The 131,114-nt window shown below is 41.2% G+C and overlaps 11 protein-coding genes, 1 long non-coding RNA gene and 2 pseudogenes across 15 annotated transcripts; 11 read left to right on the forward strand and 3 right to left on the reverse strand.

Moving 5' to 3' along the window:
* Positions 1 to 10,250: 10,250 nt before the first annotated feature.
* LOC123723647 (interferon alpha-1-like) lies at positions 10,251 to 11,336 on the forward strand. The gene is made up of 5 exons (XM_045714975.1): positions 10,251 to 10,386; positions 10,477 to 10,563; positions 10,695 to 10,844; positions 10,941 to 11,033; positions 11,138 to 11,336. The coding sequence occupies exons 1-5, from the start codon at positions 10,261 to 10,263 to the stop codon at positions 11,243 to 11,245; spliced, it is 564 nt and encodes a 187-aa protein (XP_045570931.1). The 5' UTR covers positions 10,251 to 10,260; the 3' UTR covers positions 11,246 to 11,336.
* A 2,061-nt stretch (positions 11,337 to 13,397) lies between these two features.
* On the forward strand, positions 13,398 to 15,001 carry LOC123741676 (interferon a3-like; annotated as a pseudogene).
* A 7,661-nt stretch (positions 15,002 to 22,662) lies between these two features.
* Positions 22,663 to 24,510, forward strand: LOC106600866 (interferon a3-like). Its single transcript, XM_014192597.2, has 5 exons — positions 22,663 to 22,797; positions 23,002 to 23,079; positions 23,207 to 23,356; positions 24,047 to 24,139; positions 24,354 to 24,510. Exons 1-5 carry the CDS (start codon positions 22,663 to 22,665, stop codon positions 24,447 to 24,449), a joined length of 552 nt encoding a protein of 183 aa, XP_014048072.2. The 3' UTR covers positions 24,450 to 24,510.
* A 10,949-nt stretch (positions 24,511 to 35,459) lies between these two features.
* Positions 35,460 to 36,563, forward strand: LOC123741677 (interferon beta). The gene is made up of 5 exons (XM_045714981.1): positions 35,460 to 35,607; positions 35,704 to 35,790; positions 35,922 to 36,071; positions 36,168 to 36,260; positions 36,365 to 36,563. Exons 1-5 carry the CDS (start codon positions 35,482 to 35,484, stop codon positions 36,470 to 36,472), a joined length of 564 nt encoding a protein of 187 aa, XP_045570937.1. The 5' UTR covers positions 35,460 to 35,481; the 3' UTR covers positions 36,473 to 36,563.
* Positions 36,564 to 37,857: 1,294 nt separating this feature from the next.
* LOC106600966 (interferon a3-like) lies at positions 37,858 to 40,007 on the forward strand. Of its 3 annotated transcripts, XM_045714973.1 has the most exons (6): positions 37,858 to 38,277; positions 38,448 to 38,535; positions 38,804 to 38,878; positions 39,005 to 39,154; positions 39,466 to 39,543; positions 39,874 to 40,007. In XM_045714973.1, the coding sequence occupies exons 2-6, from the start codon at positions 38,449 to 38,451 to the stop codon at positions 39,955 to 39,957; spliced, it is 474 nt and encodes a 157-aa protein (XP_045570929.1). In that variant the 5' UTR covers positions 37,858 to 38,277; position 38,448; the 3' UTR covers positions 39,958 to 40,007. The 3 variants fall into 3 exon arrangements, with proteins under 3 accessions (XP_045570929.1, XP_045570930.1, XP_045570928.1); XM_045714972.1 differs by having other exon boundaries at positions 37,868 to 38,535; XM_045714974.1 differs by lacking the exon at positions 38,804 to 38,878 and having other exon boundaries at positions 37,859 to 38,535.
* Positions 40,008 to 47,582: 7,575 nt separating this feature from the next.
* Positions 47,583 to 49,458, forward strand: LOC123741673 (interferon a3-like). Its single transcript, XM_045714976.1, has 5 exons — positions 47,583 to 47,762; positions 47,964 to 48,041; positions 48,168 to 48,317; positions 48,966 to 49,058; positions 49,273 to 49,458. The coding sequence occupies exons 1-5, from the start codon at positions 47,628 to 47,630 to the stop codon at positions 49,366 to 49,368; spliced, it is 552 nt and encodes a 183-aa protein (XP_045570932.1). The 5' UTR covers positions 47,583 to 47,627; the 3' UTR covers positions 49,369 to 49,458.
* A 22,748-nt stretch (positions 49,459 to 72,206) lies between these two features.
* LOC106600965 (interferon alpha-1) lies at positions 72,207 to 73,280 on the forward strand. The gene is made up of 5 exons (XM_014192774.2): positions 72,207 to 72,332; positions 72,424 to 72,510; positions 72,642 to 72,791; positions 72,888 to 72,980; positions 73,085 to 73,280. Exons 1-5 carry the CDS (start codon positions 72,207 to 72,209, stop codon positions 73,190 to 73,192), a joined length of 564 nt encoding a protein of 187 aa, XP_014048249.2. The 3' UTR covers positions 73,193 to 73,280.
* Positions 73,281 to 75,234: 1,954 nt separating this feature from the next.
* LOC106600964 (interferon a3-like) lies at positions 75,235 to 76,958 on the forward strand. The gene is made up of 5 exons (XM_014192772.2): positions 75,235 to 75,469; positions 75,741 to 75,815; positions 75,942 to 76,091; positions 76,403 to 76,480; positions 76,810 to 76,958. Exons 1-5 carry the CDS (start codon positions 75,335 to 75,337, stop codon positions 76,897 to 76,899), a joined length of 528 nt encoding a protein of 175 aa, XP_014048247.2. The 5' UTR covers positions 75,235 to 75,334; the 3' UTR covers positions 76,900 to 76,958.
* A 7,580-nt stretch (positions 76,959 to 84,538) lies between these two features.
* LOC123741674 (interferon a3-like) lies at positions 84,539 to 86,362 on the forward strand. The gene is made up of 5 exons (XM_045714977.1): positions 84,539 to 84,673; positions 84,878 to 84,955; positions 85,083 to 85,232; positions 85,880 to 85,972; positions 86,187 to 86,362. The coding sequence occupies exons 1-5, from the start codon at positions 84,539 to 84,541 to the stop codon at positions 86,280 to 86,282; spliced, it is 552 nt and encodes a 183-aa protein (XP_045570933.1). The 3' UTR covers positions 86,283 to 86,362.
* Positions 86,363 to 98,301: 11,939 nt separating this feature from the next.
* LOC106593231 (interferon a3-like) lies at positions 98,302 to 99,080 on the forward strand (annotated as a pseudogene).
* Positions 99,081 to 102,743: 3,663 nt separating this feature from the next.
* LOC106592586 (interferon a3-like) lies at positions 102,744 to 106,219 on the reverse strand. The gene is made up of 5 exons (XM_014183929.1): positions 106,205 to 106,219; positions 105,974 to 106,045; positions 103,187 to 103,339; positions 102,947 to 103,045; positions 102,744 to 102,830 (listed from the first exon to the last, which is right to left on the reverse strand). Exons 1-5 carry the CDS (start codon positions 106,217 to 106,219, stop codon positions 102,744 to 102,746), a joined length of 426 nt encoding a protein of 141 aa, XP_014039404.1.
* Positions 106,220 to 116,362: 10,143 nt separating this feature from the next.
* LOC106592587 (uncharacterized) lies at positions 116,363 to 117,611 on the reverse strand. Its single transcript, XR_006769170.1, has 3 exons — positions 117,226 to 117,611; positions 116,965 to 117,052; positions 116,363 to 116,465 (listed from the first exon to the last, which is right to left on the reverse strand). It is a non-coding gene; the product is annotated as an uncharacterized lncRNA (long non-coding RNA).
* A 3,173-nt stretch (positions 117,612 to 120,784) lies between these two features.
* On the reverse strand, positions 120,785 to 122,243 carry LOC106589965 (interferon a3-like). Its single transcript, XM_014180435.1, has 5 exons — positions 122,094 to 122,243; positions 121,866 to 121,937; positions 121,230 to 121,382; positions 120,990 to 121,088; positions 120,785 to 120,871 (listed from the first exon to the last, which is right to left on the reverse strand). Exons 1-5 carry the CDS (start codon positions 122,241 to 122,243, stop codon positions 120,785 to 120,787), a joined length of 561 nt encoding a protein of 186 aa, XP_014035910.1.
* Positions 122,244 to 125,709: 3,466 nt separating this feature from the next.
* ifna1 (interferon alpha 1) lies at positions 125,710 to 129,951 on the forward strand. 2 transcript variants are annotated; one of them, XM_045714237.1, is made up of 6 exons: positions 125,710 to 126,145; positions 126,319 to 126,406; positions 126,701 to 126,775; positions 126,906 to 127,055; positions 129,197 to 129,274; positions 129,612 to 129,951. In XM_045714237.1, the coding sequence occupies exons 2-6, from the start codon at positions 126,320 to 126,322 to the stop codon at positions 129,699 to 129,701; spliced, it is 480 nt and encodes a 159-aa protein (XP_045570193.1). In that variant the 5' UTR covers positions 125,710 to 126,145; position 126,319; the 3' UTR covers positions 129,702 to 129,951.
* The last annotated feature ends 1,163 nt before the right edge of the window (positions 129,952 to 131,114 follow it).

Raw genomic sequence — 131,114 nt, forward strand, 5'->3', positions numbered from 1 at the left:
ACATGCTCGGCGCGTGTGGAGGAGTAAATAACGATATCATCTATATACACAATCACTCCCTGCCTGTGCAGGTCCCTAAGAATCTCATCCACAAAAGATTGAAAGACGGCTGGAGCATTCTTCAACCCATACGGCATGATGAGGTACTCATAGGGCCTCGATGTGGTACTAAATGCGGTTTTCCACTCGTCTCCCTTCCGAATACGCACCAGATTATAAACGCTCCTGAGATCCAGTTTCATGAAAAAACGCGCTCCGTTAAATGATTCCACTGCGGTAGCAATGAGAGGTAGCGGGTAACTGAACCCCACTGTGATAGAATTGAGACCTCTATAATCAATGCACGGACGCAAACCTCCCCCCTTTTTTTTCACGAAAAAGAAACTCGAGAAGACAGGTGAAATGGAGGGCTGAATGTACCCTTGCCCCAGAGCTTCCGTGACATATGTCTCCATAGCCAATGTCTCCTCCTGGGAAAATGGGTACACGTGACTCTTAGGAAGCGCAGTGTCGTGTCTTTGGCTATGCCGGATTAAGTGATATGACATGCTAACCTATAAAATTCTTTCTCTGTAATTAATATTACCTGATTAAGCTAATCATGTAAATGTAATTAACTAGAAAGTCGGGGCACCACGGAAGAACGTTTATAGAGCCGTTATCTTCCGAATAAACTCTTAAAATAGTTAGTAATATTTTACATCGATAGCAGTCAATATTAACCCTTATCTTATTTTCAGTCTCATAATGAAAGTTGTAAATTCTTGGCTATCTTCACGAACCCTGGCTAACAAGTTGAATCAGCAATACAAAATTGGGTTTAATTATTTATTTACTAAATACCTAAACTAGTCACACAGAATTACAAATACACAGAATACAAATGATGTCATACAGAAAACATCCCTGGTGGACGGAACCTGTATGATGGCTGGTTACACAAAGGAAAGGGGGTTGGGCTTGAATGAAAGAGCGGGAAGACTTAGGAAAAAGAAACAGCAGCTATGCTATTGTAAATACATTATCTTATGCATTCTAAATTACCGCCCATTTGGAAAAGGAAAATGCAATAAATATTTACTCTGAGCTGCGCTTCGGTAGATTGGTCGTAGATGCTGGCCGGGTTGGCCAACAGATCTTCCTGTCCTCGGAAGAATGTCTCTGGTGGTAAATTGGATACGTGGTGGTATCTTCGTCTGTTTGTTAGACTGGATCCGTCGTCCGTCCTTTCCTAGCCCACGTCTACAGCGGCCACTGCTAACTCAACGGCTAGGAAGTATCACTTCTGTAGTGAATAAGCTCCAAGTTCATACCATTCCCCACCAAAGCTCATGCCGAGGTTGGCTTAGTTCTGTACTTGACGTGTGTCCTTCTAACGTCAAGTAGACCTCACGTACTGGAACATGTGGTTATCTTTTCGTCAAAGGCTTATATAGTGGAGAGGGGGAAGGATGTGTTTCATCGTTTATAACCCCTGTCTCTTCACAGGGGTGGGCCACTGATCAAGCAGGGCACTTTCCTTATGAAAACCCAATTCTCTCATTTGGAAGCTAAAATTACATTTAATCTCCTAACAAACAATTTCAATATCAAACATTTCAATTGCATAACAATTCCATGTGACTCTGATAACTAGAGGGTGTATACTTTCCCAGGTACAGTTTATATCATCCTGTCATCAGTCATAATGTCTCAGATGACAACCGAACTGACATCCATACTCATTACGTTCCAAAGCATATTTCCAACTGGTTTTATTACCAAAATATGGTTCCTTTCCCCATTTGTTTGATGTTCCCAGACTCTCTATATTTAACCCAGGCTATTCAGCAGTCCTTCAGTAGGATCAGAAAGAGAGGGGAAGGGAGAAAGGTATTTATGGGGGGGGTCATAAACCTTACCCACAGGCCAATGTCATGACAGTCCCCCCATGTTGGGTTCAATCTTGCGATTAACCTGCATGTTGTAAACCAACATAAAAATGAACGTGGGTTGTCCTGGTTGTGGATCATCGTTGTGGTCCCCATCTGGCGGTCGACCCGGGTAGGGTGTCTGCAAATGAGGAAGTCCGCTCCAAGGCTGGGCAGCAGATGTCCAGTTGGTGGTTTCTATTGCAGTCCCCCCTCTGGTGGTCGACCCGGGTAGGGTCTCTGCAAATGAAGAAGTCCGTTCCATGGCTCGGCAGCGGATGTCCGGATTGGGATCGCCATTCCGGACCCGTCGTCTGGTCGTCCAGACTGGAATACCTGGGCAGTAACTTAGGCAGATTTTAACAACGCACACACACTCATGAAATATATCATTACATTTCCTCCCAAATGAGCGGCGTTGTGGCACTAACTGATGGTTGTATGGGGGAATTGTTTATGGCTCTATCACTTTCTATGTGCCGAAGAAAATGAAACAAAATGAATGAAAGCATAAACAAAACAAAATATAGTTATGCCACCTTAATCATCTAATTGGACTGTATTCTATCTACGTCCATGGTCTTGGCAAAATGACCCTACCATGGCATTGTCTGATGTCATATTTAGGGCTTTCCTAATTTGCGGGGTGGCGCTTAGGGTACTATCCTAAGTTGACAACTATATGATAAGTCTACAGCTGTAAGGCACTAGTTTTGGGCAGTCTACAGGGATGACCTATGGACTAATGGTTAGAAAACTGGTGAGTGCTGTAGAGTCAAAGGCCTAGAAGTAAATGTTCAACTTTACTAAGGCTGGTATTTTGCTTGGACCCTTAAGTGATCCTAGCATAAATCCTAATTGGATGTTCCGTTGTGCATGTGCGTTTATGCTTACACAATCGCGCATGTCAAGGGAAGAAAACCAAGTATCCTGGCCGATTACAACTTGTTTAGAATGAGTCTAACGTAGTCAGGTAATTTTCAGGTCAATGCCTGGAGGTCAGTCAGAATTGGTGTCAAGGGAGTCTGTAGTAGTTTTTCTACAAGTCACTGTGTCTTCCACTATTGTAGTGGCGGTAGGTATGAAGTCTAGCTATGTTATCCACGGAGGAGCTAACCTCACGACGGAAGTACTCTAAGTATTAGACCAGTCGTACATGGTGTGATCATGGTTCATGACTTCTAATAACTTTTCTCCTGAACAGAGGATTCTATTTATTAGTGGCATGTGTATTAATGGGGGGGTCATAAACCTTACCCACAGGCCAACGTCATGACAGCAGCGTTATCCTGGAGGTCTATCGCCCAATCCCCGGTCGATGAGGTGGTAATTTAGTCACCTTCTTTTTACAGAAGGCGAGAGCCAAATCGGCATACTCAGGGGGAATGCGCACAGTGGAAACCTGGTCTGAACTCTCCACCGACGTGGCACCGATGGAAACACCTAGACATCTACCTGAACACTCCTCTGACCATCCCTGGAGAATCCCCTGTTTCCACAAAATCTTAGGATTGTGACTAGCTAACCAGGGAACCCCCAGCACCACTGGAAACGCAGGTGAGTCGATAAGAAAGAAACTAATTTGTTCCTTATGATTCCCCTGCGTTACCATGTCCAGTGGCACCATGGTTTCCCTGATCAGCCCTGACCCTAATGGTCGGCTATCTAAGGAGCGCACGGGGAAAGGGGAATCTAACGGTACCAGCGGAATTCCCAACTTAAGGGCTAGTCTGCTATCCATAAAGTTCCCAGCTGCGCTTGAATCGACTAGCGCCTTATGCTGGGAAAAGGGAGCAAAATCAAGGAAAGAAATTAAGACAAACACGTGACCAACAGAGGATTCTGGGTGAGTGCCCTCTCGACTCCCAGAGGGACCCCCCCAGCACCGGTCGGCCGTGTGTCCTCGTCGACCACAATTGGTGCAGGAGGGGCGCCCTCCTCCGGTTCCCCTTGACGCAGTTCCCCCGAGCTCCATAGGAATGGGTGCAGGCAGGCTAGGAGCTGGAACTGACAGGACCCTCTCTGAACGCCTGCGGGCAGCCAGCAGATTGTCCAGTCGTATAGACATGTCGATCAGTTGAGTGTAGAGTGTAGTGTCCCGACACGCTAGCTCCCTGCGGACGTCCTCCCTGAGGCTACACCGGTAGTGATCTATTAGGGCCCTGTCGTTCCACCCAGCTCCAGCCGCCAAAGTCCGGAATTCTAGGGCAAAATCTTGCGCGCTCCTCATCTCCTGCCTAAGGTGAAACAGTCGTTCACCCGCCGCTCTTCCTTCCGGGGGATGATCGAAGACGGCCCTGAAAAGGCAGGTGGACTCGGTAGTTGTTTCGTGCGGAATCAGGTCCATTCCACACAGCGTTGGCCCACTCCAATGCTCGGCCCGTCAAGCAGGAGATGAGGAGGCTCACGCTCTCCTCCCCCGAGGGAGTCGGCCTTACGGTCGCCAGGTATAATTCAAGTTGTAATAGGAATCCCTGGCACCTTGCCGCTGCTCCATCATACTCCCTCGGAGGCGTAAGACGTAGTGCCCCAGATCCAGACATGGAAGGGAGTGGAGGAGGTGAGCTCGTCGGGTGAACCAGAGGTGAAGGGAGGAGACCACTCCTCTCCCATCGATCCATTCTCTCCATCATCTGGTCCATGGCTGACCCAATCCGATGGAGAACGGTGGTGTGATGGAGGACCCGTTCCTCCATCGATGGTAGAGGGGTGGTGGCTGCTTCTGCTGACTCCATTTCTATGGTGCGGGCTTCTGTAACACTTTGGGCTTCGTGGTTGTGGAGTCAGGCGCAGGAAGCAGGAAAATGTTTGGTACAATATGTAATTTAATAAGTACTGAAAACCGAGGAAATATGTCCAAACACAACAGGGTGAAACAATAACCATGAAGTCCAAATTACATGTACCAGAAAACATAAAGTGACGACACGTAACAAGCCCGCACACAGAACAGGTGGAGAGGCGGGCTTAAATAATAAAACTAATTACTAATGGGAAACAGGTGTAACTCAAGACATAACTAACAGAAAAACAAATCGATGGCAGCTAGTAGGCCGGTGACGACGACCGCCGGCAGTAGTCGTGACAGTCTGCTCTATAAACAGTTCATTAATATGCCTCTCCACCGTGATAAATAGGCCCAAAGACCGAGACAATAAAAAGACAGTGTGCAAAGACAAATTGCAGAGATAACAGGAGCTGCCTCCACTATTCCAGCACCATTTCAACATCATCAAATCACCTCTGCTTAGTTTAATACAGTGACAATTAAAAGATACCAAACACAATGTAGTCCAATCCACGTAAGCTAAATATGATGTGGCTGTCGAGGTTATGATTTCTCTGTGTGTGTGTGTGTGTGTGTGTGTGTGTGCGTGCGTGATTGTGCAAGTAGAAAGATATGTTGACTCACCCTACTTGTAGAGAAATGCCAATTACATCCTCCTCTCTTTCATGTTGACGAAACGGTCTATAACTTTGTCTTAGAATACAAGCTTTTATATTTTTTTGTCCTAGGCTACCTGGATAAAATGCTTGCTCCCTAGCCTATCTTCCATTCATAGGCAACGTTAGCTAGTTAACATTAACCTTCTACTTCCAGCTACATATTGAACTTCCATCCTCTCAGGCCAGGGTCACAACATTGTATGAATTAATGGTTGGATTAGAATCACTTTTATAATCACTAGCCTGTACAGAGAATTAATGTCACGATCGTAAAAAGGAGTAGACCAAGGTGCAGCGTGGAATATGTTCATCTCATGATTTATTTACTCAGAACACGATAAAAAGTAATGAACAAAGAAAATACGACCGTCACGTTCTGTAGGCATACAAAGCAATACAAAAATAAGATCCCACAAACACAGGTGGAAAAAAGGCTGCCTATTTATGGTTCCTAATCAGAGACGACGATAGACAGCTGCATCTGGTTCGGCCCACCATACTCGGCCCAACACAAAGAAATACAAAACATAGAACAACCACCCCAGATCCTGACCTAACCACATAGAGAAACAAACCCTCTCTTTCAGGTCAGTGCGTGACAGTACCCCCCCCCCCAAAGGTGCGGACTCCCGGCTGCAAACCTGAACCTATAGGGGAGGGTCCGGGTGGGCATCTATACTTGGTGGCGGCTTTGGTTCGGGGCGTAGCCCCCACACTGCCCGCTGATCCCCCCGGCTTCTGTGTCGCGGGAGGAACCAGACCGTGGATCAGCGCCGGAGGCTCTGAACTGCTGACCGCCGCTGAAGACTCCAGGCTGCAGACCGTCGTGGAGGCTCCGGACTGGGGAGCGTCGCTGGAGGCTCCGGACTGGGGAGCGTCGCTGGAGGCTCCGGACTGGGGAGCGTCGCTGGAGGCTCCGGACTGGGGAGCGTCGCTGGAGGCTCCGGACTGGAGAGCGTCTATGTAGGTTCCGGACTGGGGACCGTCGCTGCAGGCTCCGTGCCATGGATCATCACTACTGGTTCCGCGCCATGGATCATCACTGGAGGCTTCGTGCCATAGATCATCACTGGAGGTACCGGGCCATGGATTATCATTGGAGGCTTCGTGCCATGGATCATCCCTACAGGCTCCGGGCCATGGATCATCCCTACAGGCTCCGGGCCATGGATTATCACTGGAGGCTTCGTGCCATGGATCATCACTGGAGGCTTCGTGCCATGGATCATCACTGGAGGCTTCGGACCATTGATCATCACTGGAGGCTTCCTACGTGGAGCTGGAACCGGTCTCACCGGACTGGGGAGACGCACCGGAGACTGGGTGCGCAGAGCAGGCACAGGACGTACTGGGCTATGGTGGCGTACTGGAGGGAGAGTGTGCGGAGCAGGCACAGGGTATACTGGGTCTTGGAGGCGTACTGGACGTCTGGCGCTTACATTATATTGTATAATACTCATATATACTGTTTCTGAATGTTTTGAGGTATGTTTGGTTTATTTGTAAAAAAAAAAAATTATACCCGTTAATGAATGCAATATGAAAACTCAACTAATTTAATTTTCCCCCTAAAGAAACCTGTCTAGAGTGGATCACCATATGTTATTTGAGTTGAATAAAGTATATTTTTTCAATTGAAGATAATCAAATGAGGTTATCACCACTGACGTTTATAGTTGGAAGGTTTTGGTAAACCGGGATAACTTCTATAATCAACATTCTTTACTGTCTCATCATACGGCTTATTTATGGTGAATCAAACAGCTAGGCTACTCAGTTGTCCCATCTCGGTTGGCTGTCAGGAAGAAAAGAAAGTCACAACAGACTTAGCGTGTGAGGAATATATGATCGCTGTGCCACGCCTATTGAAACAACTTTCTGGTTAACCCTACACAGAATCTGAAACATGTGGTGTGCAATGTCCACAATATTGACCATGGCCCTCAATTACTAAGATAGAGCCCTGTAACATTGTAGAAATAGGCTACTGTTTTATTCGTTTTTCATGTTCAATATTACCTGCTGAAAAACTGCTTTCTGACCTCATGAAATGCATTAATCCAATGCAATTCTCCGCAAAGACATGTATGAAAACTGTTAACTTGCTGGACAAAATACATTCTTATTAATTTCACAACAGCATAATTAAGAATCACCCGCTGAAAAGTTGGAAAAGTTACAATTAAATTATATCAAAAGATACATGGTTCTATTGAACTAGTTGAGTATCTGCCTGACTGTTCTGCCGAGTCACAGCAGAATTTGATTGGTGCAGGTGGACGCAGTTTATGCACCAGTCCGCAAAATTTTGCACCAGTCCGCTATTTGGTGTGCTCAATTTGATGCTCAATACATCTCATTACTAGGACTACATTTATTTTATTTCATTATAACACATTTAACGTAACCAATTATTTCGATATCTGTACCACAACGTTTAATGTAAGGTTACTATTCCAATACAGTTCTTTTTGATATTGATATGACTTTATTTCAGGGTGGACAGTTTCCAGTTCTTTGTCTAAAAGAAAAGTCGAGCGCATGTTTCCAGAGCATGTTTACAGGAACACACAGGCAGGATACACTTCAGTATCATATAGCAAGATTTTAATAGCCTAAACTATAGTATATGATATTTTACAGTTACAAAATGATAAATTGGAAGTTTATCCATGGAATTTATGAGACACCCTAATGCCTAAACCCCTGTTTTCTTTTACACAGGTGAGGACGTTTCTGTAGTTGCATTAGAGGCTTTGGGATATATGGCCCAATTATTTAATGGCCTGACTCCTGTCACGTGGAACAAGGAAACACTGAACCTGTTCAAAAACAGATGACCTAGTTAAGTTAAGAAATTAGAGGGATGTGTAAGTGTGATCCCTCATGGTGTAGTCTAAGCTATATTTGAGGGGCAGACAATAATTGGCACAGGTCTTTAATATGTGATTTAATCTAAATTATTTTTGTATAATATTTTCAGAACATTAATTAATACGGAACTAATTCACTGACCACCATTTTATTGTCACCAGGTCGGGTGTGGTGTTGGGGAATCCTCTGGAGATGGAGGGTCAGTCACAACAGGCAACGCGTAATGAAAACACATTTCGACAAGCTGAACACCGTCTTGAAACAGAAGGTGGGTCCAATATCAAATGTCCTTGAAAAGAGACTAAATTAATCAGAGGAAAAGTTCTAGAACCACAAATCGGATGAATTTTGCTGCCACAACTCACATGTGAAACATGGAACTTCCAAACGCCGTTTTTGTCGTCGGATGCGTTTGCGCAGCACCTGCTGTGGTTGAGTTGACTGAAAAATATGCATGTATTGTATGCGCTCAATGAACACATCGCATGCGCATGTGAGAACGTGGGAATTTTGCTACAAACTGGTGCAGATTTAAAAATTCCTCGACTGCAGAGTCAAGCTGTGAGGAAGAAGAGGTCTGTTTGACAAACCACATAATCATCTTTGGAGACATGTGACCTGTACATGAGGCTGGCTAATAGATTGATGGATGATATATTTACTGACTGACTGATTTATGTGAAGGCTATGTATTTATTTATTTATTCCTTTATTTATATTAAAATTAAATGAAAAAAACATGCATCTATTATCATATTGTTTGTATTACTTTTCATATTCAGTAATCCATGCATTCATCCATTCAGTCTTTCATGTATTCATTTGTTTATATACAATATGCAGTTCAAAACAACAGCATAGTGTCACTCGACCACATTTTTGGTAAATTGCTGAGTAATAGGGTTCGAGAACGGTAACCACTGTCAGAGAGCAATTGATTCAAGTAATGACCATCCAAGATATCAAAACTATAATTTTACCCTTAAGCTAAGCATATCTAAGACGATGAAAAGTATTATTATTAGGAATTAGAATGTAGGTATTTTTCTACTAAGCCTAGGATAACGTTATCACAACACATTGGCACATTAGTTTATTTATAGGAATATCCCTGCTAGTCTCTCGAAAGGAATAAATAGTGAAATGTTAATGTTAGCCTCATTATTCAGATACGGACGTTATAAAATGCTGCTTAATTTCTATTTAATCATCAGTTATTATCAAGAGTTTAATTCAAATGTATAGACATGAATGTTATTAAAGACAGAAGATCCAAACAGAACGAGATCATATTAAATCATCATCTCTCCCACCTCTCAGACACGCGCGCGCACGCACGCACGCAGACACACACAGAGAGAGAGAGAGAGAGAGACACACAAACAAAGAAACAAGCAAATAGCATTTTTGTGATTAAAAAAACAAACATTGTAGTAGGCCTACCCTTAGTCCATAAAAGTGCCATTCGTTTAATATTAGTGTTGATAAAGACATAAAGAGGTCTACTGCATTCATTGTAAAGTTAAGGGGGGCGAAATTCTCTGTCTCTCTTTCTCCCTCTCTCCTTCTCCCTCTCTCCTTCTCCCTGTCGTTCTTTTAAAAGTTTGCGTTTTCAAAAGGCCATCTATGAGTTATATTTTTTCAACCTACTTAGGACAACGTGCCTCCCATGAAGGAACACTCGAAACATGCTGAGATGGAAGTGGAGCACACGAAAAGAGAAATCCGGACTTGCGGTTCACTGGGCAAAACTTTCCCAAATTCATTCATTTTAACTCCTAATTTAGCGTGACACCCTTTCACTTTTTGTACATCCTTTCAATCCTCACTATTTAAATTAATCCGCAGATATGGGATCAGAACACAAACCACATTCTCACTGGAGGAAATTTGCAATATACTGGCAACAGGTGAGTCAACAATATGCTATCATTTGATAATTGCTTCAGGATACAAATAATGAATTATTTTCAGGATTATATTCGACTAACAATGATCATCTGCTGTAGATCATCTAACTACATTAAGAATGGCACTTCAGACTATCACTTGGATGAGCGCCTTCCTCTGCGTCGCGCACGTTTGCTCCATGCCCATGCCTTGTCAGCTACAAGGACAGCTGGTGCGAATAACCCACAACCTACTGAGAGACATGGTACATTTTTTTATTTTGTCTTGAGAAGTATTATCCACCTATGTATAACTGAATAGCTCAACGTGAATGTTGTGTTTCCTCTTTCTTTCAGGGGGTAATTTTCCTCTGGAGTGTCTGCAGGAGAACGTCTTCATGGCATTCCCAGCCACCGCATTTGCATCCTCCGGCGCGCCACAGGTAAGGGCAAGCGAGCATATCCAAGTGTTCTTTACAGCATGAATGAGTATTTGCAACCGTTAGGATTAGAAAGTAGATAACTTTAAACTGCCATTCATGTTATTTGAAATTATTGTTGTTGTCCGTTTCAGTTGAGCAGCAGTGGTGCTACCGCTATTTATGAGACATTGAAGAACATCGACACATTGTTTGGAGCTGACGACCTGCCTACTCAGTGGGACCAACAGAAGTTGGAGAATTTTCAGAATATTGTATACCGCCAGATTGACGAAAGCAAATGTGTGAGTAACTATGCCAACACACATCGCTTAACTGTTTAATTGTGGTATTGTGACATTTTTATTATTATTCATAGCCTGCCTTTTTCTTTCTGGCAGATGATGGGCAGTGTGGATACAAGTGATTATCTCATCAGGACAGAAGGACTGAATACGTACTTTGGGAACATTGCAGCAGTCCTAAAAGAAAAGGTAGACTATAGGTTAAACACATACAGACACATTGTTTTGATAATATCTCTACATTGGACAATATTACCATACATTTCCCTAACAGTTTATTTGTATTTTCACAGAATTTCAGTTACTGCGCCTGGGAAGTGGTTCGAAAAGAGCTCCTGTACACCCTACAGTTCATTCTGGAACACAACTCTGATAGCCTTCTGTGGGCCAACAGAACATGAACTTGAACTTGCAGAACATTTTTGGAATTGTGTTTTACAATTGTACATGATTTTAAAAGCCTACTATTCTACAATCACGTAATGTGCAACGTCAAACAGAAATATTATACATGTATTTATTTATTTATTTATTTATTTATTAAGGTTATTTATTTATGTATATGCCTATTTATGAATGTATTGATTTATCTATTGGAAAATATGTTGCTCTTCATCAAATGTTAAGTTAATAAACATTTGTATACTTTGAAATCTTATTAATCTGAGTGCTCATTCTGTAGCCCAGTCTGTCGGTGTGTGAACATTCATATTTCTATTAAACATGCTCAGGACATATGGATGTCAGTACTATTAGTCCTATAGCCTACGGGTCCTGCACATGTGCAGAAGCTTCAGGACCTTTAGCTGTTGGGAGGAAAGATCCGTTTTTTACATTGCCTGTTTTTATTTCACATCATTCTTTCAATAATCTCACCAGTCAAAACATAACTAACCAACACTAACACTTTGATGAAATCAATTCACTTTAAGCTGTCACTGTAGGATCAATATTGGTTTGTTCTTTACCTCTAGAACACAACTTGAAACTTCAGGAGGAGGAACCCAAGTGGTGGACCTGGTTTCATGAGGAAATAATGAAAATAATGAAAATCTTTGTACCATTGTTCTAGTTTTAGATGCACATTAGGATAACATTATGTCAACTGTAATATTAATTAACTGTATTATTTTGGTTTTATTTCGGAGGGTCAAGCAATGGCGACAAGGTTGTCAAGCCAAAACGTGAAACTGTGGGGAGACTTTCTCTCTAACCTCAAAGAGAAACATGCTTTTCTTATGCTATGAGAAAGCTTTTTAGAATGTAGACCTTTCCACATTACTCTGTAATCTTTATTTAAATGTTCAGACTGATCTCTCTTGTCTCCTTCAGTCTTTGTACTGGATATTTGGGGGGATTTCAAGGTCTTGATACTGTAATTGCGAATAACATGTATCAAATGCATGTGTCAACAATTAATGTGTATGGTTGGCTATATTTTTCACTTTGAATGTTCTAGAGTAAAAAGTTATATCAATGTAATGGACAGACAGACAGACAGACAGACAGACAGACAGACAGACAGACACGGAGAAAGGCTAGGCTAAGTGAAAGTGATGAAGGGATCTGAGACCAGCAGTGAAGCCTAGCTGTATTGGCGGCTCCATAACATCAACAATTTATATTGTCTATCAATATCCGAAATAGACAGAAGGCCTATGCTTTCCCAGCAGTTAACTGACTTGCCTAGTTAAATTAAGGTAAAAAAAAAACAAGAATGGTCCACCACCCAAAAGACATAGAGCCAACTTGACACATTTGTGGGACGCATTGGAGTCAACATGGGCCAGCATCCCTGTGGAACGCTTCGACACCATGTAGAGTCCATGCCCCGACGAATTGATGGTGTTCTGAGGGCAAAATGGGGTGCAACTCAATAGTAGGAAGGTGTTCCTAATGATTTGTCCACTCAGTGTATGGTCAAATATAATTTTTCCTTTTTCTTTTGTAAAGAAAAGGACAACGTTCCAACAAATCATGTTGTCACTGCTCGTCAAAATTACATCACCAGCTGGTGGAAGTTGGTTACGTCATTGTTGAAAAAAAATCGACGCCTCACTTTCTGAAGCCAACATTGAGGACTTGCAAGAACGCCACGAAACAATATTTCGGACTAACTCAAACCCACTAAATTGGCCTATTATATGGGTAAATGTCATAGTTTAGGGTTTTATTTCGACTTCGACGATTTTGTTATCAGACTTTTTTTGAATTTGTTTTTTGCGGTTCACGCGAAGTTAACGTCAGTTAAAAGCCTAGCTCGCGTATAGCTTATTCTCGCGAATAGCCTATATCTAAATAAAATAACCTATATTGTTGTGGTTAAACTATCATTCAACGCTGGCATTTGTTCCTCCAGAAGTCGGACAAAACATGGAATTCCTTTGCCTGCATGTTCTGGAGTCTGAAAAGTTAAAGCCCCCGCCTCCGGTAGGTTAATCGGGGATATTCTCCATACAGTTTTCGCTTTCCCATCTCCAAATAAAACTCCTTAAGAGCCAAAATGTTCAAACTCAACTGGAAAACTAAGAGCAAAGCAAACTACTATTTACAATGTATACAATGTAGAGTTGGACGTGTATTTGTCTTATTATTTGCAGTATGCAGAGCGTGTGTCATTGCTGTGACTGGATCCGACACCACTACGGTCACTTGAGCAGAGAATACCTTTCCCTGCTGGACCAGATGGTGAGTTATCAGCACACTGTAAGAGGAGACTGAATGCATGTATTATGGACAGCAAAACAACCAACCTATCAAAATAGTATTGTGTTTCATGTTCAGCCTTTGTGTTAGAAGACTGTAATCTATATTTGAGTAGCCATAGTAAAAGGGTGCTAGGCTATAATGACAGAGCGACCACGAGAGACTATATACATTAGGCCTATACTGTCCTTGCAGTATAAGCTATACTTTTAGACGCGTGACTTAATAAAATACTATATTGGTTGTATTCCAGGGAGGAGACATCACAGAGCAGGATGCCCCTGTATTTTTCCCAACATCACTTTACAGACACATAAGTGTTTTAGCCAAAAAGGAAAAAGAAAAATGTAAATTGATGACGCCGAGGTAAAAACTAGAATTTTGACTTTTCATGTTCTGATATTAGTATAGCGGTCTTGACCCAATGTTAAATTGATGCCATAATTGAAGCCTATACTGTTTCTAATCTTCTTTTTACATGTTCATGTGTAGTTTGAGGACCAAGTCAGATTCCGGAACGAGACCATCTATCAAATCACAAAACTGTTTGATGGGAATATGAAATCTGTCACCTGGGACAAGAAAAAGCGGGACGATTTCCTCAACATTCTAGAACGCCAATTTGAGAACCTTAAATCCTGTGTAAGTAACGGGTCTATTTAAAGTGTAATCCCTGTTTAGGTCAGGGCTCTACAACCCCGTTCATGGAGAGCTTCCATCGTGTAGGTTAACGCTCCAACCCCAGTTGTAACTAACCTGATTCAGTTTATCTACCAGCTAATTAATCGGCTGTGATAGATTAGGATTGTAGTGAAAACCTAAAGGACCGTATCTCTCCAGGAACAGGGTTGGAAAGCCCTGCTTTAGGTGTAGACTACTAACTGTACAAGTGAGAAAATCTATGTGGGCTGTTATGTTCAGTGGGAGGCTAATGTTTTAATTTTGTCAAACAGGTATCACCTGCCAAGAAACCTGAGAGGAGACTGAAACGCTACTTCAAGGAGTTGAATTGGAAGGTTCTGAGAAAAATGGTGAGTTTGGTTTCGGATGGCAACGTGTTCAATACATCTAATCAAATGAATATTAACTAGGCTAAGCAGGAGCAGGTTTGAAACACTGTTTTGGGTTCTAGGGCCATATGTATTAAGCATCTCAGAGAAGTGCAGATCTAGTATCAGGTCTCCTCTGTCCTTATTTATAGTGATCTGAAATGCAAAACTGATCCTAAATCAGCACTCCTTCTCTGAGAAGCTTCATACATTATTACATACGGCCCAGCCCTTTGTTGTTCAAGACAATATGATCATTATATGACCAGAAAGTCAACACCACTAATATGTACATTTTCCTTTGTTTTTCAGAACTACAGTGCACAGGCGTGGGAGCTCATCAGGAAAGAGACCAAACGTCATCTGCAAAGATTGGATATTTTTAAGGCAAAGATTCACTGATCATCCAGACTCATCTCAGAAGCTACGCCCTTAACAGTTTATAAAGAATGCACACAATCACGTGGAACCCTGTTAGTCTATTTATTATATTTAAATGCATAATTAATCGTTTTTTATTATTATAAATTTATATTTATATTTTGTGTCCCTTTCTGCTTTTTCAGTGTCTTACACTTATTCTCAGTGGTGGAAAAAGTACCCGACTATCATACTTGAGTAAAAGTAAAGATACCTTTATAGAAAATGACTCAAGTAAAAGTAAAATTCACCCAGTAAATTCTACTTGATTAAAAGTATTTGGTTTAAAATATACTTAAGTATCAAAAGTAAATGTTATTGCTAAAATATACTTCATTGTCAAAAGTAAAAGTATAAAGCATTTCCAATTCGTTATATTTAGCAATCCAGACGTCACCATTTTGTCGTTTTCTTAATTTACGGATAGCCAGTGGCACACTCCAACATTCAGATGTAATTAACAAACGAAACATGTGTGTTTAGTGAGTCCCCTAGATCAGAGGTACTAGGGATGACCAGGGATGTTCTGTTGATAAGTGCATGAATTTGACAATTTTCCTGTCCTGCTAAGCATTTAAAATGTAACGAGTACTTTTGGGTGTCAAGGAAAATGTATGGAGTAAAAATAATAATATTTTCTTAAGGAATGTAATGAAGTCAAAGTAAAAGTAGTCAAAAATGTAAATAGTAAATTAAAGTACAGATACCCCCAAAAACTTCTCAATTAAGTACTTTACACCACTGCTTATTCTACATGTTTTACCTGTTTAATACTTAGAAATGCACCTGTTTAGACAGACAGGGTGTCTGAGTATTGCTCTCACAAGGTCGGCTCAGCAGAACACCCAGACTGTGGTTGCCAGGATTTGTCCTCCTCTGCAGCTGGTCTCTGAGAGCAAACCCTTTGCTGAGAAAGGAGACAGTTGGCTATCTTTGTGTAACCCGTAGAGACAGTATAAATATGCTGAGGGGGAAATACCTCGTCAGAGCTTCTGACTAACTTCCACATGAAGCGCTGTTTGTCTGTAATCTCTCCGCTGGCGTGAATAGACATAAATTCATTTAAGCTTGACTTTGGGGTCCTTAGTGGTAATTTCCCCGATTTGTGAAGACAATGTATTTTGTATAATTTGTCCAAATTTCGTTGTAGTCTAAAACCAATGAGAATGGTTTTATCTAACCATCTGAGGGGATGCAGATTAAACTTGCTGCTGATCGTCAGTCACATGATGTTCTACTTTAAGTTTATACACCACATGACCAGAAGTATGTGGACACCTGCTCATCGAACATCTCATCCCCCTTTGCTGCTATAGTAGCCTCCACTCTTCTGGGAATGCTTTCCACTAGATGTTACTTGAAACATTGCTGCGTGGAGTTGCTTCCATTCAGCCAGAAGACCATTAGTGAGGTAGGGCACTAATGTTGGGCGATTAGGCCTGGCTCGCAGTCGGTGTTCCATTTCATCCCAAACGTGTTCAATGGGGTTGGTATCAGGGCTCTGTGCAAGCCAGACAAGTTCTTTCAAACTAATCTCGACAAACCATTTCTGTATGGACCTTGCTTGGTGCACTAGGGCATTGTCAGGCTGAAACAGGATAGGGCCTTACCCAAACTGTTTCCACAAAGTTGGAAGCACAGAATTGTCTAGAATGTCATTGTATGCTGTAGCGTTAAGATTTCCCTTCACTGGAGCTAAGGGGCCTAGCCCGAACCATGAAAAACAGCCCCAGACCACTATTCCTCCTCCACCAAACTTTACAGTTGGCACTATGCATTCGGGCAGGTAGAGTTCTTCTGGTATCCGCCAAACTCAGATTTGTCCGTCGGACTGCCAGATGGTGAAGCAAGATTCATCAGTATAGAAAACGTGTTTCCACTGCTCCAGAGTCCAATTGCAGCGAGCTTGACACCACTCCACTCCAATCGACGCTTGGCATTACCGAATCAATGTAACAAGAATGAACACCATGAGAGAAAAGGAAAAGATAAGCCAATACCACTGCACTATACTCTCGAAATAGGTTACTGTTTTCTTGTTTTTTTATATTCAATATTGAATATGGGGCGGCAGGTAGCCTAGTGATTAGAATGTTGGGCCAGTAACGGAAAGGTTGCTAGATCGAATCCCCGAGCTGACAAGGTACAAATCTGTTGTTCTGCCCCTGAACAAGGCAGTTAACCCATTTTTTCTTATGTTTAGTCCAATGTTGGTTTTGACATACTTTGGAACAGCACAGTGTCTCTTTACATGATGAACATTGTTTCAGGTTCTCAAATGAATCTTCTCTGGCACAATTTTCACATTTCTGAGACTTTTTGGTAGCTACGGTTAACACTCGTCCCTCAGCGGTAACCCTTCCCCGTTTAAAGGGGCCTCTCTTGATGGTCTGACTCCCCGGATTTTACATCCAGCTTGAAAATGTTCTCCACTCCCACATCGGAAGCAGTGTGTGCAGCGTGCATCTGTTCTGGCCCGCTGGCAGACAAAACACCTCCTTGGAGCTTGAGCAGAGCGGTTGGTATACAGGTTAGGTGCATATTGATGCTGCGCAGGGTCAGGTGCTTGGGGCTGACTGTAGTTGCTGTAAATCTGGCCTCCTAACTGGAGGTGGGGCATAGGCACAAGGCAGTGACTGAAACATAGGCTGCTGTAATGTCTCCTTAATTTGAGCAATCTCTGCACTGAGACCTTTTAGAGAAGCTACACCTGTCTTATGTTCAGCTAACTCTGTTAACAGTTCTGCGGGTATCTTAGCTTTGGCTTCCTTCACAGGGCACTTTGCAGATGGCGTATCTTCTAACTGGACTACACTTACCGTTGTAGCAGGCTGTGGTGCATTAAACTGCCTTTTGTTTCGTCTTTCTATCTCATTAGCACAAGCAATGTTAAGCTTCTCTAGCAAAACCTCATCTGATGTTTCGCTATCTAGCAGGAGAGGCTGCATGTCTATCCTGATACTGTCACTCTGGAGACCTGTAAGGACTGTGTGTAAACACATGCGCTGGACTGAAGCAGGGTTATACTTAAGCCCTGATTCTGACTCCTGGGATGCAAACAGTACTTTTTGCCTCAAATCTAAGACGCGCATCAGGAAGCTTTGAGGGGTCTCCTTGCTATGCTGTGCTTCTGAAGCTAGCTGTTTGTAAAGCTCTGTTGGACTCTTCTCTTGGAAGTGGGAACGCAGGATACATCTAAGTGTGGGAAGAGTTAGCTGGGGTTTACCTTCCAAGTAGCTGCGTAGCTGTGAGCCTGGAGAAATAGCCCTGACTACTGCGTCTACTATTTCTACCTCAGGATAGCCTCTGTTAAGTCCATTCTCGATCTGATGGGCAAGGCTGAAAAAAATCAGTTTATCTTTCTGGCCCGGTTCACCTATCTGACCAGAAATGTTAAACTCTTTGCGCAAGTATGAGCTGGGCTGTGCACTGGGTGAGAGCGGCACGCTCACCTGAAGATTGGCATGGGGTTGGGGCTGACGCAGAGAATCACTGGCTTTAGCTGCAGTAATCTGCTCAGTTCCCACCCCTTGTTGTGGGGTTGCAGTTCTCAGTTCCTCTATTATGTGATGTGTTCCGGCTCTTTCAATATCATGGTCAGTTTGCCCTGTTTCGTTATCTATGCCACTGATCATCTCTGTCATTTTGTCTTTAAGTAGCAACAATTCCGACATGCCGCCATCTTCTAACTCTGCAACTTCCTCTCTTTCAAGGAACATCATAATGTGAGTCATCAATGATATGTGGGATTTGTCTTGAACATCTCTTCTCTGTTCGCCTGAGATGTCAAGGAAATCACATATCTCTAGTAACTTGTCTTTAGTCAGGGTGTGCAATTCTCCTACTACCTCTTCCTGTAGTTCTTCCAAGGCGGTCGTCATGTTAACAGAACAGGAGGAACTTTTACTGTGCAGGAGTTGACTCTGAATTAGATGGTCCTTACTGTCTCTGATGGTCGATCAATGGCCTCAGCTGACACGTACTTAACCACCAACTTCCAGCTCTCCTCGAACAGCAACACTTTCCTCACTGCAGCCTGCCTGAGTTGTTATGTGGGGATTTAGCTGGCTCCTAATTCAGCGACCAGGATGTGGAAACTGGACATCTGAGCAGCAATCTCAGCGGAGCCTCCAAAAATGTTACGCCCCTGAAAAAGGTGAGAAATAATCACGAGTGATACGGTATTGTTTCCTCACTGAGAACTTTTACTGCAATAAGGAAAAGACCGCGATTTCCCCGCGAACTTGGGTGGAGACCAGAGCAATCGATCTCAGGCTCATAGATTAAGAGCATTTAGTAGATCACAGATGAACACTTTTCCCCTTCAATTAGGCACCACAAAATAAAGTAATCAATATAACGTCTACACATTCCTTTTACAATTCTTACCCTTTGTAGCTTGATGGGTTTTAACTTTTTAACACAATTATATGAATGTTATCAATCTCTATCAAGAAATACAGAATGCATGATCTTTTTAACCTTAGATGTTTTAAGATCCTCACATACTATGAACTTACTATTACTTTTTAATGTATAACAGGCTATGAGTATTACGTGTCACATCTGCATAGACATGTATGAAAACTGTTAACTTGCTGGACAAAAAAACATTCTTATTAATTTCACTATAGCAAAAAAAGTGGGGCTTGTGAAGCGAAGCTAAAGCCTGAAGCCTGCAGACTTCTTCACCACAAAATAATGTTTTATAGCTTCACGTACAGCGATACTTCGCTTTATTCTATGATGGACATCTTCAGCAATGTAGGTATCATATCGAATCAAGATTAAGATAATCGGTTGTTGATCATTTAGAAAGTCTGTTTCACTTAAATATTATGAAAAGAAACATGGTTGTGTTGAAATAGTAGAGTTTCTATCTGACTCAGTTCTGCCGAGGCACAGCTGACTCCGATCGGTGCAGGTGGACGCAGTTTATGCACCAGTCCCCTAAATATTGCACCAGTCCGCTATTTGGTGTGCACATTTTGATTCTCAATATATCTCATTATTAGGCCTACATTTATTTTATTTTATTAGAGCACATTATATGTCACCAATGCTTTCATTCTCTGTACCACAATGTTTCATTTAAGGTTACTATTCCAATACAGCTCACTTTATTTCAGGGTGGACAAGTTACAGTTCTGTGTCTAAAAGAAAAGTCGAGCGCATGTTTCCAGAGCAGGTTTACAGGAACACACAGGCAGGATACACTTCAGTATCATATAGCAAGATTTTAATAGCCTAAACTATAGTATATGATTTTTACAATTTCAAGATGATAAATTGGAAGTTTATCCATGGAATTTATGAGACACCCTAATGCCTAAACCCCTGTTTTCTTTTACACAGGTGAGGACGTTTCTGTAGTTGCATTAGAGGTTTTGAGATATATGGCCCAATTATTTAATGGCCTGACTCCTGTCACGTGGAACAAGGAAACACTGAACCTGTTCAAAAACAGATGACCTAGTTAAGTTAAGAAATTAGAGGGATGTGTAAGTATGATCCCTCATGGTGTAGCCTAAGCTATATTTGGGGAGCAGACAATAATTGGCACAGGTCTTTAATTTGTGATTTCATCTAAATTATTTTTGTGTAATATTTTCAGAACTTTAATTAATGCGGAATTAATTCACAGACCACCATTTTATTGTCACCAGGTCGGGTGTGGTGTTGGGGCATCCTCTGGAGATGGAGGGTCGGTCACAACAGGCAACGCGTCATGAAAACACATTTCGACAAGCTGAACACCGTCTTGAAACAGAAGGTGGGTCCAATATCAACTGTCCTTGAAAAGAGGCTAAATTAATCAGAGGAAATGTTCTAGATCACCACAAATCGGATGAATTTTGCTGCCACAACTCACATGTGAAACATGGAACTTCCAAACGCCGTTTCAGTCGACGGATGCGTTAGTGTTTCACCTGCTGTGATTGAGTTGACTCTAAAACAATTATGTATTGTATGCGCTCCAGGAACACAGCGCATGCGTATGTGAGATCGTGGGAGGTTTGCTGGTACAAACTGGTGCAGATTCCTCGACAGCAGAGTCAAGCAGTGAGGAAGAAGAGGTGTGTTGGACAACCACATAATCATCATTGGAGACATGTGACATGTACATGAGGCTGGCTAATAGACTGATGGATGATATATTTACTGTCTGATTGATTCATGTACATGTGAAAGCTATTAACGCTGTTATTAATTTATTTCTATAAAAATTAAATGAAAAAAACATGCATCTATTATCATATTTTTTGTATTAATTTACATATTTAGTCATCCATGCATTCATCCATTCAGTCTTTCATGCATTCATTTGTTCAAAACAACGGCGAAGAGAGTCTATGCACTACAGATTAGCAGATGTAATATATTTATTTCATACCACGACTGTCGGCTGCCGAAATAAACCTGTTGGCCCATTTAACAACATTTGTAATTAACTGACTGCACAAAAACAGTGGAATTCATCTCAAGTTTGAAAATAATCATTAATTTGTTGATTGGCCAACAGTCATGAACAATCAATGCTATGATCAGTTAGTTCATTGTTACAAGGTAACATCATATAAAGACTTAACATAAAAACTGCATAATCAGAAACCTACACCTACAATTAACGTCTTAGTCATCATCTTCATATGATTCTATATCTGAATGGGATTTTCATGGTTAAATAAAAGTTTAGAAAAATATAGCTATAACCATCATTAGCTTCATCGTCATTCACATTCGGTCAAATTCAGACGACATCGTCAAGGCAAAATTACGGCATATAATTCTTTTTTTAAACAAAAATGAACTAACTTTAAAAAAAACTTGGAATTTACCGAATCAATTTAATAAGAATGAAGCGCATAAGAGAAAAGGAAAAGTAATTCCCCTGCAGGCTGGCAACACCACCGCAACACCACCGCACTCTACTCTCCATTTTAGAGGCGGCGGCTTTAGTCTTCATTCAACACTACCAGTTACTCTATTAATAAAACGTGTTTTTATTTCAAAGATTTCCAATATTAACACTGTTCAGTAATGCTTCAGACTGCACTACCGGATTAAAAGAGAGTCGACAACAGACTAAACGTGTGTGAGTAAAAATTGATCTCCGTGCTACGCCTATCAAAAAAACGTTTCACACAGAATCTGAAAAAGGTGGTGTGCAATGTCCAAAACTACAGCATATTTATACTGAACATGGCCCTCATTTCATAGGAGAGATCCATATACCATTGTATTATAGAAATAACAAATCAGCCATGGTTTTCTTAGTATTTAATATTCAATATGGCCTACATTTTAACACCTGCTGAATATGTTAGCATGAAATGCATTGCTCAATGCAATTCTCTACATATGAAAACTGTAACTTGATAGGCAAACATTTTCTGATTAGTTTTACAACAGAATAATTAAGACTAAACCCCCTGAAAATTGGTGCTTATAAAGGGAAGCGAAAGTCTGAACCATGAAACCCTTCTTCACCACAAAGGGATTTTGATACCTTTACGTAGCGATACTTGTGTCATATAAAATGGGCAACTTCAACAATCTAGGTATCATATCAATCAAGTTTAAGATAATCGGTCGTAAATCATTTATAATAGCTGTTCCATTCAAGTTCTTAGAAAAGAAACATGGCTGTATTGAAATGGTTGAGCATTTGCCTGACTCTGTTCTGCCAAGGCACAGCAGCATCAAAACATTGCAGGTGGACGCAGTTTAGGTTGCGGAAGCTGAACGATGTGAGCATAGGCCTGCTCTCAGATATGGTGAGGAATTTAAACTGCACCAGTCCGCTATTTGGTGTGCACAAATTGATGCGCAAAATTCGCAATGATATTCAGATTTCTATTTTGCATTATAGCACATTATATTTTTAAGAAATGCTTTCACTTTCTGTACCGCAATGTTTCATTTAAGGTTACTATCACAAAATAGTTTACTTCTTGATATTGATATGAATTCTATTTCAGGGTGGACTCTTTCCACTTATGTGTGCAGAAGAAAACGTCGAACAAATGTTTCCAGAGGATCTTTACAAGAACACAGAGGTAGGATACACTTCAGCATTTTGATAGCCTAAAGTACAGTATAATTTAAATACAGTACGGGTAATTGGAAGTTTAAAACCACTTATTTAGACACCCAATGCCTAAAACCCTGTTTTATTTTATCCAGGGTGAGGACGTCTCTGTGGTTGCATTGGAGGCTATGCGATATGTGGAACAATTATACAACAACAGTCTGACGTCTGTCACGTGGAACAAAACAAATCTTAATATGTTCCAAAACGTCATATATCGTCAAGTTCAAAACTTAGAGTTATGTGTAAGTATGAGCCCTCTTGTGTAGTCTATAGGTTATACACTGGGTGAACAAAACATTAGCAAGACCTGCTCTTTCCATGACATAGACTGGCCAGCTGAATCCAGGTGAAAGCAATGATCCCTCACTTGTTAGACCCGCTTCTTTTGGTGTGGAGGAAGGGGCGGAGACAGGTTAAACATGGATTTTTAAGCCTTGAGACAATTGAGACATGGATTGTGTATGTGTGCCATTCAGAGGGTGAATGGGCAAGACAAAATATGTCTTTCACGGGAGTATGGTAGTAGGTGCCAGGCGCACCAGTTTGAATGTGTCAAGAACTGCAACGCCGCTGGATTTCTCATGCTCAACATTTTCCCTTCTGTGTGAAGAATGGTCCACCACCCAAATGACATCCAGCCAACATGACACATCTGTGGCAAGTATTGGAGTCAACATGGGCCAGTATCGCTGTGGAACACATGCCCTGACGAATTTAGGCTGTTCTGAGGGTAAAACGGTGTGCTCAACTCAATGTTAGGAAGGTGTTCCTAATGTGGTGTACACTCAGTGTATTTTGGGGGCAGACAATCGTGGGCATTGGTATTTAAATAATTTAAACACTTCAAACACACCAAATATGTTTCTAATATTTTCATAACCGTCTCATAAGACATAATTAATGCAATCACCAGCATTGTATATTGTCTCCAGGTCGTAGGTGGTGTTTGGGAATCCTCTGGAGATGGATGGTCGGTTACTCTGAAAACATACTTCAACAAGCTGAACACCGTCTTGAAAGAGAAGGTGGGTCCAATTTCAAATGTCCTCAAATAGAGGCTAAATTAATCTGAGTAAAAGTTCTAAATCACCAGAAATAGGACTCATTTCAATGCCACAACTCACATATGAAACTTGGAATTGCCAAGTGCCGTTTTTATGTCGATGGATGCGTTGGAGCAACAACACCTGCAGTGGTTGAGTTGACTGAAATAAAATGTATATCTTGTACGCTCTCCAGGAACACAGCGCATGCGCATGGGAGATTGTGCGAAAGGAGATTCGCGAAAACTTGGTGCAGTTCAAGAAATTCATTGACAGCAGAGTCAAGCTGTGAGGAGAACCAAAGAATCATCATTGGAGACGTGACATATTCCTCAGGCTGGCTAACAGATTGATGGCTCATATATATACTGACTGACTGACTGGCCGGCTGCTTGATTGACAGAATGACAGATTTATTTATTTATTTATTTATTTATTTATTTATTTATTTATTTATATTGGTAGACTGATTGATGTGTACACTATGCGTTTATTTATTCCTGTCTTATTTATAATACAATACAATTAAATAAAAAATACATACAACTAATCTCATATTGTTTTCATTCACTTATATAATTAATTCATGCATTCTTTTTTTTATAGACCGACTTTCTAAAGGGGAACTCTGACATTGAAACAAAACCAAAGCACACTCAACCACTATTTTGTAAATAGCTGAGAGATGGTGTTGAAACAAATAACCACTGTCACAGAACTATAGATGCAAGGAAGGATGATCCATGAAATCACAATTCTAGTTTTATCTACATTTTGAAGATATACAGTGGTTGTTAATATTTGCATTGTTTCAACCAATGGTGTAAAACACATTGGCACATTGGTTTGTTGTGTTGCAACACAATCTCACACTCAATTCGTGCAAATATGTACGAAAAGTATTTTGCATATTTCAAGCATTTTTGTGCGTTTTTGTGTGGCTTAATTTGTGTGAAAAGATACACATTTTGTGCTACTTAATACGTAGGAAAATACATACATTTTTGTACGACTTCATTCATTAGGAACAAACTTTTTCGGGGTCAAACTTTGGAACAATCTATTGAAAGTTATTTGAGCAATGCTTGATGAGCAACTGCCTTTTTTATGTCCCATATATATTTCTATAAAAAAAAAAACGTGATAACCAAACATTGTTAATCAACCAGGTTATCACCAAAATAATTATATTATAATAGAAGCTTTAGATTGTTTTTTTATTTGTATTAATGCCTATACTGTTTTCTATGCTTGCTTTCTCTTAATTCTTCGGAGTACTGGTATATTTGGAGTCAGAAAGACCCCTTTTTTTCGTGTAGGCAACCGTAGGACTATACAATTTTCTTCATAATGCATTTCATAGTTCGTGGAGAGCCACTAGAGGGAGACAAAGAACGCTGGTATCTGCCCATACTTGGAGTTTACCATCTACAATAACCTGAACATGTAAGAGTGGTGGTTGACTCCAGTGCTAAGTGTCAAGGAGTTAGTGGCACTAACAGCAGATATGCAACAACTGTTTAACTGTTTTGGAGTACGTGAGGATCACAGAGGTTACTTAAGGTTTCTCTGGTAGACAACAACTCAGATAGGAACATAACTGAGTACAGGATGAAAGTGCATGTATTTGGGAACAGCCCCTCATCAGCCGTAGCCATCTACTGCATGAGATGAGTTGCTCTACAGGGTGAGAAGGAACACGGGTCAAAACCCAAGCAATATGTAGTGAGGATCTTTTACATCGATGATGGGCTGACATCAGTAGCTACTATAGAAGAAGCTATCAACATTCTAAGAAAAACACAAGCAATGTAAGCGGAGTCCAACATGAAACTACACAAGATTGCATCCAATAGCAAAATAATTATGGAAGACTTCCCCATGAAGTACCATACTAAAGACTTAAAAGACCTGGACCTCGGAGTGGATTCTCTCCCCTTTCAACAGAGCCTGGGACTTTCCTGGAACCTGAAAACAGACAGCTTCACATTCCAGGTGTCCTACAATGAGAAGCCTTTTACGCGGAGAGGCATCCTGTCCACAGTGAGTGGTCTTTATGACCCCTTGGGTTCGTGGCTCCAATAACAATGCAAGGTAAAGCTTTAACTTCTCTAGGGTTGGGGGCACTATTTTCACCTCCGGATGAAAAGCATGCCCAAAGAAAACTGCCTGCTACTCAGGCCCAGAAGCTAGGATCTACATATAATTGGTAGATTTGTATAGAAAACACTATAAAGTTTCCAAAACTGTTGAACTAATGTCTGTGAGAATAACAGAACTGATTTGGCAGCCGAAAACCAGAGAAAAATCCATCCAGGTAGTAGGATATCTTTATTTTTGTAGTTTTCTATTGAATGCCTTTACAGTATCCATTGACTTAGGACTCTAATTGCACTTCCTATGCCTTCCACTAGATGTCAACAGTCTTTAGAAATTGTTTCAGGCTTTTATTCTGAAAAATGAGGGAGTAAGAGCACTCTGAATAAGTGGACACTACAGTGGCCTAGAGATTTTTCATGTGCGAGACCGAGAGCGCGCCTTTCTTGTTTACCTTTTATATCGATTGTTTAGGCTAAAAACAACCTTAGGATTGATTATAAACATTGTTTGACATGTTTCTACGAACTTTATGGATACAATTAGAATTTTTCATCTGCCTGTTGTGACTACGTTTGAGCCTATGGATTATGATTTGTCCGCTGGGCCCTGTTCTCAGATAATCGCATGGTATGCTTTTGCCGTAAAGCCTTTTTGAAATCTGATCCCGTGGTTGGATTAACAAGAAGTTAATCTTTAAACCTATGTATAACACTTGTATGTTTTATGAATTTTTATAATGAGTATTTCTGTTTTTGAATATGGCGCTCTGCAATTTCACTGGATGTTGGCCAGGTGGGACGCTAGCATCCCACATACCCTAGTGAGGTTAATCAGAGAACTCTCATCTGACCACAGTGAGTGTCATGGGGAAATCAAAATTGGCCCCTCGACCGGCCCACACTATCCCACGCCAAGAACTGTGTGTGGCTGTGCTAGCTGTTGAGATGTATGAAATGATCAGAGACTAAATGGACATTGACGTAACACAGACAGTAAGATAGTTCTCAGTTACATCCACAATCTCACCAAAAGATTCTATGTGTATGTTGCCAATAGGGTAACACACATCAGGAAGTCTACCCATCCAGATCAGTGTTGTTATGAAAACACTGACAGCAATCCAGCAGACCATGCAACCAGGCCCATACTAGCTGCGCTCTTAAAGCACACCAGTTGGTTCTCAGTTCCACCTTTCCTGACCCAAGCAAACTCAAGAGAGCCTGAGACCATCAATTTTGACCTTGTAGAGCCTCCCGCAGATGCAGAGATTCGACCAGATGTCACAGCCTTCGCCACTAAGGTTACTGGAGCTCAACGTGGCTCTCATCGCTTTAAGAGGTTCTCAAGCTGGAAAGCTCTCAATCGAACCACAGCACACCTCATTCATGTTGCCAGATCCTTCCATGAAGGCGCGGACAACACCAACTGCAGAGGCTGACATGACTGTAATAAACCATGCAGTACAAGTGAGTTGTCACAAGCCACAACAGCAATCTTTCACTATGTGCAACATGAAGCCTTCAAAGAGGAATTCAAATGCCTTGAAAAGGGAAAAGAGTTCCCAAAACAAAGTACACTCAAAAAGCTGAACCTAGTGATTGATGAGGATGGGTTGCTGATGGTGGGAGGCCGCTTGTCCTCTGCCGACATGTCACAAGACGAAAACATCCTCTCATCATCCCACGGACACATCATGTCACCACTTTGCTGGTAAGACATTATCATGAGCAAGTGGCTCACCAGGGCCATCATTTTTCAGATGGATCTATTCGAGCAGCAGGCTTCTGGATTATTGGGAGGAAACGTCTTGTCTTTGGTATCATCCACAAGTGTTTCACCTGCCACAACGTTAGAAGGAGGTTCCTTGACCAAAAGATGGCTGACTTGCCAGCAGACAGACTCACATCTGAACCACCATTCACCAGCGTTGGACTTGATGTGTTTGGACAATGGAATGTCATAACTCGTTGCACTAGAGGTCAGGCCAGGTCGCAGTTGTAAATGGGAACTTGTTCTCAACTGGCCTACCTGGTTAAAAAAAGGTGAAGTTAAAAATATATAAGAGGTGGTAGTGCAGACTCCAAGAACTGGGCAGTACTTTTTACCTGTATGTCCACTAGAGCATGGACATATTGAGCTCATCGATTCCATGTCCACATCCAGCTTCATCAACGCGCTGAGGTGTTTTTTCTCTATCCGTGGTCCAGCAAAAGTGCTACGCTCTGATCGAGGTTCAAACTTTATAGGTGCCTGCGGGGAACTGGGAATCTAAACAAATGACTCAGAACTGACTAAATACCTCTCAGACAAGGGATGTACTTGGATATTTAATCCCCCACACTCGTCTCATATGGGTGGTTCTTGGGAGAGTATCATTGGGGTTGCCAGACGTATCCTAAATGCTATGCAGTTTCAGACAGGCACCACTCGTCTCACACATCAGGTCTTGAGCGCTATTATGTCTGAATTTAAGGCAATAATCAATGCGAGACCCCTAGTGTCAGTGTCAACCGACCCTGACATGCCTGCCATTCTCACACCCTCAATGTTACTGACACAAAAGACCAGCACTTCCTCAGCCCCTTCTGGATACTTCAGCATGAACGACCTTCATGGAAAACAGTGGAAGCAAGTCCAGTGTCTCGCTGACACCTTTTGGAAAAGTTGGAGATAGGAGTACCTGACAACGCTGCAGAGACGCAGAAAAGCCAAATGTAAAAGTGGGAGATGTCTTATTGAAGGACAGTAAGGCGCTCAGAAATGACTGGCCAGTCAGCTTGTGGTCAAAACCTTTCCCAGTACTGACAAAAAAGTTAGGAAAGTTGAACTAAAAATTGTCAAGCACGGGGCTGCTAAGGTGTTTCTGAGACCGTATTTAAACGTTTTCAATATTTTCATTCAAGAAATGTTAGCCTTAGGAGTTTTATTTTAGACTTAGTTGTTAGCTATCTGTCTAGTTTGCTTGGGAACGCATTTCCAGGGAAGAAAAGAGAGACTGAAAAGAATGGAATACCCTAATCCTCAGCTATGTTCAATGTCATCAGCAATTTCCAGTGACAAATGCTCAGTCTGAAGACATTCAGCTCTGGGTTTCACAGCCCTATAATAATAATAATAATACAAGTTATAAAACCATACAAATTGTGTTTTGACAACCTCTGGGGAATAACATGTTGGGCAAAGTGGTATAGGAGAGACTGAGAACCAAGAGGGACCTAGCTTCGTATTTCATGACTGAGAAAGGCCTCGATTCTACCCATATCATGTGGATCATTGTCAGGTTATTTGATAGAGCGCATTCGGAATGTATTCAGACCCCTTGACTTTTTCCATATTTTGTTACATTACACCTTATTCTAAATTTTTATTTTTTTCTTAAATCGTCATTGATCTTCAAAAACACCCCACAATGACAAAGTGAAAACAAGTTTTTAGGCGTTTTTGCAAATTAAAAATAAAAACAGAAATTCCAAGACTTTTCCGAGGGCTGGTTGCAATCTGGGGAGAAAGCCCTTGGTCATGAAGGTGACCGAGAACTCGAATGTCACTCTGACAGAGCTCCAGAGTTCCTCTGTGGAGATGAGAGAACCTTCCAGAAGGACAACCATCTCTGCAACACTCCACCAATCAGGCCTTTATGGTAGCGTGGCCAGACAGAAGCCACTCCCCAGTAAAAGGCACAACAGCCCACTTGGAGTTTGCCAAAAGGCACCTAAAGGAGTAAGACCATGAGATACAAGATGGTCTGATGTGATGAAACCGAGTTTGAACTCTTTGGCCTGAATGCCAAGCGTCACTTCTGGAGGAAACCTGGCACCATCCCTACGGTGAAGCAGGTGGGTGGCAGCTTCATATTGTGTGGATGTTTTTCAGCGGCAGGGACTGGGAGACTAGTCAGGATCGAGGGAAAGATGAACGGAGCAAAGTACAGAGACATCCTTGATGAAAACTTGCTCCAGAGCACTCAGGACCTCGGACTTGTCCGATGGTTCACCTTCTAACAGGACAACGACCCTAACCACACAGCCAAGACAACACAGGAGTAGCTTCAGGACAAGTCTCTGAATGTCCTTGATTTGCCTGGCCAGAGCCTGGACTTGAACCGATTGAAACATCTCTGGAGAGACCTGAAAATAGCTGTGCAGCGACGCTACCCATCCAACTCGACAGAGCTTGAGAGGATCTGCAGAGAAAAATGGGAGAAACTCTCCAAATACAGATGTGCCAAGCCTGTAATGTCATACCCATGAAGACTCGAGGCTGTAATCGGTGCCAAAGGTGCTTCGACAATGTAAAGGGTCTTAAACCTCTTGGGGCTAGGGGGCAGTATTTTCACGGCTGGATGAAAAACGTACCCAATTTAAACAGGTTACTACTCTGGCCCAGAAAATAGAATATGCATATTATTAGTAGATTTGGATAGAAAACACTCTGAAGTTTCTGAAACTGTTTGAATAGTGTCTGTGAGTATAACATAACTCATATGGCAGGCAAAAACCTGAGAAAAATTGCATCAGGAACTGGGAGAAATTAGAAATGTAGTTTTTCTTTTGAATCCCTTGAAAAACTACAGTGACATAGGATTTACGTTGCACCTCCTAAGGCTTCCATTGGCTTTCAACAATCTTAAGGAACTGGTTTCATCCGTCACCTGTTACCGGGCAGAAAATTCTGGCTCAGTCAATCACTGGCCAGTCTGAGGACAGGTGTCTCGTGACGCGCGTGCACGTGACTTCGTTGGTTATTTTTCTTCTGGGATGAATACCTATTGCCCGGTTGTAAAATTATCGCAATTTTACTTTAAAAAAGACCCTAAAGGATTGATTTTAAACATCGTTTGACATGTTTCTACAAACGGTAATGGAACTTTTGAACATTTCGTCTATGGATTTGCGTCCACGCCACATGGCATTGTAAAGTGTTCTGGATGGGTCAACAAAATGGATGTATTTGGACATAAATGATGGACTTTGCAGAACAAATGAACATTTCTTGTGGAAGTGGGTGCCCTTCCGAGTGCATTCCGCCGAAGATCAGCAAAGGTAAGAAAATATTTAGAACATATTTTTAGAGATTTGTCGACGCCGTGGTTGTAGGCTAACTGTATAGCTTAGCATTGAAGGCTAAGTTCTGTACTCAGAATATTGAACAATGTGCTTTTTCCGTAAAGTTATTTTGAAATCTGACAAAGTGGTTGCATAAAGGAGTAGATTATCTCTAATTCTTTAAAAAATTGTTATAAATTTTGTCAACGTTTATGAGTTCTTCTGTAAATTAAATGTGCCTATTCACCGGGAGTTATGGGGAGAAAACATTTTCTGAACGTCACGCGCCAATGTAGAAATTGGGTTTTTGGATATAAATATGAACTTGATCGAACAGAAAATGCATGTATTGTCTAACATGATGTCCTAGGAGTGTCATCTGATGAAGATTGTCAAAGGTTAGTGCTTAATTTTAGCTGTATAACTGGTTTTGTGACGGCTATCCGTGCTTGGAAAAATGTTTTTATTTTTTTTATTTTTGCTAAGGTGCTATCCTAAAATAATCTAATGTTTTGCTTTCACCGTAAAGCCTTTTTGAAATCGGACAATGTGTTGGAAGTCCACCTCAATTAACTCAACATAGAAACAGACTACCTAGACTAAACATAGAATACCTGAATCTCAAACAGTGCCCAAAAAAACCCGGAATACTAAATCAAATGCCCTTACTACAAAAAACACCACCCTGAACCACATAAAACAAATACCCTCTGCCACGTCCTGACCAAACTACAATGACAATTAACCCTTATACTGGCCAGGACGTGACAGTACCCCCCCCTAAAGGTGCTAACCCGGAAGCACCTCAAAAATAACAAAAACCCCAAACAACAACAAAATAATCCCCCTAAACTAAAGGGAGGGAAGTGAGGGTGGCTGCCGTCAACGACGGCACTGTGCTACACCCCCCCTCCCCAACCCACCTATATCTGGAGGTGGCTCTGGTTCTGGCAGTTCCGGGAAGACGACCCACCCCGGCAGCTCCGGGTAGACGGGCCACTCGGGCTGGGCCGGAGGACAGTCGGGCCCACTCTGGCAGACCCGGAAGGCAGTCGGGCCCACTCTGGCAGACCCGGAGGGCAGTCGGGCCACTCTGGCATCGCCGGAGGGCAGTCGGGCCACTCTGGCATCGCCGGAGGGCAGTCGGGCCACTCTGGCATCGCCGGAGGGCAGTCGGGCCACTCTGGCATCGCCGGGCAGTCTGGCCGGCTCTGGCGGCTCCTGACTAGTGGGCGGCTCTGGCGGCTCCTGACTAGTGGGCGGCTCTGGCGGCTCCTGACTAGTGGGCGGCTCTGGCGAATCCTGACTAGTGGGCGGCTCTGGCGACTCCTCACTAGTGGGCGGCTCTGGCGACTCCTCACTGACGGGCGGCTCTGGCGACTCCTCACTGACGGGCGGCTCTGGCGACTCCTCACTGACGGGCGGCTCTGGCGACTCCTCACTGACGGGCGGCTCTGGCGACTCCTCACTGACGGGCGGCTCTGGCGACTCCTCACTGACGGGCGGCTCTGGCGACTCCTCACTGACGGGCGGCTCTGGCGACTCCTCACTGACGGGCGGCTCTGGCGACTCCTGACTGACGGGCGGCTCTGGCGACTCCTGACTGACGGGCGGCTCTGGCGACTCCTGACTGACGGGCGGCTCTGGCGACTCCTGACTGACGGGCGGCTCTGGCGACTCCTGACTGACGGGCGGCTCTGGCGACTCTTGACTGACGGGCGGCTCTGGCGACTCTTGACTGACGGGCGGCTCTGGCGACTTTTGACTGACGGGCGGCTCTGGCGACTCTTGACTGACGGGCGGCTCTGGCGACTCTTGACTGACGGGCGGCTCTGGCGACTCTTGACTGACGGGCAGCTCTGGCAACTCTTGACTGACGGGCAGCTCTGGCGACTCTTGACTGACGGGCGGCTCTGGCGACTCTTGACTAACGGGCAGCTCTGGCGACTCTTGACTGACGGGCAGTTCTGGCGACTCTTGACTGACGGGCAGTTCTGGCAACTCTTGACTGACGGGCAGCTCTAGCGATGTCGGACTGGGATGATGCACTTGAAGCCTATAGTATATGATTTTTACAATTTCAAAATTATAAATTGGAAGTTTATCCATGGAATTTATGAGACACCCTAATGCCTAAAACCCTGTTTTCTTTTACACAGGTGAGGACGTTTCTGTAGTTGCATTAGAGGCTTCGGGATATATGGCCCAATTATGAATTGGCCTGACTCCTGTCACGTGGAACAAGGAAACACTGAACCTGTTCAAAAACAGATGACCTAGTTAAGTTAAGAAATTAGAGGGATATGTAAGTGTGATCCCTCATGGCGTAGCCTAAACTATATTTGGGGGGCAGACAATAATTGGCACAGGTCTTTAATATGTGATTTAATCTAAATTATTTTTGTATAATATTTTCAAAACTTTAATTAATACGGAACAAATTCACTGACCACCATTTTATTGTCACCAGGTCGGGTGTGGTGTTGGGGCATCCTCTGGAGATGGAGGGTCGGTCACAACAGGCAACGCGTCATGAAAACACATTTCGACACGCTGAACACCGTCTTGAAACAGAAGGTGAGTCCAATATCAAATGTCCTTGAAAAGAGGCTAAATTAATCAGAGGAAAAGTTCTAGATCACCACAAATCGGATGAATTTTGCTGCCACAACTCACATGTGAAACATGGAACTTCCAAACGCCGTTTTTTGTCGTCGGATGCGTTAGCTCAGCACCTGCTGTAGTTGAGTTGACTGAAAAAATGCATGTCTTGTATTCGCTCCAGAAACAGAGCGCATGCGCATGTGAGATCGTGGGAGGTTTGCTACAAACTGGTGCAGATTTAAAAATTCCTCGACAGCAGAGTCAAGCTGTGAGAAAGAAGAGGTCTGTTGGACAAACCACATAATCATCATTGGAGACATGTGACATTTACATGAGGCTGGCTAATAGATTGATGGATGATATATTTACTGACTGACTGATTTATGTGAAGGCTATGTATTTATTTATTCCTTTATTTATTTATATTAAAATTAAATGAAAAAAACATGCATCTATTATCATATTGGTTGTATTACTTTTCATATTCAGTCATCCATGCATTCATCCATTCAGTCTTTCATGTATTCATTTGTTTATATACAATATGCAGTTCAAAACAACAGCATAGTGTCACTCGACCACATTTTTGGTAAATTGCTGAGTAATAGTGTTCGAGAACGGTAACCACTGTCAGAGAGCAATTGATTCAAGTAATGACCATCCAAGATATCAAAACTATAATTTTACCCTTAAGCTAAGCATATCTAAGACGATGAAAAGTATTATTATTAGGAATTAGAATGTAGGTATTTTTCTAATAAGCCTACGATAACGTTATCACAACACATTGGCACATTAGTTTATTTATAGGAATATCCCTGCCAGTCTCTCGAAAGGAATAAATAATAAAATGTTAATGTTAGCCTCATTATTCAGATACGGACGTTAGAGAGAGAGAGAGAGAGACAAACAAATAAAGAAAGAAACAAGCAAATAGCAGTTTTGTGATTAAAAAACAAACATTGTAGTAGGCCTACCCTTAGTCCATAAAAGTGCCATTAGTTTAATATTGGTGTTGATAAAGACATAAAGAGGTCTACTGCATTCATTGTAAAGTTAAGGGGGTCGATATTCTCTGTCTCTCTTTCTCTCTCTCTTTCTCCCTCTCTCCTTCTCCCTCTCTCCTTCTCCCTGTCTTTCTTTGAAAAGTTTGCGTTTTCAAAAGGCCATCTATGAGTTATATTTTTTCAACCTACTTAGGACAACGTGCCTCCCATGAAGGAACACTCGAAACATGCTGAGATGGAAGTGGAGCACACGAAAAGAGAAATCCGGACTTGCGGTTCACTGGGCAAAACTTTCCCAAATTCATTCATTTTAACTCCTAATTTAGCGTGACACCCTTTCACTTTTTGTACATCCTTTCAATCCTCACTATTTAAATTAATCCGCAGATATGGGATCAGAACACAAACCACATTCTCACTGGAGGAAATTTGCAATATACTGGCAACAGGTGAGTCAACAATATGCTATCATTTGATAATTGCTTCAGGATACAAATAATGAATTATTTTCAGGATTATATTCGACTAACAATGATCATCTGCTGCAGATCATCTAACTACAATAAGAATGGCACTTCAGACTATCACTTGGATGAGCGCCTTCCTCTGCGTCGCGCACGTTTGCTCCATGCCCATGCCTTGTCAGCTACAAGGACAGCTGGTGCGAATAACCCACAACCTACTGAGAGACATGGTACATTTTTTTATTTTATTTTGTCTTGAGAAGTATTATCCACCTATGTATAACTGAATAGCTCAACGTGAATGTTGTGTTTTCTCTTTCTTTCAGGGGGGTAATTTTCCTCTGGAGTGTCTGCAGGAGAACGTCTTCATGGCATTCCCAGCCACCGCATTTGCATCCTCCGGCGCGCCACAGGTAAGGGCAAGCGAGCATATCCAAATGTTCTTTACAGCATGAATGAGTATTTGCAACCGTTAGGAATAGAAAGTAGATAACTTTAAACTGCCATTGATGTTATTTGAAAGTATTGTTGTTGTCCGTTTCAGTTGGGCAGCAGTGGTGCTAAGGCTATTTATGAGACATTGAAGAACATCGACATATTGTTTGAAGCTGACGACCTGCCTACTCAGTGGGACCAACAGAAGTTGAAGAATTTTCAGAATATTGTATACCGCCAGATTGAAGAAAGCAAATGTGTGAGTTAATATGTCAACTCACATCGCTTAACTGTTTAATTGTGGTATTGTGACATTTTTATTATTATTCAGCGCTTGCCTTTTTCTTTCTGGCAGATGATGGGCAGTGTGGATACAAGTGATTATCTCATCAGGACAGAAGGACTGAATACGTACTTTGGGAACATTGCAGCAGTCCTAAAAGAAAAGGTAGACTACAGGTTAAACACATACAGACACATTGTTTTGATAATATCTCTACATTGGACATTATTACCATACATTTCCCTAACAGATTATTTGTATTTTCACAGAATTTCAGTTACTGCGCCTGGGAAGTGGTTCGAAAAGAGCTCCTGTACACCCTACAGTTCATTCTGGAACACAACTCTGATAGCCTTCTGTGGGCCAACAGAACATGAACTTGAACTTGCAGAACATTTTTGGAATTGTGTTTTACAATTGTACATGATTTTAAAAGCCTACTATTCTACAATCACGTAATGTGCAACGTCAAACAGAAATATTATACATGTATTTATTTATTTATTTATTTATTTATTAAGGTTATTTATTTATGTATATGCCTATTTATGAATGTATTGATTTATCTATTGGAAAATATGTTGCTCTTCATCAAATTTTAACTTATTAAACATTTGTATACTTTGAAATATTATTAATCTGAGTGCTCATTCTGTAGCCCAGTCTGTCGGTGTGTGAACATTCATATTTGTATTAAACATGCTCAGGACATATGGATGTCAGTACTATTAGTCCTATAGCCTACGGGTCCTGCACATGTGCAGAAGCTTCAGGACCTTTAGCTGTTGGGAGGAAAGATCCGTTTTTTACATTGCCTGTTTTTATTTCACATCATTCTTTCAATAATCTCACCAGTCAAAACATAACTAACCAACACTAACACTTTGATGAAATCAATTCACTTTAAGCTGTCACTGTAGGATCAATATTGGTTTGTTCTTTACCTCTAGAACACAACTTGAAACTTCAGGAGGAGGAACCCAAGTGGTGGACCTGGTTTCATGAGGAAATAATGAAAATAATGAAAATCTTTGTACCATTGTTCTAGTTTTAGATGCACATTAGGATAACATTATGTCAACTGTAATATTAATTAACTGTATTCTTTTGGTTTTATTTCAGAGGGTCAAGCAATGGCGACAAGGTTGTCAAGCCAAAACGTGAAACTGTGGGGAGACTTTGTCTTTAACCACAAAGAGAAACATGCTTTTCTTATGCTATGAGAAAGCTTTTTAGAATGTAGACCTTTCCACATTACTCTGTAATCTTTATTTAAATGTTCAGACTGATCTCTCTTGTCTCCTTCAGTCTTTGTACTTGATATTTTGGGGTATTTCAAGGTCTTGATACTGTAATTGCGAATAACATGTATCAAATGCATGTGTCAACAATGAATGTGTATGGTTGGCTATATTTTTCACTTTGAATGTTCTAGAGTAAAAAGTTATATCAATGTAATGGACGGACAGACAGACAGACAGACAGACAGACAGACAGACAGACAGACAGACAGACAGACAGACAGACAGACAGACAGACAGACAGACAGACAGACAGAAAGTCGAGGCTAAGTGAAAGTGATGAAGGGATCTGAGACCAGCAGTGAAGCCTAGCCGTATTGGCGGCTCCATAACATGTATGGTCAAATATAATTTTTCATTTTTCCTTTGTAAAGAAAAGGACAACGTTCCAACAAATCATGTTGTCACTGCTCGTCAAAATTGCATCACCAGTTGGTGGAAGTTGGTTACGTCATTGTTGAAATGAAAAGATGAGAGACGCAGACGTCTCCCTTTCACTTTTAATTTGAAGCGCAACACTAAGGACTTGCAAGAACCCCACGAAACAATATTTCGGACTAACTTGGGAACGTAACCCACTAAATTGACCTATTATATGGGTAAATGTCATAGTGTGGGGTTTTATTTCGACTTCGACGATTTTGTTACCAGACTTTTTTTGAATTTGTTTTTTGCGGTTCACGCGAAGTTAACGTCAGTTAAAAGCCTAGCTCGCGTATAGCTTATTCTCGCGAATAGCCTATATCTAAATAAAATAACCTATATTGTTGTGGTTAAACTATCATTCAAAGCTGGCATTTGTTCGTCCAGAAGTCGGACAAAACATGGAATTCCTTTGCCTGCATGTGCTGGAGTCTGAAAAGTTAAAGCCCCCGCCTCCGGTAGGTTAATCGGGGATATTCTCCATACAGTTTTCGCTTTCCCATCTCCAAATAAAACTACTTAAGAGCCAAAATGTTCAAACTCAACTGGGAAAATAAGAGCAAAGCAAACTACTATTTACAATGTATACAATGCAGAGTTGGACGTGTTTTTTTCAATTTATTTGCAGTATGCAGAGCGTGTGTCATTGCTGTGACTGGATCCAACACCACTACGGTCACTTGAGCTCAGAATACCTTTCCCTGCTGGACCAGATGGTGAGTTATCAGCACACTGTAAGAGGAGACTGAATGCATGTATTAAGGACAGCAAAACAACCAACCTATCAAAATAGTATTGTGTTTCATGTTCAGCCTTTGTGTTAGAAGACTGTAATCTATATTTGAGTAGCCATAGTAAAAGGGTGCTAGGCTATAATGACAGAGCGACCACGAGAGGCTATATACATTAGGCCTATACTGTCCTTGCAGTATAAGCTATACTTTTAGACGCGTGACTTAAAATACTATATTGGTTGTATTCCAGGGAGGAGACATCACAGAGCAGGATGCCCCTGTCTTTTTCCCAACATCACTTTACAGACACATTGATGACGCCGGGGTAAAAACTAGAATTTTGACTTTTCATGTTCTGATATTAGTATAGCGGTCTTGAGCCAATGTTATATTGATGCCATAATTGAAGCCTATACTGTTTCTAATCTTCTTTTTACATGTTCATGTGTAGTTTGAGGACCAAGTCAGATTCCGGAACGAGACCATCTATCAAATCACAAAACTGTTTGATGGGAATATGAAATCTGTCACCTGGGACAAGAAAAAGCGGGACGATTTCCTCAACATTCTAGAACGCCAATTTGAGAACCTTAAATCCTGTGTAAGTAACGGGTCTATTTAAAGTATAATCCCTGTTTAGGTCAGGGCTCTCCAACCCCGTTCATGGAGAGCTTCCCTCGTGTAGGTTAACGCTCCAACCCCAGTTGTAACTAACCTGATTCAGTTTATCTACCAGCTAATTAATCGGCTGTGATAGATTAGGATTGTAGTGAAAACCTAAAGGACCGTATCTCTCCAGGAACAGGGTTGGAAAGCCCTGCTTTAGGTGTAGACTACTAACTGTACAAGTGAGAAAATCTATGTGGGCTGTTATGTTCAGTGGGAGGCTAATGTTTTAATTTTGTCCAACAGGTATCACCTGCCAAGAAACCTGAGAGGAGACTGAAACGCTACTTCAAGGAGTTGAATAGGAAGGTTCTGAGAAAAATGGTGAGTTTGGTTTCGGATGGCAACGTGTTCAATACATCTAATCAAATGAATATTAACTAGGCTAAGCAGGAGCAGGTTTGAAACACTGTTTTGGGTTCTAGGGCCATATGTATTAAGCATCTCAGAGAAGTGCAGATCTAGTATCAGGTCTCCTCTGTCCTTATTTATAGTGATCTGAAATGCAAAACTGATCCTAAATCAGCACTCCTTCTCTGAGAAGCTTCATACATTATTACATACGGCCCAGCCCTTTGTTGTTCAAGACAATATGATCATTATTTGACCAGAAAGTCAACACCACTAATATGTACATTTTCCTTTGTTTTTCAGAACTACAGTGCACAGGCGTGGGAGCTCATCAGGAAAGAGACCAAACGTCATCTGCAAAGATTGGATATTTTTAAGGCAAACTGATCATCCGGACTCATCTCAGAAGCTACGCCCTTAACAGTTTATAAAGAATGCACACAATCACGTGGGACCCTGTTAGTCTATTTATTACATTTAAATGCATAATTAATCGTTTTTTATTATTATAAATTTATATTTATATTTTGTGTCCCTTTCTGCTTTTTCAGTGTCTTACACTTATTCTCAGTGGTGGAAAAAGTACCCGACTATCATACTTGAGTAAAAGTAAAGATACCTTTATAGAAAATGACTCAAGTAAAAGTAAAATTCACCCAGTAAATTCTACTTGATTAAAAGTATTTGGTTTAAAATATACTTCAGTATCAAAAGTAAATGTTATTGCTAAAATATACTTCATTGTCAAAAGTAAAAGTATAAAGCATTTCCAATTCGTTATATTTAGCAATCCAGACGTCATAATTTTCTCGTTTTCTTAATTTACGGATAGCCAGTGGCACACTCCAACATTCAGATGTAATTAACAAACGAAACATGTGTGTTTAGTGAGTCCCCTAGATCAGAGGTACTAGGGATGACCAGGGATGTTCTGTTGATAAGTGCATGAATTTGACAATTTTCCTGTCCTGCTAAGCATTTAAAATGTAACGAGTACTTTTGGGTGTCAAGGAAAATGTATGGAGTAAAAATAATAATATTTTCTTAAGGAATGTAATGAAGTCAAAGTAAAAGTAGTCAAAAATGTAAATAGTCAATTAAAGTACAGATACCCCCAAAAACTTCTTAATTAAGTACTTTACACCACTGCTTATTCTACATGTTTTACCTGTTTAATACTTAGAAATGCACCTGTTGTAGACAGACAGGGTACCTGAGTATTGCTCTCACAAGGTCGGCTCAGCAGAACACCCAGACTGTGGTTGCCAGGATTTGTCCTCCTCTGCAGCTGGTCTCTGAGAGCAAACCCTTTGCTGAGAAAGGAGACAGTTGGCTATCTTTGTGTAACCCGTAGAGACAGTATAAATATGCCGAGGGGGGAAATACCTCGTCAGAGCTTCTGACTAACTTCCACATGAAGCGCTGTTTGTCTGTAATCTCTCCGCTGGCGTGAATAGACATAAATTCATTTAAGCTTGACTTTGGGGTCCTTAGTGGTAATTTCCCCGATTTGTGAAGACAATGTATTTTGTATAATTTGTCCAAATTTCGTTGTAGTCTAAAACCAATGAGAATGGTTTTATCTAACCATCTGAGGGGATGCAGATTAAACTTGCTGCTGATCGTCAGTCACATGATGTTCTACTTAAAGTTTATACACCACATGACCAGAAGTATGTGGACACCTGCTCATCGAACATCTCATCCCCCTTTGCTGCTATAGTAGCCTCCACTCTTCTGGGAATGCTTTCCACTAGATGTTACTTGAAACATTGCTGCGTGGAGTTGCTTCCATTCAGCCAGAAGACCATTAGTGAGGTAGGGCACTAATGTTGGGCGATTAGGCCTGGCTCGCAGTCGGTGTTCCATTTCATCCCAAACGTGTTCAATGGGGTTGGTATCAGGGCTCTGTGCAAGCCAGACAAGTTCTTTCAAACTAATCTCGACAAACCATTTCTGTATGGACCTTGCTTGGTGCACTAGGGCATTGTCAGGCTGAAACAGGATAGGGCCTTACCCAAACTGTTTCCACAAAGTTGGAAGCACAGAATTGTCTAGAATGTCATTGTATGCTGTAGCGTTAAGATTTCCCTTCACTGGAGCTAAGGGGCCTAGCCCGAACCATGAAAAACAGCCCCAGACCACTATTCCTCCTCCACCAAACTTTACAGTTGGCACTATGCATTCGGGCAGGTAGAGTTCTTCTGGTATCCGCCAAACTCAGATTTGTCCGTCGGACTGCCAGATGGTGAAGCAAGATTCATCAGTATAGAAAACGTGTTTCCACTGCTCCAGAGTCCAATTGCAGCGAGCTTGACACCACTCCACTCCAGCCGACGCTTGGCATTACAGAATCAATGTAACAAGAATGAACACCATGAGAGAAAAGGAAAAGATAAGCCAATACCACTGCACTATACTCTCGAAATAGGTTACTGTTTTCTTGTTTTTTTATATTCAATATTGAATATGGGGCGGCAGGTAGCCTAGTGGTTAGAATGTTGGGCCAGTAACGGAAAGGTTGCTAGATCGAATCCCCGAGCTGACAAGGTACAAATCTGTTGTTCTTCCCCTGAACAAGGCAGTTAACCCATTTTTTCTTATGTTTAGTCCAATGTTGGTTTTGACATACTTTGGAACAGCACAGTGTCTCTTTACATGATGAACATTGTTTCAGGTTCTCAAATGAATCTTCTCTGGCACAATTTTCACATTTCTGAGACTTTTTGGTAGCTACGGTTAACACTCGTCCCTCAGCGGTAACCCTTCCCCGTTTAAAGGGGCCTCTCTTGATGGTCTGACTCCCCGGATTTTACATCCAGCTTGAAAATGTTCTCCACTCCCACATCGGAAGCAGTGTGTGCAGCGTGCATCTGTTCTGGCCCGCTGGCAGACAAAACACCTCCTTGGAGCTTGAGCAGAGCGGTTGGTATACAGGTTAGGTGCATATTGATGCTGCGCAGGGTCAGGTGCTTGGGGATGACTGTAGTTGCTGTAATACTGCTGCTGGGAAACAGGTGGCTGGGGGTCCTATCTGGCCTCCTAACTGGAGGTGGGGCATAGACACAAGGCGGTGACTGAAACATAGGCTGCTGTAATGTCTCCTTAATCTAAGCAATCTCTGCACTGAGACCTTTTAGAGAAGCTACACCTGTCTTATGTTCAGCTAACTCTGTTAACAGTTCTGCGGGTATCTTAGCTTTGGCTTCCTTCACAGGGCACTTTGCAGATGGCGTATCTTCTAACTGGACTACACTTACCGTTGTAGCAGGCTGTGGGGCATTAAACTGCCTTTTGTTTCGTCTTTCTATCTCATTAGCACAAGCAATGTTAAGCTTCTCTAGCAAAACCTCATCTGATGTTTCGCTATCTAGCAGGAGAGGCTGCATGTCTATCCTGATACTGTCACCCTGGAGACCTGTAAGGACTGTGTGTAAACACATGCGCTGGACTGGAGCAGGGTTATACTTAAGCCCTGATTCTGACTCCTGGGATGCAAACAGTACTTTTTGCCTCAAATCTAAGACGCGCATCAGGAAGCTTTGAGGGGTCTCCTTGCTATGCTGTGCTTCTGAAGCTAGCTGTTTGTAAAGCTCTGTTGGACTCTTCTCTTGGAAGTGGGAACGCAGGATACATCTAAGTGTGGGAAGAGTTAGCTGGGGTTTACCTTCCAAGTAGCTGCGTAGCTGTGAGCCTGGAGAAATAGCCCTGACTACTGCGTCTACTATTTCTACCTCAGGATAGCCTCTGTTAAGTCCATTCTCGATCTGATGGGCAAGGCTGGAAAAAATCTGTTTATCTTTCTGGCCCGGTTCACCTATCTGACCAGAAATGTTAAACTCTTTGCGCCAGTATGAGCTGGGCTGTGCACTGGGTGAGAGCGGCACGCAGAGAATCACTGGCTTTAGCTGCAGTAATCTGCTCAGTTCCCACCCCTTGTTGTGGGGTTGCAGTTCTCAGTTCCTCTATTCTGTGATGTTTTCCGGCTCTTTCAATATCATGGTCAGTTTGCCCTGTTTCGTTATCTATGCCACTGATCATCTCTGTCATTTTGTCTTTAAGTAGCAACAATTCCGACATGCCGCCATCTTCTAACTCTGCAACTTCCTCTCTTTCAAGGAACATCATAATGTGAGTCATCAATGATATGCGGGATTTGTCTTGAACATCTCTTCTCTGTTCGCCTGAGATGTCAAGGAAATCACATATCTCTAGTAACTTGTCTTTAGTCAGGGTGTGCAATTCTCCTACTACCTCTTCCTGTAGTTCTTCCAAGGCGGTCGTCATGTTAACAGAACAGGAGGAACTTTTACTGTGCAGGAGTTGACTCTGAATTAGATGGTCCTTACTGTCTCTGATGGTCGATCAATGGCCTCAGCTGACACGTACTTAACCACCAACTTCCAGCTCTCCTCGAACAGCAACACTTTCCTCACTGCAGCCTGCCTGAGTTGTTATGTGGGGATTTAGCTGGCTCGGAATTCAGCGACCAGGATGTGGAAACTGGACATCTGAGCAGCAATCTCAGCGGAGCCTCCAAAAATGTTACGCCCCTGAAAAAGGGGAGAAATAATCACGAGTGATACGGTATTGTTTCCTCACTGAGAACTTTTACTGCAATAAGGAAAAGATCGCGATTTCCCCGCGAACTTGGGTGGAGACCAGAGCAATCGATCTCAGGCTCATAGATTAAGAGCATTTAGTAGATCACAGATGAACACTTTTCCCCTTCAATTAGGCACCACAAAATAAAGTAATCAATATAACGTTTACACATTCCTTTTACAATTCTTACCCTTTGTAGCTTGATGGGTTTTAACTTTTTAACACAATTATATGAATGTTATCAATCTCTATCAACAAATACAGAATGCATGATCTTTTTAACCTTAGATGTTTTAAGACCCTCACATACTATGAACTTACTAATACTTTTTAATGTATAACAGGCTATGAGTATTTCCTTTAACGTGTCACATCTGCATAGACATGTATGAAAACTGTTAACTTGCTGGACAAAAAACATTCTTATTAATTTCACTATAGCAAAAAAAGTGGGGCTTGTGAAGGGAAGCTAAAGCCTGAAGCCTGCAGCCTTCTTCACCACAAAATAATGTTTTATAGCTTTACGTACAGCGATACTTCGCTTTATTCTATGATGGACATCTTCAGCAACGTAGGTATCATATCGAATCAAGATTAAGATAATCGGTTGTTGATCATTTAGAAAGTCTGTTTCACTTAAATATTATGAAAAGAAACATGGTTGTGTTGAAATAGTAGAGTTTCTATCTGACTCAGTTCTGCCGAGGCACAGCTGACTCCGATCGGTGCAGGTGGACGCAGTTTATGCACCAGTCCCCTAAATATTGCACCAGTCCGCTATTTGGTGTGCACATTTTGATTCTCAATATATCTCATTATTAGGCCTACATTTATTTTATTTTATTAGAGCACATTATATGTCACCAATGCTTTCATTCTCTGTACCACAATGTTTCATTTAAGGTTACTATTCCAATACAGCTCACTTTATTTCAGGGTGGACAAGTTACAGTTCTGTGTCTAAAAGAAAAGTCGAGCGCATGTTTCCAGAGCAGGTTTACAGGAACACACAGGCAGGATACACTTCAGTATCATGCAGCAAGATTTTAAACCCTAAACTATAGTATATGATTTTTACAATTTCAAAATGATAAATTGGAAGTTTATCCACGGAATTTATGAGACACCCTAATGCCTAAACCCCGGGTTTTTTTTATACAGGTGAGGACGTTTCTGTAGTTGCATTAGAGGTTTTGAGATATATGGCCCAATTATTTAATGGCCTGACTCCTGTCACGTGGAACAAGGAAACACTGAACCTGTTCAAAAACAGATGACCTTGTTAAGTTAAGAAATTAGAGGGATGTGTAAGTATGATCCCTCATGGTGTAGTCTAAGCTATATTTGGGGGTCAGACAATAATTGGCACAGGTCTTTAATTTGTGATTTCATCTAAATTATTTTTGTATAATATTTTCAGAACATTAATTAATACGGAACTAATTCACAGACCACCATTTTATTGTCACCAGGTCGGGTGTGGTGTTGGGGCATCCTCTGGAGATGGAGGGTCGGTCACAACAGGCAACGCGTCATGAAAACACATTTCGACACGCTGAACACCGTCTTGAAACAGAAGGTGGGTCCAATATCAAATGTCCTTGAAAAGAGGCTAAATTAATCAGAGGAAATGTTCTAGATCACCACAAATCGGATGAATTTTGCTGCCACAACTCACATGTGAAGCATGGAACTTCCAAACGCCGTTTCAGTCAACGGATGCGTTAGCGTTTCACCTGCTGTGGTTGAGTTGACTCTAAAACAATTATGTATTGTATGCGCTCCAGGAACACAGCGCATGCGTATGTGAGATCGTGGGAGGTTTGCTGGTACAAACTGGTGCAGATTCCTCGACAGCAGAGTCAAGCAGTGAGGAAGAAGAGGTGTGTTGGACAACCACATAATCATCATTGGAGACATGTGACATGTACATGAGGCTGGCTAATAGACTGATGGATGATATATTTACTGTCTGATTGATTCATGTACATGTGAAAGCTATTAACGCTGTTATTAATTTATTTCTATTAAAATTAAATGAAAAAAACATGCATCTATTATCATATTTTTTGTATTAATTTACATATTTAGTCATCCATGCATTCATCCATTCAGTCTTTCATGCATTCATTTGTTCAAAACAACGGCGAAGAGAGTCTATGCACTACAGATTAGCAGATGTAATATATTTATTTCATACCACGACTGTAGGCTGCCGAAATAAACCTGTTGACCCATTTAACAACATTTGTAATTAACTGACTGCACAAATACAGTGGAATTCATCTCAAGTTTGAAAATAATCATTAATTTGTTGATTGGCCAACAGTCATGAACAATCAATGCTATGATCAGTTAGTTCATTGTTACAAGGTAACATCATATAAAGACTTAACATAAAAACTGCATCATCAGAAACCTACACCTACAATTAACGTCTTAGTCATCATCCTCATATGATTCTATATCTGAATGGGATTTTCATGGTTAAATAAAAGTTTAGAAAAATATAGCTATAACCATCATTAGCATCATCATCATTCACATTCGGTCAAATTCACACATCATCGTCAAGGCAAAATTACGGCATATAACTCTTTTTTTAAACAAAAATGAACTAACATTAAAAAGACCCTTTGGAATTTACCGAATCAATTTAATAAGAATGAAGCGCATAAGAGAAAAGGAAAAGTAATTCCCCTGCAGGCTGGCAACACCACCGCAACACCACCGCACTCTACTCTCCATTTTAGAGGCAGCGGCTTTAGTCTTCATTCAACACTACCAGTTACTCTATTAATAAAACGTGTTTTTATTTCAAAGATTTGCAATATTAACACTGTTCAGTAATGCTTCAGACTGCACTACCGGATTAAAAGAGAGTCGACAACAGACTAAACGTGTGTGAGCAAAAATGGATCTCCGTGCTACTCCTATCAAAAAAACGTTTCACACAGAATCTGAAAAATGTGGTGTGCAATGTCCAAAACTACAGTTAATTTATATTGAACATGGCCCTCGTTTCATAGGAGAGATCCATGTACCATTGTATTATAGAAATAACAAATCAGCCATGGTTTTCTTAGTATTTAATATTCAATATGGGCAACATTTTAACACCTGCTGAATATGTTAGCATGAAATGCATTGCTCAATGCAATTCTCTTCATATGAAAACTGTTGACTTGATAGGCAAACATTTTCTGATTAGTTTTACAACAGAAAAATTAAGAATAAACCCCCTGAAAATTGGGGCTTATAAAGGGAAGCGAAAGTCTGAACCATGAAACCCTTCTTCACCACAAAGGGATTTTGATACCTTTACGTAGCGATACTTGTGTCATATAAAATGGGCATCTTCAACAATCTAGGTATCATATCAATCAAGATTAAGATAATCGGTCGTTAATCATTTATAATAGCTGTTCCATTCAAGTTCTTATAAAAGAAACATGGCTGTATTGAAATGGTTGAGCATTTGCCTGACTCTGTTCTGCCAAGGCACAGCAGCATCAAAACCTTGCAGGTGGACGCAGTTTAGGTTGGGGAAGCTGAACGATGTGAGCATAGGCCTGCTCTCAGATATGGTGAGGAATTTAAACTGCACCAGTCCGCTATTTGGTGTGCACAAATTGATGAGCAAAATTCGCAATAATATTCAGATTTCTATTTTGCATTATAGCATATATTTTTAAGCAATGCTTTCACTTTCTGTACCACAATGTTTAATTTAAGGTTACTATCACAAAATAGTTTACTTCTTGATATTGATATGAATTCTATTTCAGGGTGGACTCTTTCCACTTATGTGTGCAGAAGAAAACGTCGAACAAATGTTTCCAGAGGATCTTTACAAGAACACAGAGGTAGGAAACACTTCAGCATTTTGATAGCCTAAGTACAGTATAATTTAAATACAGTATGGGTAATTGGGAGTTTAAAACCACTTATTTAGACACCCAATGCCTAAAACCCTGTTTTATTTTATCCAGGGTGAGGACGTCTATGTGGTTGCATTGGAGGCTATGCGATATGTGGAACAATTATACAACAACAGTCTGACGTCTGTCACGTGGAACAAAACAGAACTTAACATGTTCCAAAACGTCATATATCGTCAAGTTCAAAACTTAGAGTTATGTGTAAGTATGATCCCTCTTGTGTAGTCTATATGTTATACGCTGGGCGTACCCAACATTAGCAAGACCTGCTCTTTCCATGACATAGACTGGCCAGCTGAATCCAGGTGAAAGCAATGATCCCTCACTTGTTAGACCCACTTCTATTGGTGTGGAGGAAGGGGCGGAGACAGGTTAAACAAGGATTTTTAAGCCTTGAGACAATTGAGACATGGATTGTGTATGTGTGCCATTCAGAGGGTGAATGGGCAAGACAAAATATGTCTTTCACGGGAGTATGGTAGTAGGTGCCAGGCGCACCAGTTTGAATGTGTCAAGAACTGCAACGCCGCTGGATTTCTCATGCTCAACAGTTTCCCTTCTGTATGAAGAATGGTCCACCACCCAAAGGACATCCAGCCAACATGACACATCTGTGGGAAGTATTGGAGTCAACATGGGCCAGTATCGCTGTGGAACACATGCCCTGACGAATTTAGGCTGTTCTGAGGGTAAAACGGTGTGCTCAACTCAATGTTAGGAAGGTGTTCCTAATGTGGTGTACACTCAGTGTATTTTGGGGGCAGACAATCGTGGGCATTGGTATTTCAATAATTTAAACACTTCAAACACACCAAATATGTTTCTAATATTTTCATAACCGTCTCATAGGTCGTAGGTGGTGTTTGGGAATCCTCTGGAGATGGATGGTCGGTTACTCTGAAAACATACTTCAACAAGCTGAACACCGTCTTGAAAGAGAAGGTGGGTCCAATTTCAAGTGTCCTCAAATAGAGGCTAAATTAATCTGAGCAAAAGTTCTAGATCACCAGAAATGAGACTCATTTCAATGCCACAACTCACATATGAAACTTGGAATTGCCAAGTGCCGTTTTTATGTCGATGGATGCGTTGGAGCAACAACACCTGCAGTGGTTGAGTTGACTGAAATAACATGTATATCTTGTACGCTCTCCAGGAACACAGCGCATGCGCATGGGAGATTGTGCGAAAGGAGATTCGCGAAAACTTGGTGCAGTTCAAGAAATTCATTGACAGCAGAGTCAAGCTGTGAGGAGAACCACAGAATCATCATTGGAGACTGACATATTCCTCAGGCTGGCTAACAGATTGATGGCTCATATATATACTGACTGACTGACTGGCCGGCTGCTATATTGACTGAATGACTGATTTATTTATTTATTTATATTGGTAGACTGATATTTATGTGTACACTATGCATTTATTTATTCGTGTTTTATTTATAATACAATTAAATATAAAATACATACAACTAATCTCATATTGTTTTCATTCACTTATATAATTAATTCATGCATTCATGCATGCCTGCATTCATGCATTAATTTTTTTATAGACCGACTTTCTAAAGGGGAACTCTGACATTGAAACAAAACCAAAGCACACTCAACCACTATTTTGTAAATAGCTGAGAGATGGTGTTGAAACAAATAACCACTGTCACAGAACTATAGATGCAAGGAAGGATGATCCATGAAATCACAATTCTAGTTTTATCTACATTTTGAAGATATACAGTGGTTGTTAATATTTGCATTGTTTCAACCAATGGTGTAAAACACGTTGGCACATTGGTTTGTTGTGTTGCAACACAATCTCACACTCAATTCGTGCAAATATGTACGAAAAGTATTTTGCATATTTCAAGCATTTTTGTGCGTTTTTGTGTGGCTTAATTTGTGTGAAAAGATACACATTTTGTGCTACTTAATACGTAGGGAAATACACACATTTTTGTACAACTTCATTCATTAGGAACAAACTTTTTCGGGGTCAAACTTTGGAACAATCTATTGAAAGTTATTTGAGCAATGCTTGATGAGCAACTGCCTTTTTTATGTCCCATATATATTTCTATAATTAAAAAAACGTGATAACCAAACATTGTTAATCAACCAGGTTATCACCAAAATAATTATATTATAATAGAAGCTTTAGATTGTTTTTTTTATTTGTATTAATGCCTATACTGTTTTCTATGCTTGTTTTCTCTTAATTCTTTAGAATACTGGTGTATTTGGAGTCAGAAAGACCCATTTTTTTCGTGTTGGCAACCGTAGGACTACACAATTTTCTTCATAACGCATTTCATAGTTCGTGGAGACTACATTACACAATTGTCTTTATATATTTATTCTTAAACTACAATTTTCTTTATTTATTCTTTAATAAGGGTGTTTCTTCATTTTTAATATTTTCTACATTGTAGAATAATAGTGAAGACATCAAAACATTGAAATAACACATATAGAATCACGTAGTAAACAATAAAGTGTTAAACTAATCAAAATATATTTTAGTCAAAAATATTCCTAGTCAAAGCTTATCCAGCTGGGAAATGAGAGAATGTTGTCAAAATGTATGTAGTGCTTGATGAACAGAGCAACAAATCTCTGGCCAAGACAGAGTTTTTGAATCTCTTCAAAATCAATGACAGCTCTACTCCGTACACCATGAAGACCTGTTCTGGGGTAACAGAGACTTCAGACAGGAGAACTTCATGGTGGAGTCTATAGACGGACACATGCAGCTCACTCTCCCTACTCTGATAGACTGTGACATGATGCCAGACAATAGGCCATGCAGGCCATGAACCGTCTCAAATCACTTCGCAGGACTTTAGACCAAAAGCCTGACATGAAACGTCATTTTATTCTTCATGCAAAAGATGCTGGAAAACGACCAAATCAAATCTCCGCCACTAGAGGGAGACAAAGAACGCTGGTATCTGCACATACTTGGAGTTTACCATCTACAATAACCTGAACATGTAAGAGTGGTGTTTGACTCCAGTGCTAAGTGTCAAGGAGTGTCACTTAACAACGTTCTGCTCAGTGATCCAGACTTAAACAATACACTCTTGGGCGTCCTAATGCGCTTCCGCAAGCATTGCATTGCGCTAACGGCAGATATGCAACAACTGTTTTACTGTTTTGGAGTACGTGAGGATCACAGAGGTTACTTAAGGTTTCTCTGGTATGAAGACAACAACCCAGATAGAAACATAACTGAGTACAGGATGAAAGTGCATGTATTTGGGAACAGCCCCTCACCAGCCATCTACTGCATGTGATGAGTAGCTCTACTGGGTGAGAAGGAACATGGGTCAAAACCCAAGCAATATGTAGTGAGGAACTTTTACATCAATGATGGGCTGACATACATTTACATTTACATTTACGTCATTTAGCAGACGCTGTTATCCTGAGCGACTTACAAATTGGTGCATTCACCTTATGATATCCAGTGGAACAACCACTTTACAATAGTCCATCTAAATCTTTTAAGGGGGGGGTTAGAAGGATTACTTTATCCTATCCTAGGTATTCCTTAAAGAGGTGGGGTTTCAGGTGTCTCCGGAAGGTGGTGATTGACTCCGCAGACCTGGCGTCGTGAGGGAGCTTGTTCCACCATTGCGGTGCCAGAGCAGCGAACAGTTTTGACTGGGCTGAGCGGGAACTGTGCTTCCTCAGAGGTAGGGAGGCGAGCAGGCCAGAGGTGGATGAACGCAGTGCCCTTGTTTGGGTGTAGGGCCTGATCATAGCCTGAAGGTACGGAGGTGCCGTTCGCCTCACAGCTCCGTAGGCAAGCACCATGGTCTTGTAGCGGATGTGAGCTTCAACTGGAAGCCAGTGGAGAGAGCGGAGGAGCGGGGTGACGTGAGAGAACTTGGGAAGGTTGAACACCAGATGGGCTGCGGCGTTCTGGATGAGTTGTAGGGGTTTAATGGCACAGGCAGGGAGCCCAGCCAACAGCGAGTTGCAGTAATCCAGACGGGAGATGACAAGTGCCTGGATTAGGACCTGTGCCGCTTCCTGTGTGAGGCAGGGTCGTACTCTGCGAATGTTGTAGAGCATGAACCTACAGGATCGGGTCACCGCCTTGATGTTAGTGGAGAACGACAGGGTGTTGTCCAGGGTCACACCAAGGTTCTTAGCACTCTGGGAGGAGGACACAAGGGAGTTGTCAACCCTGATGGCGAGATCATGGAATGGGCAGTCCTTCCCCGGGAGGAAGAGCAGCTCCGTCTTGCCGAGGTTCAGCTTGAGGTGGTGATCCGTCATCCACACTGATATGTCTGCCAGACATGCAGAGATGCGATTCGCCACCTGGTTATCAGAAGGGGGAAAGGAGAAGATTAATTGTGTGTCGTCTGCATAGCAATGATAGGAGAGACCATGTGAGGATATGACAGAGCCAAGTTACTTGGTGTATAGCGAGAATAGGAGAGGGCCTAGAACAGAGCCCTGGGGGACACCAGTGGTGAGAGCACGTGGTGCGGAGACAGATTGTCGCCACGCCACCTGGTAGGAGCGACCTGTCAGGTAGGACGCAATCCAAGTGTGGGCCGCGCCGGAGATGCCCAACGTGGGGAGGGTGGAGAGGAGGATCTGATGGTTCACAGTATCAAAGGCAGCAGATAGGTCTAGAAGGATGAGAGCAGAGGAGAGAGAGTTAGCTTTAGCAGTGCGGAGAGCCTCTGTGACACAGAGAAGAGCAGTCTCAGTTGAATGACCAGTCTTGAAACCTGACTGATTTGGATCAAGAAGGTCATTCTGAGAGAGATAGCAGGAGAGCTGGCCAAGGACGGCACGTTCAAGAGTTTTGGAGAGAAAAGAAAGAAGGGATACTGGTCTGTAGTTGTTGACATCGGAGGGATCGAGTGTAGGTTTTTTCAGAAGGGGTGCAACTCTCACTCTCTTGAAGACGGAAGGGACGTAGCCAGCGGTCAAGGATGAGTTGATGAGCGAGGTGAGGTAAGGGAGAAGGTCTCCGGAAATGGTCTGGAGAAGAGAGGAGGGGATAGGGTCAAGCGGGCAGGTTGTTGGGCGGCCGGCCGTCACAAGACGCGAGATTTCATCTGGAGAGAGAGGGGAGAAAGAGGTCAAAGCACAGGGTAGGGCAGCGTGAGCAGGACCAGCGGTGTCGTTTGACTTAGCAAACGAGGATCGAATGTTGTCGACCTTCTTTTCAAAATGGTTGACGAAGTCATCCGCAGAGAGGGAGAAGGGAGGGGGAGGGGGAGGAGGATTCAGGAGGGAGGAGAAGGTGGCAAAGAGCTTCCTAGGGTTAGAGGCAGATGCTTGGAATTTAGAGTGGTAGAAAGTGGCTTTAGCAGCAGAGACAGAAGAGGAAAATGTAGAGAGGAGGGAGTGAAAGGATGCCAGGTCCGCAGGGAGGCGAGTTTTCCTCCATTTCCGCTCGGCTGCCCGGAGCCCTGTTCCGTGAGCTCGCAATGAGTCGTCGAGCCACGGAGCAGGAGGGGAGGACCGAGCCGGCCTGGAGGATAGGGGACATAGAGAATCAAAGGATGCAGAAAGGGAGGAGAGGAGGGTTGAGGAGGCAGAATCAGGAGATAGGTTGGAGAAGGTTTGAGCAGAGGGAAGAGATGATAGGATGGAAGAGGAGAGAGTAGCGGGAGAGAGAGAGCGAAGGTTGGGACGGCGCAATACCATCCGAGTAGGGGCAGAGTGAGAAGTGTTGGATGAGAGTGAGAGGGAAAAGGATACAAGGTAGTGGTCAGAGACTTGGAGGGGAGTTGCAATGAGATTAGTGGAAGAACAGCATCTAGTAAAGATGAGGTCAAGCCTTGTGAGTAGGGGGGGAAGGTGAGAGGGTGAGGTCAAAAGAGGAGAGGAGTGGAAAGAAGGAGGCAGAGAGAAATGAGTCAAAGGTAGACGTGGGGAGGTTAAAGTCACCCAGAACTGTGAGAGGTGAGCCATCCTCAGGAAAGGAACTTATCAAGGCGTCAAGCTCATTGATGAACTCTCCAAGGGAACCTGGAGGGCGATAAATGATAAGGATGTTAAGCTTGAAAGGGCTGGTAACTGTGACAGCATGGAATTCAAAAGAGGAGATAGACAGATGGGTCAGGGGAGAAAGAGAGAATGTCCACTTGGGAGAGATGAGGATTCCAGTGCCACCACCCCGCTGGCCAGATGCTCTCGGGGTATGCGAGAACACGTGGGCAGACGAGGAGAGAGCAGTAGGAGTAGCAGTGTTATCTGTGGTAATCCATGTTTCCGTCAGCGCCAAGAAGTCGAGGGACTGGAGGGTAGCATAGGCTGAGATGAACTCTGCCTTGTTGGCCGCAGACCGGCAGTTCCAGAGGCTGCCGGAGACCTGGAACTCCACGTGGGTCGTGAGCGCTGGGACCACTAGGTCAGATTGGCAGCGGCCACGCGGTGTGAAGCGTTTGTATGGCCTGTGCAGAGGGGAGAGAACAGGGATAGACAGACACATAGTTGACAGGCTACAGAAGAGGCTACGCTAATGCAAAGGAGATTGGAATGACAAGTGGACTACACGTCTCGAATGTTCAGAAAGTTAAGCTTACGTTGCAAAAATCTTATTGACTAAAATGACGAAAATGATACAGTACTGCTGGCTGGTGAAGTAGGCTAGCTAGCAGTGGCTGCGTTGTTGACTTTGTTTGAACGTGTAGCTGGCTAGGTAACCTCGATAGTTTCAGTACTACACCTTATCATGATACAAAAGCAACTATGTAGCTAGCTAACATAGCACTAATGAAGACGTTCCTTTGTAATGTAATTCGTTTCTACAATGCTGCTCGTCGGTAATAGTTGGCTAGGTTTGGAAAAATGCCGTCGCGGTGGACGAAAATAGCTGGCTAGCTAACCTCGATAATTACTCTAAACTACACAATTATCAAACTATGACAAAGACAACTATGAAGCTAGCTAACACTGCACTAGTCAAATCGTTCCGTTGTAATGTATTAGTTTCTACAGTGCTGCTAGTCGGTAAAGGTTGGCTAGCTAGCAGTGGGTTTGATGATGACTGGGTGTGTTGACTAAGTCTGGAGTCTGGACAACAGCGTCGCATCGCGGCTGGCTAGCTAACCTCGATAATTACTCTAAACTACACAATTATCTTAGATACAAAGATAGCAAAGACAACTATGTAGCTAGCTAACACTACACTAATCATGTCGTTCCGTTGTAATGTAATAGTTTCTACAGTGCTGCTAGTCGGTAGAAGTTGGCTAGTTGGCTAGCTAGCAGTGTTGACTACGTTAGGAGGACGAAAATAGCTGGCTAGCTAACCTCGATAATTACTCTAAACTACACAATTATCTTTGATACAAAGACGGCTATGTAGCTAGCTAACAAAAAATTGCTCAGATCAAACAAATCAAACCGTTGTAATGTAATGAAATGTAATATTACCTGCGGAGCGAAGCGAAGTGCGACTACTCGCTCCAAACCCGGAAGCTACTATAGAAGAAGCTATCAACATTCTAAGAAAAACACAAGCAATGTTAGCGGAGTCCAACATGAAACTACACAAGATTGCATCCAATAGCAAAATAGTTATGGAAGACTTCCCCATGAAGGACCATACTAAAGACTTAAAAGACCTGGACCTCGGAGTGGATCCTCTCCCCTTTCAACGGAGCCTGGGACTTTCCTGGAACCTGGAAACAGACAGCTTCACATTCCAGGTGTCCTACAATGAGAAGCCTTTTACGCAGAGAGGCATCCTGTCCACAGTGAATAGTCTTTATGACCCCTTGGGTTCGTGACTCCAATAACAATGCAAGGTAAAGCCTTAACTTCTCTTGGGTTGGGGGCACTATTTTCACCTCCTGATGAAAAGCATGCCCAAAGAAAACTGCATGCTACTCAGGCCCAGAAGCTAGGATCTGCATATAATTGGTAGATTTGGATAGAAAACACTAAAGTTTCCAAAAATGTTAAACTAATGTCTGTGAGAATAACAGAACTTATTTGGCAGGCGAAAACCAGAGAAAAATCCATCCAGGAAGTAGGATTTATTTTATTTTTGTAGTTTTCTATTGAATGCCTTTACAGTATCCATTGACTTAGGACTCAAATTGCACTTCCTGTGCCTTCCACTAGATGTCAACAGACTTTAGAAATTGTTTCAGGCTTGTATTCTGAAAAATGAGGGAGTAAGTGCACTCTGAATGAGTGGACACTACAGTGGCCTAGAGATTTTTCATGCGCGAGACCAGGTGCGCGCCTTTCTTGTTTACCGTTTATATTGATGACGTTATTGTCCGGTTGAAATATTATTGATTATTTAGGCTAAAAACAACCTTAGGATTGATTATAAACATCGTTTGACATGTTTCTACGAACTTTATGGATACTATTTGGATTTTTCGTCTGCCTGTTTTGACGGCGTTTGAGCCTGTGGATTACTGAACAAAATGCGCAAACAAAACGAGGTTTTTGGATATAAAGAGAGACTTTATCAAACAAAACAAACATTTATTGAGTAAATGAATGTCTTCTGAGTGCAACCATATGAAGATCATCAAAGATAAGTGATTCATTTTATCTCTATTTCTGACTTGTGTAACTCTTCTACTTGACTGGTTACTGTTTGTAATGATTTGTCCGCTGGGCGCTGTTCTCAGATAATCGCATGGTATGCTTTCGCCGTAAAGCCTTTTTGAAATGTGACCCCGTGGTTGGATTAACAAGAAGTTAATCTTTAAACCTATGTATAACACTTGTATGTTTAATGAATTTTTATAATATTTCTGTTTTTGAACATGGCGCTCTGCAATTTAACTGGATGTTGGCCAGGTGGGACGCTAGCATCCCTCGTACCCTAGTGAGGTTAATCAGAGAACTCTTCTGACCACAGTGAATGTCATGGGAATATCAAAATTGTCCCCTCGATTGGCCCACACTATCCCACGCCAAGAACTAGCTGTTGAGATGTATGAAATGATCAGAGACGAAATGGACATTGACGTAACACAGACAGTAAGATAGTTCTCGGTTACATCCACAATGTCACCAAAAGATTCTATGTGTATGTTGCCAATAGGGTAACTCACATCAGGAAGTCTACCCATCCAGATCAGTGTTGTTATGTAAACACTGACAGCAATCCAGCAGACCATGCAACCAGGCCCATACTAGCTGCGCTCTTAAAGCACACCAGTTGGTTCTCATTTCCACCTTTCCTGACCCAAGCAAACTCAAGTGAGCCTGAGACCATCAATTTTGACCTTGTAGAGCCTCCCGCAGATGCAGAGATTCGACCAGATGTCACAGCCTTCGCCACTAAAGTTACTGGAGCTCAACTTGGCTCTCATCGCTTTGAGAGGTTCTCAAGCTGGAAAGCTCTCAATCGAACCACTGCACAACTCATTCATGTTGCCAGATCCTTCCATGACGGTGCGGACAACACCAACAGCAGAGGCTGACATGACTGTAATAAACCATGCAGTACAAGTGAGTTGTCACAAGCCACAACAGCAATCTTTCACTATGTGCAACATGAAGCCTTCAAAGAGGATTTCAAATGCCTTGAAAAAGGAAAAGATTTCCCAAAACAAAGTACACTCAAAAAGCTGAACCCAGTGATTGATGAGGATGTGTTGCTGAGGGTGGGAGGCCGCTTGTCCTCTGCCGACATGTCACAAGACTAAAACATCCTCTCATCATCCCACGGACACATCATGTCACCACTTTGCTGGTAAGACATTATCATGAGCAAGTGGCTCACCAGGGCCATCATTTTTCAGATGGAGCTATTCGAGCAGCAGGCTTCTGGATTATTGGGAGCAAACGTCTTGTCTTTGGTATCATCCACAAGTGTTTTACCTGCCGCAACGTTAGAAGGAGGTTCCTTGACCAAAAGATGGCTGACTTGCCAGCAGATAGACTCAAATCTGAACCACCATTCACCAGCGTTGGACTTGATGTGTTTGGACAATGGAATGTCATAACTCGTTGCACTAGAGGTCAGGCAAGGTCGCAGTTGTAAATGAGAACTTGTTCTCAACTGGCCTACCTGGTTAAAAAAAAAGGTGAAATAAAAATAATATAAGAGGTGGTAGTGCAGATTCCAAGAGCTGGGCGGTACTTTTTACATGTATGTCTACTAGAGCATGGACATATTGAGCTCATCGAATCCATGTCCACATCCAGCTTCATCAACGCGCTGAGGTGTTTTTTCTCTATCCATGGTCCAGCAAAAGTGCTACGCTCTGATCGAGGTTCAAACTTTATAGGTACCTGTGGGGAACTGGAAATCTAAACAAATGACTCAGAACTGACTAAATACCTCTCAGACAAGGGATGTACTTGGATATTTAATCCCCCACACTCGTCTCATATGGGTGGTTCTTGGGAGAGTATCATTGGGGTTGCCAGACGTATCCTAAATGCTATGCAGTTTCAGACAGGCAACACTCGTCTCACACATCAGGTCTTGAGCGCTATTATGTCTGAATTTAAGGCAATAATCAATGCGAGACCCCTAGTGTCAGTGTCAACCGACCCTGACATGCCTGCCATTCTCACACCCTCAATGTTACTGACACAAAAGACCAGCACTTCCTCAGTCCCTTCTGGATGCTTCAGCATGAACGACCTTCATGGAAAACAGTGGAAGCAAGTCCAGTGTCTCGCTGACACCTTTTGGAAAAGGTGGAGATAGGAGTACCTGACAACGCTGCAGAGACGCAGAAAAGCCAAATGTAAAAGTGGGAGATGTCTTATTGAAAGACAGTAAGGCGCTCAGAAATGACTGGCCAGTCAGCTTGTGGTCAAAACCTTTCCCAGTACTGACAAAAGGGTTAGGAAAGTAGAACTAAAAATTGTCAAGCACGGGGCTGCTAAGGTGTTTCTGAGACCGTATTTAAACGTTTTCAATATTTTCATTCAAGAAAAGTTAGCCTTAGGAGTTTTATTTTAGACTTAGTTGTTAGCTATCTGTCTAGTTTGCATGGGAACGCATTTCCAGGGCAGAATAGAGAGACTGAAATGAATGAAATACCCTAATCCTCAGCTATGTTCAGTGTCAAAAGCAATTTCCAGTGACAAATGCTCAGTCTGAAGACATTGAGCTCTGGGTTTCACAGCCCTATAATAATAATAATACAAGTTCTAACACCTTACAAATTGTGTTTTTACAACCTCTGGGGTATAACATGTTGGGCAAAGTGGTATAGGAGAGACTGACATGACCCCTTACTTTAGTTCAGTCTTCGCCAATGAGAACCAAGAGGGACCTAGCTTCGTATTTCATGACTGGGAAAGGCCTCCATTCTACCCATATCATGTGGATCATTGTCAGGTTATTTGATAGAGCGCATTCGGAAAGTATTCAGAGCCCTTGGCTTTTTCCATATTTTGTTACATTAGTCCTTATTCTAAAATGGATTTTTTTTTCAATCGTCATTGATCTACAAAAACACCCCACAATGACAAAGTGAAAACAAGTTTTTAGGCATTTTTGCAAATTAAAAATAAAAACAGAAATTCCGAGACTTTTCCGAGGGCTGGCCGCCCGGCCAAACTGAGCAATCTGGGGAGAAAGCCCTTGGTCATGAAGGTGACAGAGAACTCAAATGTCACTCTGACAGAGCTCCAGAGTTCCTCTGTGGAGATGGGACAACCATCTCTGCAACACTCCACCAATCAGGCCTTTATGGTAGAGTGGCCAGACAGAAGCCACTCCCCAGTAAAAGGCACAACAGCCCACTTGGAGTTTGCCAAAAGGCACCTAAAGGAGTAAGACCATGAGATACAAGATGATCTGATCTGTTGAAACCGAGTTTGAACTCTTTGGCCTGAATGCCAAGAGTCACTTCTGGAGGAAACCTGGTACCATCCCTACGGTGAAGCAGGGGGGTGGCAGCTTCATATTGTGTGGATTTTTTTCAGCGGCAGGGACTGGGAGACTAGTCAGGATTGAGGGAAAGATGAACGGAGCAAAGTACAGAGACATCCTTGATGAAAACTTGCTCCAGAGAGCTCATGACCTCGGACTGGGCCGATGGTTCACCTTCCAACAGGACAACGACCCTAACCACACAGCCAAGACAAACAGGAGTAGCTTCAGGACAAGTCTCTGGATGTTCTTGAATTGCCTGGCCAGAGCCTGGACTTGAACCGATTGAAACATCTCTGGAGAGACCTGAAAATAGCTGTGCAGCGACGCTACCCATCCAACTCGACAGAGCTTGAGAGGATCTGCAGAGAAAAATGGGAGAAACTCTCCAAACACAGGTGTGCCAAGCCTGTAGTGTCATACCCATGAAGACTCGAGGCTGTAATTGGTGCCAAAGGTGCTTCGACAATGTACTGAGTAAAGGGTCCTAATACTTATGTAAATGTGATATTTCAGTTTTAAATTTGTAATACATTTTCAAACATTTCTCAAAACCTGTTTTTGCTTTGTTGTTATGGGGAATTGTGTGTAGATTAATGAGACAAAAAAAAACAACTCTCAGGAAATATTTGTTTGTTTTTTTGGGGGTAGGCACAAAACTCCCTCCATACTTCCAATTGTTTTTTTTTTACCATCACTGGTTACCTTCAGATGAGTCCTGTGACATCTATGGGGAGTTTAGAGCAAATCGAGAATCTCCCTTTTCCACAGTGTGGTCACATTAGTTTGTAGCCCAAACGGTTTGGACGCTACAAACAGAACTTGGCACATTGATGGTACCGACATCAGACAAGTCCTGTGACACTTGGGGGTCGTAGAGCAAAACGGAGAACATCATCATATTGTGTAAGTCTCCCCTTTCAATAGAGTGGTCATTTTCCCCATCAGGAGACTGAAAATATTTGACATGGGTCCCCGGACTCTAAAACAGTTCTACAGCTGCACCACAGAGAGCATCCTGACCGGTTGCATCACCTCCTGGTATGGCAACTGCTCTGCATCTGACCGTAACGCGCTACAGAGGGTAGTACGTACGGCCAAGTACATCACTGGGGCCAAGCTTCCTGCTATCCAGGACCTATATACTAGGCGGTGTCAGAGGAAAGCCCCAAAAAATTGTCAAAGACTTCAGACACCCAAGTCATAGACTGTTATCTCTGCTACTGCACGGCAAGCGGTACTGTACTTGAGCTCCAAGTCTAGGACCAAAAGGCTCCTTAACAGCTTCTACCCACAAGCCATAAGACTGCTGAGCAAATAATAAAATGGCCGCGTGGACTGTTTACATTGACAACCCCCCTCATTTGTTTTTACACTGCTGCCACTCGCTCTTTATTATCTATGCATAGTCACTTTACCCCTACCTACATCAACAAATTACCTCGACTAACCTGTACCCCCACACGTTGACTCGGTACCGGTACCCCCTGTATATACAGTTGAAGTCGGAAGTTGACATACTGTACACCTTAGCCAAATACATTTAAACTCAGTTTTTCACAATTCCTGACATTTAATCCTAGTAAAAATTCCTTGTCTTAGGTCAGTTAGGATCAGCACTTTCTTTTAAGAATGTGAAACATCAGAATAATAGTAGAAAGAATGATTTATTTCAGCTTTTATTTCTTTCATCACATTCCCAGTGGGTCAGACGTTTACATACACTTAATTAGTATTTGTTAGCATTGCCTTTAAATTGTTTAACTTTGGTCAAACATTTCGGGTAGCCTTCCACAAGCTTCCGACAATAAGTTGGGTGAATTTTGGCCCATTCCTCCTGACCTAGCTGGTGTAACTGAGTCAGGTTTCTAGGCCTCCTTGCTCGCACACGCTTTTTCAGTTCTGCCCACAAATCTTCTACAGGATTGAGGTCAGGGCTTTGTGACTGTCACTCCAATACTTTGACTTTCTTGTCCTTAAGTTCACTAGGGTAGGGGGCAGTATTTTCACGGCCGGATGAAAAAGGTACCCAAATTAAACGGCCTACTACTCGGGCCCAGGAACTAGAATATGCATATTAAATATTTGCATATTATTAGTAGATTTGGATAGAAAACACTCTGAAGTTTCTAAAACTGTTTGAATTATGTCTGTGAGTATAACAGAACTCATATGGCAGGCAAAAACCTGAGAAAAATCCAACCAGGAAGTGGGAAATCTGGTGCTTGTAGTCTTTTCAAGTCATTGCATATCTAACACACAGTGACTTAGGGTTCATTTTGCACTTCCTAAGGCTTCCACTAGATGTCAACAGTCTTTAGAACCTAGTTTCAGGCTTTTGCAGTGAACAGAGAGCGAACAAGAAGGCCGGGAAGTTGGTGACTCAGAAAATGACATGAGTTTTGTGGCGCGCATTCACGTGATGAGGTAGCTGTGTTCCAAAACACAAGACATTGGAATCGTCCGATTGGAATATTATTGAAGTTTAATTTTAAAAAGACCCTAAAGATTGATGCTATACAACGTTTGACATGTTTCAACGAACGAAAATATATCTTTTCGTCGTGAAATTTTGGGTGCGCTTCCTATATTTGGAGTAGTTTACTGAATGCGCAAACAACAAGGAGGTATTTGGATATAAATTATGGACTTTATCGAACAAAACAACATTTATTTTGGACCTGGGATTCCTGGAAGTGCCTTCTGATGAAGATCAAAGGTAAGTGAATATTTATAATGCTATTTATGATTTTAGATGACTCCAAAATGGCGGGTATCTGTATTGCCTGGTGTATGTTTCTGAGTGCCGTACTCAGATTATTGCAAAGTGTGCTTTCCCCGTGAAGCTTTTTTGAAATCTGTCACAGCGGTTGCATAAAGGAGATGGTTATCTATAATTCTTTGAATAACAGTTTAATATTTTATCAACGGTTATGATGAGTATTTTTGGAAATTGTTGTGCTGATTCACCGACAGTATTGGAGGCAAAATACTTTCTTTACATCACGCGCCAATGTAAAATGCTGTTTTTTGATATAAATATGAGGTTTATCGAACAAAACATACATGTATTGTCTAACATTGAGTCCTAGGAGTGTCATCTGAATAAGATCGTCAAAGGTTAGTGCTTAATTTTAGCTGAATTTCTGGTATTTGTGACCCCTGCTTGGACCCCTGCTTTGAAAATGACAGTGTGGTCTTTCTTGTGTTGTACCTGTCCTAACATAATCTAACTTTATGATTTCGCCGTAAAGCCTTCTTGAAATCGGACACTGTGGTTACATTAAGGAGAAGTGTACCTTTAAAATGGTATAAAATAGTCACATGTTTGAGAACTTTGAATTATGATTTTTGTTGTTTTGAATTTGGCGCTCTGATTTTTCACTGGCTGTTGAATAGTGTGTCCCGTGCCCAAGAGAGGTTAAGCCATTTTGCCACAACTTTGGAAGTATGCTTGGGGTCATTGTTCTTTTGGAAGAGCCATTTGCAACCAATCTTTAACTTCCTGACTGATTTCTTGAGAGGTTGCTTCAATATATCCACATAATTTTCCTGCCTCATGATGCCATCTATTTTATGAAGTGCACTAGTCCCTCTTGCAGCAAAGCACCCCCACAATATAATGCTGCCACCCCTGTGTTTCACAGTTGGGATTGTGTTCTTCTGCTTGCAAGCCTCCACCTTTTTCCTCCACACATAACGATGGTCATTATGGCCAAAATAGTTCTATTGTTGTTTCATCAGACCAGAGGACATTTCTCCAAAAATTACGATCTTTGTCCCCATGTGCAGTTGCAAACCGTAGTCTGGCTTTTTTATGGCAGTTTTGGAGCAGTGGCTTCTTCCTTGCTGAGCGGCCTTTCAGGTTATGTCATTATAGGACTCGTTTGACTGTGGATATCGATACTTTTGTACCTGTTTCCTCTAGCATCTTCACAAGGTCCTTTGCTGTTGTTCTGGGATTGATTTGCGCTTTTCGCACCAAAGTAGGTTCATCTCTAGGAGACTGAACGTGTCTCCTTCCTGAGAGGTATTACGGCTGTGTGGTCCCATGGTGTTTATACTTGCGTACTATTGTTTGTACAGATGAACGTGGTACCTTCAGGCGTTTGGAAATTGCTCCCAAGGATGAACCAGACTTGTGAAGGTCTACAATTTTTTTTGGAGGTCTTGGCTGATTTCTTTTGATTTTTCCATGATGTCAAGCAGTTTGAGTTTGAAGGTAGGCCTTGAAATCCATCCACAGGTACACCTCCAATTGACGCAAATGATGTCAATTAGTCTATTAGAAGCTTCTAAAGCCATGACATCATTTTCTGGAATTTTCCAATCTGTTTAATGGCACAGTCAATTTAGTGGATGCAAACTTCTCACCCACTTGGAATTGTGAAACAGTGAATTAGTAGTGAAATAATCAGTCCGTAAACAATTGTTGGAAAAATTACTTGTGTCATGCACAAAGTAGATGTCCTAACCGACTTGCCAAAACTATAGTTTGTTAACAAGAAATTTGTGAAGTGTTTGAAAAACAAGTTTTAATGACTCCAACCTAAGTGTATGTAAACTTCCGACTTCAACTGTAGCCTCGTTACTTTGTTGTGATTATTTTGACAATTTTTTACTTTAGTTTATTTGGTCAATATTTTGTTAACTCTATCTTGAACTGCACTGTTGGTTAAGGTGTTGTAAGTAAGCATTTCCCGGTATGGTCAGCACATGTTTTATTCGGCACGTGATAAATAAAGTTTGATTTGATTTAATATAACAAACCGCTGGGACGCTACAGACTTTTTCGTGAGAAGACCGATTTGTTTTGTGAGAAGACCAATTTGGTCTGACAAACAATGCTCTAGCTCTGCCACCGTTCACAGCAGATCGATTGGATGCCGTAGATATCTCTAGCTGAAACTGACGGGTTTTGATGGGGATTTTTTCATTATGTTACTTACATTTACATTTACATTACATTTAAGTCATTTAGCAGACGCTCTTATCCAGAGCGACTTACAAAATGGTGCATTCACCTTATGATATCCAGTGGAACAACCACTTTACAATAGTGCATCTAAATATTTTAAGGGGGGGGTTAGAAGGATTACTTTATCCTATCCTAGGTATTCCTTAAAGAGGTGGGGTTTCAGGTGTCTCTGGAAGGTGGTGATTGACTCCGCTGTCCTGGCGTCGTGAGGGAGCTTGTTCCACCATTGCGGTGCCAGAGCAGCGAACAGTTTTGACTGGGCTGAGCGGGAACTGTGCTTCCTCAGAGGTAGGGGGGCCAGCAGGCCAGTGGTGGATGAACGCAGTGCCCTTGTTTGGGTGTAAGGCCTGATCAGAGCCTGAAGGTATGGAGGTGCCGTTCCCTTCACAGCTCCGTAGGCAAGCACCATGGTCTTGTAGCGGATGCGAGCTTCAACTGGAAGCCAGTGGAGAGAGCGGAGGAGCGGGGTGACGTGAGAGAACTTGGGAAGGTTGAACACCAGACGGGCTGCGGCGTTCTGGATGAGTTGTAGGGGTTTAATGGCACAGGCAGGGAGCCCAGCCAACAGCGAGTTGCAGTAATCCAGACGGGAGATGACAAGTGCCTGGATTAGGACCTGCGCCGCTTCCTGTGTGAGGCAGGGTCGTACTCTGCGAATGTTGTAGAGCATGAACCTACAGGATCGGGTCACCGCCTTGATGTTAGTTAAGAACGACAGGGTGTTGTCCAGGATCACGCCAAGGTTCTTAGCACTCTGGGAGGAGGACACAAGGGAGTTGTCAACCGTGATGGCGAGATCATGGAACGGGCAGTCCTTCCCCGGGAGGAAGAGCAGCTCCGTCTTGCCGAGGTTCAGCTTGAGCTGGTGATCCGTCATCCACACTGATATGTCTGACAGACATGCAGAGATGCGATTCGCCGCCTGGTTATCAGAAGGGGGAAAGGAGAAGATTAATTGTGTGTCGTCTGCATAGCAATGATAGGAGAGACCATGTGAGGATATGACAGAGCCAAGTGACTTGGTGTATAGCGAGAATAGGAGAGGGCCTAGAACAGAGCCCTGGGGGACACCAGTGGTGAGAGCGCATGGTGCGGAGACAGATTCTCGCCACGCCACCTGGTAGGAGCGACCTGTCAGGTAGGACGCAATCCAAGCGTGGGCCGCGCCGGAGATGCCCAACTCGTTACTTAATAACTTCTTCACCACACACTGTATGGATGAAACATTTCAGATTGTAAGTAATGTGTATGCCGAGGAACTTGAAGCTTTTGACCTTCTCCACTGAGGTCCCGTCGATGTGGATGGGGGCGGCTCCTTCTGCTGCCACCTGAAGCCCACGATCAGCTCCTACGTTTTGTTGACCTTGAGGGAGAGGTTATTTTCCTGGAACCACTCAGCCAGGGCCCTCACCTTCTCCCTGTAGGCTGTCTTGTTGTTGTTGGTCATCAGACCTATCATTGTTGTGTCGTGTGCAAACTTGATGATTGAGTCAGACCCATGGCCCCGAGCTTAGTGATGAGATTGGAGAGCACTATGTTGTTGAAAGTTGAGCGGCAGTCAAATAATAGCATTCTTACATAGGTATTCCTCTTGTCCAGATTGGATATGGCAGTGTGCAGTGCGGTGTCGATCGGATCTACTGGGGTGGAATACAAATTGCAGTGGGTGTAGAGTGTCTGGTATGGTGGAGATGATATAATCCTTAACTAGCCTTTCAAAACACTTCATGATGACAGAAGACAGTGCAATGGGGCGATAGTCATTTAGATCAATTACCTTCGCTTTCTTGGGAACAGGGAAAAATATCCCTGATATCGTATACCAAGGAAGTACACTGAGTGTACAAAACATTAGGACCCTTCCATTACATATTGTAGACTGACCAGCAGTAGCGGTGAGTGGGTAAAATCACTGGGGAAGCCAGAAAAATTACATATTACAACCTATGTGTTGTGATAATAGCAATGTCTGCTCAATAAACAGTTCATCAATTTGCCTCGCCACCATGATATTTAGGCCTAAAGACTGAGACAATAAAAAGACAGTGTGCAAAGAAAATATTCAGAGATAACAGGAGCTGCCTCCACTATTCCAGCACCATTTCAACTTCAACATTTCGACATCATCAAATCACCTCTGCTTAGTTTAATACAGTGACAATTAAAAGATACCAAACACAATGTAGTCCAATCCACGTAAGGTAAATATGTTGTGGCTGTCAAGGTTATGATGTGTGTGTGTGTGTGTAAGTAGAATGATAGGTTGCCTCACCCTACTTGTAGAGAAATACCAATGCCATCCTCCTCTGTTTCATGTTGACAAAACGGTCTATAACTTTGTCTTACAATACAAGCTTTTATGTTTTTTTGTCCTAGGCTACCTGGATAAAATGCTTGCTCCCTAGCCTATCTTCCATTCATAGGCAATGTTAGCTAGTTAACATTAACCTTCTACTTCTAGCTACATATTGAACTTCCATCCTCTCAGGCCAGGGGCACAACAATGTATGAATTAATGGTTGGATCAGAATCGCTTTTACAATCACTAGCCTGTACAGAGAATTAATGTCGGCCCCTCTGGTTCGGGGCGTAGCCCCCACACCGCCCACTGATCCCCCCGCTTCTGTGTCACCGGAGGAACCAGACCGTGGATCAGCGCCGGAGGCTCTCAACTGCCGACCGCAGCTGAAGACTCTGGGCTGCGGGCCGCCGCTGAAGACTCGGGGCTGCGGACCGCCGCTGAAGACTCCGGACTGGGGAGCGTCGCTGGAGCCTCCGGACTGGGGAGCGTCGCTGGAGCCTCCGGACTGGGGAGCGTCGCTGGAGTCTCCGGACTGGGGAGCGTCGCTGGAGTCTCCGGACTGGGGAGCGTCGCTGGAGTCTCCGGACTGGGGAGCGTCGCTGGAGTCTCCGGACTGGGGAGCGTCGCCGGAGTCTCCGGACTGGGGAGCGTCGCCGGAGTCTCCGGACTGGGGAGCGTGGCCGGAGTCTCCGGACTGGGGAGCGTGGCCGGAGTCTCCGGACTGGGGAGCGTGGCCGGAGTCTCCGGACTGGGGAGCGTGGCCGGAGTCTCCGGACTGGGGAGCGTGGCCGGAGTCTCCGGACTGGGGAGCGTGGCCGGAGTCTCCGGACTGGGGAGCGTCGCTGGAGGTTCCGGACAGTGGACCGTCGCTGCAGGCTCCGTGCCATGCATCATCACTACTGGTTCCGCGCCATGGATCATCATTGGAGGCTTTGTGCCATGAATTATCAATGGAGGCTTCGGACCATTGAACATCACTGGAGGCTTCCTACGTGGAGCTGGAACCGGTCTCACCGGACTGGGGAGACGCACCGGAGACTGGGTGCGCAGAGCAGGCACAGGACGTACTGGGCTATGGTGGCGCACTGGAGGGAGAGTGCGCAGAGCAGGCACAGGACGTACTGGGCTATGGTGGCGCACTGGAGGGAGAGTGTGCGGAGCAGGCACAGGGTATACTGCGTCTCGGAGGCGTACTGGACGTCTGGCGCTTACATTATATTGTATAATACTCATATATACTGTTTCTGAATGTTTTGAGGTATGTTTGGTTTATTTGTTATAAAAAAAAATGTTATCTGTTAATGAATGCAATATGAAAACTCTATTAATTTAATTTCCCCCCTAAAGAAAACTGTCTAGAGTTGATCACCATATGTTATTTGGGTTGAATAAAGTATATTTTTTCAATTGAAGATAATCAAATGAGGTTATCACCACTGACGTTTATAGTTGGAAGGTTTTGGTAAACCGGGATAACTTCCATAAATCAACATTCTTTACTGTCTCATCATACGGCTTATTTATGGTGAATCAAACAGCTAGGCTACTCAGTTGTCCCATCTCGGTTGGCTGTCAGGAAGAAAAGAAAGTCACAACAGACTTAGCGTGTGAGGAATATATGATCGCTGTGCCACGCCTATTGAAACAACTTTCTGGTTAACCCTACACAGAATCTGAAACATGTGGTGTGCAATGTCCACAATATTGACCATGGCCCTCATTTGCTAAGATAGAGCCCTGTAACATTGTAGAAATAGGCTACTGTTTTAATAGTTTTTCATATTCAATATTACCTGCTGAAAAACTGCTTTCTGACCTCGTGAAATGCATTGCTCCAATGCAATTCTCCGCAAAGACATGTATGAAAACTGTTAACTTGCTGGACAAAATACATTCTTATTAATTTCACAACAGCATAATTAAGAATCACCCGCTGAAAAGTTGGGCTTATAGAGGGAAGCTAAAGCCTGAACCATGCAGCCTTCTTCACCACAAGGAATGTTTAATACCTTCAAGTTCAGGGATACTTCGGTTTATTAAATCAGATGGGCAACTTCCTCATTATTATGGAAGATGGACAACTTTAGCAATGTAGGAATCGTATCGAATCAAGATTAAGATAATCGGTTGTTAATCATTTCGAAAGTCTGTTACAATTAAATGATATCAAAAGAAACATGGTTCTATTGAAATAGTTGAGTATCTGCCTGACTGTTCTACCGAGTCACAGCAGAATCCGATTGGTGCAGGTTGACGCAGTTTTAGATGCTCAATACATCTCATTATTAGGCCTAGATTTATTTTATTTCATTATAACACATTTAATGTAACCAATTATTTCGCTATCTGTACCACAACGTTTAATGTAAGGTTACTATTCCAATACAGTTCACTTTTTGATATTGATATGACTTTATTTCAGGGTGGACAGTTTCCAGTTCTTTGTCTAAAAGAAAAGTCGAGCGCATGTTTCCAGAGCATGTTTACAGGAACACACAGGCAGGATACACTTCAGTATCATATAGCAAGATTTTAAACACATTTTTAAACATTTTAGTCATTTAGCAGACGCTCTTATCCAGAGCGACTTACAGTAGTGAATGCATACATTTCAAACATTTTTTCTCGGTACTGGTCCCCCGTGGGAATCGAACCCACAACCCTGGCGTTGCAAACACCATGCTCTACCAACTGAGCCACACGGGACCTAATAGCCTAAACTATAGTATATGATAAATTGGAAGTTTATCCATGGAATTGATGAGACACCCTAATGCCTAAAACCCTGTTTTCTTTTACACAGGTGAGGACGTTTCTGTAGTTGCATTAGAGGCTTTGGGATATATGGCCCAATTATTTAATGGCCTGACTCCTGTCACGTGGAACAAGGAAACACTGAACCTGTTCAAAAACAGATGACCTAGTTAAGTTAAGAAATTAGAGGGATGTGTAAGTATGATCCCTCATGGTGTAGCCTAAGCTATATTTGGGGGGCAGACAATAATTGGCACAGGTCTTTAATATGTTATTTAATCTAAATTATTTTTGTATAATATTTTCAGAACTTTAATTAATACGGAACTAATTCACTGACCACCATTTTATTGTCACCAGGTCAGGTGTGGTGTTGGGGCATCCTCTGGAGATGGAGGGTCGGTCACAACAGGCAACGCGTCATGAAAACACATTTCGACAAGCTGAACACCGTCTTGAAACAGAAGGTGGGTCCAATATCAAATGTCCTTGAAAAGAGGCTAAATTAATCAGAGGAAAATTTCTTGAACCACAAATCGGATGAATTTTGCTGCCACAACTCACATGTGAAACATGGAACTTCCAAACGCCGTTTTTGTCGTCGGATGCGTTTGCGCAGCACCTGCTGTGGTTGAGTTGACTGAAAAATATGCATGTATTGTATGCGCTCCAGGAACACAGCGCATGCGCATGTGAGATCGTGGGAGGTTTGCTACAAACTGGTGCAGATTTAAAAATTCCTCGACTGCGGAGTCAAGCAGTGAGGAAGAAGAGGTCTGTTAGACAAACCACATAATCATCATTGGAGACATGTGACCTGTACATGAGGCTGGCTAATAGATTGATGGATGATATATTTACTGACTGACTGATTTATGTGAAGGCTATGTATTTATTTATTCCTTTATTTATATTAAAATTAAATGAAAAAAACATGCATCTATTATCATATTGTTTGTATTACTTTTCATATTCAGTAATCCATGCATTCATCCATTCAGTCTTTCATGTATTCATTTGTTTATATACAATATGCAGTTCAAAACAACAGCATAGTGTCACTCGACCACATTTTTGGTAAATTGCTGAGTAATAGGGTTCGAGAACGGTAACCACTGTCAGAGAGCAATTGATTCAAGTAATGACCATCCTAAATATATAAACTATAATTTTACCCTTAAGCTAAGCATATCTAAGACGATGAAAAGTATTATTATTAGGAATTAGAATGTAAGTATTTTTCTAATAAGCCTAGGATAACGTTATCACAACACATTGGCACATTAGTTTATTTATAGGAATATCCCTGCTAGTCTCTCGAAAGGAATAAATAGTGAAATGTTAATGTTAGCCTCATTATTCAGATACGGACGTTATAAAATGCTGCTTCATTTCTATTTAACCATCAGTTATTATCAAGAGTTTAATTCAAATGTATAGACATGAATGTTATTAAAGACAGAAGATCCAAACAGAACGAGATCATATTAAATCATCATCTCTCCCACCTCTCACAGATACGCGCACGCACGCACGCAGACACATACAAACACACACAGAGAGAGAGAGAGACAAACAAACAAAGAAACAAGCAAATAGCAGTTTTGTGATTAAAAAAACAAACATTGTAGTAGGCCTACCCTTAGTCCATAAAAGTGCCATTAGTTTAATATTAGTGTTGATAAAGACATAAAGAGGTCTACTGCATTCATTGTAAAGTTAAGGGGGTCGATATTCTCTGTCTCTCTTTCTCTCTCTCTCCTTCTCCCTGTCGTTCTTTTAAAAGTTTGCGTTTTCAAAAGGCCATCTATGAGTTATATTTTTTCAACCTACTTAGGACAACGTGCCTCCCATGAAGGAACACTCGAAACATGCTGAGATGGAAGTGGAGCACACGAAAAGAGAAATCCGGACTTGCGGTTCACTGGGCAAAACTTTCCCAAATTCATTCATTTTAACTCCTAATTTAGCGTTACACCCTTTCACTTTTTGTACATCCTTTCAATCCTCACTATTTAAATTAATCCGCAGATATGGGATCAGAACACAAACCACATTCTCACTGGAGGAAATTTGCAATATACTGGCAACAGGTGAGTCAACAATATGCTATCATTTGATAATTGCTTCAGGATACAAATAATGAATTATTTTCAGGATTATATTCGACTAACAATGATCATCTGCTGTAGATCATCTAACTACAATAAGAATGGCACTTCAGACTATCACTTGGATGAGCGCCTTCCTCTGCGTCGCGCACGTTTGCTCCATGCCCATGCCTTGTCAGCTACAAGGACAGCTGGTGCGAATAACCCACAACCTACTGAGAGACATGGTACATTTTTTTATTTTGTCTTGAGAAGTATTATCCACCTATGTATAACTGAATAGCTCAACGTGAATGTTGTGTTTTCTCTTTCTTTCAGGGGGGTAATTTTCCTCTGGAGTGTCTGCAGGAGAACGTCTTCATGGCATTCCCAGCCACCGCATTTGCATCCTCCGGCGCGCCACAGGTAAGGGCAAGCGAGCATATCCAAGTGTTCTTTACAGCATGAATGAGTATTTGCAACCGTTAGGATTAGAAAGTAGATAACTTTAAACTGCCATTCATGTTATTTGAAATTATTGTTGTTGTCCGTTTCAGTTGAGCAGCAGTGGTGCTACCGCTATTTATGAGACATTGAAGAACATCGACACATTGTTTGGAGCTGACGACCTGCCTACTCAGTGGGACCAACAGAAGTTGGAGAATTTTCAGAATATTGTATACCGCCAGATTGACGAAAGCAAATGTGTGAGTAACTATGCCAACACATATCGCTTAACTGTTTAATTGTGGTATTGTGACATTTGTATTATTATTCATCGCCTGCCTTTTTCTTTCTGACAGATGATGGGCAGTGTGGATACAAGTGATTATCTCATCAGGACAGAAGGACTGAATACGTACTTTGGGAACATTGCAGCAGTCCTAAAAGAAAAGGTAGACTATAGGTTAAACACATACAGACACATTGTTTTGATAATATCTCTACATTGGACAATATTACCATACATTTCCCTAACAGTTTATTTGTATTTTCACAGAATTTCAGTTACTGCGCCTGGGAAGTGGTTCGAAAAGAGCTCCTGTACACCCTACAGTTCATTCTGGAACACAACTCTGATAGCCTTCTGTGGGCCAACAGAACATGAACTTGAACTTGCAGAACATTTTTGGAATTGTGTTTTACAATTGTACATGATTTTAAAAGCCTACTATTCTACAATCACGTAATGTGCAACGTCAAACAGAAATATTATACATGTATTTATTTATTTATTTATTAAGGTTATTTATTTATGTATGCCTATTTATGAATGTATTGATTTATCTATTGGAAAATATGTTGCTCTTCATCAAATGTTAAGTTAATAAACATTTGTATACTTTGAAATCTTATTAATCTGAGTGCTCATTCTGTAGCCCAGTCTGTCGGTGTGTGAACATTCATATTTGTATTAAACATGCTCAGGACATATGGATGTCAGTACTATTAGTCCTATAGCCTACGGGTCCTGCACATGTGCAGAAGCTTCAGGACCTTTAGCTGTTGGGAGGAAAGATCCGTTTTTTACATTGCCTGTTTTTATTTCACATCATTCTTTCAATAATCTCACCAGTCAAAACATAACTAACCAACACTAACACTTTGATGAAATCAATTCACTTTAAGCTGTCACTGTAGGATCAATATTGGTTTGTTCTTTACCTCTAGAACACAACTTGAAACTTCAGGAGGAGGAACCCAAGTGGTGGACCTGGTTTCATGAGGAAATAATGAAAATAATGAAAATCTTTGTACCATTGTTCTAGTTTTAGATGCACATTAGGATAACATTATGTCAACTGTAATATTAATTAACTGTATTCTTTTGGTTTTATTTCAGAGGGTCAAGCAATGGCGACAAGGTTGTCAAGCCAAAACGTGAAACTGTGGGGAGACTTTCTCTCTAACCTCAAAGAGAAACATGCTTTTCTTATGCTATGAGAAAGCTTTTTAGAATGTAGACCTTTCCACATTACTCTGTAATCTTTATTTAAATGTTCAGACTGATCTCTCTTGTCTCCTTCAGTCTTTGTACTTGATATTTTGGGGTATTTCAAGGTCTTGATACTGTAATTGCGAATAACATGTATCAAATGCATGTGTCAACAATGAATGTGTATGGTTGGCTATATTTTTCACTTTGAATGTTCTAGAGTAAAAAGTTATATCAATGTAATGGACAGACAGACAGACAGACAGACAGACAGACAGACAGACAGACAGACAGACAGACAGACAGACAGACAGACACGGAGAAAGTCGAGGCTAAGTGAAAGTGATGAAGGGATCTGAGACCAGCAGTGAAGCCTAGCCGTATTGGCGGCTCCATAACATCAACAATTTATATTGTCTATCAATATCCGAAATAGACAGAAGGCCTATGCTTTCCCAGCAGTTAACTGACTTGCCTAGTTAAATAAAGGTTAAAAAAACAAGAATGGTCCACCACCCAAAAGACATAGAGCCAACTTGACACATTTGTGGGACGCATTAGAGTCAACATGGGCCAGCATCCCTGTGGAACGCTTCAACACCATGTAGAGTCCATGCCCCGACGAATTGATGGTGTTCTGAGGGCAAAATGGGGTGCAACTCAATATTAGGAAGGTGTTCCTAATGATTTGTGCACTCAGTGTATGGTCAAATATAATTTTTCATTTTTCCTTTGTAAAGAAAAGGACAACGTTCCAACAAATCATGTTGTCACTGCTCGTCAAAATTACATCACCAGCTGGTGGAAGTTGGTACGTCATTGTTGAAAGCGCAACATTGAGGACTTGCAAGAACGCCACGAAACAATATTTCGGACTAACTAAACCCACTAAATTGGCCTATTATATGGGTAAATGTCATAGTTTGGCGTTTTATTTCGACTTCGACGATTTTGTTACCAGACTTTTTTTTAATTTGTTTTTTGCGGTTCACGCGAAGTTAATGTCAGTTAAAAGCCTAGCTCGCGTATAGCTTATTCTCGCGAATAGCCTATATCTAAATAAAATAACCTATATTGTTGTGGTTAAACTATCATTCAACGCTGGCATTTGTTCGTCCAGATGTCGGACAAAACATGGAATTCCTTTGCCTGCATGTGCTGGACTCTGAAAAGTTAAAGCCCCTGCCTCCGGTAGGTTAATCGGGTATATTCTCCATACAGTTTTCGCTTTCCCATCTCCAAATAAAACTCCTTAAGAGCCAAAATGTTCAAACTCAACTGGAAAACTAAGAGCAAAGCAAACTACTATTTACAATGTATACAATGCAGAGTTGGACGTGTATTTGTCTTATTATTTGCAGTATGCAGAGCGTGTGTCATTGCTGTGACTGGATCCAACACCACTACGGTCACTTGAGCTCAGAATACCTTTCCCTGCTGGACCAGATGGTGAGTTATCAGCACACTGTAAGAGGAGACTGAATGCATGTATTAAGGACAGCAAAACAACCAACCTATCAAAATAGTATTGTGTTTCATGTTCAGCCTTTGTGTTAGAAGACTGTAATCTATATTAGAGTAGCCATAGTAAAAGGGTGCTAGGCTATAATGACAGAGCGACCACGAGAGGCTATATACATTAGGCCTATACTGTCCTTGCAGTATAAGCTATACTTTTAGACGCGTGACTTTATAAAATACTATATTGGTTGTATTCCAGGGAGGAGACATCACAGAGCAGGATGCCCCTGTCTTTTTCCCAACATCACTTTACAGACACATTGATGACGCCGAGGTAAAAACTAGAATTTTGACTTTTCATGTTCTGATATTAGTATAGCGGTCTTGAGCCAATGTTATATTGATGCCATAATTGAAGCCTATACTGTTTCTAATCTTCTTTTTACATGTTCATGTGTAGTTTGAGGACCAAGTCAGATTCCGGAACGAGACCATCTATCAAATCACAAAACTGTTTGATGGGAATATGAAATCTGTCACCTGGGACAAGAAAAAGCGGGACGATTTCCTCAACATTCTAGAACGCCAATTTGAGAACCTTAAATCCTGTGTAAGTAACGGGTCTATTTAAAGTATAATCCCTGTTTAGGTCAGGGCTCTCCAACCCCGTTCATGGAGAGCTTCCCTCGTGTAGGTTAACGCTCCAACCCCAGTTGTAACTAACCTGATTCAGTTTATCTACCAGCTAATTAATCGGCTGTGATAGATTAGGATTGTAGTGAAAACCTAAAGGACCGTATCTCTCCAGGAACAGGGTTGGAAAGCCCTGCTTTAGGTGTAGACTACTAACTGTACAAGTGAGAAAATCTATGTGGGCTGTTATGTTCAGTGGGAGGCTAATGTTTTAATTTTGTCCAACAGGTATCACCTGCCAAGAAACCTGAGAGGAGACTGAAACGCTACTTCAAGGAGTTGAATAGGAAGGTTCTGAGAAAAATGGTGAGTTCGGTTTCGGATGGCAACGTGTTCAATACATCTAATCAAATGAATATTAACTAGGCTAAGCAGGAGCAGGTTTGAAACACTGTTTTGGGTTCTAGGGCCATATGTATTAAGCATCTCAGAGAAGTGCAGATCTAGTATCAGGTCTCCTCTGTCCTTATTTATAGTGATCTGAAATGCAAACTGATCCTAAATCAGCACTCCTACTCTGAGAAGCTTCATACATTATTACATACGGCCCAGCCCTTTGTTGTTCTAGACAATATGATCATTATATGACCAGAAAGTCAACACCACTAATATGTACATTTTCCTTTGTTTTTCAGAACTACAATGCACAGGCGTGGGAGCTCATCAGGAAAGAGACCAAACGTCATCTGCAAAGATTGGATATTTTTAAGGCAAAGATTCACTGATCATCCGGACTCATCTCAGAAGCTACGCCCTTAACAGTTTATAAAGAATGCACACAATCACGTGGAACCCTGTTAGTCTATTTATTATATTTAAATGCATAATTAATCGTTTTTTATTATTATAAATTTATATTTATATTTTGTGTCCCTTTCTGCTTTTTCAGTGTCTTACACTTATTCTCAGTGGTGGAAAAAGTACCCGACTATCATACTTGAGTAAAAGTAAAGATACCTTTATAGAAAATGACTCAAGTAAAAGTAAAATTCACCCAGTAAATTCTACTTGATTAAAAGTATTTGGTTTAAAATATACTTAAGTATCAAAAGTAAATGTTATTGCTAAAATATACTTCATTGTCAAAAGTAAAAGTATAAAGCATTTCCAATTCGTTATATTTAGCAATCCAGACGTCACCATTTTCTCGTTTTCTTAATTTACGGATAGCCAGTGGCACACTCCAACATTCAGATGTAATTAACAAACGAAACATGTGTGTTTAGTGAGTCCCCTAGATCAGAGGTACTAGGGATGACCAGGGATGTTCTGTTGATAAGTGCATGAATTTGACAATTTTCCTGTCCTGCTAAGCATTTAAAATGTAACGAGTACTTTTGGGTGTCAAGGAAAATGTATGGAGTAAAAATAATAATATTTTCTTAAGGAATGTAATGAAGTCAAAGTAAAAGTAGTCAAAAATGTAAATAGTCAATTAAAGTACAGATACCCCCAAAAACTTCTTAATTAAGTACTTTACACCACTGCTTATTCTACATGTTTTACCTGTTTAATACTTAGAAATGCACCTGTTGTAGACAGACAGGGTACCTGAGTATTGCTCTCACAAGGTCGGCTCAGCAGAACACCCAGACTGTGGTTGCCAGGATTTGTCCTCCTCTGAAGCTGGTCTCTGAGAGCAAACCCTTTGCTGAGAAAGGAGACAGTTGGCTATCTTTGTGTAACCCGTAGAGACAGTATAAATATGCCGAGGGGGAAATACCTCGTCAGAGCTTCTGACTAACTTCCACATGAAGCGCTGTTTGTCTGTAATCTCTCCGCTGGCGTGAATAGACATAAATTCATTTAAGCTTGACTTTGGGGTCCTTAGTGGTAATTTCCCCGATTTGTGAAGACAATGTATTTTGTATAATTTGTCCAAATTTCGTTGTAGTCTAAAACCAATGAGAATGGTTTTATCTAACCATCTGAGGGGATGCAGATTAAACTTGCTGCTGATCGTCAGTCACATGATGTTCTACTTAAAGTTTATACACCACATGACCAGAAGTATGTGGACACCTGCTCATCGAACATCTCATCCCCCTTTGCTGCTATAGTAGCCTCCACTCTTCTGGGAATGCTTTCCACTAGATGTTACTTGAAACATTGCTGCGTGGAGTTGCTTCCATTCAGCCAGAAGACCATTAGTGAGGTAGGGCACTAATGTTGGGCGATTAGGCCTGGCTCGCAGTCGGTGTTCCATTTCATCCCAAACGTGTTCAATGGGGTTGGTATCAGGGCTCTGTGCAAGCCAGACAAGTTCTTTCAAACTAATCTCGACAAACCATTTCTGTATGGACCTTGCTTGGTGCACTAGGGCATTGTCAGGCTGAAACAGGATAGGGCCTTACCCAAACTGTTTCCACAAAGTTGGAAGCACAGAATTGTCTAGAATGTCATTGTATGCTGTAGCGTTAAGATTTCCCTTCACTGGAGCTAAGGGGCCTAGCCCGAACCATGAAAAACAGCCCCAGACCACTATTCCTCCTCCACCAAACTTTACAGTTGGCACTATGCATTCGGGCAGGTAGAGTTCTTCTGGTATCCGCCAAACTCAGATTTGTCCGTCGGACTGCCAGATGGTGAAGCATGATTCATCAGTATAGAAAACGTGTTTCCACTGCTCCAGAGTCCAATTGCAGCGAGCTTGACACCACTCCACTCCAGCCGACGCTTGGCATTACAGAATCAATGTAACAAGAATGAACACCATGAGAGAAAAGGAAAAGATAAGCCAATACCACTGCACTATACTCTCGAAATAGGTTACTGTTTTCTTGTTTTTTTATATTCAATATTGAATATGGGGCGGCAGGTAGCCTAGTGGTTAGAATGTTGGGCCAGTAACGGAAAGGTTGCTAGATCGAATCCCCGAGCTGACAAGGTACAAATCTGTTGTTCTTCCCCTGAACAAGGCAGTTAACCCATTTTTTCTTATGTTTAGTCCAATGTTGGTTTTGACATACTTTGGAACAGCACAGTGTCTCTTTACATGATGAACATTGTTTCAGGTTCTCAAATGAATCTTCTCTGGCACAATTTTCACATTTCTGAGACTTTTTGGTAGCTACGGTTAACACTCGTCCCTCAGCGGTAACCCTTCCCCGTTTAAAGGGGCCTCTCTTGATGGTCTGACTCCCCGGATTTTACATCCAGCTTGAAAATGTTCTCCACTCCCACATCGGAAGCAGTGTGTGCAGCGTGCATCTGTTCTGGCCTGCTGGCAGACAAAACACCTCCTTGGAGCTTGAGCAGAACGGTTGGTATACAGGTTAGGTGCATATTGATGCTGCGCAGGGTCAGGTGCTTGGGGCTGACTGTAGTTGCTGTAAATCTGGCCTCCTAACTGGAGGTGGGGCATAGGCACAAGGCAGTGACTGAAACATAGGCTGCTGTAATGTCTCCTTAATCTAAGCAATCTCTGCACTGAGACCTTTTAGAGAAGCTACACCTGTCTTATGTTCAGCTAACTCTGTTAACAGTTCTGCGGGTATCTTAGCTTTGGCTTCCTTCACAGGACACTTTGCAGATGGCGTATCTTCTAACTGGACTACACTTACCGTTGTAGCAGGCTGTGGGGCATTAAACTGCCTTTTGTTTCGTCTTTCTATCTCATTAGCACAAGCAATGTTAAGCTTCTCTAGCAAAACCTCATCTGATGTTTCGCTATCTAGCAGGAGAGGCTGCATGTCTATCCTGATACTGTCACTCTGGAGACCTGTAAGGACTGTGTGTAAACACATGCGCTGGACTGGAGCAGGGTTATACTTAAGCCCTGATTCTGACTCCTGGGATGCAAACAGTACTTTTTGCCTCAAATCTAAGACGCGCATCAGGAAGCTTTGAGGGGTCTCCTTGCTATGCTGTGCTTCTGAACCTAGCTGTTTGTAAAGCTCTGTTGGACTCTTCTCTTGGAAGTGGGAACGCAGGATACATCTAAGTGTGGGAAGAGTTAGCTGGGGTTTACCTTCCAAGTAGCTGCGTAGCTGTGAGCCTGGAGAAATAGCCCTGACTACTGCGTCTACTATTTCTACCTCAGGATAGCCTCTGTTAAGTCCATTCTCGATCTGATGGGCAAGGCTGAAAAAATCAGTTTATCTTTCTGGCCCGGTTCACCTATCTGACCAGAAATTTTAAACTCTTTGCGCAAGTATGAGCTGGGCTGTGCACTGGGTGAGAGCGGCACGCTCACCTGAAGATTGGCATAGGGTTGGGGCTGACGCAGAGAATCACTGGCTTTAGCTGCAGTAATCTGCTCAGTTCCCACCCCTTGTTGTGGGGTTGCAGTTCTCAGTTCCTCTATTATGTGATGTGTTCCGGCTCTTTCAATATCATGGTCAGTTTGCCCTGTTTCGTTATCTATGCCACTGATCATCTCTGTCATTTTGTCTTTAAGTAGCAACAATTCCGACATGCCGCCATCTTCTAACTCTGCTACTTCCTCTCTTTCAAGGAACATCATAATGTGAGTCATCAATGATATGCGGGATTTGTCTTGGACATCTCTTCTCTGTTCGCCTGAGATGTCAAGGAAATCACATATCTCTAGTAACTTGTCTTTAGTCAGGGTGTGCAATTCTCCTACTACCTCTTCCTGTAGTTCTTCCAAGGCGGTCGTCATGTTAACAGAACAGGAGGAACTTTTACTGTGCAGGAGTTGACTCTGAATTAGATGGTCCTTACTGTCTCTGATGGTCGATCAATGGCCTCAGCTGACACGTACTTAACCACCAACTTCCAGCTCTCCTCGAACAGCAACACTTTCCTCACTGCAGCCTGCCTGAGTTGTTATGTGGGGATTTAGCTGGCTCCTAATTCAGCGACCAGGATGTGGAAACTGGACATCTGAGCAGCAATCTCAGCGGAGCCTCCAAAAATGTTACGCCCCTGAAAAAGGTGAGAAATAATCACGAGTGATACGGTATTGTTTCCTCACTGAGAACTTTTACTGCAATAAGGAAAAGACCGCGATTTCCCCGCGAACTTGGGTGGAGACCAGAGCAATCGATCTCAGGCTCATAGATTAAGAGCATTTAGTAGATCACAGATTAACACTTTTCCCCTTCAATTAGGCACCACAAAATAAAGTAATCAATATAACGCTTACACATTCCTTTTACAATTCTTACCCTTTGTAGGCTTGATGGGTTTTAACTTTTTAACACAATTATATGAATGTTATCAATCTCTATCAACTAATATAGAATGCATGATCTTTTTAACCTTAGATGTTTTAAGATCCTCACATACTATGAACTTACTAATGTCACATTTGCATAGACATGTATGAAAACTTAACTTGCTGGACAAAAAAACATTCTTATTAATTTCACTATAGCAAAAAAAGTGGGGCTTGTGAAGGGAAGCTAAAGCCTGAAGCCTGCAGCCTTCTTCACCACAAAATAATGTTTTATAGCTTCACGTACAGCGATACTTCGCTTTATTCTATGATGGACATCTTCAGCAATGTAGGTATCATATCGAATCAAGATTAAGATAATCGGTTGTTGATCATTTCGAAAGTCTGTTTCACTTAAATATTATGAAAAGAAACATGGATCTGTTGAAATAGTAGAGTTTCTATCTGACTCTGTTCTGTTGAGGCACAGCTGACTCCGATCGGTGCAGGTGGACGCAGTTTATGTACCAGTCCACTACATTTTGCACCAGTCCACTATTTGGTGTGCACAATTTGATTCTCAATATATCTCATTATTAGGCCTACATTTATTTTATTTTATTACAACACATTATATGTCACCAATGCTTTCATTCTCTGCACCACAATGTTTAATTTAAGGTTACTATTCCAATACAGTTCACTTTATTTCAGGGTGGACAGTTTCCAGTTCTGTGTCTAAAAGAAAAGTCGAGCGCATGTTTCCAGTGCAGGTTTACAGGAACACACAGGCAGGATACACTTCAGTATCATATAGCAAGATTTTAATAGCCTAAACTATAGTATATGATATTTTACAGTTACAAAATGATAAATTGGAAGTTTATCCTTGGAATTTATGAGACACCCTAATGCCTAAACCCCTGTTTTCTTTTACACAGGTGAGGACGTTTCTGTAGTTGCATTAGAGGTTTTGAGATATATGGCCCAATTATTTAATGGCCTGACTCCTGTCACGTGGAACAAGTAAACACTGAACCTGTTCAAAAACAGATGACCTAGTTAAGTTAAGAAATTAGAGGGATGTGTAAGTATGATCCCTCATGGTGTAGCCTAAGCTATATTTGGGGAGCAGACAATAATTGGCACAGGTCTTTAATTAGTGATTTCATCTAAATTATTTTTGTATAATATTTTCAGAACTTTAATTAATACGGAATTAATTCACAAGCCACCATTTTATTGTCACCAGGTCGGGTGTGGTGTTGGGGCATCCTCTGGAGATGGGAGGGTCGGTCACAACAGGCAACGCGTCATGAAAACACATTTCGACAAGCTGAACACCGTCTTGAAACAGAAGGTGGGTCCAATATCAAATGTCCTTGAAAAGAGGCTAAATTAATCAGAGGAAATGTTCTAGATCACCACAAATCGGATGAATTTTGCTGCCACAACTCACATGTGAAACATGGAACTTCCAAACGCCGTTTCAGTCGACGGATGCGTTAGTGTTTCACCTGCTGTGGTTGAGTTGACTCTAAAACAATTATGTCTTGTATTCGCTCCAGGAACACAGCGCATGCGCATGTGAGATCGTGGGGGTTTAGGTTTGCTCCAAACTGGTGCAGATTTAAAAATTCCTCGAAAGCAGAGTCAAGCAGTGAGGAAGAAGAGTTCTGTTGGACAACCACACAATCATCATTGGAGACATGTGACATGTACATGAGGCTGGCTAATAGATCGATGGATGATATATTTACTGTCTGATTGATTCATGTACATGTGAAGGCTATTAAGGCTGTTATTCATTTATTTATATTAAAATTAAATGAAAAAAAACATGCATCTATTATCATATAGTTTGTATTAATTTACAAATTTAGTCATCCATGCATTCATCCATTCAGTCTTTCATGCATTCATGTGTTCAAAACAACGGCGAAGAGAGTCTATGCACTACAGATTAGCAGATGTAATATATTTATTTCATACCACGACTGTAGGCTGCGAAATAAACCTGTTGACCCATTTAACAACATTTGTAATTAACTGACTGCACAAATACAGTGGAATTCATCTCAAGTTTGAAAATAATCATTAATTTGTTGATTGGCCAACAGTCATGAACAATCAATGCTATGATCAGTTAGTTCATTGTTACAAGGTAACATCATATAAAGACTTAACATAAAAACGGCATAATCAGAAATCTACACCTCCAATTAACGTCGTAGTCATCATCATCATGATTCTATATCTGAATTGGATTTTCATGGTTAAATAAAAGTTTAGAAAAATATAGCTATATACCCATCATTAGCATCATCATCATTCACATTCGGTCAAATTCAGACGACATCGTCAAGGCAAAATTACGGCATATAATTCTTTTTTTAAACAAAAATGAACTAACATTAAAAAGACCCTTTGGAATTTACCGAATCAATTTAATAAGAATGAAGCGCATAAGAGAAAAGGAAAAGTAATTCCCCTGCAGGCTGGCAACACCACCGCAACACCACCGCACTCTACTCTCCATTTTAGAGGCGGCGGCTTTAGTCTTCATTCAACACTACCAGTTACTCTATTAATAAAACGTGTTTTTATTTCAAAGATTTGCAATATTAACACTGTTCAGTAATGCTTCAGACTGCACTACCGGATTAAAAGAGAGTCGACAACAGACTAAACGTGTGTGAGCAAAAATGGATCTCCGTGCTACGCCTATCAAAAAAACGTTTCACACAGAATCTGAAAAATGTGGTGTGCAATGTCCAAAACTACAGCATATTTATACTGAACATGGCCCTCGTTTCATAGGAGAGATCCATGTACCATTGTATTATAGAAATAACAAATCAGCCATGGTTTTCTTAGTATTTAATATTCAATATGGGCTACATTTTAACACCTGCTGAATATGTTAGCATGAAATGCATTGCTCAATGCAATTCTCTACATATGAAAACTATAACTTGATAGGCAAACATTTTCTAATTAGTTTTACAACAGAATAATTAAGAATAAACCCCCTGAAAATTGGGGCTTATAAAGGGAAGCGAAAGTCTGAACCATGAAACCCTTCTTCACCACAAAGGGATTTTGATACCGTTACGTAGCGATACTTGTGTCATATAAAATGGGCAACTTCAACAATCTAGGTATCATATCAATCAAGTTTAAGATAATCGGTCGTAAATCATTTATAATAGCTGTTCCATTCAAGTTCTTAGAAAAGAAACATGGCTGTATTGAAATGGTTGAGCATTTGCCTGACTCTGTTCTGCCAAGGCACAGTAGCATCAAAACCTTGCAGGTGGACGCAGTTTAGGTTGGGGAAGCTGAACGATGTGAGCATAGGCCTGCTCTCAGATATGGTGAGGAATTTAAACTGCACCAGTCCGCTATTTGGTGTGCACAAATTGATGCGCAAAATTCGCAATGATATTCAGATTTCTATTTTGCATTATAGCACATTATATTTTTAAGAAATGCTTTCACTTTCTGTACCGCAATGTTTCATTTAAGGTTACTATCACAATATAGTTTACTTCTTGATATTGATATGAATTCTATTTCAGGGTGGACTCTTTCCACTTATGTGTGCAGAAGAAAACGTCGAACAAATGTTTCCAGAGGATCTTTACAAAAACACAGAGGTAGGATACACTTCAGCATTTTGATAGCCTAAAGTACAGTATAACTTAAGTACAGTATGGGTAATTGGAAGTTTAAAACCACTTATTTAGACACCCAATGCCTAAAACCGTGTTTTATTTTATCCAGGGTGAGGACGTCTCTGTGGTTGCATTGGAGGCTATGCGATATGTGGAACAATTATACAACAACAGTCTGACGTCTGCCACGTGGAGCAAAACAAAACTTAACATGTTCCAAAACGTCATATATCGTCAAGTTCAAAACTTAGAGTTATGTGTAAGTATGAGCCCTCTTGTGTAGTCTATAGGTTATACGCTGGGTGTTCAAAACATTAGCAAGACCTGCTCTTTCCATGACATAGACTGGCCAGCTGAATCCAGGTGAAAGAAATGATCCCTCACTTGTTAGACCCACTTCTATTGGTGTGGAGGAAGGGGCGGAGACAGGTTAAACATGGGTTTTAAGCCTTGAGACAATTGAGACATGGATTGTGTATGTGTGCCATTCAGAGGGTGAAAGGGCAAGACAAAATATGTCTTTCACGGGAGTATGGTAGTAGGTGCCAGGCGCACCAGTTTGAATGTGTCAAGAACTGCAACGCCGCTGGATTTCTCATGCTCAACATTTTCCCTTCTGTGTGAAGAATGGTCCACCACCCAAAGGACATCCAGCCAACATGACACATCTGTGGCAAGTATTGGAGTCAACATGGGCCAGTATCGCTGTGGAACGCGTGCCCTGACGAATTTAGGCTGTTCTGAGGGTAAAACGGTGTGCTCAACTCAATGTTAGGAAGGTGTTCCTAATGTGGTGTACACTCAGTGTATTTTGGGGGCAGACAATCGTGGGCATTGGTATTTAAATAATTTAAACACTTCAAACACACCAAATATGTTTCTAATATTTTCATAACCGTCTCATAGGTCGTAGGTGGTGTTTGGGAATCCTCTGGAGATGGATGGTCGGTTACTCTGAAAACATACTTCAACAAGCTGAACACCGTCTTGAAAGAGAAGGTGGGTCCAATTTCAAATGTCCTCAAATAGAGGCTAAATTAATCTGAGCAAAAGTTCTAGATCACCAGAAATGAGACTCATTTCAATGCCACAACTCACATATGAAACTTGGAATTGCCAAGTGCCGTTTTTATGTCGATGGATGCGTTGGAGCAACAACACCTGCAGTGGTTGAGTTGACTGAAATAAAATGTATATCTTGTACGCTCTCCAGGAACACAGCGCATGCGCATGGGAGATTGTGCGAAAGGAGATTCGCGAAAACTTGGTGCAGTTCAAGAAATTCATTGACAGCAGAGTCAAGCTGTGAGGAGAACCACAGAATCATCATTGGAGACGTGACATATTCCTCAGGCTGGCTAAAAGATTGATGGCTCTTATATATACTGACTGGCCGGCTGCTAGATTGACAGAATGACTGATTTATTTATTTATTTATTTATTTATTTACATTGGTAGACTGATTTGTGTACACTATGCATTTATTTATTCGTGTTTTATTTATAATACAATTAAATAAAAAATACATACAACTACTCTCATATTGTTTTCATTCACTTATATCATTAATTCATGCATTCATTTTTTTATAGACCGACTTTCTAAAGGGGAACTCTGACATTGAAACAAAACCAAAGCACACTCAACCACTATTTTGTAAATAGCTGAGAGATGGTGTTGAAACAAATAACCACTGTCACAGAACTATAGATGCAAGGAAGGATGATCCATGAAAACACAATTCTAGTTTTATCTACATTTTGAAGATATACAGTGCTTGTTAATATTTGCATTGTTTCAACCAATGGTGTAAAACACGTTGGCACATTGGTTTGTTGTGTTGCAACACAATCTCACACTCAATTCGTGCAAATATGTACAAAAAGTATTCTGTATATTTCAAGCATTTTTGTGCGTTTTTGTGTGGCTTAATTTGTGTGAAAAGATACACATTTTGTGCTACTTAATACGTAGGAAAATACACACATTTTTGTACGACTTCATTCATTAGGAACAAACTTTTTCGGGGTCAAACTTTGGAACAATCTATTGAAAGTTATTTGAGCAATGCTTGATGAGCAACTGCCTTTTATATGTCCCATATATATTTCTATAATAAAAAAACGTGATAACCAAACATTGTTAATCAACCAGGTTATCAACAAAATAATTATATTATAATAGAAACCTTAGATTGATTTTTATTTGTATTAATGCCAATACTGTTTTCTATGCTTGTTTTCTCTTAATTCTTTAGAGTACTGGTGTATTTGGAGTCAGAAAGACCCCTTTTTTTTCGTGTAGGCAACCGTAGGACTATACAATTTTCTTCATAACGCATTTCATAGTTCGTGGAGACTACATTACACAATTTTCTTTATATATTTATTCTAACTTCTTAGGGCTATAATTTTCTTTATTTATTCTTTAATAAGGGTTTTTCTTTATTTTAACTACACTGCTCAAAAAAATAAAGGGAACACTTAAACAACACATCCTAGATCTGAATGAAAGAAATAATCTTATTAAATACTTTTTTCTTTACATAGTTGAATGTGCTGACAACAATATCACACAAAAATAATCTATGGAAATCCAATTTATCAACCCATGGAGGTCTGGATTTGGAGTCACACTCAAAATTAAAGTGGAAAACCACACTACAGGCTGATCCAACTTTGATGTAATGTCCTTAAAACAAATCAAAATGAGGCTCAGTAGTGTGTGTGGCCTCCACGTGCCTGTATGACTACTATCCCTACAACGCCTGGGCATGCTCCTGATGAGGTGGCGGATGGTCTCCTGAGGGATCTCCTCCCAGACCTGGACTAAAGCATCCGCCAACTCCTGGACAGTCTGTGGTGCAACGTGGCGTTGGTGGATGGAGCGAGACATGATGTCCCAGATGTGCTCAATTGGATTCAGGTCTGGGGAACGGGCGGGCCTGTCCATAGCATCAATGCCTTCCTCTTGCAGGAACTGCTGACACACTCCAGCCACATGAGGTCTAGCATTGTCTTGCATTAGGAGGAACCCAGGGCCAACCGCACCAGCATATGGTCTCACAAGGGGTCTGAGGATCTCATCTCGGTACCCAATGGCAGTCAGGCTACCTCTGGCGAGCACATGGAGGGCTGTGCGGCCCCCCAAAGAAATGCCACCCCACACCATGACTGACCCACCGCCAAACCGGTCATGCTGGAGGATGTTGCAGGCAGCAGAATGTTCTCCACGGCGTCTCCAGACTCTGTCACGTGCTCAGTGTGAACCTGCTTTCATCTGTGAAGAGCACAGGGCGCCAGTGGCGAATTTGCCAATCTTGGTGTTCTCTGGCAAATGCCAAACGTCCTGCACGGTGTTGGGCTGTAAGCACAACCCCCACCTGTGGACGTCGGGCCCTCATACCACCCTCATGGAGTCTGTTTCTGACCGTTTGAGCAGACACCTGCACATTTGTGGCCTGCTGGAGGTCATTTTGCAGGGCTCTGGCAGTGCTCCTCCTGCTCATCCTTGCACAAAGGCGGAGGTAGCGGTCCTGCTGCTGGGTTGTTGCCCTCCTACGGCCTCCTCCACGTCTCCTGATGTACTGGCCTGTCTCCTGGTAGCGCCTCCATGCTCTGGACACTACGCTGACAGACACAGCAAACCTTCTTGCCACAGCTCACATTGATGTGCCATCCTGGATGAGCTGCACTACCTGAGCCACTTATGTGGGTTGTAGACTGTCTCATGCTACCACTAGAGTGAAAGCACCGCCAGCATTCAAAAGTGACCAAAACATCAGCCAGGAAGCATAGGAACTGACAAGTGGTCTGTAGTCTCCAGCTGCAGAACCACTCCTTTATTGGGGGTGTCTTGCTTATTGCCTATAATTTCCACCTGTTGTCTATTCCATTTGCACAACAGCATGTGAAATTTATTGTCAATCAGTGTTGCTTCTTAAGTGGACAGTTTGATTTCACAGAAGTGTGATTCACTTGGAGTTACATTGTGTTGTTTAAGTGTTCCCTTTATTTTTTTGAGCAGTATATTTTCTACATTGTAGAATAATAGTGAAGACATCAAAACATTGAAATAACACATATAGAATCATGTAGTAAACAAAAAAGTCTTAAACAAATCAAAATATATTTTAGTCAAAAATATTCCTAGTCAAAGCTTATCCAGCTGGGAAAAGAGAGAAAGTTGTCAAAATGTATGTAGTGCTTGATGAACAGAGCAACAAATCTCTGGCCAAGACAGAGTTTTTGAATCTCTTCAAAATCAATGACAGCTCTGTTCCGTACACCATGAAGACCTGTTCTGGGGTAACAGAGACTTCAGACAGGAGAACTTCATGGTGGAGTCTATAGACGGACACATGCAGCTCACTCTCCCTACTCTGATAGACTGTGACATGATGCCAGACAATAGGCCATGCAGGCCATGAACCGTCTCAAATCACTTCGCAGGACTTTAGACCAAAAGCCTGACATGAAACGTCATTTTATTCCTCATGCAAAAGATGATGGATAACGACCAAATCAAATATTCTCCGCCACTAGAGGGAGACAAAGAACGCTGGTATCTGCCCATACTTGGAGTTTACCATCTACAATAACCTGAACATGTAAGAGTGGTGTTTGACTCCAGTGCTAAGTGTCAAGGAGTGTCACTTAACAACGTTCTGCTCAGTGATCCAAACTTAAAAAACACACTCTTGGGCGTCCTAATGCGCTTCCGCAAGCATTGCATTGCGCTAACGGCAGATATGCAACAACTGTTTTACTGTTTTGGAGTACGTGAGGATCACAGAGGTTACTTAAGGTTTCTCTGGTAGACAACAACCCAGATAGGAACATAACTGAGTACAGGATGAAAGTGCATGTATTTGGGAACAGCCCCTCACCAGCCGTAGCCATCTACTGCATGAGATGAGTAGCTCTACAGGGTGAGAAGGAACACGGGTCAAAACCCAAGCAATATGTAGTGAGGAACTTTTACATCGATGATGGGCTGACATCAGTAGCTACTATAGAAGAAGCTATCAACATTCTAAGAAAAACACAAGCAATGTTAGCGGAGTCCAACATGAAACTACACAAGAATGCATACAATAGCAAAATAGTTATGGAAGCCTTCCCCATGAAGGACCATATTAAAGACTTAAAAGACCTGGACCTCGGAGTGGATTCTCTCCCCTTTCAACGGAGCCTGGGACTTTCCTGGAACCTGGAAACAGACAGCTTCACATTCCAGGTGTCCTTTTACGCGGAGAGTCATCCTGTCCACAGTGAATAGTCTTTATGACCCTCTTGGGTTTATGGCTCCATTAACAATGCAAGGTAAAGCCTTAATCAGAGAACTCTCTTCTGACCAGAGTGAGTGTCATGGGGGAATCAAAATTGGCCCCTCGACAGGCCCACACTATCCCACGCCAAGAACTGTGTGTGGCTGTGCTAGCTGTTGAGATGTATGAAATGATCAGAGACTAAATGGACATTGCTGTAACACAGACAGTAAGGTAGTTCTCGGTTACATCTACAATGTCACCAAAAGATTCTATGTGTATGTTGCCAATAGGGTAACTCACATCAGGAAGTCTACCCATTCAGATCAGTGTTGTTATGTAAACACTGACAGCAATCCAGCAGACCATGCAACCAGGCCCATAATAGCTGCGCTCTTAAAGCACACCAGTTGGTTCTCAGTTCCACCTTTCCTGACCCAAGCAAACTCAATTGAGCCTGAGACCATCAGTTTTGACCTTGTAGAGCCTCCCGCAGATGCAGAGATTCGACCAGATGTCACAGCCTTCGCCACTAAGGTTACTGGAGCTCAACTTGGCTCTCATCGCTTTGAGAGGTTCTCAAGCTGGAAAGCTCTCAATCGAGCCACAGCACAACTCATTCATGTTGCCAGATCCTTCAATGAAGGCGCGGACAACACCAACAGCAGAGGCTGACATGACTGTAATCAACCATGCAGTACAAGTGAGTTGTCACAAGCCACAACAGCAATCTTTCACTATGTGCAACATGAAGCCTTCAAAGAGGAATTCAAATGCATTCAAAAAGGAAAAGATTTCCCAAAACAAAGTACACTCAAAAAGCTGAACCCAGTGATTGATGAGGATGGGTTGCTGAGGGTGGGAGGCCGCATGTCCTCTGCCGACATGTCACAAGACGAAAAACATCCTCTCATCATCCCACGGACACATCATGTCACCACTTTGCTGGTAAGACATTATCATGAGCAAGTGGCTCACCAGGGCCATCATTTTTCAGATGGAGCTATTCGAGCAGCAGGCTTCTGGATTATTGGGAGCAAACGTCTTGTCTTTGGTATCATCCACAAGTGTTTCACCTGCCGTAACGTTAGAAGGAGGTTCCTTGACCAAAAGATGGCTGACTTGCCAGCAGACAGACTCACATCTGAACCACCATTCACCAGCGTTGGACTTGATGTGTTTGGACCATGGAATGTCATAACTCGTTGCACTAGAGGTCAGGCCAGGTCGCAGTTGTAAATGAGAACTTGTTCTCAACTGGCCTACCTTGTTAAATAAAGGTGAAATTAAAAAAATATAAGAGGTGGTAGTGCAGACACCAAGAGCTGGGCGGTACTTTTTACATGTATGTCTACTAGAGCATGGACATATTGAGCTCATCGAATCCATGTCCACATCCAGCTTCATCAACGCGCTGAGGTGTTTTTTCTCTATCCGTGGTCCAGCAAAAGTGCTACGCTCCGATTGAGGTTCAAACTATAGGTTCCTGCGGGGAACTGGAAATCTAAACAAATGACTCAGAACTGACTAAATAACTCTCAGACAAGGGATGTACTTGGATATTTAATCCCCCACACTCGTCTCATATGGGTGGTTCTTGGGAGAGTATCATTGGCGTTGCCAGACGTATCCTAAATGCTATGCAGTTTCAGACAGGCAACACTCGTCTCACACATCAGGTCTTGAGCGCTATTATGTCTGAATTTAAGGCAATAATCAATGTGAGACCCCTAGTGTCAGTGTCAACCGACCCTGACATGCCTGCCATTCTCACACCCTCAATATTACTGACACAAAAGACCAGCACTTCCTCAGCCCCTTCTGGATACTTCAGCATGAACGACCTTCATGGAAAACAGTGGAAGCAAGTCCAGTGTCTCGCTGACACCTTTTGGAAAAGTTGGAGATAGGAGTACCTGACAACGCTGCAGAGACGCAGAAAAGCCAAATGTAAAAGTGGGAGATGTCTTATTGAAAGACAGTAAGGCGCTCAGAAATGACTGGCCAGTCAGCTTGTGGTCAAAACCTTTCCCAGTACTGACAAAAGGGTTAGGAAAGTAGAACTAAAAATTGTCACGCACGGGGCTGCTAAGGTGTTTCTGAGACCATATTTAAACGTTTTCAATATTTTCATTCAAGAAAAGTTAGCCTTAGGAGTTTTATTTTAGACTTAGTTGTTAGCTATCTGTCTAGTTTGCATGGGAACGCATTTCCAGGGCAGAATAGAGAGACTGAAATGAATGAAATACCCTAATCCTCAGCTATGTTCAGTGTCAAAAGCAATTTCCAGTGACAAATGCTCAGTCTGAAGACATTGAGCTCTGGGTTTCACAGCCCTATAATAATAATAATACAAGTTCTAACACCTTACAAATTGTGTTTTTACAACCTCTGGGGAATAACATGTTGGGCAAAGTGGTATAGGAGAGACTGACATGACCCCTAACTTTAGTTCAGTCTTCGCCAATGAGAACCAAGAGGGACCTAGCTTCGTATTTCATGACTGGGAAAGGCCTCCATTCTACCCATATCATGTGGATCATTGTCAGGTTATTTGATAGAGCGCATTCGGAAAGTATTCAGAGCCCTTGACTTTTTCCATATTTTGTTACATTAGTCCTTATTCTAAAATTGATATTTTTTTTATTGTCATTGATCTACAAAAACACCCCACAATGACAAAGTGAAAACAAGTTTAGGCATTTTTGCAAATTAAAAATAAAAAAAGAAATTCAAAGACTTTTCCGAGGGCTGGCCGCCCGGCCAAACTGAGCAATCTGGGGGAAAAGCCCTTGGTCATGAAGGTGACCGTTTCAGGTAGCCTTCCACAAGCTTCCCACAATAAGTTGGGTGAATTTTGGCCCATTTCTCTTGACAGAGCTGATGTAACTGAGTCAGGTTTGTAGGCCTCCTTGCTCACACACGCCTTTTCAGTTCTGCCCACAAATCTTCTACAGGATTGAGGTGAGGGCTTTGTGATGGCCATTCCAATACTTTGACTTTCTTGTCCTTAAGCCATTTTGCCACAACTTTGGAAGAATGCTTGGGCTCATTGTCCATTTGGAAGAGCCATTTGCGACCAAGCTTTAACTACCTGACTGATTTCTTGAGATGTTGCTTCAATATATCCACATCATTTTCCTACCTCATGATGCCATCTATTTTGTGAAGTGCACCAGTCCCACCTGCAGCAAAGCACCCCCACAATATAATGCTGCCACCCCTGTGTTTCACAGTTGGGATGGTGTTCTTCGGCTTGCAAGCCTCCCCCTTTTTCCTCCAAACATAACGATGGTCATTATGGCCAAAATAGTTCTATTGTTGTTTCATCAGACCAGAGGACATTTCTCCAAAAAGTACTATCTTTGTCCCCATGTGCAGTTGCAAACCGTAGTCTGGCTTTTTTATGGCAGTTTTGGAGCAGTGGCTTCTTCCTTGCTGAGCGGCCTTTCAGGTTTTGTCGATATAGGACTCGTTTTACTGTGGATATAGATACTTTTGTACCTGTTTCCTCTAGCATCTTCACAAGGTCCTTTGCTGTTGTTCTGGGATTGATTTGCACTTTTCGCACCAAAGTAGGTTCATCTCTAGGAGACAGAACGTGTCTCCTTCCTGAGAGGTATTACGGCTGCGTGGTCCCATGGTGTTTATACTTGCGTACTATTGTTTGTACAGATGAACGTGGTACCTTCAGGCGTTTGGAAATTGCTCCCAAGGATGAACCAGACTTGTGAAGGTCTACAGTTTTTTTTGAGGTCTTGGCTGATTTCTTTTGATTTTCCCATGACGTCAAGCAGTTTGAGTTTGAAGGTAGGCCTTGAAATCCATCCACAGGTACACCTCCAATTGACTCAAATGATGTCAATTAGTCTATCAGAAGCTTCTAAAGCCATGACATCATTTTCTGGTATTTTCCAATCTGTTTAAAGGCACAGTCAACTTAGTGTATGTAAACTTCTGACCCACTGGAATTGTGAAACAGTGAATTAGAAGTGAAATAATCAGTCCGTAAACAATTGTTGGAAAAATTACTTGTGTCATGCACAAAGTAGATGTCATCACCAACTTGCCAAAACTATAGTTTGTTAACAAGAAATTTGTGGAGTGTTTAAAAAACAATTTTTAATGACTCCAACCTAAGTGTATGTAAACTTCCGACTTCAACTGTAGCCTCGTTATTTTGTTGTGATTATTTTTAGTATTTTTTAATTAAGTTTATTTGGTCAATATTTTGTTAACTCTATCTTGAACTGCATTGTTGGTTAAAGTTTTGTAAGTAAGCATTTCGCGGTATGGTCAACACATGTTGTATTCGGCGCATATGCTAAATAAAGTTTGATTTGATTTAATATAACAAACCATTTGGACGCTACAGACTTTTTTGTGAGAAGGCCAATTTGTTTTGTGAGAAGACCAATTTGGTCTGACAAACAATGCTCTAGCTCTGCCACCGTTCACAGCAGATCGATTGGATGCCGTAGATATCTCTAGCTGAAACTGACGGGTTTTGATGGGGATATTTTCATTATGTTACTTAATAACTTCTTCACCACACACTGTATGGATGGACCATTTCAGATTGTAAGTAAGGTGTATGCCGAGGAACTTGAAGCTTTGACCTTCTCCACTGAGGTCCCGTCGATGTGGATGGGGGCGGCTCCCTCTGCTGCCACCTGAAGCCCACGATCAGCTCCTACGTTTTGTTGACCTTGAGGGAGAGGTTATTTTCCTGGAACCACTCAGCCAGGGCCCTCACCTTCTCCCTGTAGGCTGTCTTGTTGTTGTTGGTCATCAGACCTATCATTGTTGTGTCGTGTGCAAACTTGATGATTGAGTCAGACCCATGGCCCCGAGCTTAGTGATGTGATTGGAGAGCACTGTGTTGTTGAAGGCTGAGCTGTAGTCTATTAATAGCATTCTTACATAGGTATTCCTGTTGTCCAGATTGGATAGGGCAGTGTGCAGTGCGGTGTCGATTGGATCATCCGTGGACCTACTGGGGTGGAATGCAAATTGCAGTGGGTGTAGAGTGTCTGGTATGGTGGAGATGATCCTTAACCTCTCTTGGGCAGGTGGGATGATACCGTCCCACCCACGGTTCACACTATTCAACAGCCAGTGAAAAATCAGAGCGCCAAATTCAAAACCACAAAATGTCATAATTCAAAGCTCTCAAACATATGACTATTTGACACCATTTTAAAGATACACGTCTCCTTAATGTAACCACATTGTCTGATTTCAAAAAGGCTTTACGGCGAAAGCCTAAAGTTAGATTATGTTAGAACAGTTCCAACACAAGAAAAACCACACAGCCATTTTCCAAGCAAGGACAGGCGTCACAAAAACCAGAAAACCAGCTAAAATTATGCACTAACCTTTGACGATCTTCATCAGATGACAATCCTAGGACATCATGTTACACAATACATTTTTTGTTCGATCAAGTTCATATTTATATCCAAAAACCCCATTTAACATTGGCGCGTAATGTTCTGAAAATATTTTGCCTCCAATACTGACGGTGAATCAGCACAACAATTTACAAAAATACTCATCATAAACATTGATAAAATATTAAACTGTTATTCAAAGAATTATAGATGAACATCTCCTTTATGCAACCGCTGTGACAGATTTCAAAAAAGCTTCACGGGGAAAGCACACTTTGCAATAATCTGAGTACTGCGCTCAGAAAAAGACATCAAGCAATACAGATACCCGCCATTTTGGAGTAATCTAAAATCATAAATAGCATTAGAAATATTCACTTACCTTTGATGATCTTCATCAGAAGGCACTTCCAGGATTCCCAGGTCCACAATAAATATTGTTTTGTTCGATAAAGTCCATAAAATATGTCCAAATAGCTCTTTGTTGTTTGCGCATTCAGTAAGCTACTCCAAGTGTAGGAAGACGCGGCCAAAATGTCACGACGAAAAGTCAAAAAAAAGTTATATTTACGTTCGTTCAAACATGTCAAACGTTGAATAGCATAAATCTTTAGGGCCTTTTTAACTTAGAACTTCAATAATATTCCAACCAGACGATTCCAGTGTCTTGAAAAACGTTTTGGAACACAGCTACCTCATCACGTGAACGCACGCCAATGAACTCATGTGCTTTCCTGAGTCAACAACTTCCAACTTCCTATGTTCGCTCTCTGTTCACCATAGACACCTCAAACAACTTTCTAATGACTGTTGACATCTAGTGGAAGCCTTAGGAAGTGCAAAATGAACCCTAAGTCACTGTGTGTTCGATAGGCAATGACTTGAAAGGACTACAAGCGCCAGATTTCCCACTTCCTGGTTAGATTTTTTTCAGGTTTTTGCCTGCCATATGAGTTCTGTTATACTCAGACATCATTCAAACAGTTTTAGAAACTTCGGAGTGTTTTCTATCCAAATCTACTAATAATATGAATATTCTAGTTCCTGGGCCCGAGGAGTAGGCCGTTTAATTTGGGTATGTTTTTCGTCCAGCCGTGAAAATACTGCCCCCTACCCAAGAGAGTTTAACTAGCCTTTCAAAACACTTCATGATGACAGAAGAGAGTGCTCTGGGGCGATAGTCATTTAGATCAGTTACCTTTGCTTTCTTGGGAACAGGGAAAAATATCCCTGATATCGTATAACAAGGAAGTACACTGAGTGTACAAAACATTAGGACCCTTCCATTACATATTGTAGACTGACCAGCAGTAGCGGTGAATGGGTAAAATCACCGGGGAAGCCAGAAAAAAAAACATATTACAACCTATGTGTTGTGATAATTGCTTTGTTTGCTCTATAAACAGTTCCTTAATTTGCCTCGCCACCGTGATATATAGGCCTAAAGACTGAGCCAATAAAAAGACAGTGTGCAAAGAAAATATTCAGAGATAACAGGAGCTGCCTCCACTATTCCAGCACCATTTCAACTTCAACATTTCAACATCATCAAATCACCTCTGCTTAGTTTAATACAGTGACAATTAAAAGATACCAAACACAATGTAGTCCATTCCACGTAAGCTAAATATGATGTTGCTGTCTAGGTTATGATTTCTGTGTGTGTGTGTGTGTGTGATTGTGCAAGTAGAAAGACATGTTGACTCACCCTACTTGTAGAGAAATGCCAATGCCATCCTCCTCTCTTTCATGTTGACGAAACGGTCTATAACTTTGTCTTACAATACAAGCTTTTATGTTTTTTTGTCCTAGGCTACCTGGATAAAATGCTTGCTCCCTAGCCTATCTTCCATTTATAGGCAATGTTAGCTAGTTAACATTAACCTTCTACTTCTAGCTACATATTGAACTTCCATCCTCTCAGGCCAGGGGCACAACAATGCATGAATTAATGTTTGGATCAGAATCACTTTTATAATCACTTGCCTGTACAGAGAATTAAGTAAAACCACAAGTCGAAATCCCTTTCTTCATCCATGGCTAATTTAGGAAAGGGCCAACTTTAGCTAGCTAGGTAGCCACAGGAGGACAACAACACAAGGAGATGCAACAATTCAAATTGTTTCTTTCAATGACCTATGCTTTTAATGTGATTTGATAGGAGTGACACCAAATTCCAAGATGGGTTCCCCCTTGACACTTTTTTGTTGTTGAGCCATGACCATTCACAGTTTATCTCTACACGTTTTTATACTTTTGTTTATCAAGGGAGGCCAAATGCTTGCTGGCTTCCCTTGCATTCCTTTCAATGCAACAATGCCATACTAGTTTGGACCAGACAGCATCAGATAGATGGCCTATATGTAGAGAGACAGAGGACTGCTGTTTCGCTCCCTCGGATGCTTTCTCCGGTGAGATACATTCAGCCTCTTAATAAACACAGAGAGACAAACAATACGTTTTTGTATTTTATTGTAAAAAATAAAGCTACATTTTTTGGGGAAGCATTGCTTTCCTTTGCATACACGCCACTGCTGACCAGGTGAATCCAGGTGAAAGCTATGATCCCTTGTTGATGTCACTTGTTAAATACACTTTAACAAAGCCAAGACGTTCAACCTCAACTGGAAATCTAAGAGTGAGGCAAACTGCTACTTACTTTGTATACAATGCAGAGCTGGACGAGTATTTTTTTAATTCTTTGCAGAATGCAGAGCGTGTGTCATTGCTGTGACTGGATCCGAAACCACTACTTTCACTTGAGCACAGAATACCTTTCCCTGGTCAACCAGATGGTGGATGGTGAGTTATCAGTACACTACAGTATATTGGAGACTGAATGGATGTATTTGGAAAAACAATCAACCAAGCAAAATAGTTTGCCTTTCTGTTAGAAGACTGTAATCTATATTTGAGTAGCCATAGTAAAAGGGTGCTAGGCTATAATGACAGAGCGACCACGAGAGGCTATTAGGCCAATACTGTCCTTGCAGTATAAGCTATACTTTATGTCAGTCTTGATTGCTCTTGAAGTATTTGACACATGACTTAATAACATAAAATATTGATTGTTTTCCAGGGAGGAGATATCACAAAGCAGAACGCCCAAGTCTTCTTTCCCAACATCACTTTACAGACACATAGATGATGCCGAGGTAAAGACTAGAATTATGACTTATCATGTTCTGATATGCTTTGGTATGGCGGTCTTGACCCAATGTTATATTGATGCCATAACCAAAGCCTATACTGTTTCTAATCTTCTTTTTATATCTTCCTGTGTAGTTTGAGGACAAAGTCAGATTCCTGAACGAGACCATCTATCAAATCACAAAACTGTTTGATGGGAATATGAAGGCTGTCACCTGGGACAAGAAAAAATGGGATGATTTCCTCAACATGTTTGAATGTCAATTTTCAGAACCGCAAGTCCTGTGTATGTTAACTTCTCAGGGCTACGTGGGACGCTACCGTCCCACCTGCGGGACACACTATTCAACAGCCAGTGAAATAGCATGGCGCGAAATACAAAACAACAAAAATCTCATAATTTCATTTTCTCAAACAATCAACTATTTTATTCCATTTTTAAGATAAGACTCTCGTTAATCTAACCACATTGTCCGATTTCAAAAAGGCTTTACAGCGAAAGCATAAAATTAGATTATATTAGGACATAAACTTCACAAGAAAAACCACACAGCCATTTTCCAAGCAAGGACATGCATCACAGAAAACAAAAGTACAGCTAAAATATTCACTAACCTTTGACAATCTTCATCAGATGACACTTCCAGGACTCAATGTTAGACAATACATGTATGTTTTGTTAGATAAAGTTCATATTTATATCCAAAACCCCCATTTTACATTGGCGCGTGATGTTCAGAAAATGTATTGCCACCCAAAACTTCCAGTGAATGAGCACATCAATTTACAAAAATACTCATCATAAACGTTGATAAAATGTACAACAGTTATTGAAAGAATTATAGATACACTTCTCCTTAATGCAACCGCTGTGTCAGATTTCAAAACAGCTTTACGGCGAAAGCACATCGTTCAATATTCTGAGTACAGAGCTCAGCCATCAAAGCAAGCTATACCTGCCAAGTTCTGGAGTCAACAAAACTCAGAAATAGTATTATAAATCTTCACTTACCTTTGCTGATCTTCGTCGGAATGCACTCCCAGGACTCCCACAAGACATTTTTGTTTAGTTCGATAAACTCCATATTTATGTCCAAATACCTCCTTTTGTTCACGCGTTCAGATCACTATCCAAAGGCAAAATGCGCGAGCGCAAAACCAGATTAGAAAAGTCCAAATGTTCCATTACCGTTCGTAGAAACATGTCAAACGATGTTTACAATCAATCCTTAGGGTTTTTTTAACATAAATATTCGATAATATTCCAACCGGATAATAGTGAATTCATTTCAGAGGAAAAAGAAGGAACGGCGCCCCTGCGTGCCGGCGCAGTAAAAACTCATAGGTCTCAGGCAGTCCACTGGTTGAGACAGCTCTTATTCTCTCCCCAGTAACAGTAGAAGCATGAAACAAGGTTCTAAAGACTGTTAACATCTAGTGGAAGCCTTAGGAAGTGCAAAATGACCCCACAGACACTGTAGTTTGGAAAAATTAATCTGGATGGTTGTACAGTCGTCTCAAATAAAACTGTGAAGGACCTCGGCGTTACTCTGGACCCTGATCTCTCTTTTGAAGAACATATCAAGACTGTTTCAAGGACAGCTTTTTTCCATCTACGTAACATTGCAAAAATCAGAAATTTTCTGTCCAAAAATGACGCAGAAAAATTAATCCATGCTTTTGTTACTTCTAGGCTGGACTACTGCAATGCTCTACTTTCCGGCTACCCGGATAAAGCACTAAATAAACTTCAGTTAGTGCTAAATACGGCTGCTAGAATCCTGACTAGAACCCAAAAATTTGATCATATTACTCCAGTGCTAGCCTCCCTACACTGGCTTCCTGTTAAGGCAAGGGCTGATTTCAAGGTTTTACTGCTAACCTACAAAGCATTACATGGGCTTGCTCCTACCTATCTTTCCGATTTGGTCCTGCCGTACATACCTACACGTACGCTACGGTCACAAGACGCAGGCCTCCTAATTGTCCCTAGAATTTCTAAGCAAACGGCTGGAGGTAGGGCTTTCTCCTATAGAGCTCCATTCTTATGGAATGGTCTGCCTACCAATGTGAGAGACGCAGACTCAGTCTCAACCTTTAAGTCTTTACTGAAGACTTATCTCTTCAGTAGGTCCTATGATTAAGTATAGTCTGGCCCAGGAGTGTGAAGGTGAACGGAAAGGCTGGAGCAACGAACCGCCCTTGCTGTCTCTGCCTTGCCGGTTCCCCTCTTTCCACTGGGATTCTCTGCCTCTAACCCTTTTACAGGGGCTGAGTCACTGGCCTACTGGTGTTCTCCATGCCGTCCATGGGAGGGGTGCGTCACTTGAGTGGGTTGAGTCACTGACGTGGTCTTCCTGTCTGGGTTGGCGCCCCCCCCTTGGGTTGTGCCATGGCAGAGATCGTTGTGGGCTATACTCGGCCTTGTCTTAGGACGGTAAGTTGGTGGTTGGAGACATCCCTCTAGTGGTGTGGGGGCTGTGCTTTGGCAAAGTGGGTGGGGTTATATCCTGCCTGTTTGGCCCTGTCCGGGGTATCATCGGATGGGGCCACAGTGTCTTCTGATCCCTCCTGTCTCAGCCTCCAGTATTTATGCTGCAGTAGTTTATGTGTCGGGGGGCTAGGGTCAGTCTGTTACATCTGGAGTATTTCTCTTGTCTTATCCGGTGTCCTGTGTGTATTTAAATATGCTCTCTCTAATTCTCTCTTTCTCTCTTTCTGTCTTTCTCTCGGAGGACCTGAGCCCTAGGACCATGCCTCAGGACTACCTGGTATGATGACTCCTTGCTGTCCCCAGTCCACCTGGCCGTGCTGCTGCTCCAGTTTCAACTGTTCTGCCTGCGGCTATGGAACCCTGACCTGTTCACCGGACGTGCTTGTTGCACCCTCGACAACTACTATGATTATTATTATTTGACCATGCTGGTCATTTATGAACATTTTAACATTTTAACATTTTGACCATGTTCTGTTATAATATCCACCCTGCACAGCCAGAAGAGGACTGGCCACCCCTCATAGCCTGGTTCCTCTCTAGGTTTCTTCCTAGGTTTTTGGCCTTTCTAGGGAGTTTTTCCTAGGGAGTTTTTCCTAGCCACCGTGCTTCTTTCACATGCTTTGCTTGCTGTTTGGGGTTTTAGGCTGGGTTTCTGTACAGCACTTTGAGAATATCAGCTGATGTACGAAGGGCTATATAAATAAATTTGATTTGATTTGAATTTGATTTGGATAGGCAATCACTTGAAAAATGACAAGCCTCAGATTTACCACTTCCTGGTTGGATTTTTCTCAGGTTTCTGCCTGCCATATGAGTTCTGTTATGCTCACAGACATCATTCAAACAGTTGTAGAACCTTCAGCCTGTTTTCTATCCAAATCTACTAATAATATGCAAATATTTGACTCATGGCCAGAGTAGCAGGCAGTTTACTTTGGGCACGCTTTTCATCCGAACGTGAAAATACTGCCCCCTATCCCAAACAGGATATTACTGCAATGGTACTGCTAGAACCACAAGCATTTCGCTACACCCATTAAAAGATCTGCTAAATATGTGTATGCGATAAATTACAATTTATTTGATTAAAAAAGATTACAGATGTAAAAAAGATTCTGAAGTTAAGTTTGAAAAAATGGGTAAAATATATATTTTTTATTAAAATATTTTTCATTATTACAAAAACAAACATTTCCTATCAGGTTGCAATAATAAATACAGTATGCAATGGCCTTCATAAATACAAAAATAAATGTACGAAAACATTCTTACATTAGGATATGTATAGCCTAAATCAATCACATAATTATTCAGTATAAAAAATGATTTACTCCACAGAGTTGTGGATACAGTACTACACAATAAATAAATACGTTCAAAACAAATAAAAAAATGTGTAAATAAATAGTTGAATAAATAGATATATAAATAAATAATATCTACACAACACACACATAACGCTCATTGGATACTTAATGTTGTGTCTAGTCTATGTAGGTGTGCCAGCACCACTGTCCTTATGTCTTCCCAGCCGCTTGCGCTGTATTCCTGCATAAATGAAATAGACTTGTTAAGATTTGAGAACAGACACATGTTGATCATCATATAAATACATCCAGATTTGGTGAATTTACTCTCTTTGTAAGATAAATGGATCAACCTACCTCGCGTTTCAAGTAATTCTTCAGGAACTTGAAGTGAAGGCTCATCTTTTTGTTCACTCTTTTGACAGATTTTGATAGTCTAGTTTTCATAGACTTTACCTGTTAGAACAAAATACAAATAATTCATTTAATATTATGATTTGATTAACATGTAACCACTTATATTATAATCTAGTAGGATAGTATAATATTTTCCATTTTGCATTAATGTTTAAGAGGCGAAAATCACAAATGACATACGCATTGGTCCAGCTCCGAGGTCTGGCGATAGAGGTCATTCATAAACTTGTCAACTCCTTTCTGGTCCCAGGCGGTGGACTCATATTTACCACTGCTGTACAATTTCTTTATAGCGTTCAGAGTATGCGAAATGAAGGCCATCTGTTCCTCAGCCTAGAAGAAGAGTGAACTGTATTAGTATATGCCTTGTGAATTGATGGCAAATATCAGAAAATTTTTGCAAATTGCATATTCGTTATAACCTAATTATATACGCTGCATTCGGGAAGTGTTCAGAATCCTTCACTATCTGCACATTTTGTTACGTTACAGCCTTATTTTAAAATTGATTAAATATTATTTGTTTCATCAATCTACACACAATAACCCATAATGACCAAGCCAAAACATGTTTTTAGACATTTTTGCTAATTTATTCAAAACAAAAAACTGTTTTTGCTTTATCATTGTGGGCTATTTTGTTTAGATTGATGATGATTTTTTATTTATTTGTAATCAATTTGAGAAATGGTCGGTAACGTAACAAAATCTGGAAAAGGTGAAGGGGTCTGAATACTTTCCGAATTCAGTGTTTAATGTACTCTTAGAAAATGTCACGTCCTGACCAAAGGTAGTTGTTATTTTCTATGGTAGAGTAGGTCAGGGCGTGACAGAGGGTGTTTGTCTGTTTTTGTATTTCTATGTTCAGTTTCTAGTTTTGTATTTCTATGTTGGTGTTGTTTGGGTTGATCTCCAATTGGAGGTAGCTGATCCTCATTACCTCTAATTGGAGGTCATATTTAAGTTGATGTTTGTCCCACCTGTTTTTGTGGGTGATTATCTTTTGAGTAGTGTGTTTTCCTCTCTGCGTCACGGTTTGTTGTTTTTTGTGTATTCAAGTATTTTTCGTGTATTGCATTTAGTTTCACAATAAATATATTACGTGGAACTACGAACACGCTGCATTTTGGTCCGATCCTTCAAACAGCCGTGACAGAATAACCCACCACCAAAGGACAAAGCAGCGAGGAATGGAGCAGCAGGAGAAATGGACTTGGGAGGACATTTTGGACGGGGAAGGACCCTGGAGTCAGGCTGGGGAGTATCGCCGACCGAAGGAGGAACTTGAGGCAGCGAAGGCAGAGCGGCGTTTCTATGAGGTGCTGTACAAGCCACGAGGCAAGTGCGAGAGGCAGCCCCCCCCAAAATGGGGGGGGGGCACACGGGGAGATTGGCGGAGTCAGGTTGGAGACCTGAGCCAACTCCCCGTGCTTACCGTGGGGAGCGGGTGACGAGGCAAGCACCGAGCTATGCGGTGATGCGCACTGTATCACCAGTGAGCATTCACAGGCCGGTGCGATCTGTGCCCGCGCCCAGCATTGGTCGAGCTAGGTTGAGCATCCAGCCAGAACGGGTGGTGCCAGCTCTACGCTCGAGATCTCCAGTGCGCCTCCACGGCCCAGTATGTCCTGTGCCTGCTCCTTACACTTGCCCTGAGGTGCGTAGTTCCAGTCTGGCGCCTCCTATGCCAGCCCCACGCATCAGGCCTCCAGTGCGCCTGCCCAGTCCGGGGGGTCCTGTTCCTGCTCCCCGCACTCGCCCTGAGGTGCGTGTTACTAGTCTGGCGCCTCCTATGCCAGCCCCACGCATCAGGCCTCCAGTGCGCATCCCCAGTCCGGAGCCTCCAGCGACGCTCCTCAGCCCGGAGCCCCCAGCGGCGGTCTGCAGCCCGGAACCTTCAGCGGCGGTCCGCAGCCCGGAACCTTCAGCGGCGGTCCGCAGCCCGGAACCTTCAGCGGCGGTCCGCAGCCCGGAACCTTCAGCGGCGGTCCGCAGCCCGGAGCCTTCAGCAGCGGTCCGCATCCCGGAGCCTTCAGCGGCGGTCCGCATCCCGGAGCTTTCAGCGGCGGTCCGCATCCCGGAGCCTTCAGCGGCGGTCCGCAGCCCAGAACCTTCAGCGGCGGTCTGCAGCCCAGAACCTTCAGCGGTGGCCTGCAGCCCAGAACCTTGAGTGGCGGCCTGCAGCCCAGAGCCTCCAGCGGCGGCCTACAGCCCAGAACCTCTAGCAATGATCTACAGTCCGATTCTTTCGACGACGATCCACGGTCAGGTGGTAAAGAAGCAGAGGGATCAGTGGGTGGAGTGGGGGTTACGCCCCGAACCCGAGCCACCTCCATGGGGGGAGGCGCTAGATAAGAAGGTTCTGGGTACTGCATATGAGCCGCCATAGACATTAGTCGCCCACCCTACCCTCCCTTTGTGTTTTGTTGTTGGGGGGGGTTGTTGTGTGGGGGGGTTTGTTGTTGGGGGGGGTTTAGTTGTTGATTCTTTTTTTATTTTTTCAGGTGCGGTCAGAGTCCGCACCTTTGGGGTACTGTCACGTCCTGACCATAGTAAGTTGTTATATTCTATGGTAGTGTAGGTCAGGGCGTGACAGGGGGTGTTTGTCTGTTTTTGTATTTCTATCTTCAGTTTCTAGTTTTGTATTTCTATGTTGGTGTTGTTTGAGATGATCTCCAATTGGAGGCAGCTGATCCTCGTTACCTCTAATTGGAGGTCATATTTAAGTTGATGTTTGTCCCACCTGTTTTTGTGGGTGATTATCTTTTGAGTAGTGTGTTTTCCTCTCTGTGTCACGGTTTGTTGTTTTTTGTGTATTGAAGTATTTTTTGTGTATTGCATTTAGTTTCACAATAAATATATTATGTGGAACTACAAACACGCTGCATTTTGGTCCGATCCTTCAAACAGCCGTGACAAAAAAAAAGGTTATGGATAGAACTAAACCTGTTTATGCATATTTCTTACCTTGAAATTATTGACTTGTCTGTATTGTTTGTCAGGGAAAGTGATCTGAGGTTCTCGAGAGACTTCATGACCCTAAGATGCCAAAAAATATAAACAAAATATTGCATTATTATCACTGTACCAAAAGGAGTCAGCTAATTTAAATGAAACATAGCAGCTCATGAAATGTTGAAAAGATGACAAGAGCTCAATGACCAGGAACAAGTGAATAAACATGACCCTATATCCTACCATTTTCTGAAGCATCGTTCCGAAAGATAGCCTACTTCGTATAATTCCGAGAAAACAAAGTTGTCCGCAAAGGATAAAGAGATTAAGTGTTCTTCCTGATCGATCAATTTGTCGAATTCCCGAGTTCTGCCATGCTCCAACCTGTGTCGATCCTTTATACAAAGAGTCTGCAAGGTATTCCAAAAGTGAAAGGTGGAAGTTCCCTTACACTTTCATACCTGAGTGTTGTTTTACGTCTGGAGAAAATGCAGGGAAAGGACAGGTGCATCGCTCGAGTAATTCTTACATCTTGATTTATTTGCTATTTTATCATGAAATATTGTCCTTTCAACCAGGATAAACATCTGAACCCATTTTAGTCAGACTATGACCGAAATAAATATCACCATATAGAACAAAATTGAGATTGGCCTTTCACTTCGAAAAGAACAGCAATTTGATGTTTGAAAACGCAACACCTTTTCATTTACACACGGAAACGATGGTATCCAACTACGTTGTAACCACTTACTTAAAGGGTAATTGTGGTTTCTGGACCTCAGCTCATTATGTAAAGATACAGATGTATGGGTTCTATCAATTACACACTCAACATTACTGTATTTCGTTTTAGAAACGGGTTTAAGTGGTCTGATTTATTTTGGTAGACCCGCTCCTTTATGCTCCCGGTTTTCAGAATAAGACACTCGTAGCCTATGCAGCGGACAGGCAGTATAGACTTTGGCAATACTGCTTACCTTGGCATTAGTGCTTAAATTGGAGCCTATATTTCGGGTGCTTTTGAATCTGGGCCTACAGGCACTTGTGAGTAAAATATAGGTCTATCACATAGATCATTTGTCAAAGTATTCCATATTGGTGTGTTTTTATTGGACTTTTATTGGACTTCTATCCAGATATGTGTGTTGATGTTACCTCTGCATCTGTTTGTCTTTCCACTATAGAGACTGAAGAGTAACAGCATGGTTAGCATTGCTATACTCCATTGAACTAACATTCAGAATGTGGAGTTATAATTATGCTGCATGGTATCCAGTAAATGTGTACTTGATAGAATTAATAACTATCCGAATCAACAATGTTTTACAGTGATATGATGATGTCTACCTCTCTGGGCTAGGTGGGACGAATTCGTCCCACCTACGCAACAGCCAGTTGAATCCCGTGGCGCGATTTTCAAATATCTTAGAAATACTATTACTTCAATTTCTCAAACATATGACTATTTTACAGCATTTTAAAGACAAGACTCTCGTTAATCTAACCACACTGTCCGATTTCAAAAGGCTTTACAACGAAAGCAAAACATTAGATTATGTCAGCAGAGTACCCAGCCAGAAATAATCAGACACCCATTTTTCAGCTAGCATATAATGTCACGAAACCCAGAAGACAGCTAAATGCAGCACTAACCTTTGATGATCTTCATCAGATGACAACCCTAGGACATTATGTTATACAATACATGCATGTTTTGTTCAATCAAGTTCATATTTATATCAAAAACCAGCTTTTTACTTTAGCATGTGACGTTCAGAACTAGCATACCCACCGAAACTTCCGGTGAATTTACTAAATTACTCACGATAAACGTTCACAAAAACCATAACAATTATTTTAAGAATTATAGATACAGAACTCCTTTATGCAATCGTGGTGTCCGATTTTAAAATAGCTTTTCGGTGAAAGCACATTTTGCAATATTCTGAGTAGATAGCCCGGCCATCATGGCTAGCTATTTTGACACCCACCAAGTTTGGCACTCACCAAACTCAGATTTACTATAAGAAAAATTGGATTACCTTTGCTGTTCTTCGTCAGAATGCACTCCCAGGACTTCTACTTCAACACCCAATGTTGTTTTGGTTCCAAATAATCCATAGTTATATCCAAATAGCTGCGTTTTGTTCTTGCGTTCAAGACACTATCCGAAGGGTGACGCGCCGGCGCGTATCGTGACAAAAAAATTCAAAATATTCCATTACCGTACTTCAAAGCATGTCAAACGCTGTTTAAAATCAATTTTTATGCGATTTTTCTCGTAAAATAGCGATAATATTCCGACCGGGAGTCGTTGTTTTCGTTCAAAGACTGAAAATCTCAAATGGACTCTTCACGTGCACGCGCGCACCCGTCTCATTGTTCTCAGATCGACCACTATCCAAATGCGCTACTGTTTTTCAGTCATGGACTGCAGAGTCATCATTCAACCTTCTGGCGCCTTCTGAGAGCCTATGGGAGCCTTAGAAAGTGTCACGTTACAGCAGAGATCCTCTGTTTTCAATAAAGATGCTAAAGAAGGCCAAGAAATGGTCAGAGAGGGCACTTCCTGTTTGGAATCTTCTCAGATTTTGGCCTGCCATATGAGTTCTGTTATACTCACAGACACCATTCAAACAGTTTTAGAAACTTTAGGGTGTTTTTTTTATCCAAATCAAACAATTATATGCATATTCTAGTTTCTGGGCAGGAGTAATAAACAGATTAAATCGGGTACGTTTTTTATCCGGCCGTGAAAATACTGCCCCCTATCCATAACAGGATATGGGTATATGTTGCACCCATATGGTAGTTCCAATGCAAATTTCCCATGTACGTCTTACATTTATAGCTGGTTTTGCAATCATAACCAAATGTTTTAACAGTCCACTGAATATGTGGACTCCAGTAGTAAATTGGCAGACGCTTCAGTATTGTTTCTAAGGTATCCGGTGCCGTGACCAATTAAAAGGCACAAATACCATAACTACTCTCCGGAGAACTGGGTATCATTACCTTGGATTTGTTTTAAATTGTCATATATTAAAACCGTGAGTGAGGAAATCTAAACTCTGGACACGGTTGAGAGAGGCGCAGAAATCACCATCAGAGAAGACGTAAACGACAGCAAAGCCATAGAGGCACTAAAAGAAGCGCAATACATTCTACCAATTCCGCTCGAACATGGGAAAAAATCTAATCATGGTTAAGATTGGGAAGCATTTCCCTGCTGACGGAAAAATCCAATCTAATAAAGAAATCAGAGATGCTATTGTGAGTTGGCACAATGCCATAAAATACAAATCTCAAGGTCAATACGTCAATGTTTGATTTTAGCGAAAAACCGATAAAACCAAGATTATTAGATGTACTCAGCAGAACCTCACTTACCATACTATATGTGAAGTAAATAGAGTATGTAGTATCCTTAAAGGTCTTAAGATTGATTTAATTAATTATACCAAATGTTCAGAAAATGTTGAGTAATGTTGTAAAGTAAATATATTACGTTATACATTATGTTGGCTGACAATTTGTTAGTTACGCTATCCTTATGAACCATAAAGCATATCATTACAGCAGTATGTACCGGTAATATATGTTAGCTAGCTACCTAACGTTAGTTGGCTACTAACACATCAAACTAGCTAGTATATTAACTATATGCTATGTAACTACCCAACAGTTATTGACTTGATTATTCACATCATTCTTAGCTTATCAGACCAAATCGGTTTTCTCTCATGCTGATCTTTGTTATTAAATTGTTCAGTAAAATCCAGGGGTTCTTTTTACAGTTTGTTAATTTTTGTTTGAAATAATGGTATGTGCCCCAAATTAGCCTTGATGATGATGATGATGATGATGTGTGAATTCTACCTAATGTGAATGATGACAATGCTAATGATGGCTATGGCTATATTTAAAAAAAAACATTTATTTAACCATGAAAGTCCCATTCAGATATAGAATCATAGGATGATGATGACTAAGACGTTAATTGGAGGTGTAGGTTTCTGATTATGCAGTTTTTATGTTAAGTCTTTATATGATGTTACCTTGTAACAATGAACTAACTGATCATAGCATTGATTGTTCATGACTGTTGGCCAATCAACAAATTAATGATTATTTTCAATCTTGAGATGAATTTCACTGTACTTGTGCAGTCAGTTAATTACACATGTTGTTAAATGGGTCAACAGGTTTATTTCGCAGCCTACAGTCGTGTTTTGAAGTAAATATATTACATCTGCTCATTTGTAGTGCATAGACTCGAGTAGAATCTGTAAGTTCTTGAATGTCCACACGATTTCAATTCGAGCAACCTCCCGGGTACTGTTGTCCTGAAACGATGAAACCCCACAGCAAATTGAATTGAGTAAATGTAACAACGAAAAAAGTGATTCAAATAGAACCATTCCATATAGGCTTCTGTGTTATTTTAACCTTTTGCTACAGAAGTTGCTTCATTTTGCTCAAGTAGCGTTTTGTAGAACGACGTTGTCTCCATGAAAACGTGTCCAATGGTAGAATTCTCATCTGCATTCAACTGTGTGAAACAATTCAATGTAGTATGTGGTATTGTCATATTAGGGAAGACATTTCAACTTGCATGCAAAAAAATATGCTCACGCATTCAGATAAATTCGTTGTCTGTCGTAAAATTATATTTCTAAAGAAATCCATGACAGAAGCTGACGAGGTTTAACAAATACAGTATCTTTCTCACTTGACCTAAAATTATATATGCAATCCAAATCATCTCTCTGTTGGGAAAAATACATTAATGTAAATCAATGTGCTACACAATCATTCCATTAGAGGAGATTCTTTGGCTACTTTAAAAGTTACAGTTTTAACCAACCTGTTGATAAGTGGTGTCTTCAAATAACAAATGAATGTTGAATGTTGATGTACACGTTCTCTTGCAAGAAATGGACCGGAAAACGACCCCTCTTGGTATTTAAAAAAATTATATTGTCAATTGTGTCCACATTCAGAAATTAGAATACAGATTGAGAAATTTTCCCACTTTTCATGCTCGGACACAATCATCAATGGTTTAAGTCAGCCTACTCACAAAATCCTGAATAAGTTTGATGTTGTGCTTATTTATGATTTTTAGAGGAGCGTCCTTCCATGTTCATCCAATCTTACATGTGCAAAATTAAACACTCCACCATGTCAAACTGGTTATCATGATGGTCGGCTTTTAGCATCTAAATCTTAGTGGGGCAAACTCCCCAAAAATGTTTATGCATGTCAGCAAAGCCAACACAACACAAAACAGTACAATGATGGCACGATAAGGGTGCCAAACGGTGCTCACAAACTGTTATGACCAACAAAAAGCTGTCCCAACAGCAGAGATTTCTTTTCAGCACCATGGAGTGAATCCTTACCGCTGCTACACCTGGCAATCAGCAGAGCCTTGTCTGGCAGCGAAACAGTTCATTCAGCCTCATTTACTGCCTTAAAAAAACATAGCTGATATGGCTGACTTGCTTAAACAAATGTGATTTCTACTGATAATTGAAATGTACAAACTACGGCATAATGGGTCTACGAGCGGACAAGAGGCAATCCATAATTCTGATGAAGACATTCATGAGCTAGAAAGGAGGGACGTAGTCAATATAACTATTTGTTCAGCACTTTTGAAATGTACAGTGACAGAATTCAGATCATGGGCCGTTCTTACAGTATTCTCCCTGTACACCAAGTCAGAACCGAAGGATAAAAAAGGAGGCATGTCAGCAGACATTGAAAGCTCTTACAATATTCAATGATTATGTTTCTCTACAACAGGCTATAGGCTACATATGCACCACCAAGTCAGAACAGTAGGTTAAGTTATTAGGGGAAACGGACCAACTTATTAGGATGAGGCACATGAGCTTACTACACAACATACACTTAGTATTACTTTCTTGGCTAGAGTATACATATCACCCTGGCATATTACATCATTTATGCAGCAGCATGCAATACATTTTTAGACTCACCTTGCTGTGCTATGCTCACTTGAACAGGAAAGAGGCACTGCAGTCCATCTTTTGGGCCATTTTGTCATCAAACTTTGTCCTTAAAGTCTGGCGTTCTCTGGATTTAGGACAACTGGGAACTCAAGAAAAACCATGGTCGAATCATGACATCAGTAATCTTCAGGTCGGAATTCTAGAGTTCCTGACTTGGAATTCCGAGTTGGATGACTGTTCAAAACGTATTTTCCCTGTCGGAGATTGTTTTTTGACCCCCGAATTCCCAGCTGTTTGAACTCACTGAAGTCTGAGATTTCCCATTTCCGAGTTCCAGCTGTTTTGAATGCGGCAAAAGTCATGCTGGATTGACAGCATGGCCAATGTATTCAACCTTTCCTGGCCCTTGGTGTTGAAAGGTTTATCCTTTCAATCATGGAAAAGAGACCCTTAAACCCAGACTTGGACCACACACAAGTCTACTGAAAAGCAGGCTAGTTATTTGAAATTAGCCACTGATTACTTCCAAACCACTCATTGTTGAATTTGAAATGTTCAACTTGTTGTGTAATGTTCATGTCTATTGGCCGATGAGCACTTATACATTTTATCAATAATATCTCTTCATATGACAAGGATTGAAAAGGATTTGACAGTAGATTGTCAACATGAGTCATGATGATGATTGAATGTCTAGCTTGCGAGCTAAGATTTTGAAAGCTGGACGTTGACTTTGTCAGTCCAATCAAAGCTACGGTTGATATAACGTGATTTAACGTCATTTTATCTGTGGCCAATGACCTTGAGCCTTCTTGGATGGGCACTTCTAATATAACTCTATGGCAGCACCTGTTAGCAATGTATGTTATTCTTCAATAACACAATATCCAAAGCAAATCAGGGGGTAAAAAATTGGTTTATTCAGAGAGGACAAATCAAGATGTTATGCTGGGAGGTAGATGTTCAGTCTCCCCTGTCCTCAGCTTTTCTCCACCGAACAAAGGAACAGGAGTCCATTTATAACCCCCCACCCTAGCCTGGGGTTAACCAATCAGAAGTCCTTGCAGTACAACTTGGCAAATAGCAAAATAAAGTATCGTGCCCCCGACTCAATGTACAGACCAATGACAACGTGTCACATGTAGCACAAGTCACTTTGAGTTCAGGAGTGACATTCCACAGATTCTGAACAGATGTTGAACTGAAACCCAACTCCTATTTCCAATTCGCTATTGAAAATTAGTACTCTATTGTTTTGTCCTCTCATCCTCTGAGTTGTGTATTTATCTTCAAAATGTTCTTGAATTTTCAAGCTCTCCATGTAGATTTTGCGGTGTGTCCCAATGAGTGACAGAACACTGAGACAATCAAGGCACAACTAGAGAATATTACCAACCCCTATGCTCTGCATTCTCCGATGGCTGCCCCACCACCACAGAAAGCACTGAGCAAGGCTGAAACACCTGCACCTTGGAGATGCCTTACTCAACAGACCATGTTTGTACGCAGCTTTATGAAGATTTTTTTTAACATTGTTTGCAAAGTGATGTGTGACACGTATTAATACCAAAATGACATGCAAAACAGGCAACAACAACAAAATCAAAACGATATCTTTTGCTAAACAGGTGGGGCATGAAACAGGTGGGGCTCTGAGTATTATACCATACAGTGTAAACACACATATACACCATTCTAGATGTTAAATAACAACCACATACCATTATACGAATGGATACACAGTATATCTAAAATAACTCTATTCTATCCAGGATTTCCAAGTCTTATGAAAGGACTGTATGCTGCCACATTGGCCTATATAATACACACTTTTGTCTAATTTCATACAATAATTGACCTTGTTTATCCATTGAGAATTATTAGGAGGATCCCCATGATGCCCCCTAAAAAGTTCTCTATATATATATATATATATATATATATATATATATATATATATATAAAACTAAGCTATATCAATGATTTGTTTTTATTATTTGCCCACCAGCACCCTGCCTCGTTCAGTGGCCTAAACTATTATCCATTAAAAGTATTGCTTGTTTTTTGTCTCTTTTTTTAATATTGTCTTTCCATGTCTTTTTTCATATTTCTCCTCCAATCATAGTAAGACATACAGGTGTTTAATACATTGGACAGACTTTATAAATAAACCTCCACAATGTCAAGTGGGAGCTAAATGTTCCTGGTCCCCCAGATTATCCTCTACTCCTCACCCAGATCTCCCCACCCCCTTCAGCCCACTGCCCCAGTGTGGTTACCACACAAAAACAAACAGGAAAAACAAAAAGAACAGCAACCCTCACAAAGTACAAAAACACATTAAAATTAAGTTACATAAAGAAACAAAACTACAAGCATACATCAACTTAAAGTAGAAATGATCATGTGACTGATCAGCAACAGGTTTAATGTGCATCCCCTCTGATGGGTAGAAAATATAGTATAAATCCACTCTCATTGGTTTCAGACAAGAACGAAATTTGGACAATTTATACAAAATACGTTTTTATTCACATTTTCAATAATATTTTTTCACTGTTTTTTTCAAGTAGACCGGCAATACAGTTCAGTTCAACACAGGTACAAAAGGGAAATACAAAATATAAATAATAAATTATACAAATAAAAAACAATAATTTATGGATTTAAATATAATAAATAGACTGACAGGGTCCCACATGATTGTATTCAAGCTTTATAAACTGGTAAGGGCGTAGCTTCTGAAATGAGTCTGGATGATCAGTACATCTGTGCTGCAAGGATATCCAATCTTTGCAGATGACGTTTTGTCTCTTTCCTGATGAGCTCCCACGCCTGTGCACTGTAGTTCTGAAAAACACAGAACATTTGCAATATTAGTGGGGTGAATTTTCTTAGCAAAATAATGACCATATTGTCTTGAACAACAAAGAAAGGACTGGTGCCGTATGTATTAAGCTTCTTAGAGAAGGAGTGCTGATTTAGGATCAGTTTTGTCTTTTAGATCACTATAAATAAGGACAGAGGAGACCTGATACTAGATCAGCACTTCTCTGAGATGCTTGATACATATGTCCCCAGAACACACTTTTTTTTTAAAGAACACTGCTCCTGTTTAGCCTAGCCTAGTTTATATTCATTTGATTACAAGTATTAAACATGTTTCCATACGAAACCAAACTCACCATTTTTCTCAGAACATTCTTATTCAACTTCTTGAAGTAGCGTTTCAGTCTCCTCTCAGGCAAAAAAACACCTCCTTTTGGGCGGATGATGCCTTTAAGGTAAAGTGGCCAAACGTAAGGCACTCCTCAGTAAAAGGCACATTGCAGCCCACTTGGAGTTTGCCAAAAGGCACCTAAAGGACTCTCAGACCATGAGAAACAAGTGTCTCTGGTCTTATGAAACCTATTTGGCCTGAATGCCAAGCATCACATCTGGAAGAAACCTTGCACCATCCCTACGGTTAAGCATGGTGGTGGCAGCATCATGCTGTGGGGATGTTTTTTATTGGCAGGGACTGGGAGACTAGTCAGGATCGAGGGAAAGATGAACGGAGCAAAGTGCAGAGACATCTTGATGAAAAACTGCTGCAGAGCACTCAGGACCTCAGACTGGGGCGAAGGTTCACCTTCCAACAGGACAATGACCCTAAGCATACAGCCAAGACAACGCAGGAGTGGCTTCGGGACAAGTCTCTGAATGTCCTTGAGTGGCCCAGCCAGAGCCTGGACTTGACCTGATCGAACATCACTGGAGAGACCTGAAAATAGCTGTGTAGCGACGCTCCCTATCCAACCTGACAGATCTTGAGAGTATCTGCAGAGAAGAATGGCAGAAACTCCCCCAAATACAGATGTGCCAAGCTTGTAGCATGATACCCAAGAAGACTCAAGGCTGTAATCACTGCCAAAGGTGATTCAACAAAGTACTGAGTAAAAGGTCTGAATACTTATGTAAATGTCAAATTTCTGTTTTTTATTGTTAATTCATTTGCAAAAATGTCTAAAACACGGTTTTTGCTTTGTCATTATGGGGTATTGTGTGTCGATTGATGAGGGGGGAAATCTATTTAATCAATTTTAGAAAAAGGCTGTGACGTAGCAAAATGTGGAACAAGTCAAGGGGTTGAATACTTTATATGCACTTTATACGTAGACTTTTTCACATGTAGAGTTAGTAGGCTACACCTAAACCAGGGCTCTCCAATCCTGTTCCTGGAGAACTACCTTCCTGTAGGTTTTCACTCTAACTCTAATCTACCACACCTGATTAATTAGCTGGTTGATAAACTGAATCAGGTAGTTACAACTGGAGTTGGAGCGAAAACCTACAGGAAGGTAACTCTCCATGAACGGGGTTGGAGAACCCTGACCTAAACAGGGATTATACTTTAAATAGACCCATTACTTACACAGGAATTAAGGTTCTCCAATTGGCGTTCTAGAATGTTGAGGAAATCGTCCAGGTTTTGTGATTTGATAGATGGTCTCTTTCAGGAACCTGACTTTGTCCTCAACCTACACAGGAAGATATAAAAAGAAGATTAGAAACAGTATAGGCTTTGGTTATGGCATCAATATAACATTGGGTTAAGACCGCCATACCAAAGCATATCAGAACATGATAAGTCATAACTCTAGTCTTTACCTCGGCATCATCTATGTGCCTGTAAAGTGATGTTGGGAAAAAGACTGGGGCATCCTGCTTTGTGATATCTCCTCCCAGGAATACAATCAATATAGTATGTTAAGTCACGTGTCAAATACTTCAAGCGCAATCAAGACTGACATAAAGTATAGCTTATACTGCAAGTACAGTAGGCCTAATGTAGATATACTCTCTTGATCGCTGTCATTATAGCCTTAGCGCCCTTTTACTATGTATATTCAAATATAGGCTAACAGTTTTCTAACACAGATGCTAAACATGAAACATATGACTATTTTACTTGGTTGGTTGTTTTGCTGTCCTTAATACATGCATTCAGTCTCCTCTTACAGTGTGCTGGTAACTCACCATCTGGTCCAGCAGGGAAAGGTATTCTGAGCTCAAGTGACCGTAGTGGTGTTGGATCCAGTCACAGCAATGACACACGCTCTGCATACTGCAAATAATAAGAAAAAAACACGTCCAACTCTGCATTGTATACATTGTAAATAGCAGTTTGTTTCGCTGTTAGTTTTCCAGATGAGTTTGAACATCTTGGCTGTGTTAAGTAGTTTTATGTGGAATTTGGAAAGAGAAAACTGTATGGAGAATTTCCCCTGATCAACCTACCGGAGGCGGGAACTTTCATTTTCCAGACTAGCACATGCAGCAGTATGAATTCCATGCCTGCTCCTTCTCCTGGACGAACAAATCACAGTAAATCTATACACATTCTCCTTGAAATCAGCTTTAAATTATAGTTGAACCACAAGATAAGATTATTCCATTTAGATATCGGCTAGACTATTACTATAGCGAGAAAATGCTATTCGCGAGCTTTGCTTTCAACTGCTAATAACTTCGCGTGAACCGATAAAAAAAAAGTCTGATAACAAAATCGTCGAAGTCGAAATAAAACCCACACTTCTTAATTAAGAAATGTAGCCATATAAGACCTTCATTTAGTGGGTTTCGTTCAAAGTTAGTCCTCTGCAGTTGCGCTACAAATGAAAAGTGAATGGGAGACGTCAGTGTAGGGAAGTGGTCACCAAAACTGTCTGCACGATCCTGGAGAACAGCAGGAGATGGTGCAGGCTTTTGTTCCAACCCAGGACAAACACACCTGTTCCATTAGGGTCTTGATAAGACGTCATAGGTGGTTTCATATTGAAATGTCATGTTATAGGCTAAAATTTCAGATGTAGCGTAATTATTCTGCAGAAGTTATTCATTAAATGTCTCAGGGTTGGAGTGTTGATCTAGGATCAGGACCCACTCCCTCCATTCATTATAATCTATAAGACAAAACTGATAATAGATCAGCACTTCTACTCTCTGAGATGCTTTATAAATACGGGCCTTGGTTTTATTTGATATAGCCTTACTATGTCTTATGTATGAAATATGTTTTTTTCTATTGGGGACCAGCCATGAGGATGAATCATAAGAGTGACACTTGAAACATGATTCCAAAGAGTCAGAGAGCTATATTTCCCTTCACATATATCATACATTTATTGCCTATAGTTTTACAGGCATGGCAATAACATTAGCAACAGGTCTGCGGCCACAACGCAGGACAACTGATAGAATATTTGACCTTGTGGCAACGTCCAATGTGCTGAAGCGGCTGACGTATTCATACGTTTTAGCTCTAGTAGTGATACATGTCAATGGTGCTGAAACGTCTTATGTCACATGACACGTCTTCGGTGGACGCATTTTGGGGCTTTCCCAGCTGTTTTACACAAGTTGTGTGATGTCATCAGTTTCCCCTGAGTCTTCTCCCCAGTAATCATAGACACCTTTGGCTGAGGTATCGAATTGGGTAGGGAATATGTAGTTTGAAGAGCGTTTGCACATTGGGAAGATTTCGCCAAGATATTATAATAGAATGTTGATGTCTAGCCGACATATAAAGGATGTAGAACTGTAGAATTTAGAATGTGTAACACGTCAATGAGCAAACAATGTCTAAACTGCATCATCCCTATGTATACAGGATACATCGTGCCTACCCACTAAGCACGGTGCTGTCTGGACCGGCCTACTTTATTTGGTTTGTTAATTTCAATCTCCATGTATAAATTTGGACAGCACAGTACAGTAGAGAACAGCAGAGTACAATTCATTACAGTGGAGTGTACAGTAGAGTACAGTTCATTACAGTACAGTCTACAGTACAGTACAATGCAGTAGAGCACAGTAGAGTACAGTTCATTACAGGACAGTGTACACTAAAGTAAAGGAAAGTAAAGTATAATTCAGTACAGTAGGGTACAGCACAGTAGAGTGTAGCCTACTTTACTCTAATGTACTAAACTGTACTCTGCTCTACTGAATTAAACAATACCGTACTGTACTGAATTAAATTTGGCTGTAATACACTTTACTGAATTAATATCTACTGTACTTTACTGTACTCTACTGTGCTCTATTGTATTGAACTGTGCCATACCACACTGTGCTGTTTAAACGTGTGAAACACAGCCTATATGATTGGTTCAGATTTGGTCTGGTCATTCCATTTTGGTCGTTCAGCAGACACTTTTATTCACAGTGACTTACAGTGCATTCAACTAAGGTACAGTGCATTCGGAAAGTATTCAGACTCATAGATTTTTTCAAATTGTGTTACTTTACAGCCTTACTCTAAAATGGATTAAAAAATAATTTTGTCAATCGAGACAGAATACCCCATAATGACTACGCAAACGCAGGTTTTAGAAATGTTTGCAAATTCATAAAAAATAATTATTCTATCCACATACTGTCCATAATGTCAATACATCCCATCCCAACACACACACAAACACACACACACACACACACACACACACACACACACACACACACACACACACACACACACACACACACACACACACACACACACACACACACACACAAGTAGTGTTTTCTTTGCAGCAATTCGACTGTGAATGACTGATTCAGGCAGTCTCCCCTGAACACTTGATGTTGAGATGTGTCTGTTACTTGAACTCTGTGAAGCATTTATTTGGGCTGCAATTTCTGAAGCTGGTAACTCTAATGAACTTCTCCTCTGCAGCAGATGAAACTCTGGGTCTTCCTTTCCTGTGGCTGTCCTCATGAGAGCCAGTTTCATCATTGCGCTTGATGGTTTTTGCGACTGCACTTGAAGAAACGATCAAAGTTCTAGAAATTTCCCGCATTGACTGACATTCATGTCTTAAAGTAATGATGGACTGTAATTTCTCTTTGCTTATTTGAGCTGTTCCTGCCATAATATGGACTTGGTCTTTTAGCAAATAGTGCTATCTTCAGTATACCACCCCTATCTTGTCACAACACAACTGATTGGCTAAAACGCATTAAGAAGGAAAGAAATTCCACAAATTAACTTTTAACAAGGCACACCTGTTAATTGAAATGCATTCCAGGTGACTACCTCCTGAAGCTGGTTCAGAGAATGCCAAGAGTGTGCAAAGCTGTCAAGGCAAAGGGTGGATACTTTAGAGAAATATAAAATATATTTTGATTTGTTTAACACTTTTTTGGTTACTACATGATACCATATGTGTTATTTCATAGTGTTGATGTCTTCACTATTATTCTACAATGTAGAACATTTTCAAAAATAAAGAAAAGCCCTTAGGTGTGTCCAAACTTTTGACTGGTACTGTATATTTATTCTCGTGACTCCAACATATTTCCATGTTTCTTATGTCCATTCTTTTACATTTAGATTGGTGTGTATTGTTGTGTATTGTCAGATATTACTGCAGTGAATACAAGCATATCGCTAAACCCGTTAAAACATCTGCAACATGTGTGTATGCGGTAAATTACAATTTATGTGATTAAAAACGATTACAGCTGTAGAGGACACATTTATTTAATTAAAATTTATTTTATTAGAACAATAACAAACATTTCATATCATGTTGCAATAATAAATACAGTATGCAATGGCCTTCATAACAGCAACAACAAAACAAAATGCACGAAAACATTGTTACATTAGGCTATGTATAGCCCAAGTCAATCACAGAATCAGTATAAAAAAATGATTTACTCCACAGAGTTGTGAATACATTACTACACAATAAATAAATATGTTCAAAAACAAAAAAAGTAAACATGTAAATAGATAGTTCAATAAATACATACATAAATAAATAATATGTACACAACACACACATAACGCTCATTGGCTACTTAATGTTGTGTCTAGTCTTTGTAGGTGTGCCAGCACCACTGTCCTTATGTCTTCCCAGCCGCTTGCGCTGTATTCCTGCATAAATGAAATAGACTTGTTAAAAATTTAAGAATAGACACATGTTGTATCATCATATAAATACATCCAGATTTGGTGAATGTACTCTCTTTGTAAGATAAATGGATCAACCTACCTCGCGTTTCAAGTAATTCTTCAGGAACTTGAAGTGAAGGCTCATCTTTTTGTTCACTCTTTTGACAGATTTTGATAGTCTAGTTTTCATAGACTTTACCTGTTAGAACAAAATACAAATAATTCATTTAATATTATGATTTGATTAACATGTAACCACTTATATTATAATCTAGTAGGATAGTATAATATTTTCCTTTTTGCCTTAATGTTTAAGAGGCGAAAATCACAAATGACATACGCATTGGTCCAGCTCCGAGGTCTGGCGATAGAGGTCATTCATAAACTTGTCAACTCCTTTCTGGTCCCAGGCGGTGGACTCATATTTACCACTGCTGTACAATTTCTTTATAGCGTTCAGAGTATGCGAAATGAAGGCCATCTGTTCCTCAGCCTAGAAGAAGAGTGAATTGTGTTAGTATTTGCCTTATGAATTGATGGCAAATATCAGAAAATTTGAGCAAATTGCATATTCGTTATAACCTAATTATATACGCTGCATTCGGAAAGTGTTCGGAATCCTTCACTATCTGCACATTTTGTTACGTTACAGCCTCATTTTGAAATTGAATAAATATGATTTGTTTCATCAATCTACACACAATAACCCATAATGACCAAGCCAAAACATGTTATTCGACTTTTTGGCTAACTTATTAAAAGCAAAAGACTGTTTTTGCTTTATCATTATGGGGTATTGTGTGTAGATTGATGATGATTATTTATTTATTTGTAACCAATTTTAGAAATGGTCGGTAACGTAACACATTTTGGGAAAGTTGAAGGGGTCTGAATACTTTCCGAATTCAGTGTTTATTCCAATCTCAGAAAGAAAGGTTATGGATAGAACAAAACCCTTTTTATGCATATTTCTTACCTTGAAATTATTGACTTGTCTGTATTGTTTGTCAGGGAAAGTGATCTGAGGATCTCGAGAGACTTCATGACCCTGAATTGCCAAAAAATATTAACAAAATCTTGCATTATTATTACTGTACCAAAAGGAGTCAGGTAATTTAAATAAAACATTGCAGCTCATGAAATGTTGAAAAGATGACAACTGCTCAATGACCTGGAAGTGAATAAACATTACCCTATATCCTACCATTTTCTGAAGCATCGTTATGATGTTGTTGCTGAACACTTGGAACATGCTCGGAGACCGAGGCAGTGTCCTCATCCACGTGCATCCGATGGTTTTATTCCAGGTGCAAATCGTCATGACCAAGCACATCCAAAAGCTGATTGAACCCATTTTAGCGTAGATAAACTGTAGTTCTCGTTCTGTCCGCAATCAACGTTAATGCCCTTCCGAAAGATAGCCTACTTCGTCTAATTCCTACAAAAGTAAGTCTTCCGAAACGGATAAAGGGATAACGTGTTCTTCCTGACTGATCAATTTCTAGAATACACAAGTTCTGCCATGCTCCAACCTGTGTCGATCCTTTATACAAAGAGTCTGCAAGGTATTCCAAAAGTGAAAGGTGGAAGTTCCCTTACACTTTCATACCTGAGTGTTGTTTTACGTCTGGGGAAAATGCAGGGAAAGGACAGGTGTATCGCTCGAAGAATTGTTACATCCTGAGTTATTTGCTGTTTTATCATGAAATATTGGCCTTTTAACCAGGATATTTTTGATTAAAAAAATAAACATGTGAATCCATCGGACTATGGCCTAAATAAATATCACCATATAGAAACATTTTTGTTGGCCTTTCACTTCGAAAACCACAGTATTTAATGTTTGAAAACGCAACACCGTTTCATTTGCACACAGTAACTTTGGTGTCAACTACGTTGTAACCACCTGCTTAAAGGGTAATTGTGGTTTGTGGTCCTCAACTGCTTATGTAAAGATACAGATCAACCTTGTATGGGTTGAATGAATTACACACTCAACATGACTTCATAACGTTTTAGAAACAGGTTTGGGTGGTCTGAAATATTTTGGTAGACACCCTTCTATATGCTCCCGGATTTCAGAAAAAGACACTGGTAGCCTATGAAGTGCACAGGCAGTATAGACCTTGGGAATACTGCTTCAATAGGACCCTATATTGTGGGGGCTTTTGAATCTGGGCCTATAGGCATGTGTGCGTAAGATAGGTCTTTCACGTAGATCATCTGTCAAAGTATTCAATATTCTTGTCTTTAATGGACTTGTAAATACATGTTTTACAGTGCTATGATGATGTCTTAAAGGGCGGGGAAGTATGGCTGGAATTCAGAGTATTGTAATGGAGTTTATTGTTTTTCATTGAAGATGATGTTGATATGTAATTGTTAGTAGGAATAACATCTCATTTAGGAAAACATTTAAACGAAAAAGTCGTTGTATTTCAAGGTTGCATCACACCACAGAATTTTACAAAATTGCGAGCACAATGTCAACCAATGTGAGGCGTGTTTGTATCTTAATTTAAGTACTATAACCAAGATAGAAATTAGTTGCAACACGGAGAAATAAAATAAAAATATAAATAAAGCTTAAAGTGGCACATTTAATATTTTCAACAAAATGACATGTTTTGCAAAAATGAACTAAAAGTCATTTTCTTGGCATTTTTGATTTCTTAAAAAAAAAATCCCTCAGGATGCTCCCCATTTCAGCTCTCACCACCTCCCATGAGCACAAGCTGAAACGCTGAAATACAAAATCGACAAACAAATATGTTTTAGGTGAAAAGAATACATTATACACCATTGGTATAGGCTAGGCCCACTCCACCCCTCTCAATAAAATGCAACCTATGAGATGCTTTACCTCACAAAGTCGTCCAGCTGTTTGAAGTAGTTCTTAACCATATCACCAATCAGAAGGTTTTGACGCAGACGCATGTCTCTGACCTGAAGTTGTAAACAACAAACAACATTAATATCAATATCCACGTGATTACATGAATAATAATAGTATAAATAATCATAATTGTGTAACAAGTTACAGTTAACAAATGAAACATAACCAAGAACGTACACATTCCGAATAGGTCATATTTTGTCGAGCAAGAAGGTCTTGGAGATCCCTGAGTTTGATGGAATTCCATTTCACAAGTGTTAGGTTTTGTTGGAAGAGCTCGCTGGCTAGTTGAAACGCAAGTCTCAGTGTCCAAATCTTTTCCCCCTCCTGTAATCACAATAACACCCCGTGTGACCATGCGATTGAACAAGACTAACACAGAAATTGTAGACACTCATGATCTCCTGAGCATCACCTCTAATGAAAGCGTTGGACGTTGGACCCTTAACCTTTCCGCCTTTGGGATACAGCCTCTTTTAGCAAATACAGTCAATCAATGTGACACTTCTACATTGGGATGATGCAGTTTAGACATTGTTTGCTCATTGACGTCTTACACATTCTAAATTCCACAGTTCTACATCGTTTATATGTCGGTGTAGACATCAACATTCTATTATGATGTCTTGGCGACGTCTTCCCAATGTGCAAACGCTCTTCAAACTACATATTTCCTTCCCAATTCGATACCTCAGCCAAAAGTGTCTATGATTACAGGGGAGAAGACCCAGGTGAAACTGATGACATCACACAACTTGTGTAAAACAGCTGGGAAAACTCCAAAATGCTTCCACCGCAGACGTGTCATGTGACATAAGAAGACGTTTCAGCACCATTGACATGTATCACTACTAGAGCTAAAACGCATGAAGACGTCAGCCGCTTCAGCACATTGGACGTTGCCACAAGGTCAAAGATTCTATCAGTTGTCCTGTGTTGTGGCTGCAGACCTGTTGCTAATGTTATTGCCATGCTTGTAAAACTATAGGCAATAAATGTATGATATATGTGATGGGAAATATAGCTCTCTGACTCTTTGGAATAACATTTCAAGTGTCACTCTTATGATTCATCCTCATGGCTGGTCCCCAATAGAAAAAAAATATTTTATACATAAGACCGACACTAAGGCTTTATCAATTAAACCAAGGCCTGTATTTATTAAGCATCTCAGAGAGTAGCGTTGCTGATCTTGCCTTCTAGATTATAATGAATGGACGGAGGGGTTCCTGATCCTAGATCAGCACTCCTACTCTAAGACGCTTTATGAATAAATGCAGCAGAATAATTAGGCTACATCTGAAATTTTAGCCTACAACATTTCAATATGAAACAACCTATGACGTCTTATCAAGACCCTGATGGAACAGGTGTGTTTGTACTGGGTTGGAACAAAAGCCTGCACCTCCTGCTTGTCTCCAGGACCGTGCAGACAGTTTTGGTGACCACTTCTCTACACTATACGATCTTTACAGTTGAACAGGCTTTGTATATTATGAATTAATCCCAATATTATATGTAAAAATGAGCAATAAACCATTGGCAATATTGACCTTGTATAGTCATTCAAAAACGTGCAGAACATTATGACACACACGCACACACACACACACACACACACACACACACACACACACACACACACACACACACACACACACACACACACACACACACACACACACACACACACACACACACACACAGCCCTGTCAAAACTATTGACTCTGTAGGGAAATATCCCTGATATCGTAGCCTATACCAAGGAACTTTTGTCACATATTATTTTTAATTTCCCCTTGTAAAATAAACGACAAATAGAAAGTTCCAACAAATCATGTTGTCGTTGCTTGTCAACGTTGCATCACCAGCAGCCAACAGTAGGGTGAAAGTTGGTTACGTCATTGTGAAAATGAAAGTTGAGAGATATGGGTAGTGAAGCGACGTCTCCCATTCACTTTTCATTTGTAGCGCAACAGCAGAAGACTACGGAACAATATTTCGGACTAACTTTGAACGAAACCCACTAAATGAATGTCTTATATGGCTACATTTCTTAATTAAGAAGTATGGGTTTTATTTCGACTTCGACGATTTTGTTATCAGACTTATTTTATCGGTTCACGCGAAGTTATTATCAGTTGAAAGCAAAGCTCGCCAATAGCCTTTTCTCGCTATAGTAATAGTCTAGCCGATATCTAAATGGAATAATCTTATCTTGTGGTTCAACTATAATTTAAAGCTGATTTCAAGGAGAATGTGTATAGATTTACTGTGATTTGTTCGTCCAGGAGACGGAGCAGGCATGGAATTCATACTGCTGCATGTGCTAGTCTGGAAAATGAAAGTTCCCGCCTCCGGTAGGTTGATCAGGGGAAATTCTCCATACAGTTTTCTCTTTCCAAATTCCACATAAAACTACTTAACACAGCCAAGATGTTCAAACTCATCTGGAAAACTAACAGCGAAACAAACAGCTATTTACAATGTATACAGTGCAGAGTTGGACGTGTATTTGTCTTATTATTTGCAGTATGCAGAGCGTGTGTCATTGCTGTGACTGGATCCGACACCACTACGGTCACTTGAGCTCAGAATACCTTTCCCTGCTGGACCAGATGGTGAGTTATCAGCACACTGTAAGAGGAGACTGAATGCATGTATTAAGGACAGCAAAACAACCAACCAAGTAAAATAGTCATTTGTTTCATGTTTAGCATCTGTGTTAGAAAACTGTTAGCCTATATTCGAATATACATTGTAAAAGGGCGCTAAGGCTATAATGACAGCGATCAAGAGAGTATATCTACATTAGGCCTACTGTACTTGCAGTATAAGCTATACTTTATGTCTGTCTTGATTGGTCTTGAAGTATTTGACACGTGACTTAACATACTATATTGGTTGTATTCCAGGGAGGAGATATCACAAAGCAGGATGCCCCAGTCTTTTTCCCAACATCCCTTTACAGACACATAGATGATGCCGAGGTAAAGACTAGAATTATGACTTATCATGTTCTGATAAGCTTTGGTATGGCGGTCTTAACCCAATGTTATATTGATGCCATAACCAAAGTCTATACTGTTTCTAATCTTCTTTTTAAATCTTCCTGTGTAGGTTGAGGACCAAGTCAGATTCCTGAAAGAGACCATCTATCAAATCACAAAACTGTTTGATGGGAATATGAAATCTGTCACCTGGGACAAGAAAAAGCTGGACGATTTCCTCAACATTCTAGAACGCCAATTGGAGAACCTTAAATCCTGTGTAAGTAACGGGTCTATTTAAAGTATAATCCCTGTTTAGGTCAGGGCTCTCCAACCCTGTTCATGGAGAGTTACCTTCCTGTAGGTTTTCACTCCAACCCCAGTTGTAACTAACCTGATTCAGTTTATCAACCACCTAAGTAAGTTTTAATCAGGTGTGGTAGATTAGAGTTAGAGTGAAAACCTACAGGAAGGTAGTTCTCCAGGAACAGGGTTGGAGAGCCCTGGTTTAGGAGTAGCCTACTCCACTACAAGTGGAGAAATCTACTTATAAAGTACATAGAAAGTATTCAACCCCTTGACATTTTCCACATTTTGTTACGTTACAGCCTTTTTCTATAATTGATAAAATAGATTTCCCCCCTCATCAATCGACACACAATACCCCATAATGACAAAGCAAAAACCGTGTTTTAGACAATTTTGCTAAATGAATTAACAATGAAAAACAGAAATATCACATTTACATAAGTATTCAGACCCTTTACTCAGTACTTTGTTGAAGCACCTTTGGCAGTGATTACAGCCTTGAGTCTTCTTGGGTATCATGCTACAAGCTTGGCACATCTGTATTTGGGGAGTTTCTGCCATTCTTCTCTGCAGATCCTCTCAAGATCTGTCAGGTATGATAGGGAGCGTTGCTGCACAGCTAATTTCAGGTCTCTCCAGTAATGTTCGATCAGGTCAAGTCTGGGCTCTGGCTGGGCCACTCAAGGACATTCAGGGACTTGTCCCAAAGCCACTCCTGTGTTGTCTTGGCTGTATGCTTAGGGTCATTGTCCTGTTGGAAGGTGAACCTTCGCCCCAGTCTGAGGTCCTGAGCGCTCTGGAGCAGGTTTTCATCAAGGATGTCTCTGTACTTTGCTCCGTTCATCTTTCCCTCGATCCTGACTAGTCTCCCAGTCCCTGCCAATAAAAAACATCCCCACAGCACGATGCTGACACCACCATGCTTAACCGTAGGGATGGTGCAAGGTTTCCTCCAGACGTGATGCTTGGCATTCAGGCCAAATAGGTTTCATAAGACCAGAAACACTTGTTTCTCATGGTCTAATAGTCCTTTAGGTGCCTTTTAGCAAACTCCAAGTGGGCTGCAATGTGCCTTTTACCGAGGGGTGGCTTACGTTTGGCCACTTTACCTTAAAGGCCTGATCGGTGGAGTACTGCAGAGATGGTTATCTTTCTGGAAGGCTCTCCCATCCCCACAGAGGAAACCTGGAGCTCTGTCAGAGTGACCATCTGGTTCTTGGTCACCTCCCTGACCAAGGCCCTTCTCCACTGATTGCTCAGTTTGGCCGGGCGGCCAGCTCTAGGAAGAGTCTTGGTGATTACAAAGTTCTTCCATTTAAGAATGATGGAGGGCACTGTTTTTTGGGGGAGCTTCAATGCTGCAGACATTTTTTGTTTCCCTTTCCCAGATCTGTGCCTCGACACAATCTTGTCTCTGAGCTCTACGGAGAATTTCTCAACTTCATGGCCTGGTTTTTGCTCTGACATGCACTGTCAACTGTAGGACCTTAAATATACAGGTTTGTGCCTTTCCAAATCAAGTCCAATCAGTTGATTTTACCTCAGTTGGACTCCAATCAAAGTGTAGAAACATCTCAAGGATGATTGATGAAAACAGGATGCACCTGAGCTGAATTTTGCGTCTCATAGCAAAGGGTCTGAATTCGTATGTAAATAAGGTGTTTCTGTTTTTACATTGTCATTATTGGGTTTTGTGTGTTGATTGATGAGGATTTATTTTCTTTAATCCACTTTAGAATAAAGCTGTAACTTAACAAAATGTGGAAAAAGGGATGGGGTCTGAATACTTTCCGACCGCACTGTATATGGGTTATAACAGATTTTGAGCCAGTTTGCGACATCACATAAATAATACTGCAGCAATGAGAAATGTAAATTATTGTGGATTATAATTAATGGACATTTTTTGTATGCTTTGATACATTTTTCATTATGGCAAATCAAGTCTGATATTTCAAAGTGGAAATTACAATCTTTAGACTCCTTTTCAAACATTGAATACACATTAAGGTTCCATTTCCTGCCGTGCAGGAAAATTCTCTGAAAAAAAGTGATCAAGTGAAGATCCTACATCTGTATGATGCTAATGTTTTGTTTAATTTTGTCCAACAGGTATCACCTGCCATGAAACCTGAGAAGAGACTGAAACGCTACTTCAAGAAGTTGAATAAGAATGTTCTGAGAAAAATGGTGAGTTTGGTTTCGTATGGAAACATGTTTAATACTTGTAATCAAATGAATATAAACTAGGCTAGGCTAAACAGGAGCAGTGTTCTTTAAAAAAAAAAAGTGTGTTCTGGGGACATATGTATCAAGCATCTCAGAGAAGTGCTGATCTAGTATCAGGTCTCCTCTGTCCTTATTTATAGTGATCTAAAAGACAAAACTGATCCTAAATCAGCACTCCTACTCTAAGAAGCTTAATACATACGGCACCAGTTCTTTCTTTGTTGTTCAAGACAACATGGTCATAATTTCGCCAAGAAAGTTCACCCCACTAATATATCAAATGTTCTGTGTTTTTCAGAACTACAGTGCACAGGCATGGGAGCTCATCAGGAAAGAGACAAAACGTCATCTGCAAAGATTGGATATCCTTGCAGCACAGATGTACTGATCATCCAGACTCATTTCAGAAGCTACGCCCTTACCAGTTTATAAAGTTTGAATACAATCATGTGGGACCCTGTCAGTCTATTTATTATATTTAAATCCATAAATTATTGTTTTTTATTTGTATTATTTATTATTTATATTTTGTATTTCCCTTTTGTACCTGTGTTGAACTGAACTGTATTGCCGGTCTACTATAAAAACCAATGAAAAAATAACATTGAAAATGTGAATAAAAACGTATTTTGTATAAATTGTCCAAATTTCGTTCTTGTCTGAAACCAATGAGAGTGGATTTATACTATATTTTCTACCCATCAGAGGGGATGCACATTAAACCTGTTGCTGATCAGTCACATGATCATTTCTACTTTAAGTTGATGTATGCTTGTAGTTTTGTTTCTTTATGTAACTTATTTTTAATGTGTTTTTGTACTTTGTAAGGGTTGCTGTTCTTTTTGTTTTTCCTGTTTGTTTTTGTGTGGTAACCACACTGGGGCAGTGGGCTGAAGGGGGTGGGGAGATCTGGGTTAGGAGTAGAGGATAATCTGGGGGACCAGGAACATTTAGCTCCCACTTGACATTGTGGAGGTTTATTTATAAAGTCTGTCCAATGTATTAAACACCTGTATGTCTTACTATGATTGGAGAAGATATCAGAAAAAAGACATGGAAAGACAAAATGGAAAAAGAGACAAAAAACAAGTAATACCTTTAATGGATAATAGTTTAGTTCCCTGAATGAGGCAGGGTGCTGGTGGGCAAATAATAAAAACAAATCATTTATACAGCTTAGTCATATATATATAACTTTTTAAGTGGCATCATGGGGATCCTCCTAATAATTCTCAATGGATAAATGAGGTAAATTCCTGTATGAAATTAGACAAAAGTGTGTATTATATAGCCCAATGTGGCAACACACGGTCCTTTCATAAGACTTGGAAATCCTGGATAGTATTGTAGATATACTGTGTATCCATTAGTATAATGGTATGTGGTTATTATTTAACATCTAGAATGGTGTGTATGTGTGTTTACACTGTATGGTATAATACTCAGAGCCCCACCTGTTTCATGCCCCACCTGTTTAGCAAAAAACATAGTTTTGTTGTTGTTGCCTGTTTTGCATGTCATTTTGGTATTAATACGTGTGACACATCAGTTTGCAAACAATGTTAAAAAAAATCTTCATAAAGCTGCATACAAACATGATCTGTTGAGTAAGGCAGCCCCAAAATGCAGGTGTTTCAGCCTTGCTCAGTGCTTTCTGTGGTGGTGGGGCAGCCATCGGAGAATGCAGAGCATAGGGGTTGGTAATATTCTCTAGTTGTGCCTTGATTGTCTCAGTGTTCTGTCACTCATTGGGACACACCGCAAAATCTACATGGAGAGCTTGAAAATTCAAGAACATTTT

This window comes from Salmo salar, chromosome ssa03 (assembly GCF_905237065.1).
Source record: "Salmo salar chromosome ssa03, Ssal_v3.1, whole genome shotgun sequence".
Lineage (NCBI taxonomy): Eukaryota > Metazoa > Chordata > Actinopteri > Salmoniformes > Salmonidae > Salmo > Salmo salar.

Excerpts from the sequence above, each read along its gene's own strand:
- LOC123723647 (XM_045714975.1), top strand. The coding sequence starts at position 10,261 with ATGGCACTTCAGACTATCACTTGGATGAGCGCCTTCCTCTGCGTCGCG. Across the intron at positions 10,387-10,476 it reads ACAACCTACTGAGAGACATG|GGGGGTAATTTTCCTCTGGA; the intron begins GTACATTTTTTT and ends CTCTTTCTTTCA. Across the intron at positions 10,564-10,694 it reads CATCCTCCGGCGCGCCACAG|TTGAGCAGCAGTGGTGCTAC; the intron begins GTAAGGGCAAGC and ends TGTCCGTTTCAG.
- LOC106600866 (XM_014192597.2), top strand. The coding sequence starts at position 22,663 with ATGGCTGTATTGAAATGGTTGAGCATTTGCCTGACTCTGTTCTGCCAA. Across the intron at positions 23,080-23,206 it reads ATCTTTACAAGAACACAGAG|GGTGAGGACGTCTCTGTGGT; the intron begins GTAGGATACACT and ends TATTTTATCCAG. Across the intron at positions 23,357-24,046 it reads TTCAAAACTTAGAGTTATGT|GTCGTAGGTGGTGTTTGGGA; the intron begins GTAAGTATGAGC and ends TATTGTCTCCAG.
- LOC123741677 (XM_045714981.1), top strand. The coding sequence starts at position 35,482 with ATGGCACTTCAGACTATCACTTGGATGAGCGCCTTCCTCTGCGTCGCG. Across the intron at positions 35,791-35,921 it reads CATCCTCCGGCGCGCCACAG|TTGGGCAGCAGTGGTGCTAA; the intron begins GTAAGGGCAAGC and ends TGTCCGTTTCAG. Across the intron at positions 36,072-36,167 it reads AGATTGAAGAAAGCAAATGT|ATGATGGGCAGTGTGGATAC; the intron begins GTGAGTTAATAT and ends TCTTTCTGGCAG.
- LOC106600966 (XM_045714972.1), top strand. The coding sequence starts at position 38,401 with ATGTATACAATGCAGAGTTGGACGTGTTTTTTTCAATTTATTTGCAGT. Across the intron at positions 38,879-39,004 it reads GACACATTGATGACGCCGGG|TTTGAGGACCAAGTCAGATT; the intron begins GTAAAAACTAGA and ends GTTCATGTGTAG. Across the intron at positions 39,544-39,873 it reads GGAAGGTTCTGAGAAAAATG|AACTACAGTGCACAGGCGTG; the intron begins GTGAGTTTGGTT and ends TTTGTTTTTCAG.
- LOC123741673 (XM_045714976.1), top strand. The coding sequence starts at position 47,628 with ATGGCTGTATTGAAATGGTTGAGCATTTGCCTGACTCTGTTCTGCCAA. Across the intron at positions 48,042-48,167 it reads ATCTTTACAAGAACACAGAG|GGTGAGGACGTCTATGTGGT; the intron begins GTAGGAAACACT and ends TATTTTATCCAG. Across the intron at positions 48,318-48,965 it reads TTCAAAACTTAGAGTTATGT|GTCGTAGGTGGTGTTTGGGA; the intron begins GTAAGTATGATC and ends ACCGTCTCATAG.
- LOC106600965 (XM_014192774.2), top strand. The coding sequence starts at position 72,207 with ATGGCACTTCAGACTATCACTTGGATGAGCGCCTTCCTCTGCGTCGCG. Across the intron at positions 72,333-72,423 it reads ACAACCTACTGAGAGACATG|GGGGGTAATTTTCCTCTGGA; the intron begins GTACATTTTTTT and ends TCTTTCTTTCAG. Across the intron at positions 72,792-72,887 it reads AGATTGACGAAAGCAAATGT|ATGATGGGCAGTGTGGATAC; the intron begins GTGAGTAACTAT and ends TCTTTCTGACAG.
- LOC106600964 (XM_014192772.2), top strand. The coding sequence starts at position 75,335 with ATGTATACAATGCAGAGTTGGACGTGTATTTGTCTTATTATTTGCAGT. Across the intron at positions 75,816-75,941 it reads GACACATTGATGACGCCGAG|TTTGAGGACCAAGTCAGATT; the intron begins GTAAAAACTAGA and ends GTTCATGTGTAG. Across the intron at positions 76,092-76,402 it reads TTGAGAACCTTAAATCCTGT|GTATCACCTGCCAAGAAACC; the intron begins GTAAGTAACGGG and ends TTTGTCCAACAG.
- LOC123741674 (XM_045714977.1), top strand. The coding sequence starts at position 84,539 with ATGGCTGTATTGAAATGGTTGAGCATTTGCCTGACTCTGTTCTGCCAA. Across the intron at positions 84,956-85,082 it reads ATCTTTACAAAAACACAGAG|GGTGAGGACGTCTCTGTGGT; the intron begins GTAGGATACACT and ends TATTTTATCCAG. Across the intron at positions 85,233-85,879 it reads TTCAAAACTTAGAGTTATGT|GTCGTAGGTGGTGTTTGGGA; the intron begins GTAAGTATGAGC and ends ACCGTCTCATAG.
- LOC106592586 (XM_014183929.1), bottom strand. Across the intron at positions 103,340-105,973 it reads GACAAGTCAATAATTTCAAG|GCTGAGGAACAGATGGCCTT; the intron begins GTAAGAAATATG and ends CTCTTCTTCTAG. Across the intron at positions 103,046-103,186 it reads CCTCGGAGCTGGACCAATGC|GTAAAGTCTATGAAAACTAG; the intron begins GTATGTCATTTG and ends TTGTTCTAACAG.
- LOC106589965 (XM_014180435.1), bottom strand. The coding sequence starts at position 122,243 with ATGGGTTCAATCAGCTTTTGGATGTGCTTGGTCATGACGATTTGCACC. Across the intron at positions 121,938-122,093 it reads TAACGATGCTTCAGAAAATG|GGTCATGAAGTCTCTCGAGA; the intron begins GTAGGATATAGG and ends TTGGCAATTCAG. Across the intron at positions 120,872-120,989 it reads AGAATTACTTGAAACGCGAG|GAATACAGCGCAAGCGGCTG; the intron begins GTAGGTTGATCC and ends TCATTTATGCAG.
- ifna1 (XM_045714237.1), top strand. The coding sequence starts at position 126,320 with ATGCAGAGCGTGTGTCATTGCTGTGACTGGATCCGACACCACTACGGT. Across the intron at positions 126,776-126,905 it reads GACACATAGATGATGCCGAG|GTTGAGGACCAAGTCAGATT; the intron begins GTAAAGACTAGA and ends CTTCCTGTGTAG. Across the intron at positions 127,056-129,196 it reads TGGAGAACCTTAAATCCTGT|GTATCACCTGCCATGAAACC; the intron begins GTAAGTAACGGG and ends TTTGTCCAACAG.